Source organism: Trachurus trachurus (assembly GCF_905171665.1).
Source record: "Trachurus trachurus genome assembly, chromosome: 17".
Taxonomy (NCBI): Eukaryota; Metazoa; Chordata; class Actinopteri; order Carangiformes; family Carangidae; genus Trachurus; species Trachurus trachurus.
In genome coordinates, this window is record NC_139900.1 from 14897836 (window position 1) to 15027755 (window position 129920).

The 129920-nt window shown below is 40.2% G+C and overlaps 6 protein-coding genes and 1 long non-coding RNA gene across 14 annotated transcripts; 3 read left to right on the forward strand and 4 right to left on the reverse strand.

The window, feature by feature from the left end:
• Positions 1-9056: 9056 nt before the first annotated feature.
• On the forward strand, positions 9057-35888 carry adcyap1r1a (adenylate cyclase activating polypeptide 1a (pituitary) receptor type I; the record flags this gene model as incomplete). 2 transcript variants are annotated; one of them, XM_083991962.1, is made up of 15 exons in its annotated part: positions 9057-9190; positions 13114-13294; positions 18902-18995; positions 24636-24746; positions 24863-24963; positions 25056-25153; positions 26036-26168; positions 28369-28522; positions 28975-29035; positions 30609-30678; positions 30810-30901; positions 31982-32065; positions 34051-34180; positions 34616-34657; positions 35685-35888. In XM_083991962.1, the coding sequence occupies exons 2-15, from the start codon at positions 13253-13255 to the stop codon at positions 35886-35888; spliced, it is 1416 nt and encodes a 471-aa protein (XP_083848088.1). In that variant the 5' UTR covers positions 9057-9190; positions 13114-13252. The 2 variants fall into 2 exon arrangements, with proteins under 2 accessions (XP_083848088.1, XP_083848089.1); XM_083991963.1 differs by lacking the exon at positions 31982-32065.
• Positions 35889-42645: 6757 nt separating this feature from the next.
• LOC311000736 (pituitary adenylate cyclase-activating polypeptide type I receptor-like) lies at positions 42646-76473 on the reverse strand (the record flags this gene model as incomplete). Its single annotated transcript, XM_083991554.1, has 13 exons — positions 76377-76473; positions 75585-75693; positions 59895-60002; positions 56800-56900; positions 56300-56397; positions 54895-55027; positions 54104-54257; positions 49736-49796; positions 49538-49607; positions 48960-49054; positions 46203-46332; positions 43945-43986; positions 42646-42792 (listed from the first exon to the last, which is right to left on the reverse strand). The coding sequence occupies exons 1-13, from the start codon at positions 76461-76463 to the stop codon at positions 42646-42648; spliced, it is 1335 nt and encodes a 444-aa protein (XP_083847680.1). The 5' UTR covers positions 76464-76473.
• A 7880-nt stretch (positions 76474-84353) lies between these two features.
• On the forward strand, positions 84354-95834 carry LOC311000670 (elongation factor 1-delta-like). Of its 6 annotated transcripts, XM_083991424.1 has the most exons (10): positions 84354-84579; positions 85022-85044; positions 85899-85934; positions 88268-88391; positions 91234-91290; positions 92323-92401; positions 92499-92593; positions 92781-92996; positions 94925-95119; positions 95707-95834. In XM_083991424.1, the coding sequence occupies exons 3-10, from the start codon at positions 85921-85923 to the stop codon at positions 95743-95745; spliced, it is 819 nt and encodes a 272-aa protein (XP_083847550.1). In that variant the 5' UTR covers positions 84354-84579; positions 85022-85044; positions 85899-85920; the 3' UTR covers positions 95746-95834. The 6 variants fall into 6 exon arrangements, with proteins under 6 accessions (XP_083847550.1, XP_083847553.1, XP_083847551.1 ...); XM_083991427.1 differs by lacking the exon at positions 91234-91290 and having other exon boundaries at positions 84356-84579; XM_083991426.1 differs by lacking the exon at positions 85899-85934 and having other exon boundaries at positions 84487-84579.
• Positions 88404-90195, forward strand: LOC311000675. Its single transcript, XR_014596097.1, has 2 exons — positions 88404-89920; positions 89986-90195. It is a non-coding gene; the product is annotated as an uncharacterized lncRNA (long non-coding RNA).
• A 93-nt stretch (positions 95835-95927) lies between the features above and the next one.
• LOC311000555 (E3 ubiquitin/ISG15 ligase TRIM25-like) lies at positions 95928-106643 on the reverse strand (the record flags this gene model as incomplete). Its single annotated transcript, XM_083991294.1, is given in 14 exon segments — positions 95928-96454; positions 97306-97365; positions 97447-97503; positions 97593-97752; positions 98643-98886; positions 98888-99090; positions 100077-100683; positions 101459-101465; positions 102787-102885; positions 103482-103583; positions 103687-103846; positions 103981-104214; positions 104361-104456; positions 105976-106643. Coding segments are annotated over 14 exon segments (3159 nt in total). The 5' UTR covers positions 106579-106643.
• Positions 106644-108419: 1776 nt separating this feature from the next.
• LOC311000672 (protein THEM6-like) lies at positions 108420-112649 on the reverse strand (the record flags this gene model as incomplete). Of its 2 annotated transcripts, XM_083991430.1 has the most annotated exons (3): positions 108420-109462; positions 110015-110519; positions 112570-112649. In XM_083991430.1, the coding sequence occupies 2 exons, from the start codon at positions 110513-110515 to the stop codon at positions 109355-109357; spliced, it is 609 nt and encodes a 202-aa protein (XP_083847556.1). In that variant the 3' UTR covers positions 108420-109354. The 2 variants fall into 2 exon arrangements, with proteins under 2 accessions (XP_083847556.1, XP_083847555.1); XM_083991429.1 differs by lacking the exon at positions 112570-112649 and having other exon boundaries at positions 110015-110536.
• Positions 112650-113411: 762 nt separating this feature from the next.
• On the reverse strand, positions 113412-115459 carry LOC311000673 (protein THEM6-like). Its single transcript, XM_083991431.1, has 3 exons — positions 115350-115459; positions 113905-114412; positions 113412-113819 (listed from the first exon to the last, which is right to left on the reverse strand). The coding sequence occupies exons 2-3, from the start codon at positions 114406-114408 to the stop codon at positions 113712-113714; spliced, it is 612 nt and encodes a 203-aa protein (XP_083847557.1). The 5' UTR covers positions 114409-114412; positions 115350-115459; the 3' UTR covers positions 113412-113711.
• Between the last annotated feature and the right edge of the window lie 14461 nt (positions 115460-129920).

Below are 129920 nucleotides of genomic sequence, written 5' to 3' on the forward strand. Positions count from 1 at the left end.
AATCTAAGTGGAGTTCAAAAAGCTAAAAAAAATAAAAATTGTTTCCAAATTAAAACTAGCAGAGGGGGATTTCATTTAATCCTCTTCCACAAGCTCTTATACAATCTCAAAAAAGGCCAAAGTCATTTTTAAAGTTTTAAGAATTGAGTCCAAGGCTTGCTGTTGCCGTGGCAACACCAGCTACAGTGTAAAGACCAGGTAACATGTTGTGGCACAGTAAAATGAATCTTCATGGGGAAACTCAGGCATGAATACATAGGCTACTGGCCTGGTGGATAAATGACTGTAGCTGCAGAGCTAACTATCATCTTGCTATATCGGCCAAGCTACTGTAGCACTAATTAGTCACATTAGCTCCCAGAGTTCATTTCCTCTCCTTTCTTCTGTTTACTGAAATATTGTTCATTACTGTGCACCACTTCGTCCAATACAAAGTTACCAAAGGGGGGAAGTAAAGCTTTCTGAGGTAATGAGCTTGCTAACAGGTGAGGTGAGCGTGTACAGTATGTTCCTCGGGTCCTGTTCCCGGTTTTTCCCAAAAAGGGTCCTATGTTCCCTGGTCGCAATACGTAGGCTACTGGGGAACATAGGACCCTTTTTTAGAAAAATATTTCCAGTCGTAATCAATGTTTACCTCAGACATTGAAAAAACGATAGATTCTTGAACAAAAACGAATATAAACGTTGTCCACTGAAGTTGGGAGTAGCCTATGGATGGTATGAAATGAACTGATCATGGGTGACCTGATATCAGAGGTAAACATTGATTATGACTGGAAATGCCCTTTAAAACTGTGAGTGAATAGCCTACATAAAATCACAATGAACTCTAGATTTATAATGGTTTAACTAGACCAAAGTTCAGTCATTTCACAAGTGTACAGTTATACAAGTGTTGTGTTATTTTGAGAGGCCATGCCATGCCGTGTCTTTTTTCATCGTGCCACAAGTAGCCACTATCCGATTTTCACACCCCAAGTGGTTTTCCACACAACAGCAGGTCTCAGTGAAAGCACTTGGTTTTCTTGCTGTGTCGACAGGTGTTCAGCCTATAGCTGCTCAACAAACAGCTCTCTGCAGTGGGCAAACTGATCCCCTTAAAAAACTGCTGAAAATGAAAGTTGTCTTGTCTGGAAGAAGCACAGCAGATGAATGAGTGCAATCTGTGACAAATGTTGTTTTGTTTCCTGACGCTGCTTCACAATAACCTCAGTGTTTCTCCAGTTAAATACTTTTACTGTGAGCTAGCAACATTTAGCAGGAACTTTATACACCTGGGAATGAGGCTCATCAAATGTTATGTTTGGGTTACTGAGGTTTATTCTATAGGCATCTGAATGCTGCACAGGAGTATACTGCACAATGGCACTAAGTAAAAAAAAAACTACTAGGAGGTGACGACAGAGTTGAAATATTGCAGTGAATAGCAATGCATGATAAAATGCACATGAGTAAAACAGCAGCGATTAGGACCTACACAAATTATTGGATAATTGTTGGCATTTCAGCCTTTTATTTTTTTTTATTTTTTTTTTTTTTTACTTTTCTCAGGTTCTACAACATCATCATCTACAGTACTGTAATTGTAAAAAGCAAGGACTGGTAGTCAGAGTGAAGGTTTTGTTTTTCTCGTTGTTAAATTGTCTTCAATTGGTCAAACAATCTTTATTTTTTTAAGTACCGGTATATTTTTGGGGATTTTTGCCTTTAATTGATAGGATAGTAGAGAGAGACAGGAAATGGGGAGTCAGAAAGACGGGGAATGATATGCAGCAAAGGGCCACCAGATTTGGGATTCAAACCATATCCTGTAACCTCTATACATGGGCCGCCTGCTTAACCCACTGATCTGGTCAAACAATCTTAAAAAATGTCTTGTTTCTGAACAGTAAGATACATGTTGTATGGGCTTTATGCACAGCTCCACTACTTCCTGAAATAAGCCAGCTCGTTTATTTCCTGTCTTACATTATTGGACAAACTGATTGATCCAGGTGTGTCTGACCTCACAATAATGGTCAGGCACACCTGGATTAATCAGTTGGTCCAATAATGTAAAACAGGAAATAAACGAGCTGGCTTATTTCAGGAAGTAGTGGAGCTGTGCATAAAGCCCATTGTCAGTTATAATTGATGTAATATCTTGTAAACATTAGTTTTGTCTCATCTCTCTTCATGTAGCCCTGTTGCTCACGCAGGCAACAGTGCAAATACCAGAACATGGTAACAAACACACAATCAAACACACACTGTCGCATTCATACGCACTAAAATCTCCCCCACTGAGACTTCTGATGCCGATGATTTGTCATTCTCCTCTCCCACACTAGAGAGAGGACCTCGTGATGACATGTGTCATCCATTACAGAACATTTCAATGAGCAGCTTTTTTCTTTCTGTGACAACCTGCAATTATACCAGCATGCGCTGAGAAGTCAATCCACGCTGCCAGCCGCACATTAAAGGCAATCAAAAGCTTTTGAACAGACCTGTCAGGAACAAAATGGAGGACAAGGCCCTATACTGTCACAGTGACATCAACAGCTTCAGGGGGGAAAAAATCCTCTGAAACACCATTTGAACATCATGAAGTCGCTATTTACCACAGTATATCATTCTCAAATTACTGTTAATGACTTGGGAATTTGTAATTGAAGTTAGTGAAATGGAATAATCTGGTTAGCAAGAGCATTCACCAGTGTATGTGGGAGAAGAAAGAAGAAAAGAAGAAGTTACTATTTCACTCTGGTGGTGAAAGAAACTCAAAGAAGCTTTAGAGTCATTTACAGTAATAAGAAAAGAAGACCAAATGAGGCCATATGCAAGGAAAGTCATCTCCCATAAAACTCACATTGTAGTGGTAAACAGTTGCTGCATGCCCATGTCTCATAAAATCGAGGACACATTTCCCATAAACCCACTCTGCAGCATCCCTCCAACTCGCTGCCATCGCTCCACATTTGTTTTTAAAGAGCTGGAGAGAGGGTGAGAGCTCAGTATGGACAACCAAAGATTTTCCATCAGCCTTTTTCTCATCTCGCCATCTGCCATTGCAAGAAAACATTAGCTCACTGAGTACTGAGATATCAGCAGCCTTCCTTCTCCTCCTCCTCTTTTTTTGTGCCATATACCAATCCAGCAGACTTCATGTGAAATCTTAATGCAGAAACACAGCAAACGCAGGCCAGTTAAAGAAGCTGCCAGTTATCTCAGCAGCGTTCTCTGTTTATTATCATTATGAAAATATTTCTAAATTGATGATGTTTATTTTGTGTCAAACAGTGGCACAGCAGACCTTTAAATATTTCAAATCCATGTTTTAATAACACTTAATTTAGAATGTCCTGCAAAAGTTCAGCAACACTTGTAAGACACTGTCGAGGAAGGTTGAGGTTAAGATATTATTATAACCTTGAAGTGTGTTTTGCTTAATGCTAAAGACAGGAGAAGATAGACATCAAGACAAGATTTGTGGTGAAACCAGAACTGATGAAATAATTGATGTAATTCATTAAAGAAGGAAAATAGGACTAGCAGGGCTAAGGTTGAGATATGATATGACGTGTCCGTGGGACAGGCTGACGCAGGCCAAGGAGAGGAGGCCGCAAGGTCAGTTACAGTAAGGTGGCAGAGATTTGAGATGGGGAAGTACACACATTGACCAAATAAGGCAAGAACCGGTGAAGAATAATGGAGAAATTGTCCCGTGATTCGGGCCTATGAAAAGGTTATCTGCCCGGAAGCCGAGGAGTGTGTGTCAGGACCGGGCGCGAGAACAAAGCGGTCAGACCCTATACTCCTGCGAGGACCGAGAACTGGTGCAGTTGTAGAACTTAGAAAGACGACTTCGACTTAGAAAGAAAGAGAAGACTTGCACTCAGTGATTTGGTCTTGGGTGGTCCCCACAATCTCTGCCAACGGGGTTGGCTGAGCCTAGAGAAGAACCAGCTACCAGAGCCAGAGCAAGGAAGGAGGAATCCTCAGCCCGAACCATCACCCCGGCAGAAGGGGTTCAAGAAATTCATGACCGGCCGACCAAAGCCTGCATACTCCCCAAAAATCTGGTACTGTAGTTATTCATCAGATGTAGGGTTGATTGATAGGGAGAAATTGATTTGATAATTTTGTTTTTATGCTCTGATGCTGCTTTGTCACTGCTAAATTCCTGCAATAACAATTCAACCTAAAAGACAAGAGAAATGTTATCCTCATCTTTGTGTCTGTGGGTTTAATTCAATTATCACTGTGATGCTGTCCATGATACAGTAGTAAAAAGCTAAGCCGTGTGCACAACATCGTTAGGACTCTTAAGGGTTAATTTTGTGTCACTTGAGAATAGTTAAACAGGTCCTTAGGGTTGTTTTTCCAAACCCTTAAGTGGAACCTAGCCAATAACAAGTGCCAAGATCATAAGAGGAAAGCTGCCGTTAACGGGCGTGACTGGATAAATATTCTCACTTACATTCAGTCATTGGGCTGACTCTTTTATCCAAAGCAACTCACAAGTGTGGGACATGATTATATTCTATTATGTATTATATTTGTCAATCCTGTTTGGTCTTATTACTTGCATTTTGATAGTGAGACATTTCTCAGATTGTAAGCTCAACACAAATAGCTCCTGCACTCAAACCCCACCAACAGGTACACAGCATTTAATGAGTATAAAGACAAGTGAAAAATTCATGTACAAGTAAGTGATAATAGAGGAGGAGAACAGGGAAGTGGAGGGAGCACAAAGTTGTAAATTAAATAGCTTCTCACTGACTTTAAACCATTTTCAAGTGTCTATATCTGTTTGTATTATTTTCGCTGCGCAGTCAAAATATGACATTTCCAGAGTGAGAGGCTCTCGTATCAATTCAACCAGACTGTGCAAAGCAAAATAGGTCAATTTGTGGCCAGAAGGAAATATATCTGGCGTTGTTCTCCATACAAGTGAAAGAAGCAAAAACCCTGGTCTGAGACCCGTCTTGTGAGATGTTTAGTTTAACACACCTGTGTTATCATGCCCCTGTGGGTTTAATCGTCCACTCGTTGTACATTGTTGTGTTATTTAGTTTAGCTGAAGTAACAGTGGGAGCAGTTTGAATTTTTTCTTATCTTCTTCCAACATGATTTTAATGGATTTTCCGTCTTTCCCCCTCCTCTGCCTTTTCTCATGTGCATAGCTGATTGATTAATCTCCCCCAAGTGAGACACTCAGTGGGAGGGGAATGGAGAGGGGATGCAGGGTGAGGATGAGGTCTCGCCTGGTTCCCCACAGTGTCCTCTTTGAGACCGGGTGGGCAGGTGGTCTTAGCACTCAACCACTTGATGCTGTCCTCCCACATTTAGTCAAAGACAAGTCTCCCCGGATAGCCAATGGTGTGATTGGTGCGTGATGGCAGAGGAGAGGCAGACAGAGAGGGGGAGATGTCCTGTGGAGAGCCTCATCGAGTGGTGGAGCAATGGAGCAAACACAACGTCAAGAGACTGAGAGTTACGTCAATAAAGCAACAGACACACTCTTCTAGTCTGCATTTTCTCAAACCCTATTGGTATAAAAACAGGTTTACTAGTATAATATTTCTTCAAATACTGCTAGTTTCACTTCACAGGGAGCCGATGAATGACCAACTGACCATCACTTGATAAATATGATCAATTAAGTGTTTTAATATTCAACAAAGACAGCAGGAAAGCTGCCCTGCAGCAGAGCTTTTTAAAGGAATGGTTAGACATTTTGTAATATGTACTTATTTGCTTTCTCACTGAGAACTAGATGAGAAGATTCACAACAATCTTGTATCTGTACTTTGAATGGGACATATTGTGGAAATATCACTTCCTGGCTTGAAATCCATGTGGTTTTACGAGCTGTTCCCTCCTTTATCTGACAATGATGAAATTAGTTTTCGAATTTGCATAATACAGCACCCTAACTGTGAGCACCTGTACCGGTAAAGGGGGCGGGGCCTGGTGGGCAGTGGCTCATTTGCATTTAAAGGGACCGGCACTGAAACCAGCCGTTCTGAACAGAGCTGTTTTGAGCGGATGAAAAGAGCTGTGATGTCTGATCCTTGTGGTATTTTGACCGAAGCATGTCTTTAAGACACCTGCTATTTTAATGTGTGGAAAAGGGGCATAATATGTCTCCTTTAATATGAAGATACAGCCAAGTTACGCCAGTGGAGAAACCTTCTTCAAACTTCAAAACCCAGTATATTGGCTCAAACTTCAGTGTTTACTAAGTAGAAATAGGTCCGGTAAGTAAGCATAATCTCAGTCTCTATGCTGAACATAACAGTCTGATTTCTACACAGATGTTTGCTTACTAGTCTAGAAGAAGCATCAGTTCACCATCAAACTGCTGTCTCTGACTATTGTCTCTAATTCATCTTTGCTTGTTCTGAAGTGCTAACCGGCTAGCCCTCACCTGCCTACTTAGTTGTGTTTTTAGGATCTTAAATTTTAATTGATGCAACCTGAACTAACTTGTACTCAAGATTCGTCTCTCTCTGTCCATGTCCCTGTTAGACATTTCATCAGGCTAGAATTGTCAAATCTGACAATAAGTTGTTTGTTTATTCACACCTCTCCTAGGTACAGTACAAGGTAACAGGATATCAAAGTACATAACAGGAAGTGGTGCATACTGCATTTGACTTGTTGCCTCTTACTGAAACTCATTCATTTGTGTGGGTGTCTACTTTCTCACTCTCTCTTTTTGAGAAATTATAGTGGAACCCACAGCCAACATGTCACCCCCAGCTTCATCTACCCTGTATCCTAATGCGGCTGTTTGCATTAGTGTTTGAAATATTAGAAGCTGCATTTGTGCGAAATGAGAACCACATAGATTTGTCCCGGGCTGAGGTTGGAGGAGGCGATTTAATAGCCAGGAGGTTACTGGTTTGACCCTTGACACTGACACACATTTCAATTATGGTATCCACCATCAGTGTCGCCCTGTCCTTGACTAAATGCCTGAGACCCTAAATTGATTATTCCTTTCTGCGAGCATTATGACGGCACAATGTCTCCACTGTCTGTGGAGATATTTCAACAATAGCCAAATAAAACCACAGTAATTCCGGTTTTAGTTTTTCTACCCTTCTTTCTATTCTGCTCACTCACAGATGTAATTATCACAGCAGTGTATGATGCCGTCTCTGCCTCGCTGCTCGGTCTGAAGTTCATAGAGAGCCGGAGAGCAAGAAACTCTTGAAGCCACTGGAAGATGCAGCTGAGTGTTTGCCATGGAAACAAGGCTCCAATCATTGTCTTACCTGCTTTTATGGCACAAATATAGCCGACAGACTAGACTGGCGACTGCAGCAACAGAGAATTTTTTGAATTTCTCTCAATGAGAAAGCATTTCCATGGATGTCCTTGAGGCAGGTCCAGTAACAGTGTTAAAATGTTCCGGTAAGAGCAGGAAACATGCGTCATTGCCCTTCATCCAATCAGACGTTGTCATGGATTTTTTTTTTCCCCCTTCCTTCCACATTTAATACATTTTGATAGTGCTGGTGTATTCAAGGCAAGTCTTTCTGGCCTTTTCTATTTCCTGTATTGTTCTCTGAGAATATCCACAACATGGCAGGTTTTAATACTTTTTATGCCTCATTGATTTATGGCCAACCCATCAACAGGCCCCAGCTGGGTGATCAATCACCTCTGTGTCGCTGTGCACTCAAAACACTGGGCTGCATATGACCAGGGGTAGATATAGTAGCCGAATGGACCCACATGTAACCCCTCAGATCTGGGCAGAACCAGACTGTGCATCATGTTGTTTATCCAGTAAAAAAAACACTAAAAGTTTCACACATTTTAAAATGAACTGATATCAGTGGAGCTGCTGTTTGTATATCTGAAAACCCCACAGTCATGGACGGATTATGAGACAACAGGCCTCTGGACACATATATTTAAAAGACCTCCCGCAGGATTGAAGGAGCATCTGTTTGTTGTCACTTTGCATCGATCTCCTTGCATTTGTGTTCCTTCTCTTTGCATCCAGTCATTTTGCATCCATCTCTATGTGTGATTTTTGAAGGTTGCCTCATCTCTCTATAGCTGCTTTGCATCTGTACAGCAGCAGCTCTATGGTCATTGCAGACTCTCCAACAATGCTGGACAGGAAGCTGCCCCTGTCCCTATCCCACTGGATCACAGCAACCTCTTTGAGTTTTTAATCAAAGCAGTTCTCAGTACTCAGCGGGAAATGGTTGTTGATTTGCAGATCAGATGCTTTGATAGACTTGAGTTGAGTTTTTTTTTTTTTTTTTTTGGTCTTTCAGCTCATCCATGCCCTGAGGCGGGTGTTAGGTCGCTGTCCGTGGTGCTGAAAGTAAACAGGGTTGCCAGCAGCTACAGCGGCCACTGCGGATCACTTCTGTGGGGGATGATGATGTTTTCTTTTTCTTTTCTTTTTTTGGACTAAAATGTCACAGCTCGCCCTGACTAACACGCACTTTGGGATTTGGATTTCTCTGGCACACAGGCAGGAATTCAGATGTTAAACTTTTTGACTAAACGTGAGTCACACACATCATCGGTTCGACTCAGCGCCGCACAAATTGCACCCAGCAGGGATCCCGGACCTTGTGCCTTCTGGAGCTGTTAGAGGCGCAGGCGCAGACGTCACTGTGTTTTAGGAATAGTTTTTTGGTTTTTGTTTTTTTTGTTGGGGGGAGCGAAGTCCCACGCATGAGACGCAAACACATGTAAGAGCCCCCCCTCTCAGCTCAACATCCAAATGTTGAGACGGTTTTTTCCCCCTATTAAATTTATTTAAGGCTCGCTCCTCCTCCAGCTGCATCCATGCGTTTTGTAGACTAAACTGTCTGTCTCACTTTGTTGCCTCTGTGTCTGATGGTGGTGCGAATCCCGAAGGAACTGACACCAGCCTCCACTTCCACCTCCTCCTCCTCCTCCTCCCCCTCCTCCTCCTCGTCGAGGTGCCGCAGCAGCAGCAGCCAACGCGGCGAGTGCGTCCTGCAGCAGCGGCGGCGGCGGTAACAACAGCAGCTGTAACGGCACCTGTCATTTTCCGGAGGAGCTGATAACCGTGTCAGGAGTAAAAGAAAAAAAAAGAAAAACGAGGCGTCCTCCGCAGAAATCCACAGCGAGACACCGCGGGGATCCGTGAATACCGATGGCTTCATGTGTAGATATTTGCGCCTGTGAAAATTACGCATCGGTAAGTTCCCTCCACTTGTTTTTTCCACGCCGACTGCTGCGCGCTTTTACTCATATTTAGCTCTCTCTCTCTCTCTGCGGCTCAGCGATGAAGGAGGTTTTCACTTTCCGCTAAAAAAAAAAAAAAAAAAATCACGTTTTCCTCGGTGTCAGTGGAGGAGAAGCCGCGGATGATGGGATCTCGCGTCTGGCGGTACAGTAAAAAACAAGCGGGAGGCAGACGCTCCTCTTTTGCTGATGTTTTCCATGTGCAAAGCGAAGGTCACCCATATGCATTGATGAATTAAACGCTTGTGAACGCGGGAATAAAGGCAGGGCAAACACAGCCTATTGATTCTGCACCAGCAAGGCAAGGGAGAAATCATTTGTCACTGATTATAGTAACCAAGACTGATGTCTTTTTTTTTCTCCTCTTCTGTCTCCGATGTGCAAGCTGCAGTCTGAGGAAATAGCAGCAGACATAAAGTGTTATCTCTATATTATGGGCTATATGGTTTGAATGATGTACACAGGGGCATTAACAAAAAAGCTGCCAAGAAGTAATGATTGTGAATGGGTGCGTTAGGTTACAGCACACTGACAGACACACGCAGTCCTCCTCCTGACTACAGACATTAACAGACTTGCATTTGGGCTAATTGGAAGCTTCTCCCGTCTTACTGGGATCGGTTTAAACTCGGCATGAATTATTCATGCAAGCACGATGTTCAGAGGAATTCAAACACACACGAGGAAGGAAGGGAGGGGAATGATATGTTCAGACACATTCTTCGAAAATTCCCTCTTACAATGGAGATAAATCATTTAAGGAGATGGTGCACGGACCTGGAGATCGAGCTCTCACTTGTTCTCTCTGGGGATTTTGTTGTTGTTGCTCTGTCTGCATCTGTAACTGGTGTGACACACACACACACACACACACACACACACACACACACACACACACACACACACACACACACACACACACACACACACACACACACACATTTTCTTCCTATCACAGGTTGACTGTTTTACACCAGTTGTTATTGTATTTGATTGAAAACCTGTCAGGGCTTGTTCATCTTTTCATCTCTTTTTTTTTATATGTCATGTCTTTATAATGCTGTCTCTCTGGTAGGGGCATTTTCCCATTGAAACAAACAGCATTATGATTTTTTTTCTTTTCTTCCCATCAGTGCTGTATGTAGCATCACAAATCACATATAGCCTATACACCCAGAGCTGTGCAAAGGCTCTACTGCTTTAGGATAGTTTGTTTGTTGTTGGGCCCTTCTGTTTATTGCTGCAGTGCTTCCTCTATATACCATATGTTCTAAATACCAAGGGCTGTTTTTTTTTTCCTGATTTCATTTGCACCCTCCAGCAACATGGCTGCTCTGATATTTTTGACAGAGAATAACAGAAACAAAGCTACCTGATCCCATGTCCATGCAGCTCCTCATCTGTCTGTTTCTGTTTGCATCTGATGGTGTGTGTGTGTGTGTGTGTGTGTGTTTATCTTTTTCTTTGATTAAACCTTCATCCCAACATTTTGGTCTCAGCCCTATTGACATGTGTTATCCTCTGTCTATATCCCCCGGTTTTTCCCCTCTGTGCACGCCACGGTCTGTCCTATTACTTGATAAAGCATCCAAGATATGGTTCAGAGGTAATTGGATTCGGTTCTGGAGGGAAGGGACACAGAGTGGAATTTGTCAGTCTGTGTGTTCATGAATTAGCTTATGGAGAAGACTTGTGTGTGTGCGTGCGTGTGTGACATTGTGCATGTGCTTTATATGTCTCTGCTGGTGCTGGCTGGTGTGTGCTTTGTGTTTGCAGTGAATCATTATGTTTTCAGGAAGCTGTGCTGATGAGTAAGACACAAGGGCGGCTGAGTTTGGGAGGGGGGGTTGTTTCAAAGTCTGACTCCAGACACATAAATTCAATTGTCTTAGAGGAAATTTATGTTGTGATCCTCCCACTTTTTTATTTCTTATTTTTTGCCTTTGCTAATCAACTCGTCCCTCATAAATCCTCCCTCATCTCAAGTTTCTGCTTTGATTTAGAGCTAAGGTGATGACATGTTTTTTTGGTGGTTGTTTATAACATTGGTAGAAAATGGCAGCATTTCCTCTGTGATTTGATCAAGGAGGTTTTATGAGTGTCAGAGTCTGTGGGGACAAGATATGAACAGCACCACAATGTGTCGATACTGTATGTGTGATGTGTGTGTATATGTTTTTTATTTGCAGGGCTGCAACAGTTTATTCATTACCAGTTCATCTTACCTTGGTGAATATTGATTAGTCTATAATGCTACAGAAAACAGTGGAAAAACGTCACGATATCCCTTAGGTCCAAGGTGACGTCATCAAGTTGTTTATGTGGTCGCACTAACATGACACTAACACAGTCGTTACACAACAAAGCCTCACAATAATTATTTGTATTTCTCTATTAATGGTGGAGAAATTGATTAATCGACCAGTAGTTTCAATCCCAGTCTTTTTTTGTGTTGATTTCAGCTTCTTTTCACTCAGTTCATGTTGTGACTGTGACTCTTATTGTGTTCCCATACATACGAGGCCATTCACAATGCATCGGTGTGTCTGAGACATCAAATACATATGACATGGATCTTAAAAGAATAAAACTTTAATGAAAAAAGATCAAGATCAAGTAGGAGTTTGTTTATTTCGAGGTGTTTTAAGATATGATACACATAAGGTATCAGACTCCTTTATATCCACATATTATATCTATATCATTATCCACACCGTGGTATAATGTAAAAACAAAAAATCTCATGCGCTTGTATTGATTTTCATGTTAATTACTCCCATAAAGTGACAATGGTTGTATCAAGGGAAATCTTTTTTGGGGGGTATATTATTCTATATCTAATATTAATCAACTCTAGAAGTGACAGTAGGTGTGATTTTACATAAATTAACCACTAATTATTTTCATAGTACAGTCTGTTTCTCTTAATCTTTCAGTCTGCAGTAATGTTGGGATGCTGTTTTTCAAATGTCCACTACAGAGTTAAAGCCAGAAGAAACCAATAACTCAATTAACTCTGATAACTCATTAACTCTCGAAGAGCTACAACAACTTATGACAGAATAAAGGCCATCTTAAAGGAGCATCTTAAAAACTTTTAAAGACATTTTTAAGTTAAAAACATAAACATTTTAACATGAAAAGCATTTCCTGAAACACACAATAATATCTCAAAGTAGCTAATACATCACAGGATCGCATCACTATACGATAGCACAACATTTACCTGCACAGCGCTTTTAGGAGCTATTTGTAAGTTTTGCTGTTGCTATGTAGTCAACATTAGCAGCTGTTTTCACACCAGTCAGGAAACATAGTGAGTTCATTCGATTAATTTCTTTATTTACTAAGAGCTGTCTCCAGTGCTGTAAGGCAGCACCAGTATTAACTCTTAGCTCTACCAAGTGTTTTCTTCTTTGAGGCGCCAACCAGCTAGCCCTCTTTAGCTGTAGCTCTTCAGTAGTAGAAGACATTTCTTAAACCTTTAACCTGATTCTATGAGTTTATTATTTGAATCTTATACTATAGAACAATATTGGGACTTAATTTCTTAACTTTTCTCCTTCACTGAAGTTAGCACGCTGTAGCCAGGTAGCCCACGGCCATCATTTCACGTCTGCTAGCAGCTCTCTGTAGCCTCCAATCTGCCCTAAAGACTTAACACTGCACCGAGGGTGTATTTTAACCTCTTGTATTGTAAAGACAATGATGGGCGAAGCTCTTGACAAGAGACAATCACTACCACCCACTCCCACAGCAAGACGCCACATTCGGCTGCAAAGGAAACGCACAAATAGCAAAAAGAAATACTGTAATGATGCTGTTGTGTTGTTGTTTGATCTCTTACAGTCCTTCTCTCTTTGTGTTGCATTTCAGAGCCCTTGATGCTGAAGTGTGTTGACGCTGAGGGGAGCAATTTCAGCGCATCCCAGTGAACATACACACCCAGACACACACAGACGCACACACATATATATTGTGGTGCCTTTTGGATACAAGAGCGTCACAGGAGACAATGAGAGGCTACCTGCTGACTGCAATCTTTCTGCTGCCCTTGGTGAGTAGTTTGTGTGCGTCTGTGTACTGTGCACATGTGTGTGTGTATACGAGCATACAGGGATGCATATATACATACGTAAGTGTGCTCGTGCAGCATCAGCCTGCCTCATCCTCATCCTCAGCTCTAGCTTTTGGTTTTATTTCCATACATGCAGCCAGCGCTCCGTGTTACAACGTGGGTGTGTCAGTGACAGGCGCTTGAGGGATGGAGATCACCATATGCCACATCAGCACATCAGCATACGTTACAGGTCCTGGATCAGCTCTTGTGTTAAAGCGACTGGCATGCCTGTTCGGACAATAACAGATGGCCCGGCTGACCGTGGAGCTGCCTATCCATCTGCTCTGACTCACTTTTATTAGTGGTCTCATTGAAATAAAAAACAGAATGGAAGAGTTGTGCAAGATGTGTGTGGGAGGAATTATATCCAGCGCAGGGATGCAGCACCGCAGCAGTTTCCTTGGTGAAGCCACACGCAAACATGAATTGTTTTTGGGTGATGTAAAAATACACATTGCCTCATGTATTTCTGACATCTTGGTATTCGTAGTCTTCCTCTCATTTGATGATGACTTCTTGATGCTTTTGTGGTGGCTGGCCAGGAAACAGCAGGACCTACCAATTGATGATGGTTACTAGGGAGACCAAAATTAATTCACAATGTGGCCTTGAAGTCACAAATATCTTTTCTAACCTTTACGTTAACACTGCCCCCAACATGTATGAAGTGTTCCTCCAGCTGACATCTTTGCACAATGCGGTCTCGGGCTGACCTTCAGCCGGATGATGTGGCAGATACGTCTGTTGTGATGTACTTATTGTGTGTCAAATGGGTCTGTACGGAGGGCCAGTGGTCTGCAACGTCAAATGGGAGTTTTATTATCTGTGCTGCACAGTGCTGTGGGAGCTACTGAGTTATCTGGCCCCTTGAAAATAGCCTTGGGGAGGGAAGCGGGATTCTGCAGCTTCAAAATGGGCAGCTTATCTAGACAGACATCTGTTTCAGAGAGGAGAGGAGTAATTGGGAGCAGAGAATAGCAAGCACACTTAAAAAAGAATTCATTGATCCGTCCTCTGGCACATGTGTCGTTGTCATGGTGCCTGTTTTAGGTGGGAGCTCTTTAAACCCTCGGTAATCCTTAGTTAACCTTGCACCAAATCACTCTCCTCTATTGTTATTGATTTCCAGGAATTATGTCACCGATTACAAATGACTTATAAAAATGTGAAAGGTGTGATTTTTCCCATCTGCACCTATGCAAAAATCTAAAAAGTGAGTGTGGGAAGTGTCAGTCAAACACAGTATGTGTCTATGTGTTGGTGAGGGTATTTATTATTAATTACAAGGATAAATGAGCATTTAGTTTAGTTTAGTTAGAGAGCATTCAAGTTTTTCATCCACGTCTTAAATGACTGGAATACAAACTTAATTGATGCAACAATTGTTATTTTATTATTACTGTAAAGTTCCTGGAAGTAGTTTGTCTTGGTTCATTTTCTTGATGTGTGTGGGTGTTGGTGGTGGATAAAAGTTAAAATGTGGCTTGGCTCAACTCGACTGCAACCCATATGAGCATGTACCAGTAGGTTGGTAACAATAATATAATCCGTAGGAGTAGGGTTGTCACGAGAACCGATACTTCGGTACCAAGTCGATGCCAACACGTGAAAAATACGTTGATACCTGCTTTTTTTTCAGTACCATGAGTACCGGATATACAACTTTACCCTTGGCGTGCTGTGTCCTGTTGGAACTGAAGCGGGCAGAATAGGCTTACACGAGCCAACATGATGTAGCTACCACACGTCCTTTTCCGGTCAGTCATCATGGAGACAAAACAATCTGCCAGTGGTGCAGCATTTGGATCAGAGTGAAAACAAACGTTTGTGTGAGCATGAACCATACGAGCTGAAAAATGAAACAGTGTATCACTGTTGCACCAGTCTGTGTGAATACAGCCTTAAAGTGAATTAATGAGAGCAACAGTTCTCTTGTTTACTTGGAGGACACAGTAATGACTAGATGACTTTCTGTTTGTGTTGAGCCAGATTTACCATTTTACTCTGCTTTTAAGTTCATGTTGCTGCGTGCACTTTAAATTCTGTGCAATTTGAGAAGTTGTTGAAGGACGGTGGAGCTTACACACTTGAAAGTTTGATGTGAAACAGTTTTTCAATAAGTGAATCTACAAGTGCATGGGTTCTTTTTTTAAATTTTTATCGAATGAGTATCAAGAATTGTGAAATTAGATTAGAAAACTTTATTGATCCCCAAGGGGAAACTGCTTTATAAATATCACTGGTACTGGTATCGACTACTGACATTTTGGTATCGTGACAGTCCTATGTATAGTATACCAATTAACAGTGATAAACACGCAGTTAAAGCTGTGAACAAACTATGATGGATTAAAAAAACGCTTATTATCCGTTTCATATATGAAACATTCATACAGTTCATCCTCATCCCTGTTTTTTTATGCTACGCCACCTGACTTCCTCCCTTAATAACTACACTTCATCTAACAATAATCACACATAGCTGTCCTAATAAGCTGCTTGCACATTCGATCTATGGGCTCATTTCTTATGGGAGCACAGTCTTGATCAATACAGATAAAAACGGTAGTAAATACTGTTTCCAATTATAGTGAAATATAAATTTTAAAAAAGCCCATCCATCCCAATATCATGTATAAGCCTCCATCCAGGATTCCATAGAAGTAAATTAATGACTAACACATTTCATACTGCCATCTCACAGGCCTGTCTGTGCACATGCCAAACAGATCTGCATCCAATTATTTCCCATTTCTGGGAAGCCTTGCCTACAACATGTATTGGCTCTTAGCTGGTTACCTGCTGCTTAGCAACATGGATGCTTGCTACGGGTACAAAGAGGTCTTTTTCTTTCCAACAATGCCAATGTCGGTTTCATTAAATGATATCAAACGCCATCGACAACGTGGGGAAACAAAAAAAAAAAGAGAGCTTTAATAATATGTGTGTTTTTGTTTTTGTTTAGCCATCATGGTGCGGCAGGAGGTGTTTGTGTGTTGTCTGGAAACGCGATCAGAGCAGATTACAGCAGATAGCTCTGATGATACTTCACATAATTCATGCGATATTTTAAAATTCTGCCCACGTGCGGCGCGATACAGAAAGGAAGTGAATCTTGGGACATCTTCACAGTCGGTTGGTGCCCTATCTTATCTAGGCAGCGAGGCCTGAAGTGAATTTTATATTGGGGGGCAGAGAGATGGAGTGATGAGTCAGCCATGGCTCAGAGGGCCGGGACATATTACACCTATCATTTCACAGAGAGAGAGAGAACGAGCGAGGGAGTGGGGGGGGGGGGGGGGGGGGGGGGTGCAAGAAAGCTAAGGGTGCAAAACAGAGATTGGCCTTAAGAGAGCAAGAGGGAGAGTTATAGAGCAGGTGACAGATATACACCAACTCTACTATCTCTGGGTAAATAGTTTCCCTGACTGTACTGCAGAACCAGACAACACCAGTTACTCTCCTTGGGTTTTCTTCCTTGGCAGGTTATAGTGACATTCAGAGCATCTCCAGCTTTCCTATCTTATCACGATGAATTTGTAAAGCAAATTTTAAGGCGGGCTGCAAATTCCAGAGGGATTTCTAAAAGGTGGATGTGAATTTCTACATCTCTGAAGAACTCATTTGAAACATTGTCTGCGTTAACATGCACTTCAGTACCCTGATTTTTATTGGGGTTTTTAAGTATCCCGTTTTTGTGTTTGCACATGTAAACACAATTTCCCGATTCCAGAAATCGGGATAAGCTCATATCCCGATTTTGAGAAACCCGATTTTGCTGCCTGGGGTACTCCGAAAGAAACCAGGATACTGGAGCATTTAAACATTGGAAGATGTAGTGTTTTTTCACAATGAGACATATACATACTTGATTTTTCTTAATGTGTTTTGCCCAATAAATGTTTGAATACACACCATGTCCAACACACACAAAGACACAAAATGCACAAAAAAATTCTGGAAACATCTTCATCAATTTAACAGCATGTGAGCTGCAAAACAAACTCACAACACAACCGAAGTGTTTCTAGGGTCACAAAGAAGTGATGGACCCGGCAGCACAACATTTCAAAATTACAGTGCAGTACATACAGTATTTCTGAATCTGAATCATACAATATTGATGTTATCATAAATCAAACTGACCTACATGTACAGTATGTTCCTGTATTTGCAGGTGTTTTGCAGTGTGTGTGCTGTTGTCAAATTGATACAATTGTTTTCTGAGTTTGTAGCACGTTTGTGTCTTTATGTGTGTTTGCTTAAGTTGCAGTGCGTCGCTCTCAGGAACACTGTGTACCACAGCCCACAAGCAAACTGATGAGAGGGCATCAGTTTCGCCAGATTCCCCAAATCACATTTGATTGGATAAATTTAATGTACATGCCACAGAGTGCGGGATGAGTCATCAAAAAGAGAGAGGGATTATTGCATAAAAATAGACTGCTTATAAATGCTTTGACTTTTTTGACACATAGCAACAGCAATGAATGCAGGAAAACATTCGTTTCTCAGTGAATTATCACCTGAATCATCCAGTTTCAATCAGCTTTACGGAGCTTTACGCTGAGTGTGAGATCACTGTTTAGCTGTCTGGCTTTGCAACTTTACTGTTTTGGTTCATTCTCGCCGCTGTCATCACACTGTTTTTGGCTACTGCGAGCAACTGTTTTTAATAAAAAGGCACTAAAAACATCCTGCTCTGCACTAAAACAGCAGGCAGCAACTATCGCTGGTGAACATGGTGGAGTATTCAGCAGCTACGGAGACACATTTTTCCCCTCAGGAGTGGGTAGAGACTAGGGTTGCAAAATTCCGGGAATTTTCAAAGTTGGAAACTTTCCATGGGAATTAACGGGAATATATGGGAATAAACGCAAATGAATCAGAAATTTACAAAATTGAAGGTAACATTTTACTCAACATTCATGTTTTTGTTGTTCAGTAAAATAATTGATTGTTCATACAAGAATTAAAACTTGATAAAGTTCTACTCACAAATAAATCTGTTGAAATTTCATGTTTTTTAATTGTATTATTTTGCATGGATGTCTACTTATGACAAAACAATGTTTGGATATGATACAGTTTGTGTAAATTACCCCTAATTTCCAGTTAATTCCCATGAATTCCCCCAAATTTCCCAATAATTCCCATAATTCCCATGGAAAGTTTCCAATTTGGAATATTTGCAAAATTCCCCATCTTAACTTCCCATGGAAAGTTTCTGGAAATTTATCGGAAATTTACTGGAAATTTTTCGCCCCATTGCAACCCTAGTAGAGACCAAAAACAGAGCTAAAGAGAGTCAACGGTGGACACAGTAACGTTGCAGATGTGTGAGCATGTGTTTAGAACAAACACAAACGTCATGTCAGCTACCGGTAATCAAATCAATTTCACGTGAGCAGACGTGGACATGTGTTAAGTGGCGCCCCTCACAAGAAGCTTATTAAGACCTTAAAGACGCTGTCAGTGATGCTGTGGATCACTGTAATCAGTGTGGAGGGTGACTCTGTGTGTGTGTCTGTGCGTTTTCTCCAGGTGGCCTCAGAGTCCGAGCACTGCATCATCAAGCGTGAACATGAGAAATGCATGGAGATGATCGAGCAGCACGACCCCGAAGACCCCGAATTAGGTAAGCGAGGGTGTGTGTGTGTGTGTGTGTGTGTGTGTGTGTGTGTGTGTGTGTGTGTGTGTGTGTGTGTGTGTGTGTTCTCACATCTTTCTGTTTGGATAATCTGGCACGAAAACCACCAGTTTTCATGCCTCTGCTGCTGTGATTAAATTGTTTACCTTTTGGTTTGCTCAGGAAAACACAGAGCTGCTGATGAATGTCATGCAACTTTCCCGGAATAAATTAAACACAGGCTTTTTCTTTTCTTTTTTTCCAATTCTTGACAGTCTGGTATTTTTCAGTTTACCCAATCAGTTTTGAAAAAGGTCACAGAGAAACATGTTAGGATGACAGAGGAGTGCAGCTTTATATCATGTTCATGTTACAGATACATCACCTTGGAAGACCGCTACGTTGCAGTGGCAACAATCGGCTGACAAGCAGTTCACAAACCAAATGTCTGCCTGTAACGTCACGCTGAGCTGCTTTCGCATTTTTTTTCCCACATGTCCCCTTTTTTTTCTTTTTTTTCTTTTTCAAAACACAGGAAACTTGCTCTGTGATTCCTGGAAGCAATTATTTTCTTGGCTACACATCGTGGTTTTCATTAGCAACTGCTGCAAGCCTCCCGCTGCTCCCGAAAGTTGCACAGCACACTGCATCTCCCAGACTGCACTGTGACTCACGGTTTCAGTGACAGCCACAAGCTCCCTGGGGAACAAACAAAAAAACACATAAAAGATTCAGAGTGGGTGAGATAACAAGTTTAAAGAAGAGAGGAGCGGTAAGTTCAGCTCGTTTTTCATCTCTAGATCTTAAAGGTCGGCCCTGCAGTCTTCCTACAAAATGCATCTGAACTTTTTAATGTTTTTATCTAAAGTTTGATGCTCCCCCCATAAAGATATCATTTATACAACAAAAAAAATCCATAATTTGTTTTCAGTTGAAAGTTATACTGTTGTGTTCTTTTTACGTCTATATTGAGCCATCTATTTTCAGACTGTAGTCACACGTTCGCCTGCCTCAACCCTTAACTGATCCCTTCCTCCTCCTTCCCTTTAAAAGGAGCCGTCCAGTGTTTCTGCTGACAGCAAATCGTTGATTAGGCAATACAAACTCCTGCTTTGCAGAAAACCCAACTCAGGGCCTGAGAAAAAGCAAAGAAAAGAGGAAAAAGAGCTTGCAAGAGGTGTCCTCTTTTAGCTTTGTCAGACAATTTTTTGGGGGGGTTTATTTCCAAATGATTTATTTGTTTTTATACTTTTAATTGAGTTGCTCTGGCCTCAGGTTAGTCTGCAGGTCGTGTGAAATTGCTACATAATGATTTGCTGTCAAGTGCTGTAATCAACGCCCAGCTGAATTTAGAAAAGGACCTGTCCTGCACCTGTTTATTATTTTTCAACTAAACCGTCTTCATGTGACACTTTGTCCGATGCTAAATGAGAATGAAATTGATTGATTCAAATTGGTGGTTGGATTTTGGTACCTAATCATGACTGTCACCACACAGAAAAGGGCCACTGACTGAATCCCCTTTTAGAGGAACTAAAAGTTAGAGCTCAGGCAACCACTCAGTTGATTAGTGACTGATTGATAGAATGATAGAAGATTGATTTCACTTTTCCAATGTGATAATCTACTGTGTTTCTAATATTTTGATTCTTTTAAATTGAATATCTTTAATCATTCTCTACCTTAAAATCTTTGTACTCTTGTCAAACAATTTGATGATGTCACTTTAAGTAGGTTATAATTTTTAGGTTAAAGTGGATTTTTTTCACTATTTTCTGACATTTTATTGATGAATTGATTAATGAAAACCTATGAAAATAATCTATTACCTGTCACATCCAGGTGCAGATCTTTCAAATCAATGTTTAAAGATAATTCAGAATATCTGATCAGTATTCTGCTTCAGCTGCACCACAGAAGACACAAACAACATCTCGTTGAGTCCTTCACTTAGATCGGTTTCAGTGAGAAAGAATCCACCTGTTGTTCTCTACACCACGTATGTGCGGTACGTGTCTGGTCTGTGTCTTTGCAGCCTGGTGGTGAAGGTTCAGTATAGTGTGAGACTGTGCGAGGCGGCCAGTGATGCAGACAGAGTGCTTTATTAAGCCGGTTACCTCTGTAGCTCAGTGCGGCTCATTTGGCTCCGATTTGCCCTTTAAAAGGTAATTGGCTTCGTGTCCGGCTCACCAGACAGAACCAAAACAGATTAGAGAGCCAAGCAGAATAGAGAAAGGTCTGCAAACACACACACACACACACACACACACACACACACACACACACACACACACACACACACACACACACACACACACACACACACACACACACACACACACACACACACACACACATGTCCAAGTACACATGCACATCCACACATCCACAGATGCATGCACGCTGAAAAAGACTCTAAATGCATGCGAGTGAACACACACATCCAATCAGAGTTGCACCTGCCTCTGCAGCAGCAGCAGCAGCAGCAGCAGCAGCAGCAGCGCTATAAAACCACCCGAGCACAAACAACGTGGTAAAAACTGGAGAGATGGTGAGAGAGAGAGGAAGAAAGAAGGGAAAGAGGGAAGAGGAGGTGCTGAAGATAAAGCACACGGGAGCAGAAAAGAAAGAGTCAAAGCTGTGATAGCAGCACTGAGAATAACTGATGTGAGATTCACAGTGAGCATGAGTCAGGTGAAGATGGAGGCAGAGGAGGAGAAGGAGATCACAAAACAAAACAAAAGATTGAAGGCTGGTTAAGTAACGTTTGTTTTCAGCTTGTTAGTGATAGATGAGTGGATCAGGTTGGATTAAACTGTGGAAAAAAAACAGATCAGATGCACTGCAGTGATTTGCAAAACTTTCAAACCTGCACCTTTCATTAGGGGTTTAGAGTATTTAGAGGGTATTAGTGTTGTAGGTGTACAACAAATCCCCCTTCAAGACGGTCACTATGTTCACTTTTGGAGGTTTAAATACACTGCTATACTGTGAACTAGACCAAAAAACCTAACAGATGTGGTACTATTCAACCATCGAAGCTAATTCACTTTGACACCTCTGTTCGACACACACACACACACACACACACACACACACACACACACACACACACACACACACACACACACACACACACACACACACACAAAGACACACACACAAAGACAAAATTAAACACTTCGCCCTGGAGATCACATCTGCTTTGTTTGCTTTGTCATAACCTCACAGTAATTATCAACATCATCTACTGACTGTTGTTGACCTATTTGAGTGTGAGGGTTCAGATCTGTATTACAGAGTGATAGTGGTGAAACATAATCAGTAACCGTGAGGTGAATCAGGGGCTAAGATAAAAAACACCGACTATATTTCCAGTAACAATTTGAATTTGAATTTATTAAAGGATAGCCCCTTGAGATGTAGCATCTCATTTTCAAGGGGGTCCCTGAACAAACATATACATAGAACACACAACATCAACAATACACTACATTACATTGTAGACATACATAACATGACAATACAACAAATACAGACATCTTGCTCACACACTCCCACATACCACCCCTACCCCCATAAATTTAACAGAATAGAAATATTAAATAACATAGTAGGAATAATGAAATAACAAAATGGAGAAAGAAAGAATAACAATGAATCAATCAATCAATTAAGTAATTAACTAAAAACATGAGCAATTTGTTTTAAGATATAAATATAGTGACCTCCTGAAACAATGAAAAGAGGTAATAGAACGCAAAGAAGGAGGGAGATTATTCCAATCAAATGGGGCTTTATATTGGAATGACCTTTTACCAACCTCTTTAGAGAATCTAGGAACAAAGAAATAAGGGAAGTTAGTATGTCTAAGTGGGTATGGCGAGTTGTATGGAATCATAAGTTCTTTTAAATAAGGAGGACAATTAAAATAAATACATTTGAAAAGAAAATGGAACCAATGAGATTGCCTTCTTAATTTGGGTTGTAGCCAGTTCAGAGAATCAAACATGAGACAATGACGTGTTCTAAAAGGACATCTCAAAACAAATCTACATAAGGAATTCAATAATATAGTCAGAGATTTAAGATGAGTGTCAGAGGTGTTTTGATAAACAACATCAACATAATCAACATGGAGCCTGATGGACTTATTGAGCAGAAAGACAAGGAACTGATGACAGAGAAAGAGAGAGCTATACGGCCTCTATTGAATCATGAATTACCGGTATTATTATTATTGCTATTAGTAGTAGTAGTAGTAGTAGTGTTGGTGTTGTTATTATTGTTAATTGTATTATTATTGTTGTTGTTGTTACTGCACATGAAGTTGTTATTTTTTGAGTGAGTGTTGAAATGCTCAAAGGAAGCGTGGGGTGTGTATATGGTGGGAAAATATTATGATCAGCTGTGATATCAGTTTATATTCTTGATCATAAGATCTAATATGTGCAAGGAAATGCTTAACTATTGGCAAGAAACGTGTTGCATATGTTTCCTGTTCATGAACCCGTAATTGAGATAAGAGGAAAGAGGAAGCTGGTCTCTGTCTGACACACACACACACACAGTGAAGGGTCGTGTCTTGACTTTAAAGTGTGACAACGACACTTAGAAAGACATGTTCTGGTTTGTGAGTCTTTATTAAAAGAGAATTGCGTGTGAGTGTGTGTGATATCATTCGTTTTAGCCCACTGTTTCAATTAATGTGTTCATTTATCAGCCTGGGTGAATCAATAACAGAACAGAGAGTTGATTGATGTGTAGTTTTTATTCGTGTTCCTCGGGGAAACGATGTGTTAAAAGCTCTACAGTGTGTCTAATGTGGGTCTGTCTGTGACGTTGGAGGAGATCAGCTGCTTAAACCAGAGATGCTGACAACAGGTTTGCATCATTAGCTCCTTTAGCATAGATATGTATCGTATGTATTTTCTCATATTTGACCACAGCATCCTCCTTCAGAGTTTCCCCCTGACACACTTCCTGCAGGTTGAAACATTAATCAACTTTTTGTTAATGACAATATCAATCAATCAGTCAAACAAACTGTATTTAAAGAGCATTTTTCATACGAAGAAGCAGCTCAAAATGGTTTACATGTTATAAAATAATAAACAAAAAGGACATTTACACACACACGCATTCACCCACAAAAATTAAAACAATGAGGAATTAAAAAACACTGAGGAAACCCTATCTTACTCTCAACAGCTTTCAGTTTTCTGTGGGGAAGAACACTAGAGAGTGGATAAAAAGAGCCAGATATTTCCCTGAGTATTTGGTAGAGACCAAAATGGAGCTAAAAGAGAGTTAGCGTTGGACCTACATTCTCCAAATGAAGGATCGTTTCGTTTTGCTCAGTGTTGATTATTAACTGTTTGTTCCCACAGTTGCTGTTTCTCAAAAAAAAAAAAAAAAAAAAAATACACAGCACATTTTGGCCTCATCTCTGTCGAGGACCCGGAGCTACTCCTACTGTATGTTAGCAACAGATTTCTCCATGTGGGTGTCATGAACATGTTCCATATCTCTGCAAATGAAACACAATTATCTCCAGTGCGATTGCTGTGATTTCATTTTCGAATTCTGCACCAGAGCCTCATGCTGACCTCTGTACGTTTATTTTATCTCGTCCCCCCCCTCACTCAGTGTGCCCGTGGATGTGGGACAACCTGACCTGCTGGCAGGCGGCCAGCGTCGGAGAAGTTGTGGTGGTCAACTGTCAGGAGCTTTTCCACGACTTCATGAGCGCTGAGGATGGTGAGCGGAGGCAGGATATCACCCGTGTCTCTCATTTGAGCTGACAAATCATTTTTCATGTAGCTCGCCATTGCTTCTATTTAGTTTCTACTACAGGATATACTTTGTGCTTTCAGATATGGGGAAGGTCAGTCGTAACTGTACGGAGGAAGGCTGGTCTGAACCTTTCCCTCACTACGTGGACGTCTGCTTCTTCTATGACAACACAACCAAAGATGTAGGTCCTCTTGTGCATCATCTACATTTCCTTTTACATGAATGTTGCATTGACGACAGACATAGACACTCACCCTCTTCCTGCAACTCTAGGACATGTACTTCGCTTCGGTCAAGGCCCTGTACACAGTCGGCTACAGCACGTCGCTGGTGTCTCTCACCACTGCCATGGTTATTCTCTGCAGGTTCAGGTGAGCGCCACAGTTTGGCTGGGAAACGGTTTTTATCTAAACATGTTCATAAAATGTCTTCACCATTTGATGTATTCAAACTCAAGTGAAAAAAAAGCAAATCATTGACAAACTCAATGTCAAATTAAGGATACAGTTTAAGGGGATTGTTCAAGATTTTGGCATTTTGCATTGTCATAATCCCTATAGTTTTAGGAGTAGGTTCGAACGGCAGAGCAGAGCTGCGAGCTGCTCAGAGCTACGCTACAAAGGCTAATGGGATTTCTTGGTTTTATATGTTACGCTGTCGTCATATTTTGAACAGCACTGTCTAATCTATATGGTTTCTATATCCTTATTGGTCATTAATAAAACATGAATTGGAAACATTTCTAACAGTCACTTCATTCTACATATTTGATATTTGATGTATTTTGATGTTATATACATATTTGAAGCAGAAATACAAAATATTCTCCGTATTTTGTGGTATTAAACCTTTGAAAATGTCATCTTGGTTCAGGAATGTTTGTTTCTTTTTCTCATATTTCCAAGACTAGACAATCAAGAATAAAAAAAAACAAAGCAAAATCAGCCGACTGAAAAAAATCTATAGTAGTTACAGCACTGTTCGGTTTGTTTTATATGCATTAACCAAAACAGGCTCAAAACCAAACTATCCAAAATGATGCCAAATTTGTTTTAAATGAAAGCTGACTGAGACATATTGCACAGTGACAAAACAATGTAAAAACAGCCAAAGGTTCAAAAGCTTTAAAAAAAGAAAAAAGAAATAATGAACCTCTTGTTAATTAATGACTACGTATATCCCAGCTGATCTGATGAAGCTCTGAGTGTGAAGATGAGATGAGATGAGATATATTTTCTCTGTCTTCTCTCCAGGAAGCTCCACTGCACCAGAAACTTCATTCACATGAATCTGTTCGTGTCCTTCATCCTGAGAGCCATCTCGGTCTTCATCAAGGACGGCGTGCTGTACGCGCAGGAGGACAGCGACCACTGCTTCGTACACACGGTCAGTCAAACGACGGCAGCTGATTCATATACAGCACATGCACCGTATGGTCATTTAGAGGCCGTAAAATACACAACACAGGTTCCACGGTTTGTGTTTTTTTATTAGCGTGGCTGCTTGTTTGGTTATTAATGACTAAATAAAACCGGGGCTTTTCAATTCACAACTCTAATTATTTCATTAGTTTAAAATTGAAGCAGATAATTGCAAAATGAGGCCTTTTTATTATTCTAAATGATCCTTACTCGGACAAAATAATTGCAGGCAGGTTTGGAGTCATGTATGAGAAGGTAGCAGGGTATTTGGCGGGAGCACAGTGTTGTCAGGATTATTGGTTAATCAGTTCCAGAGAGCATTATTAAAGGATTTCAGCGAAGTGCAGCCACTCATTTCAGAGAGGGAAACATATGATGGGGCTTGTTCTGCGTGAGGTACAGAGAGAGCGTCACAAAGAGAGACTCGGTAGGAACAGTCATTCTGCAGTCTCTGCTGTTTGATATGCACCTTTTGAAGGAACTTCAATCACATGCAAATTTTTTACAAAAAGTAAACACGCAATTAGATGACTAATACTCCCTGATTACGAATGCAGAACAAGCTCTTAGCCTTTGTCTGGTAGCAACGCATTGCTCACTGTTGTTAAGCAGGCATGATAAATAAACCTAATTAGGAACGCTAATGGCTTCAGCAAGGCCACTGGAAATCTTCTACTCGAGGACCATTAACATATCAATGGTTACTTGCCCCCCCCCCACCCCCCTTTATTTTTTCGCAACCCTCTGCTTCCCCGCCGTCGCCATGGCAACCACAGGTCATATCACAACATGACATCACCGGGAATCAGATCAGCGCTGTAATTGGTTGACCCCACTCAGAATATGAACTCTGTTCATTAACAGGAACTCATTAGATTACCGTCCACCTGACACGGAGGTGGGTTGTTCCTGTTGGCTCTGAAATTTTAGAGACACACGTTTCGATATTCACTTGTCATCTCAATCAAAAAAAAAAAAAAACACCAACATGTTATACTGTAGTAGCCCTGTTGCCCCATTAACAACGGTCTCTGTTAACACTGTGATTTACTAGAAATAAGAACATTTGCCTCTGTCTTGAGCTTTTGTAATAAAATCTGAGCATTAAACATGGGATCTCTATTTTGGAGCTGCAGCAGCTTTATTGAAATGATTTTTTAGGGCTTAAACAAACAAAATATAATGTGTGTTTAGAGTGTTTTAGAGGTAGTGGTAAGCTGCATTTGGGAAGGACAAGGCAAACTCCCATTTCCATTCTCTATGCCAGGGGTTCTCAACTAGTCTCACTCTGGGACCCACATTTTCCCATGGTCATTAAGTCACGACCCACTTTTATAGAATTCAAACCAAGAAAAATTATTTTTTAAAGCCTTTAAAAAATAATTTTGCTCTTTATTGAGCAAAGTGCATTTAAGAGCACATGAATAAAACTGAGGAGGACCACGACAACTGCATGTATGGAAGTGTATAAAAAAATATCAAACAGCACAAAATGGAGACCAACAAAACGATATATTTCACTTCTAATGCATCTCTGCATTCAGAGCATATTCACAAAAGTGAATAAATATCAAATTGCACAAAATAAAGACCCACAAAACAAAACAAGATTCACTGCATTCAGGCCACATTAATAAGAAACTGATATCTTTGCATTCAGAGCAAATAATAAGGAACTGAGGAGGACCATTACAACTGCATGTGTTCACGTGACGCGTGCCTTTCAATATAAGTTATTTTGATGTCCAACATCAGATGTGCATTAAATATTATTTACTTTTTTGACCAGCTGTCCGCGACCCATCCAGAACGGGTCCGCGACCCACTTTTGGGTCCCGACCCACCAGTTGAGAACCACTGCTCTATGCTAAGCTTTGTTAAACTTTCTCCTGTATACCGCTTCCTAATCAAATCCAATCTTGACAAGAAAGCAAATGCATGTACTTCCTCATTTCATACTGTCTCAAAATGCATTTTTCTCTGTTTTTTGATATCTAACAAATGGCGCCTACAATTTTTTTTTTCACTTGGTGACGATATTGTTGCACCAGCTCCTGTCACACTGTCAGTAGCCTAAAAGGGTTGTACCACATGAGTAGATGTGGAAACGTCCCTCTACCTTTGCTGCACTAATGTGCCCCTCCCCCCTGTGTTCCTCTGTGCAGGTGGCCTGTAAAGCAGTGATGGTTTTCTTCCATTACTGTGTCATGTCGAACTATTTCTGGCTGTTCATTGAAGGACTGTATCTCTTCACTCTGCTGGTGGAGACCTTCTTTCCTGAGAGACGATACTTCTACTGGTACACCATAGTAGGATGGGGTGAGCATCTGGTTTGTCATTAGTGGAGTATTGTGAAAACTTTGAGTTGTCACATTTTTTGCTCATATATAGAGTTAAACGGGAATACACTGCACTGTTTTGAATATGATACATAGTCAGGATTTTTATCCACTTAAGACAACATGTTTGTTGATATTAGATTATAACAAATGACTCTCTACTGAGGAAGTCCTGGGGCTGTCTTTTAAAAAACGCTATTTTATTTTCCTTTGAGATTCCATTTTGAGTTTCCAATTAGTGTAAATACTTAAGTAAAATACAGTGAAGACGATGATGACAGCTTGTGGTAGTTATCTTTTCTTTTGTTTGTTCTATTGATGAATGCAACCACAAACATAAAGCTGTTATTTCACTTGTTGATATTTCTAAACACATGAGAGCATCTGTAATCATGACAAATACACTGTATTTTTGATTATTGCTCATCACAGGAACTCCCACCATATGTGTGACTGTCTGGGCCGTTCTGAGGCTCCATTTTCATAACACTGGGTATGTACCATCTTTTTCTCCCCCCACCTCTGTGTATTTTCTCAAGTACTTCACTCTAATGCTACGTTAAAGTACTTCCATTTCTGCTATGACATGTATTTGATAATGAAAGCAGCTAGTAAATTTTCATACTCTGATTAATCATACAAAATATAATCAGGTAATAAAATAGTATGACTTTTTTTTAGGGTGAGATAAAAACTTTTGATCGACCACCTTGGTAAAAATGAGAACCAGCAGAGTAGAATATAAAGTATTTGCCACTTTCACTAGCTTCAACAAGTGATGGCTGCACAATAATCAGTTTTAATCCATTGATTAAACAAAACTTGTGAGTGACAAGTGGTGCAATGTGAATACATTTGCTCATACGTTTCTGCAACGTTCACAGCATTTTGGATACAAAACGTGATAAGATTATAGATTATATTCAGTTATAGGAAACTACCTAACAGTTTATATAATTACAGTTTAAATGATTTGTAAAATTATGAGAAAACCTCAACTATTTTCATAGGTCATTTTTTCATTTCTATCTTCTCAAATTCTTCTATTAATCATTTAGAAATATGGAGGTTGGACAAAACATGCAGGATGAAGGTGTCACTTCAATCAGTTAATTGATTTTCTCTGCCTCCCCATTTCCTGTCTCTCAACTGTCATGTCAATTAAAGGCAAAAAGCCCAAAAACTATAAAAAACATACTAAAAGAAAAATTAAGAAAATACTGAGGAGATTAATTCATAATAAAAACAGTCACTCGCTGCTGTCTTATATAGTAATAGTAAAGAATGAGTCAGTCTTCAGCAGCTGCGATAAGATGACGCTTACACATTAATGCATGAGTAATAGTAATGTCATAAAATACCATAAAAGTCACGTATACGTCTTCCAGCACTGTCACAATTACCTTCAGAAAGAAAAGAAATATTTATGAACTGTTAACTACTTTCATATTGTGAAAGGCACTTTTGAACTTTTCAAACAAGCAGAGGCTGCGAGGAGGCTGATATTCAAACACTGATGTCAAAAACTGTGTCAGGATAATTCCTCACACATGTATCTCCTTTTCATCCTGCACGATTTAGGATGAAGAAGAGATATACAGTTGCAGGAATTTAGGGGAACGCATGAGGGAAACAACGTCCCTTCATTGTTGACACACAGATCATTTCATTTTACTGACTGTGGTGTTTTTATAAACAAATTTTCAAAAAAAAAAAAAAAAGACAGTGGGTTGCATTGAACCAAATAGGTAAATTACCAGTGTTTTGACATGAAAATACATATAACAAGGCCTTGTTTACTAAAATACATTTATGAGAAGTAGTCGAGTGATTCTAGTATATTTAATCCTCTCTTTTTATTCATGTTTCTTCTTCCATTTTAAATCCTCCACTCTCCTCTGGCCCGTTCCTCCCTCACATTGTAAATGGTCACCTGACTGACACACTGTATGGTGCCATGTATGACCAGCTGTTGAGAGAAAGTGAAGATGTGAAGACTCACTGAATGATTATTGACCGGCAATGTCCTCCTCTTCCTCCTCCTCCTCCTCCTCCTCCTCCTCTAGATGCTGGGATACGAATGAGAACACTGCCCTCTGGTGGGTGATCAAAGGACCAGTTGTGGCCTCTATAATGGTACGGAAGATGCTGATTTATACACACGGACTCTCTTGAGTATTCATTTTTACTCCGCTCATCTATTGTTTTGTTTTGCCTCGCTGGAATTCAGTTTATGACAGGTTTATTGTATCTTTTCTGTTCCTCAGATCAATTTCGTGCTCTTCATTGGAATTATCATTATCCTGGTTCAGAAGCTCCAGTCCCCTGATATCGGAGGGAATGAATCGAGCATTTACCTGTAAGTTTCAATAAGCAAATTCACTAACACAGGTGGTGTATGTCTTCAGAAAAGTCAAAATGTTATGTGTGTTTTTTTGTATGTGTGTGTGTGTGTGTGTTTACTAGCATACTGTACTTAGAATATCACATAAACAAGTTTATCATCATGGTTTTGAGAATAAGAAATGTTACTTACCTTTTCTTGACCTTTATATTTCTCTGTTGTCAGCAAATACCATGAAAAGACCAAAACCAACATTGTTTTCATTTCACTAAAGCCTCAAATATCTTCTTTCTCCCTTTCCAAAAGCTATTTTAAACCTAATAATGGAGCGCATTTTCCATCTGCTGATGAAAATAGTTCCCCCCATAATGTGCTATTAACTTCCACCTAATAATCAGCAATAATAGTATAAATAATTGTATAAACTACAATTCCCAGATTTTTAAAAAAATATATGTGAACCTTTGTGGATTGAAGAGAGTGATAAACATATAGTTGGTTTTTGTCTTTTTGAGGGATGTGTTGCTACTAAGAAAAAAAAAAGCAGCAGCCCTTTTCCTTTAATGAGACGCCAGATGACACACTGGACGCTTAATGAAAATCTCCTTAACCAAATGTGGTCAATTTCCCCTTTTTATCCCTTTGGATCAGTGGGAATTGTCCCTTTAAATCAATTATCTAACACTTAAAAAAAGGTGGCCATTTTCAGGACCGATGCCAAGCACTAATACAGGGATTGAAGAGAAGCCATGGCAGTCTTACATCCAAATTTTTTTCTCACCGAATCACTGATTTTCTCTCTGATTTGTCCTTTTAGACAATTTCCAGAACAGACTGACTTGTGCTACCTGTTGGCAGGAAGCTCGAGCCTCATTATGGAGTTGTACTGTAGCCAGACATCGCTCCTGCTCGGCTCCCACAGGATAGTGTCTTTAGAGGCCCCGCAGATAATGTCATTCTCATCTGTTGCTTAGACCTGTACGTGCGTGACCAAGTGTGAAGATGTGTGCGAGTGTGTGCGTTGTGTGAGACTGTGTCTGTGTCCCTAAAGACACTGTCTTTGTTGTATTGTTGTGTTGTCTTTGTGCTGTGTAGCAGCTGTGCTCAGAAATGCTTCAGTGAGCCCACACAGGCTGTTCAGCATTCGTGCAGGATGTCAGAGTTATCTACCATCACACTGTAAGTGTGTGTGCGTGTGTGTGTGTATGTGTGTGTGTTCGTCCTCAAGACACGTGTGTTTGTGTGTCTGTCTATGTCCACCGCATGTGTGTATCCAGAGGTTGTTAAAGTTTTTTTTTAATGGTCTGGATTCCCAAATGCATACTCTCCCGCACACACACATATGTGCACGTTTTGTACTTTTGCACCTGTGAGGACCCTCATTGACATAATGTGTTCCTCCCCCCGACCCCCCCGACCCCGACCATAACCATCACAGCTACACGCCAAACACCAACCCTGATCCAAACCTAAACCCACTAGAACTGGAGATAACACCACACATACTGTATTCACCTCCTGATTACAATACTATTTAATCTACATATCAGTGGAAATATGTATCAGTCCACCCAAAACAAGAGAGATGTCGCTTGGTGAGACCCTGTGGATGGTTTGACGTTGGCAGGACTGAACAGAAATCTAAAGAGAGAATATCTTGAATGTAAATATGCTACAGAATTGGTCATGAGGAATATTTTATTGGCAGATTTTACAAAACTACACAACCTGTATCTGTTAGCACTGAGCTCGTCCCTGAGTCCATTACACAAAGAAAAGAGGAAACAATTGGATTCACTGTGAAGACACTGATATCAGCGTAAATGTTTGCAACGCCTCTTTGACCCTCTGTGATTTCTGTCGGCCGGCCCTCCCTCCGACCGCACTGCTGTAGCTCATTTGTGTCATGTCTTGTGCTACCGAAGTGTCTGTGTTTTGTATTTTATCGCCACACCGCGCTGAAAGTGTCCAGTAGGAATGCATCGGTGTCAGTCAGTCGTGTCTTGCTAAAACCTAAACCTTAAAACCAAGTCTTAACCCCAAACGGCTTTTGGCCCCTTTGAAGGCTCAGCCCACAATCACCACCACTCAACTCGGTTCCTCACAAAAATAGATGTACAATAGATGTACACAAATACACACACACACACACTACATACACACACACGTATTCAGAAATTTGTCACTTTTTATTTGGTTTATCTGGATTTGTTTTTTTGAGAGCTCGTGAAGCAACAGTGGCACAAATGGTCACATCTACTATCTGATTATTGCATTTATCACAGTCATAGAGTATTAAGTATTCAAGTATAATGACTGTTTTTAAGGACACGGTGTCACGCTGTAAAACAACACTGTTGTATATTTGTGTCCTCCATTTTTAAAGAGTCACCCGGTGTGTGTTTGTTGTATATTTTCTGTCTATCTGTGTGACAATAGGAGTAGATTAATAATCTCTTTGGTCTGGTTTATTAATGGTAATATTTTTTATTGTCATCCAGACGCCTCCCATGTAAAAGATTAAAGCCAACAATGTGTTTCACATTCACTCAATACCTTACAGTACTTGATGCCTCTCGGAGACTATTTTCAGCTGTGAATTAATACACACTTGATGCTCTGGTATCCATGGCAACAAGACAGAGTCTATGGGATTGACTGACAGGAAGCGTCATGTTTATTATTATTATTATGAAGAAGGAAAATTTCTCCCAGTGCTGCTCGTACGTACTGTATATATTTTAGTGTTTCCTCTGTAGCGCATAATGAGATCATTGCATTGTTGGTTTTGATCTTCCCATGGGACTTCATTGGAGAATGACAAAAAAAGATAGATGAATAAACAAACAAGAGAGAAATATGATTAACAGAAATACGCAGCAGTCTTATTTCAAGAGATTAAGAGGAAGTTTTTTTGTTTTTTTTTAATGTGCGGTTATAATCTGAATATTAAAGACGAGGTCACATCAATAGGCAGAAACGGTGTCGTGACATTACATCAGTGGCTCTGTTCTTGCATCACATCCCGATGACCAGCAGCAGTAAAACATGTTCACAGATATGATATGTCTGACTTCGGTTTCATTTAACTGTAACTGTTACGTGTGTGTGTGTGTGTGTGTGTGTGTGTGTGTGTGTGTGTGTGTCTGTCTGTGTGCACGCAGGCGTCTGGCGCGCTCCACCCTGCTGCTCATCCCTCTGTTCGGCATCCACTACACCGTGTTCGCCTTCTCACCTGAAGACGTGAGCAAGAGGGAGAGGCTGGTGTTTGAGCTGGGACTGGGATCCTTTCAGGTACGAGACAGAGAGAGAGACAGAGACAGAGAGAGACCAGATGATGAATGAGAGGACGACGTGTTGGGATAATAAGTCATCTGAGTATCAAACTTTGTCCTCTCACTATTCACAGCTGAGCAGTGAGGAGGACGTTTACAGTTTAGGAGACGTTTCTCACAGTTTTATTGATGCCACATTATGATTCATGGCTCCTGAATCTTCATAACTGTCAGCTCATAACATTTAGTGGTGATGGTTCAACTGTTTAAAAGTTTGTCCACATTCACAGTCAGACTCTTTTTGATATGTCTTTGGCCATTTTTTTGATGTTTTTAGATAGAAAAGCACATTTTCATCTCCAGCTGATTTACTTATTTGTTGTCTCTTCCTCCTCCTCCTCCTCCTCCGCCTCCTCCTCCTCCTCCTCCTCCTCCTCCTCCTCTTCCTCCTCAGGGCTTTGTGGTGGCTGTCCTCTACTGCTTCCTCAATGGAGAGGTAAGCTTCTGTCCTCTTGTTCACTGCTGTGGGGGCGTTACTATTATTTACTACAGATGTCAGTGTTTATAAATAAATAATGAGATTATATAGTTACAGCTTCATCTATAAACAGTTGTAGCTGGTTTTAATGAAGAATTGATAACACATTATAATGACAATAAACATGAACAGTATTTGAAATCTTTCAGTTACAGGAGTTAATTCAGCTATAACTAAAAATGGGTAAAAAAATAAAAATGTACAGAAAAAAACACACAATATACACAGTTGCCCATAAATTTGGAATAATTTTGATTTCAGACACATTCCTCTTTTTATTCAATAAAGTTTTGAGATGATATACACTTTATCCATCGAGATTAAATCACATTATCACAATCATTTCATGAGAAGAGGTAAAACCAAATATTTTATTCCAACTTTTGGGTCAACAGTGTATAATAAATACACATAATGACCAAAACAAACAAGACTCCTGCTTAATATGACATTGTAATTTTCCCTTTGTTTAAATTACGACTTGATTTCAAACACATTTTAATGTAATCTTTGACTGTTTCTAAGGGAACAACAACAACAAGAAGAACATCTCTGTTTAATGTGTGAATTACACCTTTACTCTCAAAGTAAAACACTGAACCTACATTTACATAAATGAGTCATTTTTTGCCAAATAAATATTCAAATCTACGGTAGGCTATAATGTGTAATAATAACACTGAAAATCCAAATGAAAACAATGACATCTGCTCCCAAATGAAGTAAAAATAAATAGTTAATATTAAGCACCGTAACATGTTGGCGTCACAATCAACAATGCTAAAAAAACTGGCTCATGGTCGAACTGGTTATTTTTGACCCCCAATAAATAACATAAAGTCCTGTTTCTGTTATTGCAGCCTTGGTATAAACTGTGTACAAACACCCACCTGGCAGGACTTACACAGGTGTACTGTACCTTTTCGCGGAGGCTGGTACAGCTTAAAGTACATTAAAAATGACCTTGTGAAGTTTCTCCCTGAAGGTGCAGTCGGAGATCAAGAGGAAATGGCGCAGCTGGACGGTGAACCGGTACTTTGCTGTGGACCTGAAGCAGCAGAGGCACCCTTCGTTGGCCAGCAGTGGAGTGAACGGCGGGACTCAGCTGTCGATCCTCAGCAAGAGCAGCTCCCAGATACGCATGTCCAGCCCCCTGGCGGAGAACGCCAACATCAGCCTCCCCACCTGAGCGTCTGATTGGCCGGAGTCGACTTCAAGGTGCCGTTCCACTAACGTACATCCAGACCGACCAGACCAGACCAAAGTGGCCCCTAACACCTCTTATATTTTGTAGTTTGGCCTTTAGACAATGAGGTATTTCTAAAAGCATTTAGTGGAGATTCATTAGGTGCATTACTAGTTTTCATACTTTAGTCTTTAATTTGGTTATACAATACCTAATAGTATTTATTTGAGTATTTTTAGTGCTGCAGTTGACTCTGTAGGTTGCAAACTTTTATGATTAATAATAACGCACTTAATATTTTTACCAACTCAAACTCCAACCTACTGATTAAAACACAGGAGATATCAGAAATTCTGCCAATATTTTTACGTCAAATTTAGCCCCTTTTATTGTTTTATTTATGAATAGTTTGTGCCAAAAGCAACATTACAAGTTGTAAAAAAAAAAAAAAAAAGAAGAAAAAAAAGATCAATAGTGAAATATCAAATGTAGGGGTCATATTTGGCTGTTGATGTAAAGTAAATGTGCTTCAAAGTGCCATACAGGTTTCCTGACTGGATCCGATCTCATGAACAGTCCAAAGTTGGACATCAACCAAACGTTCTCCTTGCTTGTACAAATGCTCATTGTTTAAATGTTTCATCTTGAATTTAAACATTTTTCTACATTCAGCCATAAGTACGGAGTATGTCAAAAAGATATATATTTAAAAAGGAAAAAAAAAACAACCACAACAACTCATGGACTTTGTAAATAGTTACTTTTGGTGTCTAGAACAGAATTTCTTTCTTTTGCATAACGCAGTATTGTAATGACCTTTTCAAACAAAAGGAACTGGAGCCCAAATCTGTAGACTTCATCACATATCCTGAAGACCCAGAAGATCCTGCCCACTCTACTCTGAAATACCTGTTTGTATTTAATGATTTAAGAAAATAATAACAACTCAACTAGTTACATATAGGAACACAGTGCCAAAATAAATGAGTGTAGAAGAGCAGCATTTCCCAGCTACAGTATAGGGAGTCACAAGATGAATGAATTTAGGAAAGAGGAAATATTTTCTGCTCCCTGTTGTTGTTTTATAAGATTATCTGTTGCTTTTTTTTTCTTGTAAAATATTCTATAAATTCACCTCTAAAAGTATTCAAATTAAACAAGCTGAGAGGATTGCAAACCACTGCTGTAGAGGACACGACAGCACATAAGGGAAACTAAAAAATGTATTTAAAGAAAAAGAAACACATATACTCTGAAAATCTGCACTGAACTGGTTTATGCTCACAAACAGTGACGCTGCAGAGATCTACAGTGGTAGTAGTACTACAGTAGTATCCTCCAGTTGGTTTTTTTCCTCCCATACTGTAGCAACACATTATGTTTTTGCTGACTGTGAACATGAACAGTACATGTGCCATTTAGTGGATGCTTTTATCCAAAGCTCCTCATAGTGCCATGAGTGTCTCTGTGCTGTATTTATTTCCTGGTAGGCAGCGATCACGCTCTCGGAGACGACGGGACTCTTTGCTCTTCTCCTCTCAGCTTCAATCCATCGTGCCATATTAAATTGCTCTTGGTTTTTAATTTTTTTGAAATGAGCCATCTCCTACACTCATGTTCCAAAGTGCCTAGTCAGTCACAAATAGCTATCACTTTTATTTACAGTACAATGAACAGATGAGTTCAAGGAGTAGTAAAAAAGAGTCATTTCCTGCAAAGAATGTACAGAGCGACAGAGAGATGTGTTTTATTATGGATGACTTTGCATAATTGTGCTTCTTATCATTATGTGCAGCAAAAAATATATATATTTAGCTTATTTATTGGTGGAATTCTTCTTTATCTCTTTCTAATAACTTTTTCCTTTTTTAATTATGTGGTTTACAATCAATAGCTCTACTTTCAGCCTTTTGGGTTCAGCAACTTAAATCCTTTCAAGCGAACTGTAAGTCCATCTCATTTCAGCACTAACGTCAAACACATTAACACAAAATGCTTTAATGTGACAGCTCTTGACAATCTGAGTGTTGCCCATTATTTTTCTCTTTTCTGTTTGTGCACAAACAAGCTAACAAACAATAATTGTGGGGGAATTATTTAATAAGATGAAATGTGAAATTATGTGAACCGGAGGATTTTTTCTTTTTTTTTTCTGCCATATTTACTCAAGATATTTATTTTTTGTATTGTCATCAGAGTGGATATAGGGAATGTAGTCACTTTAAATAATGAATTGGTGATAATGTTGATCATAAAAGGATGTATATTTATTTTCCATAAATCAGTGCCATGTAAAATGACTCAATGTACAGTATTCATGCTTTCTCTCTGTGTAATAGTTGTACGACTCGTAGTCAAAGTGCCATAACTGTAGTGCCATACGTGGTGACAGTGGGAGATGTGTGGCACAGTGTCTCTTTGATGATTTTAAAGAAAACAAAAATACTGAAGAGAAAATGCCGTCCAAAGTTATAGAGGATGTATAGAGAGATAAAAATATAGATGAAATCTCTAAAATAAAAAAAAAGAAAGGTGTATATATACACGACTGAGAGGATGCGGCATTTTAACGCATCACAGTGAGTGAGTGTGAGACAAGAAACTGTCAAGGGAAGTAGAGCCAGGGGTGGAAAAGATGGTTTTATTTAATTAAGGTGTAAGGAAATGGATGAACTGTGACAGATAAAACACAAAGTGTGTGCGAGGGTGAAATAAAAACCACTCTGCTGCTGCTCACGTGTTCTATCACCAGCCGTCACTCTGAGTCTGAATCAGCTCAGATGGAAACGACCATGTCTCAAAGCTGTTACTGTCTGTGAAAAACAAAAAACAAAATGAAACAAAAAAAAAAAAAGACCAGAGGATTAATTCCTTACTTGACCATGTCTGTGCTGTATATTTGTTTACCACAAGGTGGCAGCAAAGTGTTGCAATTTTAGTTTCACAGTTTAAAGGAGAGAGGGGGAGGTTTTGACCAGCACTGATTTGCTCTTTGAGCTTTGCGTTTTGGATGAAACAGGTGTAGGGTGGGGCATTGAGTCACTCATATGCCACATGGTTAACATTTTTCTCACTACTTTTTGTGATTTGTCTTCACACAAATCAGCAAACAAGGCTACAAGTGTTTTTTCTCTCAATGAGGCTCATCGTCCAACACTGGAGCAGTTAAGATTTAGTGGTATTTATTATAGCGCACCCTTTTGAGTTGCTCAAATATTCCATTATGTGTGTTTTTATTAAAACAAAACTTGAAATGTCCAAGTTTCAAAACAATTACTGTGTGGAATGGGAGTAAATTTGTAAACTGGCAGCACTTCTTTGCAAAACAAATTCCGACAGTGTAAGTTTTAGCTTCATTTTGGCTAAAAACTGACTGCACCTCTCTTCACAATCACCTTTTTTCTTAGAGTTAGTTTAGTTTATGCTTTAGATATGTGTTAAAGAAAATCCCGTGACTTATTCTCTTTTAGCAATAGTTTGACATTTTTTGGAAATATGCACATTTGCTTTTTTCCCCCCCGAAGATGGCACTTTAGATACCACATAGAATTTGTTTTTTGCTTCTTTCCTGGTCATATTGGTCAATACATGAAAAATGTGTTTTTCTACTGGTTTTCATTCATATTTTTCATATCTTTCATGCACTAGTGGGATGTTCCTCATAGGCTAACACTACATGAAGTATTAACATTCATATCAAATTATGTTAAACACAACCAATGTTGAGTAGCAGAAAGTTTCTGGATAACGTTGAGTCTGTGTGGTTTATAATTAAAAAAAAAAGCAAATAAGCATATTTCCCAAACTGTTGAACTTTTGTTTCAAGTGTAACTATTCTGTGGGGTATATCTCTGTGTTTAGATGCCTTTTCTTTGGCACTTGTGCCCGTTGAGCCAGTTTTATCAAGTGTTGAGTGTGTGTGCAAGTTGTTTTGATTGCCAATAAATTTTTTGAATGTACCATCGTTGCTCAGCTGCTCTTAAATGTCGCCTGCTATGAATTTGCCATGGTGTACAAATGATGTCTTTTCTTGATCATATATACAGTACACTGTATATGTATATTTTTGGCACACAGGTGAACCTCTTGATGAAGACCTGTAATGTTTGTGACCGTGTTTTTGTACATTTATGTTTATGTACCAGTTTTCAGAGCGCGCGTGTGTTAGTGTGAGAGAGAGAGAGCGTGTATGTGCGTGTGTGTGTGTGTGTGTGTGTGTGACTGTAATGTGTGTCTGAAGGTTGGAGAGATTGTATACTGTGCGCATGTGTACGTAATGACATGCATTCATGAGGATATAAGTAACTTAAATGTGAAAAAATATAAACTTTCATTCAACTTTGTTCTACCTGTGACAGTGTGTCATGTGTAACATGCGTTCTGGTGTCCAACATTCATGTCCCAGTTTGTGTATATTTGACTGCAAAATAAATCTATCTATGGTAAGTTGTACTTTGTGAAGATTATGATTCATTTTGCAGTGTATACTTTTTATTTTCTATTACAAGGGGGCATTGTCCTCTGGGAAATTCTGAGGGAATTTTTATTGACAGTCTGATGTTGAATGAAACACCAGATGAAACTAACTTGACTTTAAATGTTAACATTAAGTGCATTTTGTTGCTCTTTTTAAATTTTTTATCAGTTTATATGAACTTTACCCTGAACATTTCTCCTTTTCAGCCCCATTTCTCAATGACATTTAAAAGCCAAACACAAAACCAGGCCACAAATGTCTTATTTATTACTGTGCTACTCCCTACAGACAGTATGCCGAGCCTCACCACATCCACAGGGACAGCAATGAAAATGCAGTATGTTTCATGTAAAATAAAGTGCAACATTAAATCAAGTTGTGTATCGACAATGACAGTCAAGGTGTTTAAAGTCACAAAACAGTGCGTTATTCACAGTCTATCAAATAAATAAATAAATAAATCTAGGGACGCACCAGTCTCACTTTTGTCTGGATGATTACATCATGCTGTCCAGCTGTGTATGAGCCATGATACTCTTCTCGTGTGCATCCCCATAAAAACTAAAAGGTTTCCTCTGGTGATTCAATCACAACAGCTGAAACTAAACACATTTAATTTGACAGCACTTTAAAACACGGCGTACAGTTCGAGGCACAATCTAAAAACACATCAACACCCCAAACGAGTGCATCTGGATACAGTCGTTATGGGAAAAGTTCAACATTGTGGGCAGCTTATTTCCTTGGTGAGAGACGGATGAGAAGATCAGCACCACTCTAAAGTATTAATGCTAAACAGCTGGCTACAGCCACCAGCTAGTTAACTTAGCATAAACAGAAACAAGGTAATTATTACTTGTATATATTTTAGCTATGGTTGCAGACTCTATCCAACTCCCTACACTTGTGTTTGAGTATTTTTTTTATTATCATTTTGTATAGATGTCATGATTGTATCACTGCTATGTAAACTATTTTGGTCAGAATCGACATGTAGTTAATATTTTATAGCATGACAATCCTAATGCTAAGCTAAGGAGAGGCTGGCTGTAGCTACACTGTAAGCACGTGAGATTGGTTCTGTCGTCTCATCAACCTCTGTCAAAATATTTCTGGAAATATTTTAGATAAAAAGTAGAAACAATTAACACCAAATAAAGACACAGGCTAGAACTGCCTTTGTTCGTGAGACAATTATTGTCCTTTTTGCTTTGAATTTGGACTGTCAGCAAATCTGGACAACACATTTAAGACGCAATTGTATTAAATCATGATTTTTGTGAAATAATAAATACACTGTGTCAGTCGAAACGGTACCACTTTGTGGCCATGTTGTGCCACTACGTTGGACCGTTGTTTCTCGTCAGCTTTTTTATCACTTCTAGTGCAACAAACATACAAAACAAAAGCTTTATCACGTCTGGCTACGGCATAAAAGAAAACTGACTGATAAAAAGAAAACAAGCTCATAAATATCTGCAAATGCTGTGTTTCAAGATGGCTCATCAAAGCAGATGTCTCTTCTAAATAAGACACTTTTCTTGTAAGACACAATGTATCGATAAATGGCAGCTGCACGCAAGCACACACACACACATTCATTCATACAACCTTAAATACACTCACTCAGGTTCCTCTGGATCGTTGTCTTTGAACATTTCTGTCTGGCAGCAGACTAATTGCTGCTGCACACGATTTGGTAAAGATCAATCCTACACACACACACACTACCTCAGCCTGCACTAAAGTATCGTAGCTGTTCCTGTTATATTTAGACAACTCGGGCTTGTTTCAAATAATTTCACCCAGCTCACTCATGCATTGTTTCCACAGCTGTCTCTGAACGAGCCCCCAGCATTGTTGTGTCCATGTGGTCCAAACTGTAAAGACAGCCGTGTGAAATCGGCCTCCTTACAGGTCCAGCTCAGTTTTAACTGTAGTCTCATCCGCAGCTTCACCATGACAGCCTCACACTTTTACTTGTTTTTCTTTTTGTATGTGGTGTTGTTGTTGTTATAGATGATACAAGCGAGTGCACACACTTGTGCATCAGGCGAGAAACGTGTGCTGCAACATCCTTAGTGACTGATCCATCCAAAATCCATCCTGACAACATTTCTTCACTCAGCAGAGTTTTGTTATGACGTCTCACAGAGAGTTTGCTGAATTAATGTCATCCTCATGTTCAACTCCCTCCGTTATTGTTGTTGTTGTTGTTGTTATGTTAGTCTCTCATTTACATTCACACAACAACTTGTATTTTCTCACGGAAGGTGTCTAAACTCACACTGAGGAGATGTTGCCGCTGGACTGAGGCCTCCCGAGACCCCCGCGGGCTCGGATCGTGATCTGAGTGATACTTCTCTTGGCTGGAGTGAGGTGATTCTGGTTTTGACACTTCCACAGCCACCGCCGCAGCTCTGTCTGGACCTGAGGACAAACATGTGTGAGATACAGCCAGACAAGTGTTATATGGAGACATACTGCTCAAAAGTAGAGCTGTACAGGAGCCGGAAATAGCATTACTGCTTTAGTTAAAGCCAATACTGTACAGTATATATACAATATAATTGCACCACCCAGTGGAAGTAACAGGAAACACAGTGTCACACAGCAGAACTATACAACCTGCTATGGCTATGTGTTGTAGATATCTATAATTCAGTTTTGCCGAGTCAAAAAGAACATTTCAGATATCTGCAACTACATTCTTCCTATCCACAATTGTCATTTCAGATATCCACAACTACGTTCTTCCTAGGACAAATGACGTCACTTTTGCCATTCATGTGTATGGGGTTTGTCATTACAGATATCTACAATTCAGTTGCAGATATCCGCTATGTGAATTACAGATATCTGTAACTGAATTACGCCTAGTACTAATTCCAGTTTGAGATATCTACAATTTGATTCTGACTAGTCATAATTCCAGTTCAAGATATCTTTAATTCACCTCAATTAAAGATATCTAAATGTCCCTTTTCAGATATCTTAAAGGGGACATATTATGCTCATTTCTCCTTTTATTAAGTTTTGACTAGGCGAGATGACGTTGTAGATAGAGTATCTCAAACTGGAATTAGGAGTAGTCATAATTCAGTTACAGATATCTGTAATTCACATGAATGGCAAAAGTGACGTCATTTGTCCTAGGAAGAATGTAGTTGCAGATATCTGAAATGTTCTTTTTGACTAGGCAAAACTGAATTACAGATATCTTGAATCAAAAATCCAACTACTCCAAATGTAATTACGACTAGTCAGAAAGACGTTGTTGATATCTACAATGTTAATTCCGGATAGTCAAACTTAGCTTTTAAATGTTAAATCTGCTTGCCATAACCTGCACATATAGAAAGACTTTACTTGTCAGACGTGACTGTCTGGTTTCCCTGTTGATGGATAAATGAGTCACTGCAATTTGTATTTCTCTATTTCCGCTGCCATTCAGCTGCTGTGCAAAATAAATTGTTTTCTCCACAGTATATTAACTCAACTATTAGGAGCATTTCCTCCTCCACAGTAGCTCTCTGAGATAAGATGTTGGTTTGATTTTTGTACCATAAAACATTCACTCACCTCTCCATTCATGAAACAGTAAAGCAGCGCCACCACGAACCCCTACAACACATGGAGACATGTCACCAGTTTAAGGTACAACAAAGCTTCTGTTTGGGTGTAAATTCACCTAAAAGTTTGAAGTTTCTGAGACAGAAACTTAGATGTGGTTGACCCTGTTGCTAGGGATGACTCAAGCTCTGATTGGTTGTTAGAAAAAAGGACGGAAAAACAAAAAACAAAACAAATGCACGCTAGTGATGAATGGACAGTGAAATTCACCAATCAGAACTTAGGTATTAAAGCATAGGCCTAATTGTGAAAATATTTTTATGTCATGAACAACTTAACACAGTGCAATAAATTGTTAGTCAGATTTAAATTATTCGAACATTCAGACTTGTGGAGTATTCACATGCCGATCATTATTTATTTGCTCATGTTTAATCGCCATGCTGGTCATTTCGCATAGGCTATAACGGTTTGAGAGGGAAATTCAGCTCCGGAGTTACAGCGAAAGCCAAGAGGCAGACGAGCGATCAATTATTAGATCAACAACACCGGAAAACGCCGTGTCCATGAAATGTCCGTTTGTGAGCCTGCAACATGTGGACATCCAGTGGAAAATGAACAGCGCGACACTACGAGGCTATAAAAAGCGCAGTAATCATTGTGCTGAGTGACAGAGGGTTCATCACTGCTGCATCGGTGCATTTGTCCAGTTAAACATTATAGTGCTGCGATTACCTTCATTTCTGCTATTATTTCGCTGTGGGACTTCGATCACAAACATTATCCCTGCACAGTCTTATATGTAGCGTTTAATTTAATCACCGTCATTCAGTGTTTGGAGAATATTTCTCCGGTTTCTCTGCCTTTTTTCTTCTTTTTTTTTAGTGTCAATCATATCCTATTGTAAATCTATCCATCCTTTATATGTGATTATTCTGTAATTGTTCATCTTACTGCTGGATTTGAATTGCCTAGTATGAAATATTCTATAGCCTACAAATAGGCCACAGCAACCTTGCCTTCGTATTTAATGTTTAAGTTATAGGCTGCAAAGGTTTACAAAGGTACAAGTTTTAAAACAGCCTATAGACCAGATAATTAAAAAAAAAACACATAACATGAGAGGAACAGAGAACCAGACACAGCCAGTTCTGATGATCCAATTGGTTTCTGCACTTTTTATAGAGCCACGCGCCCTTGTAGGCTACGTTCTCTACGCAAGTTACGTAGCCCACCCCCTGTGAGCGCGAGAGGTCTACAACTTCAGAGAGAGGGCGGTAATCCAGAAGGTGGCAGCAATGCGACTATGTGGACTATGTTAAACGCCAAAGAAAAAGAGGGAGAAGATGAAAAAAGACGCGGGAACTGTCCACCTCTTGACCTCTTCAGGAAAGAAGAGAAAACAGCGACAACAAAACGGCACAAACAGAATCCAGGTGAGTCCGTTTCTGACCTCTCCGACTTTGATGTCAGTGTAGGTGTGTCAGCTTGCAGCTAACCTGTAGCCTGGTGCTGCTGTTCCTGTTCCTGGTGTTCCTTTTTTTATTTTTATTTTTATAAATGACCGATGGCACCTAATGACAGCATTGGACAGCCAGCTCAATAACTGTAGGTAACCCTTTAATTTACAGGCCGTTAATTATGTGATAATGTCAAGAAATAGCCAAGAAAATACAAATAAACTGCGTAATAGGCTAATGTCAAGAAATAGCCTAGAGATAACGGTCAATGTCATAGTAAATTCATGTTTTTCATAAAGGCAAGAGATTATAAATGCTTTTCATGCTCTGAATTTTTTTGGGAAAGGCCAGAATTTCTCTCCTCCAAGTCCTTGCAATTGACCGTTATTTCTGGGCTTTTTCTACGCAATCAATTTGTTATTTCTTGACATTATCAGGTAATTAACGGCCTGTAAATTAAAAGGTTACCTAATTGTATTGTGATATTAGTACAAAAGCATTATTTCAGGTCACTATGACCACTTATTGTTGTCTCCCAACTGACAAATAATAAAGGCATAAAATTACCCTCAAAATAATGTTGAGTTCCCACAGACAGTAGCACAGGTGTAAATAATAAAAGACCTGAAAGGACTAAACACATCGTTAATGTTTTGCTTCTTCTATTAAAGGCCAAATGTCTGCTGTGCAAATGCCAGCGTCTAACTCTAAATAATGCAGTTTATCACCATATAATTAGTTATATGTCTCCAAAAGCATAGTTTATCCGGACTCTTTGTTCAGCTCCTTTATCTTTTTGTTGTATACCTGAAAAGAGCCCAGTCCGAGCTCAATGTAGAGTCTGGCTGCTACCCCAGTGTTCTCAGGCAGGAAGGCAAATACAGTGTAATGCATCCCAAACAGAGGAATGAGAAAGAGGGTGGATTTAGCCAGCCTCCTGAGGGAAAAGCAGAAGAATGAAAGAGAGAAGAAAGATTAGACATAAGACCACATAATGATGTAAAAGCTTTGGAAAGTTTGAAACAGTTGGCTTTAATTACTGAGGCCGAGCAGTTTCAGTCTAATCAGAGTTAGATATAAACTTTTAATGGCCAGAGAGAAAGCAAAACACATCACAGTGCATCACTCCTCCAGGTGTCACCGAGGCCGAGCTGGTGGAGTCAGATTTTCATTACGCTGACATTTAAAACAGCGACGTCATCAGGCCAATCAGGGGTGGAGATTAAAATGTCAAACGCAGAACCCGGATACAATGTGCTCGAAGCTCGGTTCCCCCATCAGATCAGTGATGTCTAAATATTATGGAAATGTCGCCATTTGATTTTTGGTGACATTAGGATGTAGCACCAACTTGCTGAAAAGAGCAACCCCCACGTCACGCATCTTAAGCTTCTCTTTCATATGTTTCTCCTTTTGATTTGGCTGAGGTTTTAAACAAGCTGGGAACACAGCTGCTTGAATCAAAAGCAGTTCAGAATACAGTCAGTCTATCGCAGATCAATGGACTACAGTTAATTTGACCCTTGACCGAGACGTCTGCACATATTCTTCTGTTTTTAGAGGATTTTTTTGTTCTCAGATTCAAAGCTTCTCTGTGAAGTTGTTACACTCAGTAACAATATAGTCCTCAAAATAACCCAAATAATCACCTGGATAACATCACAACCCGGGCCGTTCTAAGATTAAAGATTAAAATAAGGACAACCAAAAAAAAGATAAGTAAAACCAGGCTTATTTTAAATCCTGTAATAGGATTTGGTTGTCTTCTGTCTCACCTGGGATTTGTGCTCTTTGTGTTGGCACCACAAGTCTGTCTGCATCAGATTGAAGTGTATTAGACACGGATGAAGCTTTTGAAAGTGCGAAACACCGAGTAGAACAATCCTGTCGCACGCACAGTGATGGAGGAGACATCTATTTCTGGTATCGGCTGCTATTTTTACGTCCCCTCATTGTAAATTAATTCAGCCGAGCTGGAATCTGCACCACCCACTAATGTTGAAAAAAGGAAGGCAATGCTTCATTCAGGTGGAGCAGGATATCTGGGCTCTAGTCTCCATAGCAGATTGATCTCTCTCTCTCTCTCCCTCTCCCTCTCCTCAGCAGTTTGTCTTGAGGTGTCATCGATGCCTATCCATCCTCATGGTAAACCCTTAAAAGACACAACCATCCATTTCTGATGCATTGGTTTTGCACTTAGCTGTTTTTTTTTTTACCTCAACTCTGAGTAACTGCTGCATAGTTTAAAGTTTAACAGGCTGTCCCCGTGTCCACTCAAAGCATGTGTCACTTCCTTGATGAATATCTCCAGTGAAAAAAAAGGGCTTGGTTTAACATTAAATTCTCACATTGGCTCTTTGCATATTTGACCTTCTTGCACTTGCACATGTTAAAACACGGTGTTTGTTTTCTCTGAATCTAATGTAGTTTATCTTCTAAGAGGTCGAAGGGTCAAATGAATTCCTGTACTTCTGGCACACTTTACCTGCAGACATCTGTATGTGGCTATTCGTGTTCTTCCACAAAGGAGGAACTGGTCTATAGTGAGATAGTGGTCTCCAATGCAATCTTGCAAACCTCCTGACTTTGACTTTGACCGTGTTTTAAACACTTGACATTGTTGGTTTGTATGACTTTTCAGTCTCATTATAATAGGGGTGGGGAAAAAATTGATACAACGTAGTATCGCAATATTTTGCATGGCAGTATTGTATCAAAATGCGGACGAGAAGTATTGATCTGAACAGACTGATGTTTATCTTGTTAGAAAAAAAACAGATGTTAAAGTTTTCATTTGAAGACATAATTTGCAGTTGAAAAAAGCTAATATATTGCAATATATCACGGTATATTGGCAATAATAACGTATCAAGACACAAGTATCGTGACAATATCGTATCCCAGGACCTCTGGTGATTCCCAGCCCTAAAGAATCACAACGTGACAGGATAACATACTGTAATGTACTGAGACTCATCGGTAAGTGTCAGTACGCAATAAGGTGTTGCATTATTTAATTCTTAGATATAGCAAATGTAATCTGTCTGGTGTGTTATTCATTATCAATAATTAACAAGTAACATTTTAAAGCCCTCAGGTCTTAACTGTTTAAATACTAAAACATTTCTTCTCAGACTTCTGGGACCTTGTAGTAAACCAAGGACCACATATGGAGCACTTTATAGTTAAGTACTTACTGTAAGTAGGACCTGAGTTATCTGATTGACATCATTTGCTCATTACTCCCTCACAATCATATACCAACATTATTTACCGCTGCAGCTTCTTCCATCAGCCCAAATCAAAACTCTTCTTACCTTCCTGTTGTGTTTCAGGCTTTTGGTTTGGCAGACTTAACTGAGATATAATATTCATGAGCCTGTGTTGAGATGGGATTAGTTCTCCTAGCAGGATCATTGTTGCTGCTTGAATTCCTTAAGAGCTTAAGACTTGTCCTCCTTATCTAACATGTTGTTAATGATCACTTCCTTTACAGAAGTGAACTCAAAGTATTGATCGCCGAGTGGCAGCATCAATATCCAGCTTAGTTTTGTTGCGACTCACATGAAATGTCCAGTGTCGCTGTTTCCCGTCATGGCCGATGATTTCAGCTTCTGAACCAGAATCCGGATCACGTTGATGAAGATGACGATGTTGACCTGGCAACACACGCACGTGAACACATGATAAACCACTCCAAACAAACAAAACTTCTGAAACCTGCAACAATGAAACTAACTTTAATACATTGTGTATTAAATTAACTCAAAATTGTGAATTAAAGGGAATATTAGCAGGTCACCATTCACTAAGCCTCTTCCTCCAAATAATAATCTTCTCATATAATAGAAAGTTTAACTAAAGCAGGAATGTCAGATTACTCCATATGCTGAATTTTCACTATTTTGTGTATTTAGCTTTTCCAAAACCACACATAAAAAAGCAAACTGTCACTTTAAACACAAGCATAGCGTCGTGCAGATTGAATTTACTCAAAGTTACTGTCAAGAACATGGATCTTTTCATTAGCCGCATAGCTAATAAAGATTACACCCTGGATTTTGGGAAGCTTGGCAGGAGTGACAGTAACGAAGGCTGGGCAGGGTTTAGCTAACTGTAGTAGCCTACAGCTGTCCACTCACCAGCAGCGAGGCTGTGATTGGTCCTTTAATAATCCACCAGATTTCAACTCTGTCTGTGTCGTCCCAGCAACTACAATTAAAGCCAAATAAAATATGATTAGACATGTAAAATTGTGTTGCCGTCAAATCAAAGCAGTATGTGCAGGAATGACGTAGTATAGGATGTTGCTTTGCTGCACATAATGTAATTCATCATACCCTCTGTCATCATAGAAGAATCTTGTCAACACCCAAAGTATGAGAATTGTTGACGGGAGTCCTAAAACGTAAGCAGAGATTAATTATTCATTCTCTGTCAAGTGAAATTAATCTGAACGATAATCAAGTGCACTTTTTATGAAAATGTTGTTAGGCACATGAAACATCGTGTTTACTCTGTGAGTCTAATTTATCGGTGTCCCACTTGCATCTCCATGACAAAAAAAGAAACAGGCACAGGATAAAAGCAGAGAGACCTGAGAGAGAGCCGCATTGAACAAACCGGAAAAGTATCTGATAAGACACATCAGAGCCACTCTGGATACTGAGCAAGCACTAATGTACACACACAGACACACAAGCACACGGCCCAGGTTCCTTGTCAGGTTGTACAAACAGACATAGTCAGCACAGACATGGTTATTTTCATATTTTCCTCTGCAACAAGTCCAAAGCGTTGTATCGGGCTTGAACGTGTCTTGTTTATTCATATGGTTGAAAAGAGAGAAATGCATTTATTACCATAAATATGAACATTGGAAATCAAATTTATGTGCAATGTAGATTTTGTATTACTAGTGGCATGTGAAAATACAGGATTCATTCCAGCCCAGTGTCAGTTGTATTAGCTCAGTGAGACTGCACTGTGGCAGATCTGCAGCTATAGTAAATGCTAAAGTCAGCATGCTAACTTGCTCACAATGAGAAAATGAACATGCTAACAGTAAACTGATCATGTTCAGATATGGTTAGGTTAGCACAAAAGCTTACTAACGTTTGTTATCGTCAATTGTGTTGAGCTACCTCAAGTCACAGGAGCACCAGAGTCATTATGGACGTATCATCTACAGAGTGATGGAGCAGTCTTACACCAGAACGACATCATAGGACTCTACTGAGGTTCGTGTCCTACTGACTTTCTACAGGCTTGTCTCCTGGAAAATTCCTGGCCAGCTCTTGCAGACTGGTTGATGCAGACGTATCTGCAACTGTGATTTATGGACAGAGGTTCTTCCCCTGTCAAAGCAGGATAGGGTGGATGTTAGAAACTCAGGCTATCCGAAGTCTGCAGTCGCCAACTCCAACATCCTCCTCGTCACACACACCTCGGCATGTGCATGTGCTGTCTCCCTGTGGTATGTCCAACCAAGTCAAACATCTGTCTCTTGTTCATAAACTGCACTATAAATTTAGAGACCTCATTGGAGCGATCATGTCAGATGTGGAGCTTGACACATAAGTGGATTCCTACTCCTGTCCCATTACAATCTTTGTCCCACAAAAATATGACAACCCCCCCCCCCCCCTTGTGGATAATCAGCTGATCAGAGTGTATGTGTGCACAGGTAATAATGTAAGATTAATGTAAAAACAAGCCAAATATCTTTGACATTTGCAATATGTCAGTGATTATCCTTAGTCACTGAGTGTCGTCCATCGGCCAGGGTGTATTTGTAGTAGCATAATAATTATGGTGCTAACAATGCACATTTTACCTTTTTTTATTGAAAAAAAAATGCAGTTCCCACAATTTAGATACTCCATTACTTGGCCATATTGCGATTTTCATTACTGTACATTCTGATTCATTGTTCTGCCCTTTGTGAAAATGCCTCCTGAAAAGTTGTTGGCCTCATGTCTACCTGAATGCTGAGATACCAGCTATTCCTTGATGGGACTGATGCCACCGGTGTTTATCTCCTCCTGGTTCTGCTCAGATGGACACCAGGTGATTTGAGTTGACGGCCTCCTGTCACCTCGACACATCCTGCCGTATGGTCCGCCTATCCCCTCGTTAGAAATATTTCTGCCTTTGTCTGTGAATGCAGCACTGGCTGAACTTTATATAAGGTTTTATTGACTCAGAACAGGAAGTGAGCTGGAGCATAAAATGTCTCCATGGCCTCTTTTTTGTGGAGACTGTCAACTTTATGTCCTGTCACAGATTTTGGCAAAAACTTTTAGGAACTAAAACTTCTCACTTGACAATTTCAGCTTCCGCCTCTGCAACATCACAGCAGTTCTTTCACAGTTTCTCACCTTCACTACTGCATTAAACAGAACTGGTAGGTGTCCTCAGGGCCCGTATAGAGACTGAATTGTACAATAAAATGTTGGTAACTGAACCCAAATCGCACAAAGAATGACTGTAAAACTCCATTAGCAGCACTCAAGAGTACAGGCTACAACAGGAAAACATACTACAAACAGAAAAGACAATGGAATGGGAATAGGAATAGGAAAATAGCATTAATCATTAGAGCTAGCAACACAGGGTGACACAAAGGGGAAGCATTTAAAACATCCGTGGAAAACTCAGGCAAACAAAATATCCCAGAGAAAACAAAAGATATAGCCGAGGGAAGAAGAGCAAGTGCGGCTGCTTTGACTGCTGTCGTCTGTGTACATGAAACAGTGGCAAAATTTTGGGGGACTGAATTAAATAGATCTGCAAGCCATGTGTGAATCTACTGCACAGAGGCGAACAACACAACAGCAACACTTTACAATATAATTCAGTGTATTGTGATACAGTAGCATCTCAGACAACCGATACAAAAATGACCAGTTAGGTGAATAGAATCAGACAGTTTAAAGTTTCTATTACGTATATAACTGAGTCAGGGTTTCCCCCAGATGGCCCGCCAGGCCTAACTTGTACCAGAGTTTGACGGTAGCTGCACAGTGCAGCCGTTTTGGTGCGCCCCCCATTACGACTCGTATTGTTTTCACACTGACCCAAATTAACGTATTTTCAAATTTCCTGTCAACTTTTAACATTAATCTAATGCAGGGCGGTATGGGATCACACTTATACATTTTATGCGTTTATACATTCATGAATTTGTTACCTAAAACGCCCTGCTGTCAGTTCCCCCGTCACAAAAAACACGCTTGACAGCCTGTGGGCCACCCTGCACCAGTCTTAGTTTTCTGGTGGAAACCCTGCTCAGTATAAGTATCATGGTTTGTGCCGTCACTTCTGAGCTAGCCAACCAGATGTTCACATGCGCTGACTGAAAAACAGGACAAATCTTTCAGCAAAGGGCAAAAGGCACGGTCACATTTTGTTTCCCTTTGACAAAATTTACCCGCACATGTGACATGCAGGAGGGAGGGCATTCCCAAGATTAGAAAACTGCAGCTGTCACTTCTTCAGTTCTGTCCCACTGATTCCAACTGGTTTAATTAATCAACACTAACAAGACAAAAACATTATTCATGACGTGTGAGGGCTGAACAATACTTTGCTTGTTTATTGTAGCATTCAATCTATTACATTTCTGCCATGGCCAATTTCTTTTAATGATGCACTTTTGCTGGCGTGATTTTCTGTATTCTTGTTTGCTCACCTTGATAACATAGGGAAAAAAATCACTTCATAATTCTTACAGTGATGTGTTGAACACTGATTAGCTACTATTGATTACACAAAAACGTATAGGAAGGTTTAAAGGTGTACAGAAGTGGCCGGCCCGTTTGTCCTGTTTGTCGCACCGAGTTGTCACGAGCTGCCGCATGAGTTTACCCGAGTAAGGAAAACGAATTTGATTGGTCGTATTGAGCGGGCGGGATATTCAAAGCTTGGGGCGAGCCCGAGCTCGGTGTTTGTGTGTGTGTCTCAGACGTTTGATTGACGGATGACGGATCCAATATCAGTGGCTGATGAATCGTGTACAGGCTGACGTATAATCCGTGCACCTGCATTATCCAATGCGAAAAAAAAAAAACACACTTTCATCCCGGATTTACTCAAAAATAGAATTTTGCACAAAGTTTGGGCTACATCGTCTGATAGATGAGTTATTACACCAATTTTATGACCCAAAGTGGGCTCAAAATCAAATTTTCTTTTCTGTACAGCTTTAAAGGAAAATGTGACTGACGTTAAAGTCAGGAGTTATCTAGAGTTTGAGTTAGCTGCTACCAATATACAGTAGCCCACTCAAATCTCCAAGTTGTATTGTGCGTAATGCAGAGGTTTTGATAAAGAAACATAATATGTGGGCCCTAAAAATCTCCAGTTCGGTTGCATCAACATGGTAACAACCTTCTTAGACTGTAAATATAAAAAGATAACTATGGCTTCCAGACTGAGCTTATTAATGCAAATTTAGGACGTTTCTATTGCTGAATGCTTGACCTCTGAAAATGTCAGGCCAACTGGTGTATTGTAAGTATTTCTTTCCACAGATGATTTCTGAATTTAATAATTTCCTTGTAAATCTGACGTTAACGTCTCACGTTAATGTGGTATTTTATAAGTTATAACGTCGCGTGTATTATTTCCAACCGTCACTTGAGCATCATCGATGCGTCACTAGGTTCCCTATCCTTAGATGAGCCTTCAGTCATCCCATCACTCACCCCATCCAATCAGGATGTACCACCAGAAGTATTTCCTCTGGGAGACGAAGGTCAGGGCGAGGAGGGTCTGCAGATACATGCCCTCCACCAGCAGCCAGAAGTAATTGGCCAAGATGCTGAATTGGAAAAAGGCCACAGCTGATTTACACGCTGTCTGGAAAGAACACACACACACAAAAACAGTAGTACATAAGATATACATACAGTATATGACTGCTGGGTGTATGTCATTGCTTAACACACAGTCTGGATGGGGGCAGTACAGCTGGCAGGCCCAGATGTCTCTTAGAAATATTTTTCTCTCATGTCCAAGAGGGAGATGAGTGGTAAATATGGAAATAATTTTCATCCTATACTGAAATTAGATTCATTATTATGCTCTATAATTTTATACACGTCGTTATTCTGTTATGAATAGACACTTAAACTTGGTCATTCAATCATTGTACCTGCTGTAACAAAAGTTGTTTCAGTGAGACAAAAGCAGTCGATTGAGAATGATCTCATCTGTCAGGTTTGGCAAAACTCATATCAGACGCTCCTTTCAAAGACCTGACAGGTCCGATATGTCCTCTTCTCATTATAAAGGATATGGCCTACTGCGTGAAATGAGTTTAAACCATGTCATTGTTCAAAGACGTCATCAATCTTGTCGACTAATTACAGGATTTTTGCAGACGTTGACAAGTAGCCCTCCATTACCTCCTTCGCCCCTCATTGTTAACTCAATCACACAGAAGATTTGGGAATCTGATGATGGAAATTTGATCATGGGCTAATTCGTCCCTCACCGTGGACACGGAACAGTGATCCAGCGTCTCGTCGGCGAACAACACCGTGTCCTTAATGAAAACGGCACTGGCTCTCAGGACGAAGGAGGAGAACAGGTTGATGTGGATGTAGTTTCTTGTGCAGCGAAATTTTCTGAAAAGAGGTAAATGGATGGAAAAGAGCCCCACAAATTTGTACACAGGTTTACACTAACCAGCTTCAGACTTACTGCCAACAAACACATTGATGCCAGCAACTCCTCTACAGGGCATATAAACTGAAACCAATCAACTCCTCAAACATAAAACTAACAATTGTGGAAAAAATTCATGATAAATTTCCCAATGTTTGCTTCACATTAACACAATAGGACCCTCTGGGGATGTTTGAAACGAAAGGCACTAAAAACAAACTAAAGCAGTGCAATAATCTTGATATTGTAAGACTAAGAGAACACACCACAAGAATAACAAGAATAAATCAGACACTTTATTTTCAGTCACTGTCAAGAGTCACCGAAATCAGATTTTTCTGATGTGCCTTGTCTCTGTGATCATTTTACCGGTAAATATAGCCTAGAGTCTGTAACTTATAATTTTGTATGTCACAGATGTCATGTCCTAACAGTGGTTTTACCGTGACTGATCTGAGTTCAGCCACAAAGCTGTGGATAATAACAACAAACTGCAAATTAGGTCTGTCCTTTTTGCAGGTATGATTATATTTTATTTACATTTGCTTCAGTGCTGCACTGGTGCAATTTTGAATGATTATTGTGCCTCAAACACACATTTATTCATCACAGGTTTACAGGATCATTGTAAAAAGGTGTGTTTATGTGTTATTGTAAATCAGGCTTTTAATCGTCAGTGGGTTTGTTGAACCCCCTAATATCAGTATTTGTAAAAATCCCTGATCAGTAAAGCCCTAGTTACCACAACAATAGGAAAACATGTAAATGAAAGCAATTTCATAGGAATTTGACTATATTAAAAATACTATATATGTGAGGAGGACAATAGCAAACATAAAGGACTGAAACTGGCCGCCACTAGACAGGATGCAAATTAGATTCGCTGAGGTCATGAATATGCTAATTTGCATTTTATTTCAACTCTTTGACATTTGGGTTGGGTCCAGACTCACTCACTTATTCCCTACTCCCTATACTCTCTTTCCAAGGAGCTACTATATAGTTTTCAACCATGTCCTCATTTTTCTTTCATTGACCATACACAGTGAAGCCAAAGCCAAGGTTTTGCCCCAGTTAAACCTACAGTGTAAACTAACCCAGTTTCATCACTGTGAACCTGCTCTGTTTTGGATCATAGTCACACAAATGTTGTCTGAGTGAGTGTCCTGGTTCCTATGCCTTGTGTTGTCCTCTGTCTACAGGACAGTGTGTGTGCGCTCCTCTGGTCTTACCTGAAGGCTGTGAACACCACTATAGCTGTAATGAGGGAGATGAGCGACGTGGCGTAGCCCACAGTGTAAACCTGTCTGAACATATAGAGGTAATTCGTCTGGCGACAGAGAAACAGAGAGAAACAGGGTCTGAGTAATTGGAGCCGTCAAGATGCATAAATGGGAAATGGCTTGACGAGGAAAATGTCTGAAAAACCGTGGATCGGACTGAGATCGATACAGCTACCAGTGTTGCTCCATTATTACACACAAATAAAGCTTTGGAGGAGGGAAACTGAGGGAACGTGTACTACAAAAATGTCACAATCCTGAAAAATATTGTTGCATTTTACTTGGTGTAATTTGCTTCACAGTTTGATATCAGACCTACAAATAGGTCTGAACTGAAAATGGAGGCAGTGAGGAAGGAAGACTGCACAGGAAGCAAAGGACAATAGGGACAATATGAATGAAGTGTAACTGATTGGCATGATTACAACAGCTTGTGCGTGTGCAGCTACCTCGGATTCAGACTCGCTGACATCACTGACCAGGCAGGCCTCCTCGTAGGGTGGATACATCTCGGACCAACCGTCAGCAGTGCAGTTCCTGTAAACATACCCTGACAGCAGGGAGATGGTAGATAGTCTAATTAGAAGTTTAATGAATCAGTTTTTCAATCACATAACTACAAAGAGATGCAAAATAACCACAAAGAGGTGTGTAATGACCACACTACGACACAACAAGTAATGATAAAATGGCCGAGAAGAAACACACAGCGAATACAAATTAAGTTGTCCTGCATGCTGCTGTGTGGAAAGGTTGAGGACGTTGACAAGTCTGAGCCCAGGGGCCTGTTGTTTCTTAATTTGTCCATGTTTGATCTCCTTGTGAAATGCGTGTGGTGTAAAATAGGTAAGGTGGAATATTTATAGACCTCCCGTCACCTCAGTCAAAGCAACATGCTGAGTTCCTAAGAGGTCTCACCCTGGGAATTTGGAAAATGTTTGTTCTGTGGGAAAAGGTCAATGAGCCTTTCAGTGGCTTCACCGGGTGCAGCGTGTCCTTGTGAAGCCTGACGTCCCCTTATCTGCTCTACCTTCCTCCTTTTGCTTTAGGGAACACAAGCTGTAGTCATAACATTTACCTTTTCTATCTCTCAGTTGCTGAATACAAAGTAGATTTTACCAGTGCAGTTTTTCATTTTCAAACCTGTGATGATTGTGGATAGGTTTTAGCTCTGTCTATAGTCAATGTGGCTTTTAAACCAATCGCTCTCTCTGTCTCTTGTTTGGTTCTGGGTGGGCAGATAGTAGAGGATTATGAAACTCATTACAAGCCTCAGTGCCGCCACCAAACATGAAATGATTGAAACTTGCAAAAACAATCCTCTTATTAATCTAGCTACTCCATAGGTAAAGTCTACACATTGATAAAGCAGTGAGAAATTACACACTAAATCTCACTGTAAATCTCATATGAGAGTTGCACACAGCATCTAATGGTGCAAAAACTTTCAGCGATTTATTCAGACCTTAAAGCAAAGTGAGAGAAATCTCCATAAATCTGTTATTGTCATTTATTCCCATTCTGCCATATTCCTCTCGGGCAGTGTGCGCATGCAGACAGGTGTGTGGCTGAGTTGCTATGGTTACGGCAAGCTCAAAATCTTTATTGGCCAATTACAAATTCAATTTATTCTCCTTAATAACGAGTTTAATTATTGAATTTACTACATTAAATCCCTTAATTAAAAAGAGCTCTTTTCATCAGCTCCAAACAGCCTTGCTCTCAGTGTTACAGTGATCTATGTTTATATTGTTGTGCATAATTAAAGGTAATGTAAATGTCTGACCTATATAATTTTTACAGCCTATACATTGTTTATGTTTGTGTCTTTGCATACTTTCATACTGAAGCCACTGACCACAAGTGTGATTTCTCCTTTTTAAAATTCAACCTATTTTATTTCTAAATGACATGACTGTTGCTTCATTGTAATGGAAAGATGTCATCCCTCTGCTCTGGACTTGACAATTAGCACATTTGGGCCGCTACTCTAACGTTTCCTCTCTTGGACCATTTCACTCCATTAGTGCGTTGAGTCAGAAAATATTTGAAGCTCTCAGACCCCTTGTTCACGTCTACTGACATTTAGTCCTGGTTAACGTCCATTTGAAAGCAGCAGGTGTCAGGAGAAGGTTGTCAGCTGGATGCCTCGGCGCACCGCTGGGTCTGTGTGGGATCGTACGTGGAAATGTGTGTAACGCTGCAGAATAGCACGCACATGGCATTAGCTGGGCTGTTGTGCGTTAGTTTGTTGTTTGAACAAAGAAAACTCAGAAAAGCAAAAGCAGTGAGTTTTCTCTGGTCCCATTGAGCCGTGCAAACAGGAACCAGCAGAGTTCAGATGCTGCCAACTGCACTGCTGAAAGCAGAGGCTCTGGTGTGTTTGCCTGATCTGCAATTCAGATCGTGATGAGCCAGGATTTCCATCAAGCTATAGGAGGAAAGAACATTATTCCTTAATGATCCTGACCTTAGCCTCCTTAATGATCCTCTGATAATGAGGCAGGAACGCAGCACAAACACTCCAACATTTTTTATTTACAATGTCTGTTTCCTCAAAGAGATTTCCTCTGTAGGAAAATTAAAAACTATATAAACACCACTTTACACATGCAATAGTTCACAACACTTTATTTTAAACAATGAAATGATTTGTTAGGGAGTAAGTAAACACCAAAATGTAAATGTTTGCCCTAAGCAGCTGTTTCAGAGGGATATCAACTTCTAATTGTCATCATGGTTTTAAATAATTTCATGGTAAATTTATGATTATTTAAGTTTATAAGGTCATTTAAAATGATCAAACTGTGTTCAGAATCACCATCAGGCAGAGGGGGAGTAACTGTTTGATTTGGATTTCTGTATGATATTGTCAATATGGGCAGTGTGATATGTCTTTTTATCTTTGAGGTTTCATTGTTAAGCCTTATTATTGATAGACTCTACTTTACCATGTTTGATTTTCATATATTGATATTAAAAAGCATTTAAAATGGTGGAGAGAAACGTTTGAACTTTCAGGTTTTTATTGCATGTTTAGTTCCCTCTGAATCTTCCGATGTCGTCGTCGAAAGAGGGAGAGAAAATAAATCTGTATGAAGTGTGGCCAAGGTCTAACCTCCCTCGTTGGACGAGTGTAGCGACATTAACTTTTAACCACTTTTAATTTCCTGACTGCATTATCATAACTTAAGATCGTGTCTGTCTTGGTGTCATCAGTGCTATCTTTCTGGAAACAGCCTGAAAGGACGTCATATTGTGACGTATGAACCCTGCAGACAAGATTTCAAGTCTTTTATTCTGCCAGAAATTTCCCAGAGCATATATAAAAACATAAATATATTTATATATATTCTTGCCAACAAGCAGACATGAATAATTCATACTGAGCTCCTTCATCAGAGTGAGTCCAGCCTGCATTAGCGCTGCAGACCTTACAGTACAGATTATAATGGAGCGACAGTGCACCAATGCAGAACTGGACCCTCTGTGTATTGACTCTTGCATTAATTAGATGATTGGGAATCAGTCCCATCACACAAACCTTGACTGCTGGAGAAATGTTGAAAGACTTCGGAGCAGGACACGTTGACCACCTGCCCGACTTCGGCCCTCAGCCAACATCGGATCTCGTCCCACTCTGTTTTGCACCCTGCAGTCACACGCAACGACAAAAAAAAAAGAGAGAGGAGCAGGAGTGTCAGTAAATGAAGTCCTCAATCTCACTGGCGTCAATATTTGAGTAATTTCACAGCAATAAAAAAAATTGTCACAGTTCCCCCCCACAAACTCCCCCAGGTGGCAAACACACAAGAGTCAGCGTCTGTTACCCTGAATACAGATATGTTCTTTGATCTGAGCAGGCAAACAAATCCAGCTCCAGGGCTGGTGGGGTGAGGGTGGGGTGGGGTGCATGGAGGGGGTGGGGGGTGGAGGGGGCAAAGAGCTGAAGGGAAGGAAGAGGAAGGAGAAATCGGGCTGTTTGGAGCAAAACAACAATAACAACCTGGCTCCCAAAAGAATATAGGTGCAGTATAATTCCCTCGGATGCTCAAGTAATTTTGTTGAACACAATAATGAACTCTGCACTCGTTTGTGTAGAACTAAACTGTAACAGCAGATGTGTTTTGTACTGTAGGAAACGTAATTGTTGGCTAGATAATGCTCAGGGGCAAGTGTATTATAAACAGATGAATTAATAGAACACCAATTTCATTAGGTTTTGTTGGGTGGTGGTAAAAAGGGTTCTCGTCCCCACTCTCATCTGTTGTTATATTAGCACTTACTTTAGGAATTAAGATGTTGTAATAATAGACATTGTCATTATTAACACACAACTGACCTACAGTCTTTCCCCAACCTAAATAACTGTTGTGCATAAGTAAAGCTGTGAATAGCCAAATATCTGAACAGAAATCAAGTCACAGTTTGATTTTATATAAACATAATATAGCCACTGTTTAAGTCTGTCTTATGTCTTGGTTTGTTATGTCGCAACATAAGAAGGAGCTTCAGGGTTGGACCCACAGCATCTGTATTTGTTTAGTTGGCTTACGACATTATTCTCTTAACAAGGGGTGCAAACCTTTGTTGCATGCCGTGCCTTTATCTTTCTCCTGTCAGCTTCTCAACCATGCACCCTTCAAAGTAAGCAAAAATCGCAAAAAATAATTACTTCCACGGTGTCAAATATATTTGTCAGGAAACTCCATCATTGACTGTTTGGAGCCGTGTTCATGTTGTTTGTGAGGTGACCTCAATTTTTTTTAATTTTCTTCAAGACAGCTCCATCCTCCCCCCACAAACAGCTGTAGCAAGTTTTCTTCCATCTTCTGTCACAGAGTAAACGACATGTCTGTCCGTGCTCTGTTTTGCTGTTCTTTTTGCATCATTTCTTGAGTTTGTTTTCTTTTCACATTTAATCTGTGTAGCATCGCAGCTTTCTGTCAGTTCTGAGTCATCACATTAATATCGGCTGGTTAGTTCAGTCTGCAGGGCTGAAGTCGTCACACACATCTGACACCATCTGATTCTGTTGGTTCTTCAGGGCCCAGACTGTGGACCATAATGGGAAGCTCTCTCTTTATGTGTCTCTGAACTGTTGCTGTCAGCAGCATGGCTCTATGGAAAGCGATGTCGATGTGTCATTTGGTTTCCTGCTTTGGTCTCTGACACAGTTCTCTTGACAACTATTAGATTGCCATGAAATTTGTAAAGTGACTCATTTTGTCCGCGGGATAAAGCTGCCGGTAGACTCCATCCAAACTAGGAGCATCTGTGTCCGGCCACTTTGTAAAGCCGACAATTTGGGATTCACACCCACCTCACACACTGTGCTTGACCAGATGTGCAGTTTCCTTCTCCAGCTGTCTTTTTCTCCTGTGTTACACGACAATTTGTTGCCCCTTACCATACCAACACGACATCCCACCATCCATCGTCTATAGCCTCCTGCTTATCCATGTCACAGGGCACTGGAGCCAATATCCCAGAGCCTGTCCACACGGAAACAGCATTTTGTGGGGGGACAAAAACTGTATTTTTTTGGAAACCCAGAGTGGAAGAAGGTCCCAGAGTGTGAAAATCTCACAACGCCCCCCCCCCCCCCCCCCCCCCCCCCCCCCCCCAGACTTTTCATGTAGACACAGAAAAATTGATCTTTTGTGAAACGATGATGTCACCGCTCTAACCTGTAACCTGAGCCACACAGTAAGGTATAGCCTACATAATGTAACAACAACAACGACAATGGTCAACAACTGTCGGCTGAATTGCGCCTGTTAAGTCATCACCAATCGTTATATTTGCACTTACACGACTCCAAGTCAACATTTAGTCGACTTATGATTGGAGTTTGAATAGAGCGGGGAAGCTTTCTGTCGTCTTCTCTGTTTTTGGTTTATGTGAGGCCTTCAGTGGATCTGTGTGGACGCAGATATTTCCTGAAACTATGCCATGTTCATGGATTTATTTTTCAAAACGAACAATAAAGAGATCGTTTTCGGTGAATCTCCGTTTCCATCACAGAGCATAGACATGACACACTCAGAGTCACACCTATTGGCAATTTAGAGAGGAGAGGAACAGGACAGAGGGACAACATGCAAACTCAGCCCAGAAAGGCCCTGAGCCTATAGGGATCAAACCCAGCACCTTCTTACTGAGAGACTGTTGGCACAGTGCCGACCACAGCACCACACAGTCAGTCCCTATAGTGCAACACTATACTGTTATCCGCCACTATAGCTACCGTGGCCATTTGGATCACGTTCAAACACGTGGGTGTCTGATGTGGTTGAGCAACGTGTTTTATAAACTGGTTCTGACAGGTCGTAAACGGCCTTAAGTCCTCATCACTTCTCTGGCCCCCGCCACTTTTCCCCGTGGCTCCACCACGAGGTTCAACATTTGTGCTTTTGAGTGAAATGTCCTGGAACATCCACGCTCCCTTCAGGATGATCTGTGATGCTGGAGAGCCCTTTAACCTTTCACTGACATTGACATTCATCAACCTCAGCTGTTGTTTCTGTTAAGTGCTCATTAGCAAGTGTTGGCATGGAAACAAATACTAAACTAAGAACATGATGAACCTTAAATGTCAGTGTGCTGCATTGTCATTGTACGATTGCATATTGGAGCCATTGTACTGTAGGTAAAAAGTAAAACAAAACACAAATCTTGTAGATGGGAGGGTACATTTCTGAGTTTAAGAGAAAAAGAAAAAATGTCCGCACACTGCTGAATAAAGCTCCCAATTTTTTATTGTTAACTGACTACGTTTCGACCACCTCTGGCTCTTCTTTGGGTCATCTGAAGGTGTGTTTGGGGTGGGGCCTATAAATATAAATACATTTCTGAGTTTGAAGTTGCACATTAATGAGAAAAAAGCTGATTTAAAAAAAGACTTAAAATCTTGCTTATTTGTGACCCTCCCCACCTCGTTATTTAAACTTATGGCTCTAATATGCCATCAAATTCATATTGTGAATTTGTGAGCATGTTGGCATGTGAGGGAAGAGCCTCACAGATTTGTGTTTTCTACGAAGCAGGTCTGCTTGACAAGCTTTTTGTGTTGTGCACATCAGGACAACACCTGGATGAGCAGTGGGATGTTTCTCCATATGAAAGGGGGAACAGCCGGTTTTTGTATTCGCATAAGCAGCTTAAGCAGACAATTGCTTTTCTCATAATATCTGTATCATAGCAACATTATCATGTGTCTGTAAATGTGTCAGTAAGGAAAAGAGGATCCTGTGCTATTTCTGCATCAGTCAAATGCCTCGATGTCTGGCAATATTTCTGACAGACTCTATGAATATATAAATATCCGGAACAACAAGTTTCTTAGAGTATACGGCAGAAAACACGTCAGCCCATCTTAGGCCCTTGAACTCACCACAGAAACCACAGTACGTACAGATGACCTGAATCCTAGTCACACACTTTTTCACATGTTAGAGAGGAGACTTCTATTAATAAATCTATACGAGTGCATAAGACCAGCTGACAGGTTTTATCCGTTGTCCAGCAGGGCTGCACTTGACTTGTGCTTGTGTTTCTCTAAATGGATTACGGTCAGAGCTTTTGCTCAATGTCACACACACCAGGTACTTCCATCTGCCGCTCCACATTCTCCAGATTCTGGATAAACTGGGGATTACTTTGTGCTATTGAACGGACTGATTTACATATCAATGTTGTTCTTTTCTGTCCCTGACATGGTCTCAGGAGATACAGTGACAGGTTTTTGACAGGAGTAAACGAATGAACGGACGCAGTTACTCCCCACTGATGAATATTAATCGTAGTGATGGTGTGTGTGTGTGTGTGTGTGTATGTGTGTGTGGCTCTGCAAATATCTGCAGCCATCTCCATCCACATGGAGTAAATGTCAACAGCAGTGATGAATTTAAGGGAAAAGCGAGGAAAGCAAGGAGATTCTTTTTTCATTCATCCCCAAGGCTGAAATGGGACCAAAATGAACATCAAAAGAGAGTTTTTTAGCAAGAAATCTGTTCCCTAAAAAGAAAATAAAAACTTGAAACTCCTTAGGGACTGTAGGTTTCCATGAATATAGAAATAAAATGAAAACATTAAGTGGTTTCTAAGTAAGACGTCAACACAGCCTGTGCACATGAGAAATTAGGGCTCTTACGCCTCACTCAGCAGGAAGTCAATAGTTTGTGCTCAGGCTGTCATTCATTTCATCACATTTATTCACCCATGCATTCAACATTTTCTTAGATTTGTGCCTCAAAAACATGATTTTTTTTCATGACTTTTTATAGTCAAGGCACATCAGGGGCAGAAAAAAAAACACGTTTTTATTTAAAATTGGCTACTGCAAAGTCATTTCTGTCTTAATGAGACACAATTATTGAATTGACAAAAGTAGAGATCTAATATTATTGTTTGATTTTCAGTAGTTGTGCTTCATAGTCCATTGGTCTTTGGAAAGATACAAGAAACGAGTTAAGTCAACATGTCATAAATATACTGTACTACCCATAGATATTATACAGTTTGGCAACCATTTCTATCGTATTTCGACGATGAACTCCCTTCCCTCAACCTAGTGTAGCCTAAACACTCAGGAACACCAACGTCAACTTGCTGGTGGCTGTAGAGTAAAAACAAAAGCCAGGGGACAATCATTAGAGTGACAAGGATGCATCCTTGATCCTTGAAATGTCTCCGAAAGTATCTTAACAATTCATCAGACTATTGTTGAAATATTTCACTCTGGACTCAAACAACGGTGTCGTCCCTAGAGCCACGTTGTTATTAGTGTAGCTAAAAATCAAAAACGTGTTTATGCTAGCCAACTTTAATATTAAAAAAGTAAACTTCACATTGAGCCCATTCTTTAATCACCATCGTTTAAATTAAATGATGTTAGTCAAAGAGACACGATGCTCTCCAGGTAATGTCAGCGCTCCCCTGTGGCTGCTGACATTCATCTGAGACACAGCGCTGACGTGGAGGCACCAATCTGTCTGAGTCAAATATCCATTTCCTCATGGTGCCTTATTTCATTTGCACAAATCCAGCGTATCAACCTCATTATTCACTACTTCCTCCTGCTTTCTCCTATCTCGCAGAGACCAATCAGGTGGTCTGGTGAAAATGATGTCACTTTTCACTGTAAGGAAGGAGGTAGCGGTGGTGGTGGTGGTGGCGGCAGCGGTCTGTAATTATTCACGGAGGACCTGGGAGTTGGATGGATGATTCACATTGCTGTCAGGCGGACTCAGACTCATCTTTCTGAGAGTTAGGATTGAGGATCTCAGAGGGGACTGTGTAGAAATGCACTTCTTGTATCGTCTGTCATGTCACTGACAAACTGCTGAATGAGTCGTCGGCCTGGGGGGCTTCTCTCTCTGTGTGGAGTTTGCATGTTCCCCCCTGTGCCTGCGTGTGTGTGTGTGTGTGTTCCCTCTGCGTACTACGGCTTCCTTCCTCCCACAGCCCCAAAGACATGATGAGCATTAGATTTATTAGCAACTCTGAACTGCCCAAAGGTGTGAATGGTGATGTCAGCCCTGTGATAGATGGGCTGGCCTGTCTAAGGCTGTGAACATCCGTATTTCTTCTAGTGACACGTGTGGTTTTGAGTGAAATCATCAGTCAGTCGTCTTTTACCCCCAAAAGCTGCCTCTATCTGCAGCGGGGTATAACCTGGCAAATTGTATTTCTACCCTTTACAGTTTTCCGAAGAAGAAGACAAAAAAAAAAAAGGAAAATGCTATATTATGCATGAGAAAAGAAATAATTTGTTTGGGGCGAAACCAGAGCAGCGTGAAATTGAATATAGAATATTTACAGATATATATTTGCTGACCACTTATTCCTCAAGAGAGGTTTTTTTACACCTGACATTTAGTCATTGTAGCAGGAAAAACACATTATTAATAACATAAATAATGTCCTTACTGTTCCGGGACCACACTCACTGGCTGGGACACTTCAATTTTTCACACTTTTGATTCCTGTCATCTTTAGATCCAACGTCAAACTGTTTGTGTGGTCGTGAAAACAATAAACCGTTAAATTATAATAACATGTCCTCTCTGTCACACTGAGACTGGATTAATGACACCTCAAAAAAACAATGCTTTTCAAACCTCCCCCTGTCAAGTGCATGGGTTTTTAAAAATAAAGGATGTGCTGGCTACAAGCTTGCAGTTAACTATCTGTCGAGTGAGGGAGGAGGAGGAAAAATTTACCAAATCATTACACATGGACTAAATAGCTGTGCGGAGGTAATTGGTATCAGGGATTAAAGGATTTTTTTCCCCCCTTCCAATGTTTAGGTTATTTGACTGTGGTTATAATGCCAGAATCGGATGTTGGTTTTTGAATTTCAGATTTGGTGTGAGGGGAAACATCCTCTTAGCATATTGTGTGTGGGAGGTTTACACAGATGGCTCTAATCCTAATAAAAAAAAAAGAATCCCAACAGAAAAACAGAGGCATCTATTCAAGAGAGGAAACGACTTCCAAATAGTATTTCAGCTATCACAGCAGAGACAGCGGCACGTTTATGGGCACTTTGGTGGGGAGGAACAAACAAAACCAACAGCTGTGTTATTAGCACTGACTCTGCTGCAGCATTAATGGCACTGACTGATTTAATTACCCAACTTCTTGTTTCTCTAAAGATTTATCTGTCAGATTGTTGCACTGAATTTAAGTCACGCTTGAGTCGAGTAGTAGAATTCATTTCATAAGATTTGAAAGTTGTAGTGCCATCAGCTTTGGTTTAATGTTCAGGTGCATTGATTATTTATTTATTTTTTACTCTCAGCTGACACGCACTCAGACAACACGAGGTGACGGTGCTGATCCGGTGAGCGAGAGATAAAACTGTTGCTTTTCTAGAGAGTAGATCCACACCGACAGTGGGGATGAGGACGGTGGTGTTTCCTCCTGACTAACTGACAGAACGTGGGCTCACGTCGAGAACAATGGATGTGGGTGTTTTGAAGAACATCCCACAGTTTAGTTTTGGTGTGGACGGTTTTCTGCCAGTTTGTTATTTCACATGGGAAACAACATTTTAGGGAGGTTTTACATTTTCCTCAATTATTTCGAGGGGAACAAAATACAGATTGAGGTTCTGATGATGATGATGATGATGATGATGATGATGATGATGATGATGATGATGATGATGATGATGATGATGATGATAACAGTTTTGTGCCAGTTCATATGATGAAAATAAAGATCTTAATATTCAAAGTTCTTAAAAAAACCCTTAGAAATAAATTCACAGTCCAAAAATTAAAGCATAAGTAAGCAATCCGGTCGTTTTGGCTAATGCTGCATTCCAGGCAGGCTTTTGAACCTGTAAATTACAGCTTCAAGCCACGACTTACGACTTTGTAGCGTTCCAGGCAACCCGCAACTCGAATTTCTCCGGCCTGTTGCCTGTGAAAGTGCACTATAACGGCCACTCGTGTTTTTCCGACCCGTGAACTCGTACCAGATCGAACTGGTACGACTTCACAGGTCGGAAAAACACGAGTTATGGGCTGCCCCGAACGCAACATAACTTCTTGTCAGCCGATGGAGTTAGCAGTCCCCGCCCTCGTCATGGATCTATTGGTCCTCGTCCCTACGTCACCACATTCACGCGCATCCCTTGGCTGCACACACAGCCCTTCATGCCGTTCTCTCTCCTCATTGGATAAAACTTGTAGGATACAAGAAAAGTTTTCTCCTCGGCTTACAGCAGAGCAGAGGGACTGAGAGACCCGTGTTTCGGACCAAACACTCTATGTAAGTGATTGCTGTCGGAAGATATAACTATTTAAGACTTATATTAACACAAACATTCCGCTTACTTCTGCTTTAAGTTATTCATGTTCACGTATTTGTTTTTCAAAAAAATGTATAGCCTCCTCTGCTCTCCATTGCCCCAAATCACTGACACCCCCAAACTAAATGAACTGAAGAATCACAATTACTGAATAAAAAGATGTTTAAAAATATATGTTTTACCATTTAACAAGTGTCATACTCTGCTGAAAGTGAAAAAATGAAGATGCTGTATATGCTGTATACCTGGTGACACAATTTGCACAAAATGTGTTGCATTGATGGTAAATGATGGTTCCTAGAGGATGAATCCTATTGTTTCTGGTGGATAAACAGACCAACTAGGGATTCACATGATTAACCGTAAAAACGTTATCCGATTTTTTAGCTACTTAAAGCAGATATCAGTGGAATGTTTTTGTTAATATAAGTCCTAAATAGTCCTATTTTCCGTCAGCAATCACTTACATGAAGTATTTCAGCCTAAACACGAGTCTCTCCGTCACTCTGCTCTGCTGTAACCCGAGGAGAAAATTTTCCTTGTGGGATACAAGTGTTATCCAATGAGGAGAGAGAACGGCATGAAGGGCTGTGTGTGCAGCCAAGGGATGCGCGTGAATGTGGTGACGTAGCACGAGGACCAATTGATGCCTGACAAGGGCGGGGGCTGCTAACTCATGGTGCGTTCAAAGAAACTCGTACTTTGTGTTTTTCCTTCCTGTGAAGTCATACCAGTTCGATCTGGTACGAGTTCACGGGTCGGAAGTTACGAGTGGCCGTTATAGGGAACTTTCACAGAAAACAGGATGGTAAAAACACGAGCTACGGGTTACCTGGAACGCTACCAAGTCGTAGTTGTGACTTGAAGCTGTAACTTACGGTTTCAAAAGCCTGCCTTGAACGCAGCATTAGCCGAAACGGCCGTGAAGCTGATATCTGCTTTAAGTCAATCAACTCATGAAGGCGTGTTGACACGTGCAGATGACCACAGCAAAAAGGAAGCAAGCAAAAAGTACGCTGCTGTGTGCGACCGTTTCAGCCAGAGTTGATCCAGAGATCCAACTCAGAGCTTTTTGACTGCAGCAACTAAGATACACTACTGGAGCTGGAATTACAATAATTATTATTGTTGTAACTGACACTCAATAGAGCATTTAAATCTTTTTTTAAAATCAGTTAACGGTTATTGATTGGTTAACGAGCGTTGGTCATCGGTTGGAAAAAAATTCAAATTGTGCATCCATAACACCAACAGTGTATTAGTCGTGTTATCAAGTCTGTAACTTTTCGTTGGTGTCTATGACGGCCACTTTTACTTCACCTTCAGTTGTGATTATTCATATTTTTTCATTCAGATCCAAAATATTCCTTTTAGCATGTTAGCAGGCAGCCTCATGGGGCCGCTGGTGTTACTGCAGACTCTTTATCCTGTTTCCCGTTGCCTTGTTGTTTCATGTGGAGGACTTTCTGAAAGTGTGTTTTTGTGCAGCTCTTGTCTTCTGCGTTGTGTCTCAACCAAATTAGATTGTTTCCTCCAAGCCGCTTATTGCGCCGCTGTTACAGATTAGATTTGCTTCCAAGTACAATTGAAAATCTTGAGGTGAATGATATTCCCAAGAGGGAGTCCCCACCTCACAGAATTTGAGTCATACAGACGAATAAGAGTAAAGTGACGAGCGTGACATGCTGATCATGGATAGAATCCACATATAGAAGCAGCACAGTTATGCGTTAAACTTTGTCCCCATTCATCCATAAAACAAAAGCGACGGTGAGTGTAGAGAAAACTATGAATTATGGAAAACTTGCACCGACACATCTTCTGTATTTGGGCTGAATCACAGAGAGGATTTCGACCCGTCGTGTGAGGAGAGCCATAATGTTGTATTTCCCGGCTGTGTCCAACTGTGGATGATTCATTTCAAACATTTCCTTTTCAGATCAACCAAAAGGTTTTTTATCACCCACTGAGCTGGGATCTATTCTTGGGGCTTTATTAAAAGGCAGCTCTAGAGGAAGTTATACACTTTACCCTCATGAATGTCACCTCATTTAGGATTAACTGAGAAGTTTTGAAATGACTTTGGACGCCGACTGAGTGTTTCCAGAGCAACGCTGGGGGAGGAACTGGGTGACACCATCATTTATTAAGCAGAATGGGTTCAGTTTTCTGAGTGGGATCTTGTGTTTTAATGGGATTTAATTTTTTATGTTTAGTGGCTGTGTTCAATGTCAGAAAGGCTTATTTATTTGGATTTTCAGTGCCAAAGAATTACAATTACTCGCAGCCTCGGCAGAGTCGTTGTCTTTCCTGGGTGGAAAAGCATTTGAAGCGTTGTTTTTTTTTTAACGACTTTAAACTAAGAATAACACAACACCACAATATGTTTATGTCTCACTGTGTGAACTCCACTCAACCCTTCAACATTCAAAGAGAAATTTGATTCTTAGTCTATTGAAGAATCAGCTCATCATCACACAATAGGGCTGAGAAAATGAGATAGGATCAATCAAAAGAAAATTACAAATTATCAACAACTTGAAGGCATTTATAATTGGATTACCGGTGTACAAAAAAAAAAAATAGCTACCTAATAATGAAACACAAATGTTATCATGAAACATGAATTAATTGGAGAAGTTATAATTATATAAAACAAACAAAACATGAATAAAGCCCTGCTGAGAGTAAGAGTAAAGTGTGCAGCAGCCACACCAGAGGCTCTGCTTTGAGCTGAATGCTCACATCAGTAATCAGCATGTGGATGCTAAAGCTCACAACTGCAATGCTGTACAGTATATTGTTATGTTTGGTGGCAGTAGGTTGTTGAGCAGGCGCCCCATGATTAGAGGCTACAGTCCTCACTGCAGGCGGCCCCGGTTCGAATCCCGCATCGGGCAGCCCTTTCCTGCGTGTTGTTCCCCCTCTCTCTGCCTCCCCATTTCCTGTCTCTCTCAAACTGTACTATCAATAAAATATATGAAAAGAGTGTGAGCATGCTTATACATTTGGTAAATATCAAATACAGTATGCAGTTAGTTTTGCAGGTATTTTACCATAAAACTGAATAATGGACAAATTTAAAAACTTGACGTCATGATGGCATTTGGATGAAAAGTCAGAAACCATTTTTTTTGTTACATTAGACAAGTTTGTTACATAGACAAGGCAACTCATCACTTAATCAAAGATAAATCCACAGGTTGATTGGATCGTGACATGTTGGGATTTGATACTGTATTGATTTTTTGAAGTGCTGTATCGATATTTTATCAACAGTCTACATGGCGACAGTAGTTTTGTGTTTCATTAAAATATATTTTGGGCTTTTCATGCCTTTGGAACAGTTGAGAGAGACAGGAAATGGGGAGGCAGAGAGAGGGGATAGGATATTACATGCAGGAAAGAGCTGCTCAATGCGGAGGATTTGAACCAGGGCCGCCTGCAGCGAGGACTGTAGCCTCTATACATGGGGGGCCTGCTTAACCACCTGTGCCACTCGACGCCCCGTTTTGTATTTCATTAGAGCCAATGCATGGTATCTCCTTTGTTCGGATTGCACAAAAAGTATTTACTATGATGGAGGATGTTAAAGGAACTGTGAAATACAAACACAGGTGCAACTGTTCTGAGTCTGAATGCATAAAAATAAGTAGAGTATTTTTCTAAAGATAGATGTTTGGGGAACAAAAAATTGCATATCGCCCTGCTTACAGTGTCCCAATGTAGGCCTATTGCAATATTGCCACTCTCCCCTTTGGGATTTGTATCATATCACTTTATTCTTGCCAGTACACAGCCCTAAACATAATTTGAAGTTACACCCAGTTCATGTTGATCTTATCTGGTGGATTTTGGCCGATTGTCGCACACTTCTCGTCAGTGTGTCTACTTTGCACCATGAGTCAGTCACTGTTGATGACTGTTATTATTTCAATTATTACTAAGGTGAGATTTCAACTCTGCGTGAGTCTCCAACTCTGCATGATTACATGTCACCTGCAAGGTTGACATCACACTGACGGACGTACTAACACACCTACTTCGACAGTGAAATTCACCAGCAGACATTCATCTGCGTAATGAGCAGCAGATGACAGTTTAGCACCAAAGCCTTGCGTCGCTGCGACGTTCAGAGTCATCAGGGGTAATTAAGATCAAATTAGTCTGGAAATGTTAAAGTTCATCACTGTCGCGGAGGGGAGTTGCCAGAGTGTTGTTATTCTGGTCCAGTTTCTGATGAAGTGGCGAAGTGCAGCGACACACAGTGTGGCCCTCTGGGAGACGCCATGTTCATTAGTATATAATGAAGTGAATGAGTCGGATTGGAACGACAGGCAGGTGAGGCCACACCAGGAGGAAGAGCGGGTGTCAGGGTGTAAGATCACTATAATGAACAACATGGTGTAGTAACAACATCCAAATTTTCTGTCATTTAAAAATAATGGAAAAATGGAAATGATTTATTACACACACTATTACACTTGTTCTGTGTATGGCTGCAGTGTTGGAAGAAGTTTTCATATCATTACTTCAATAAAAGTACAAGTGGCTACAGCACACTGCAAAAACACACTTAAGTACTATAGACGAAATCAGGGAGGGTGAAAGTAGCGGCATTATCTGAAACAGTCTGTCAGTGTTGTGTTGTTGTGCTTTAATGGCTTTTAACACCTTGCCAGGAGGACTACCGTCTGAAACTAGCCGTTGGCTAACACTGGCACTTTTAATTAATTAATTTATTATTATTATTATTATTATTATTATTATTAATAAAAAATAAATAAATAAACTAAATTGTTCTTGATGTGTATTGACATGAAAACTGCGACTGAAATGTTCAATCTGTTCAATCAGCAGCTAATTTGAACTGTTTTAATTTCAACTGAAAAAGTGCATCATGTTTACTTCTGTCTCTTAAGTTAATTATTTGTGTTCCAGTGTTTCACTTTTGTGGTTCACATGTTTATTTTTTCTTAACTGTTCGCTTTATATAATAAATATTCACATAGTCTAGTTTTTTATGCATTTGTTGTTTTGTGCTCCGTTATGCTGTGGCAGCGTAGATTTCCTTCATCTGGTTTTATATTAATGCCCCTCTCCTCCCCCTCTGTATTTGTTAGTTTCATGACGAGTTCAATAATGTTTTCACACTGAAATACTGAACAGCACCAGCTGAATTCACATAAAGTATTGAAAGTAAAAGTACATGATGTTCATCATGACTTTGTTGATATGAGCAGCATTTTACTGCATAAGATGGAGCGAGTTTGAACCAATAGGCTAGTAGTACTAGCACTAATACTAAAACACTAATACTAGTAGTAATACTGACACTAACACCTATAATACTAATAATAACACTAACTCTGATACTAGTACTTACATTAATTTTAATAGTTATAGTTAATACTAACACCAACACTAATGTTGTGGTTCCCAACCTGAGGGTCAGGCTCTACCAAAGATATTCACTATGAAATAATAACATATAATTATGTAACATAGTGGTGTACACAGACTTTTTGAAGGGCAGGGGCGAAAAGAAAAAAAAGGGCACACACAGCACGTCCTCGCCACTGAAGAGGGTGTTTTGGCTCCCAAGAGGACACTTTAGCACATCTTTTTCAACAACAGAGTGGCGAAGTCTGGCCCTTTTGTTTCCGGTACATGGGTCCTCAAAAGCGAAAAATTATCAATGAGATTGAATGGGTAGATAAAAATTATTTTCTGGTCCTGTTTGAATTGTGCCAGGGACAATTTAGCGCATAGAATTTGATAATGTTAGGTTTTGTGTGAGCCCGCTTTGTGAACTACAGCTCTCAGCTGCTCTCGACGCGAATGATGTACGTCATCACCACACCCGCACTTGAACTCTGCAACAGACATGGCGATCTCTCTGCTCCATTCACCACCCTTTTCCGAGGGCAGGGTAAGAGCATAGAAAGAGGGGGAAATCATTATAAGTCGGGGCATGTGGAGAGTTTTACTTATGCCGATGGGAAGAAGGAAGGGAGGGAAAGGGTGATGACGTGACATCACATATGCAACATAACATGTAGTCTTTCTCATTGTGTTTTCTCAACAGCATTTAAAGCAGAAGTAAGCGATCCAGTCGTTTTGGCTAACTTCCTGTCAGCCGATGGAGTTAGCAGTCCCCACCCATACGTCACCACATTCACGCGCATCCCTTGGCTGCACAAACAGAGAGGACCGCCCCTTTATGCCGTTCTCTCTCCTCATTGGATAAAGGTTGTAGGATACAAGGAAAGTTTTCACCTCGGCTTACAGCAGAGCAGAGTGACTGACAGACCCGTGTTTCAGACCAAACACTCTAGAAGTGATTGCTGTTGGAAGATATAACTATTTAAGGCTTATATTAACACAAATATTCCGCGTACTTCTGCTTTAACTGAACAATGGCACAATCAACAGTCAAACTCTTGTCATGAAAAATATCATTTACATTGGATTACATTTGTGTAATCCCAAAATGCAAAATGTTGAAATGTCCCTTTAAGCCATTCTAATAAGTGAAGTAAACGCTAAATCAAAGACAATTGGACATTTTGGTCATGGATCATTGCAGAAAGGTCATGACTGCATTTTGTCCACTGTCAGCCAATGATGTGAGGGTTGTTATGGTCACGCCTGGTCATACTGTCTCCTCCATGCGCTCTCAGGCATCAGAGGGGTCGTCACAGGGTCATCACATGAATTAGGATGGAAACCATGCAGCCAACAGCACAAAGAGGAAAAGAACCAAACCTATGCAGTTTAAACCTACATAAAGTTTAAAGCAGAAGTAAGCGGAATGTTTGTGTTAATATAAGTCTTAATTATATCTTCCGACAGCAATCACTTACATAGAGTGTTTGGTCCGAAACACGGGTCAGTCAGTCACTCTGCTCTGCTCTGAGCCGAGGAGAAAACTTTCCTTGTATCCTACAACCTTTATCCAATGAGGAGAGAGAACGGCATGAAGGGCTGTGTGTGCAGCCAAGGGATGCCGTGAATGTGGTGACGTAGGACCAATAGATCAACGAGGGCGGGGACTGCTAACTCCATCGGCTGACAAGAAGTTAGCCAAAACGACCGGATCGCTTACTTCTGCTTTAAGCTCCATCATTAATTTCAGCTGAGGGTTAAAGCAAAAAATTAAGAAGTGAAATTAAAGGAAGCAGATTGTCCTATGGAGGCAAATTCCTTTTTTTAGTTTAACCCATATTCATGTTTATTAAAAACCTCTGGCAATGTTTCACAAGGATCTCTCAGTGTGTGTGTGTGTGTGTGTGTGTGTGTGTGTGTGTGTGTGTGTGTGTGTGTGTGTGTGTGTGTGTGTGTGTGTGTGTGTGTGTGTGTGTGTGTGTGTGTACACAGCAGCAGCTGCAGCATCAAACACGAACCCACCTCTGTGGTCGCTCTGGTTTTGCGCCTCGCTCCTCCTAGTCTGGTTACAAACCTCCTGAGCCCTCAGGTGCTGGGAGATGATGGCGCAGGCCGGATGAATTGCTTCAGCCTGGAAATAACGAGACAAAATAAGTTATCTACAGCTCCTCCACGCACAAACACGCGCACCACGAGCCGATGCGCAACACAACACAACACAACCGCTGCTCCTCTTCGCCTGCGGCTCGGAGGAGTTTGCGATGCGTCAAGCGGCAGCCATGGAGCAGACAAACACCAACAACAGACACACCTGCTGGGACAGACGCTTCATTTTCTGGTCACTTCTTCAGGTGTTTGTCAAGATTTAATAAAAAATAAAATAAAATAAAAAAAAGTCTCAGAAGAAGCTCAGAAGCAAATAAAGAACAAATACGAGCTCTTGAAGTTGACACAAGTAATATGTTTTGCAAATTCAAGCTTGGATCTTGCAGACTGCAAACATCTGGATATTTAGGCTACTTTCTCTATTTCTATATGAAGTGTCTCACATACATGTACATTTCCTTCTGTCCCTGTCTCTGTCTCTGAGTGGGGAGGCAGTGGTGGATGCGTGGATGCATTTGTGTGTTGCGCACCCCGAAGAGCCACAGAAGTGCACGGGATAATAACGGGTAATACCACTGCAATAAAGATGGCATTAGTGTGTAATTAAGCAAAGTATAGACCGGATCATAATTATAGTGTTTTAGAGCAACAGAAAGAAAAGCGGAACAACTTTTACTTCGCACTTTGGGCTGCGTTTTAAAGACTCACCGCAGGTCTGTGCCACAGCAGAAGGTAAAGCGCAAGGAGCAGGAATTTCTCCTGAAGTCCCGGCAGCACATTACAATAAACATCCATTGTCTTATCTGTCTTCGTTATGTCCCACATACACGAGCGCAGTCTCGAGTTTATTTGTTCCTGGAGGGGTTGATTTCTTCTGTCTGAGTCCTCACTCTGAAGCTGCAGCTCCTCTGTCAACACCTAAAATAGACAAATCCCCATTTTCTCCTTGCCTAGCTGCGAACTGCAAACTTGCAGGAGCGGATGGCTGCTGCTGTCGTGCCTTTCCTCCTCCTGCTGCTGCTGTCGCCCCCCACCACCAACACCAACACCATCCCACCCCTTCCCCTCCCTCTCCCTCTCCCTCACTCCCTTTCTCTCTCTCTCTCTCTCTTTGTGCAAAATCAGGTGAATGAACATCTCATTTCAAAGAGGACGTGCATGTGTCCTATATTTCTCGCCTCTAAATCCTATTTAGTAAATGTAATGACCTCCAGGCTTCACATATTATTCATGCTGTAGAGTTAGACACCTGTGTTTGTACAGTGCTGCAGGAATGGGAAGTTTATTTGTACAGCCCATTTTCACAAACAATTTGTCTCAAAGGGCTTTATAGCATAATAACAACATCCTCTGCCCTAAGACCCTCACACTGACTGAGGAAAAAACGAGAGAAACCTCAGGGTGAGCAATCCTCATGCAATAGATGCTGTATACAGAAAACAGTAATAGTGTTCATTCCCAACCTCTCCCAGGGGAGGGGGGAGAGAATTGTTCAGAAGCTCTCAGAAATGTTAAAGCTAATAGATTGATATCATAATGAAGAATGGGGCATTTAATTATCAATGCGTGAATGTAAAAGAAAGCATCAGTCTATAGGAGCTGCAGAGACAGGGCCAAATCAGACAACTGAAAACACTGCAGGGTAACTTCAAGTTTAATACATCACAGTTTATTTGTTGGTTATATAGGTACTTTATTATTATTTGTCACATATACAGTCAGCTAGTACAGTGAGATTCTTTCTCTGTTTAACCCATCCCCGAGGAGCAGTGGGCAGCCACGGGGACCAACTCCAGATCTTGAGCCAGTGCCTTTGGGGCGCTGACTGGAGGATTAACCTAGCCGACATGTTTTTTTGCAGCTGTAAGGTGAATTTGGTGCCATTAAAGGTGCAATATTTTATACCTGATATGTAGAGTTGAAATTGAAATACTCAAGTGAGGTATGATCCACTCAAAAGCCCCTCACAGTTTACTACAATAACACTATTTCAGTGAAACAGCATAGTCAGTTTCTCAATGAGTCAATCAAAAATATATTTTCAGAATAAGTGAATCATTTAAGTCTTTTTTCAAGCCAAAACTGAATGTTCACATCATAATATCGTGGGTTATGTTTTGTTTTTGTTTGTGGCTATGTTTTGTGCAGAGAATTAGATTTACGAGATAATATTCTTGTAACAAAGTTGTGTTCTATCAAATCAATCAATCCAAAATCAAAACTTTATTTCTATGAATGACCACTAAGGCATAAGATTACATAATTTGATTATTTAATGGAAAATTTGGCTGTGACAGCTTATACACATCAGTATATATGGTGCTGAGTGGGTTTTCATGTGCTGATACATACAGTATTCAGTCCTGAGGCCCTCAGTGTCAACATATGTCTTAAAACTTTGATCTCACCCTATATGGTTGAATATTCCCAGTTTATCTTGTGGGACTGTGATGGCAGTCACAATATTAAAAATAAAACAGAACTGTAAAAACTCTCCTCCACTGCAGCACTTGCACTGCTGCTCCCGCTAATCAGGACATCACTGAATAATGATGATCTGACAGTGAATCTCTGTGAAACAGCACCAACATGAAAGGAATATAAATGATTAGAAGCAAAGAGAGGTGACTTTTGATCACCCCATCTTTTAAAGTTAGTGATTTAAGAGTATAAAACAGTATAAACATGGCTGAAAAGATGCTTTTAGCTCCATGTTATAACTGGAATAGCGAAAGAAAGAGAGAATACAAGTCCTACATTTAGCAATCACTGATTTTCTCCACCTTTAAGTTGTTAATAGATATTTAACCCATCAGCCCGTTCAAATGCTTCAAATGTTTGTGGCGTATTACAGATATATGTGTTCCTTTAGATTTCTCAAGGAGGCATTGTGGGTCGTCAGTAATGAGCTGTTGGAGGACAGTGAGGACACAACAGCCTGGAGGCCTGCTGTGGTCTGATGGACAGCTGTGTCTCCAGAGTGGAGAGCATTTATTTATCACCTCACGTGATATATTTCCATGCTGCTCCATTGTCTGTTAGTGGTTTGTACTTTTCAAACAGTGGTCAGTTCAGGCGTCAATGTGGAGCAGGTCAACGCTAAAAAGCAAACTATAACAAAAAAAACCCTTCCTACAAAACCGTTTCCATAAAGATTCAACCTTCAGGTGCTGAGAGGAGACTCTGCGATGAATTTACAGGAGCAATTTATTTCAGTTGTGAACAGCGGGCAACTACGACTGTGCTGACCTGACCGTTCACCAGGTGTGAATCTGTGTCACTGTGGCTTAAAAATAATGAAAAACAAATCCTTGGTAAAAAAAAAAAAAAAGTGGCATGTTAGCATGGTTCCAGCCATTGCTGTAGTATCTTAAAACACTGTTACCCCTTCACAAACACAGGTTGACAAAAGGTCTGCATGATAGGAGCAACGGCTGCGGGCTAATGGGCTTGTTTTTCAAAAATATTGGGTGTTTGCATTTAAACAAGGCTTTGCATCGCCTGTTTGACCGCTGGCTTCAATCTTGTGATGCAGGGAGAGAGAGAGAGAGAGAGAGATATCCATCAGCTGTAATGATGCTGAAAACAGCCGGGGTTTGATCCCCACAGCAACTGATGTATCACATTCAAGCACATAGAGCAGATTTAGCTGAAAGCAGCTTTTGAATAAAGTTTGGTCTTGAATTATCGAGATTAAAACTAATTAATTAGGAAGCACACAGGTGCAATGAAGCCAGCGATTGATGCAAGTTATTGATATTAGTTTGATCAATTGCTTGAATTATAGAAATGTCAGCAAATAGAAATGATGTCCAGTTGACCTAATATCTTTTGTCAGAGTGAAACAAATTCTTTAAGGGTTATTCTGTGTCAGGCACGCTTTAAGATTAATTGATGAATTATTCATTTTCTGTTGAAATGATCTATTAATCAACTGTTTTCTTTTTTAACTGTTAAAGATTGAGCTCATTCTTTTGTTACTTTAGAGATTTTGTTGCTGCTACAGAAACAAACACGACATCAGTGAACTGCACAGTGACGTCCTTGTTTGCTGCTCCACACTGCTCTGTGATTGCTCAACGTGATGAAAGACAAACAGTCAGCGAGAAAGCTGGGGTTTGTTTTTGTTGTAGGTTTTTTATTTGTCATTTTCTGCATGCAAAAATTAGATTCCCTACAGTGGCCAACTTTATCTAACGTGCACACTGAACACACAACACAGTCACTCCAAAGTAAAAAAAAAAAACAGCACAAGAGAAAGGAGACAAGCATTAAAAGTTTTTTGTTTTTGTTGTCATTTTTCGTGTGGATTTAATCCTGTATATTGCAAGCCCATGTTATGATTTAAAACTAGAAGCTGACTGATTCTTTAAATCCTCTGCATCATGTCAATCTCTTGGTTTACAGTAGATTTGGTTTGATCAGTTATTGTATCGGAACTGGATTTGTATCGCAATATGTATTTTCTCAAATATCACATTGTCCTGTCAATTTTAGCCTTTTCCCTCCCTAAAATTCACTGTTCTGATATCTAAAGATGCAACAATCATATACTGTACCCCCTGTTTTCATCATGACAGGAAGATCACAAATGACTGAAACATGTACTACTGATAATGATTTGTCCACTAATGTAAGGCTTTTGTTTGCTCTGCTTTCTTCTGTACAGATTGCAAACTGAAATGCCCTTTGGGGACAAATAAAGTTGTTTGAATCTTAAGTTTCAGGCTTTTATTCTCAAACGTTCTTTTTTTTTTTTTAAGTGAAATGTTTTTTGGCTTTTCATGCTCTTATTAAATAGTTCAGTTGAAAGAGACAGGAAATGGGGAGGCAGAGAGAGGGGGAATGACATGCAAGAAAGGGCAGTCTGATGTGGGATTCGAACCGGGGCCGCCTGCAGTGAGGACTGTAGCCTCTCTACATGTGGGGCATCTGCTCAACCTACTGCGCCACTCAACGCCCCCTCAAAGTTCATTATTATCACATGGGACGACTGGACTGTCTTGGTTAGAAAAGCATACCATCCTCCTGGATTCAGTATGACAGGAAGATCACAAATTAATCCGACTTGTCTAGCAATAAAGCCCTGTGCATATCTGCCTTTTATTTCCAAAATGCACTACAATCACTGGATGGAACAGATTCGGATATCTAGAAATGCAGCCATGCGATGCCGTTCCCCCTGAATAAAACATGACAGGAAGATCACAAATGATTGAAATTCATACTATTACTTACTTATCTACCTATTCCAAGTAAGCCTTTCAGCCTCTTATTCCCAAAATTCACCAGCATCACAAAGGAGGAGCGGATTCTTATATCACACTCCTAAAAGCTCAGAGCAGGTTTTATCAGCGCTTAAATGGGAACATCGCTCATTTATTTCTCAAATCTGCATGTGTCATTCCTGAGGCCAACACAGGTCAGGCGATATTTGTACATGTGTGCCCTCTTTTCCCTGAAGCTAAAGCATGAACCATTAAATGTTGAGTCTAAAAACTCGACCCTACTGTGAGTAAAAATGAACATGGACACTCATTTTACTGAACCGTTAAATATGTTGTGTCATTTCTTGAAGCCAAATTATGTTCAGACCTGGGGTGATACCTGCTAGCAATGCTGGAAAATTAACTTTATTTGGTTTGACATCTCATTTTAGCTTGTTCTGGCTCCACAAAAGTGAGTTTCCCACCATCCACACACAGTCAATGAGGCACATGCAAGTTTTATAACCAAAACACTTCAAGGTTTTCTCCAGACCAACTGATCTGTGTGCGTTCGTCTAATAAGGGGCATTCACCTTTGATGTTGAGTCAGAGAGGGCACCCCAGATGAAATATGGAAGTGTAATATTGATATTAAAACACTACAGATCAGAGCCAGCCCAATTGCATCACTTGGATGGGAAGTAGAGCACAATACTAAAATAAAAAACTGCAATCAGAAATAATGGGAGCTTGAGAAATGAGGACACGATGACAGATGAATAAATGAATAAATCAGTGACATTAGAGCTGTTAAACTCCATGATCCAATAAAAAGGTCAAAGAAGGATGTTTATTATAAATCACAAATAGTTTGTCTTGAAAAGCACATTTAATTGTATTAACCATTAAAGAGAAAATATAAGATCTAATTGTAAATGTTTGAGTAACTTGTTGCGTTGTGTAATGTCCTCATGGGTTTAAAACAACTGTCATGGACGCTTCACTTGAGTTCACAGATGATGAAACTGCCCTTTCCTTTTAGCAGGAGGTTAGCTGAGGCCAGCTGTCTGACATCTGACAGCTCCACTACATCTGTCATATCTGAGAAGCTGTCACAATTCAGAAGTGCCTCAATGATTTCTGTCTCACAGGAAAGATGTTCAGTCTCAAGCTGCACATTTTGAAGTCTTTATCGAACACATTTCCTTTACTTTGAAATGTTCACGTCACAGGTATTTGTAAAAGATTATTATCAATGTGGATTCTTTATTTCTTTTTTTTTTTTATTACTCTTGACAGTTATTAGAAAGAGACAAGGCCCCAAACCTTATTGATCTGGCTTCTCTGAAGGTCAAATGCACTATAAATCATATCTCATAAATATGACCTATTGTGCAATTGCAACCAGCACTGATGGCGCAGTGATTGACAGATTGACACATTGACACAGTGTCTGACAGACCAGGATGGCCGAGAGGTTAAGGCGTTGGACTTAAGATCCAATGGACAGTTGTCCTCGTGGGTTCGATCCCCACTCCTGGTAATGTGCGAAACACCGATGTTGACTGCTCTGTGCATTCAATTCATCTGTGATTTATACCCTTTACTTCGTATGGCTGCAGCTGTTTCAACATAATGACTACGGATGCTCAGTAAAACCTGTAAACAAATCCAAATATTAATTTAATCCTTGTATTAAAGGACAATTCCAGGCAAATTCAACCTTGAGCTATAGTTTCCTGAAAGAATGAAGATATATTTTTTAATTGCTCCCGTTTTGCAGTTGTTCTGTCTGTCCCTGCATCGCCACAGCAGCGATGAATGGCAGTGGACTGATCTTACGCTGTTTAGGCTATTTACATCCCACAAAACCACTTTTTTCCCCCCACAGACAATGTCAGATGGCTATTCAAACATACACCGAGAGGTTTGTTTACTTCAAGAAAGCCGACATGCTTGTAAATGGAGCTGTAATACAAAGTCTTGCAAAGTCTCAGACAGAACTACTGCAAAACAGGAGCAATTAAAAATAAAATCTTCAGAATCCTTATTTTAGACATAAAATATTAGGAAACTATTAGCCCCAGGTTGAATTTCCCCAGAATTGTCCTTTAATACAACAGCTAATGCAAATTATGTAAAATTAACTTCTTCAATTAGTCATCATCCCTATACAAACTCAGTATTATAAAGACAGGACTTATAAGTAAAATTTACTTATACCACTTCGAGATTATGTTTGAATATAAAGTGCATTGAAAATAAAATGTATGTAATGTAATGTAATTATTAAGTGGATGAAAAATTTGAAATTAAAGGGACAACGAGGAGTTTCTATTCGGTTATAAAAAAGTCTCACGTTAATGTGGATGAATCTCCGCTACTCACACTTGTTAATGGCTCCATTTTCGCTAAATATATCGATCTGTCTCTATCGTTATTTTGTTATTATTAGTGGTGGCGGAAATGCTGGTCGAGCCGACCAGCGTTTCCTTCATGGCGAGTTATGAGAATAACGCCGCAGAATCGCCGTTTATGGTCGGAACTACGATGGTATGTGAACCTCTTTGAACCTCTGACTTTAATTTTTGATGAATGAAAACATGAGTCCGTCTTGCGCCGGGTCAAAGAAATGTACGGTGCGCGCGGAGGCTCATAAATGTAGTGTGAAAACGCTTCGCTTTTCCAAAACTCCTCGTTGTCCCTTTAACACTAAACTGAAATTCGAAATCTAAAGTATTTTCAACCGTGGACATAGGCCTAGTTGTGTAGGCTATAGTAGTTGTGTAAATGTTTTTTTTATTATAGGCTACTAGTTCTTTAAATAAATAATTTTGCAATCACATTACACTTGCCACTGCATCGAAACACCATGCACCAAAAATAGTAGGGTACAAGGGCCATTAAAAGATAACCTGTAGGCCTAAACAATAAAATAACTGAAATCATGAAAACTATCTATAAAGTAGCTAAATTAAGCCAAAATAGAAAATCTATCAATCACAATCTATCAATAGAAGTCATGCACCCATACATTGGAGTGAGTTTAAATTGGCTCGCCTACTCTGCCCTCTGCAGGAAAAGGGAGGTAAAAGTTTATTTGATAGGCTACTGTTTGTTTTTTTGTTTGTTTGGCTGAGAACTTTAACATTTAGCCTTAACTTTCCTTTTCCTGACACGTATCCAGATTTAAAAGACACAAACATCAATTTGTCGAACTAGAGAGACACAAAAACAAACAAAAAGCAAACAACTTTGCCCAGTTGTTCAACAAAATCACAGTTCCGTTTGGCGACAGGCCCCACAGCCTGTCAAAACATCACGATAATCACTGCTTACAGCTGTCCGTTAACTACCGCTCCACGTCGAGCATCATGGGAAATGAAGTCTTTGCCAAAACTGGACCATACCAATCTTACGGTACGGGGCGAATAGTGGCGAAAACACGAATTTCCCCTTTTTATCTAAACGTTTTCTGGACGATTACTTATTGTTGTGAGTTAATATGTCACTATGTTTCTCACAAATGTCAAACAAACTTGAAAATAATCGAAAAAGTGCTGAAAATGAAACATCCCTCCCCCTCCGAGACTGAAGAACACGGGCGGTCCGCTAATGCAAGTTCTCTTCCACCGCCGGATTACAGCCGAGGCAGCACGTCAGTGGACGGTTTCCGAGCCATAAAACGTCGAATAAAACCAATAGTAAGTACATTAAAGTTTCCCCTTTTTATGGTACGCGACATTTATAAGTGTGACTGTTTGTAAAACCGGCTAAGCATTTTGAATTCAGACTTTTTAAGCGCCACGTGGTCAGCCAAACCTGCAAGTTGGAGGGGGCTGTCAAAAACTTGTGTAACGTAACTCTGCCTGGTGTGTCGGTGTTAAAGCAACAGATGATCATACATCAAACTTTTACTGCCATTTACCATCACTTGCCCTTAACTGTTGCGATATTGAAGACAAGTTGTTGCTATTTGTGCACTCCCCTATTTTACAGTATGTGGCAAAGAAAAGCATAGTTTTGCCTTGACGCTAGCCAGCATCCCTGCAACATTAATGGAATATATTATTCCTATGGTTAGCTGATGTTTATTGCATTTTTCTGGTTTTCTGTATTGTCTCTCATTTCTCTGCTGGACATTAGCTCCAAAACCCCATTTACTAAAGGTGAGTGTTGATGGTGAATCTGCCTTTTCAGCGGATGCTCGTCTAACACATGCTCGAGGGTTTACTGCAATTATTATATGATGCACTGGAAATATTTTTTACACAGTTTATTGGTGAGCACACCTGGCTGAAATTAACAACTGCTCCGCAATTAACCCTGCCTTCATGAAGACCCAGAATATGTTAATGTGACATCAATATAATCAGTACCAGTAGTCAAAAGGACATTTTGAACGCTCAAGCCTCCCTAATGACTGACAAATCAAATCTACTAATTTTTTTTTTAATGTCAATTGATAAATAACCACATCTCCTCAAACAGCTGTAACGTTAGTGAATAGCTGCATAGTTTTAACTGGGTGAATCTAATAAACTGGCCACTAAGGTTATATTCCTGCATCAACAGTGCATATGTCAACTGTTGTGTACTGTTTTGAATTTGTGTTTCATGCATGAAATCGGTGTCTTTGGGTTGTGATGTTTGCTGCTTGTTCAAAGGCAAAACTACTGTTACACTTTGAAATGATTTATGATTTTCAATATAATTAAGGCTTGAACGTGAAGGAGCGCTTCCGGGACTTAGAAATTGTTTCCTAGGGGCGCTCTTTGGATGGGACAATTATATGATAGTTAAAAAATAATCTCCAAGGCACTCTCTTTTAAAGCGTCGGAAGGCTTGTATGCCGAAATTCGTAGACGTTTTTTAAAGGTTAAATGGTTAAATTAAAGGCTTTTAACTTTTAAAAGAGAGTAACTTGGGGATTCTTTTTAACTATCATAATTCAGACTTGCTTGGTTTTAATTTTTGCACAGTAAATACGTTGAATTATTCTAAATATTTGATTCCACAATAGGTAGCGTACATTATCATCCAGCATGCCAAAACAAAGGTGAGCCAGACACCGTTGCACAGGTTGGGTATTTAGACATCTCAAAAGAGGCATTGTGTCACATTTAATGCAAACAGTGTTTCCTCGTTAATTGGGCACAGCTGTGTCTGACAGCAGTAGCCTTGTTCTATCTATCATATCCATTATTATCAAGGTGTAATATTATACCTGGTTTGTTTCAAGTTAAAAAAAAAAAAAAAAAAAAAAAAAGGCAAACTTAAACCTGTGTGAATTTGGAGAAATTAAGAAAAGTATTTCAAAGTAATCTGGTATTAGTTTTTTAATATATAAATTGAGGAAACACTGCAATCACATCTTAACCCAAATTAAGCCATATTCACCATTTTGTCATTTGTGTTACCCACATTACTTTTTGCTTTGTGTGTTTTTGGCTTTGCTTTCTAAAAGTCCAATGTGAGATTGATCAATAAACTGTTGTAATTTATCTTGGGATTTTTTGTTTTTGTAAAAACTCAGCTCAATCTGAACCCTTCCTGCAAAGCAAAATATAATGAATATTTTTCGAACAAAGCTTTTTGATCAGTCCCTTGTCTCTTTGCCTCCAAGACCACATTGGCGACACATTTTATGAGCTTTTCCCGATGTTTCTAACCAGCAAGTTCCTCTGTGATGCTAACTTCACACTGAACTAATGGCTCCAGCTTCCACCTGTTGCTTCTTTTCTCTCCTTACAAACGTGGCTCATGAGTGAGTAGAGAAGAAGACGGCGCTTTACTAGAGATATGGATCGGTCTTTGCCAAACAATCAGCAAAAAGGAGCCACCTCCGGGGGGGTTAGCGTTCCCACTATGGAGAGAGGCATCATCAGCGGAGACAATCTTCAGTTTGGGAGGCTGCGGCGTCGCACACGTTTGTCCCAGTCGGAGAGCTCGGGGCCCGAAGACGAGCGGCTGAGCTCCTCTCTGGAGGCCGGTGGCTCCTACGGCCGCAGCCCCGTCCTGCAGGGGATGCAGGCCGAGGGGGTCTGGCACAACCGCAGTGCCTATGAGCAGGCCGAGGGCAACTACCACCGCCGGCTCGCCTCTAACAACAACAACAACCACAACGGGCCTCTGTCGTCCTCTCCACGGAGCCCAAACACCAGAGGATCCATGACCTTCCGCTCCAGACGCGCCCAAGATCCGGTCGCCACAGTGAAGGCTTCTGGTACCCCCCACCGCCAGAACAGTAGAGGCCGCAATCGCACCTCCTCTGAGACTGAAAAGGGGGGCAGAGGCAGTAAGGGGCCGAACCAGAGGAAGAGGGGCTTCTCTGAGACGGAAAGCAGACCCAGAAGGGACAAGTATGACACCTCTCACACAGGGAATGGGAGAGACTTGATGTGTGTTTTCAGTTTATTTAACCATAATGATTTTTTTTTTTTTTGTAATTTGTTGTCTGTCTGCATTTTTGTTTGGCCTTTTTCGGTTCTGCTAACTTATATATTGTGTTAAATATATTGTTGCTACTACGCAGGTTTATCGAAACATTCACACCGATGCAACACCGTCCAACTTGTGTTTTTTGCTGAATCTCTGCTGTTTAAAGATAAGACTTTTTTTTTCCAGAGTGGTACAACTCAGAGTTTAATGAAATTGCTCTGCAGTGTTTTGGCGTCTAATAAACCTTTTAAACTCTTAAAATGTCAAACTGTGTTTCCTGGATCGGAGTTAATTCTCATGGATCCCTGGAACGAGCACCTTACCGCTGCATCCTGTTATTTTATATTCAACTTAAATCAACATACAGTCCTGTAGTTAACCGAGTCTGTGTTTAAACTGGGGGGGGGGGGGGTGCTGGGTGCTGGGTGGGCAGGCATTGTTTTGTTCTGTAATCCAGACTTTGCAGACCTGGCAACTCTGTTTCACTGACTGAGGAATGTGTAAATGCCTGTCTGTCTGCTGTAGTCGCCCATCAGCACAATTAGAAAGAGAGGTGAAACATAGAGGTTATTTTCACACTTTTTTTTGTACTTTTTGTTATCTGTTGTTGCATAATATGATGCCCCAGTGCCTTATCCCTGTGTCAGCTTGCTGGTTGTACATTTTATGAGACTGTCTGTGTTACGCTTCGATGTTTGCGTCTCCCTTTTTGGCCCACATCTCCATCTGTGTGACTCCGCATGCTGTTGTAACCTGTAATATAGCAGCGTCAGGGTCAAAGCGTCTCATTTAAGCCATGTTTTCTGTCGCCCGTTTTCCCGTCACTGATTGTGCTGGCTGTAACAACCTAACACCTGGTTATTATGACCACGAGTCAGTCGATAAAGTGTCAAACGCCGGTCGGTGTTATTGCATCGTCTGATGATGTGTCCCCCACTCCTCCCTCCTCAGTACCAACATGAGTGGAGTGCAGTGCCTCGCCACAGAGAACATCTGGTTCGACAAACACAGCTACGATGAGGCGGAGAAACGCTTCTACGAGGGAGTCAACGGCCCCTCCACACAGCAGCAACAGGTAAGAGGGAAAATACACTTTTTTTATGCTAAGATGTTTTTAACCCTCCAATAGGTTGACTTTTATCTGCAGTCCCACTACAAAATCCTCTTGGACCTACGTGAATATGTTCGTTGAGCTCCAAGACACGGACATACAGTATGGTTTTATTTTTAGACGTCCTTTTGTGTTCATTCCTGCACCTGTGGCATTTTCTGTCTGTTGGATCCTTCTTTTGCTCCTCCTGCTGCTTGACACCTCCTCACTTCATGCTTCCCTCTCAGCTGCTGTTCAGCTCCCCCCTGTCCGTTCAGTCACCAGCCTGTTGGTTTAAAGCAATAGTTATTACATCATTGACGGTCACCAGCGCTCGGGCTGCCCAGAGCAGCTGCGTGCAAGTGAGTTAAGTCACCCGATTTAGAAGAGAGAGGGGTCAGGTGATTTGGCAGCTGTCTCTGCTTTTCAGGCCGTCCAGGGCTGCAACGACAGAGTTACTACACAGGCCTGAGGAAACAATAGAGAAATTACAATATGATTCCTCAGAGTCTCACCCAAACAGAAAAATGCAGATTTCCTTCCGTGCTTATTGTGATTTTTAGGTGACAAGAAAGGAAAAGAAACCTTCAGTCCTTTTTTATGTATTCAATTCATAAGGATCTGATGAGGAAAAACATTTTTTATTTGGATCGTTCCCTGTTTTTGCTCAATAAATGGCTTAAAGGATTCATTTGTTATCAAATAACAATTAATTATTGCAATTTCTACTTAAATACAATGGAGCTGAATGGGATGTCCTTACAGAAATGATGTCTGAGTTAACGCAGCGTCAACCACAGGCCTTTCTCTCAACGTTTTATTGCACTGGGACCGTTTCTTTGGTGCAAAGTAGTTGTCAGTGAACATGTTCTGAAGTGAAAGTAACAGCTGTGCCATGGGAGGTGCAGGTCGGGTCATCACGCACCCTCGGGTCTGCTGCCAGACTTTGTAACTTTTATATTTTCAACATCAGACACAAGATGACCCAGAACTGACTGTTTACTTTGGTTGTTCGTCCTCTATGTGCATGAATTCACAAGGGTTTTGTCTCCAAAAAAGCTCTGTGGAGGTTTTAAAGTCATCTTACATTTTCAAAGCACTCAATTCTTTTAGTAACAACTTCATCCCTAGATGTTGGACGTACGGGCCATCCTGTTTTTCTGTTTGAGTGTGTTTTTGTGCACTACTTCTTGTCTTTGTCCCTGCTCCCGCTTCACCACTGCTTTACCCACACATGTCTGTTGAAGAACGATCTTAATCCCATCCTGCTGGACATTGCTAAATCCCGACAGAATATCCAGCAGTCCCTAAACGGAGTGAGTACTGTGCTACATATGAGCTAAAAGACCCCCCCAACCCCCACCCCCTGTAGTGGCTGGGCTTTACCAACTGATGTGTGAGTACCAGCCCTATGATGGGGGGATAGTTGTAGAAATGGTCAGTACGTTTACATGACACTTGAAAAAAACAAATTATTGCCTTAATTCGACTATAACTGGACAACTGAAGTGCATGTAAACGTGTTCGTCCGACTAATATTGCAGTTCTCCAATTTAAGACACCCAGATAATGTGATTAGAAATCGATTTTCTTCAGCATGTATACGCCTTAATGAGACTGAAACTGGACAATGCATGTACACATGCTCCATAACAGTAGATGCGACACAAAGTGGAGCAGAGAAGTAAAAAACAAAAACGGTGTCGGCTCCGATTCAGTGCATTTCACACAGTGCGACCAGCGAGCGAATGCGTTTCATAAATTAGAAAAAAAAGGAATCCCGTGGACCATCATTTGTATCCTATTCTCAGCCCGACTATAGTTGAGAATTTATTAAGCTTATTTAGTTGTTTATATACGTTTTTTTTACTGGGTGACAGAAAAGTCAACATGACAGGGGGGCCGTATCAACCGCTGAAAACGACACATATTGCCGCCGTCAGAAGTCCGACAAGACGTTCAAATCGAGCTGTGAGCATAGATAATTAAGCTGTACATGTAAACGTACTGAGTGTTTCAAGTATAGAGTCAAATTCTCAGACTTGTTTTTCCAAGTTGAGAAACTTGCTGCATGGTTTATTCTGTTACTTCGTGCTGCTTTCCCCCCTAACCTCTGCTGGCTATCATCATAACCTTCGTTGTTCTGTGAGTCTGAGCAGTAAGTTGCTCATGTGTTTGTCCTCACATCAGTGCTGTTTACTACTTTGCCCACGGTGTAATTGTGGTCATTTTAAGTCTACAGTATATCAAAATAGAACTCAGTGGTTCCTACATGTAGCTGATGTTAAAACAGGACATCATGGTTTTAATGTTTTTCGGTCTATTTCTTAGTATCAGCATGATGCGAGTGTGTCGGCTCAGTCTTGCCGTGATTTTAAATTACAGGAGGTTCAGGAAGTATTTTGAATGAGTTTGTTTTTTTGTTTTTTTAATGGGAAGATGTGAAAAAAAATACTTCAACACAGTTTGAATTTGATCAAACATCACTCACCACCAGAGCAGCTACTAATTAGTTTTTAGACCCCACACCTTCAACATGTCGCCTGTAAAGGAATCCGATTAAATGTGTTGAAGAGCTCTGTAGAGCTGCAGGTTTTCTTGATGTTTCTTATTTGATTTAATGTTTTTTTTTTTTTTTAAATATGATAGTTTTAAATTAATCTCTCATTAACTTTATTTGAAACCATGTACATTATTTTCTATCTTGTTACTGACGCCTCTGCAGATCTGTGTAACGCCTGACTTTCTGCCTCCAGCTGCTTCTTTCTTTCTTCCTCTCTTTGTGTATTTCCTCTCGTACCTTAACGTTGTGCATTACCGGGTGCAGGTGAAAACGGCCCTGCAGCAGCCTAAAGGGCGCCAGCAGAAACGCCAGCACAGAAATGTAAGTCCTCCACGTTCAGCTTTAGTGCTGCACGGCTGAGACGCAGCCGGGTGTGTTGGCTGCCCCATGTGGAGTGTGTTACTATCATCGCATCACTAAGACGTCTTCATCGTGCACCATCGTCTCTCACCCATCATCCTGCATCTGCCGTTATACACCGCCACTAACTGGTTTTTTATGACGTTTCATTTCGGGGTGAAAATCAGTTCATTTTTGTCTGCATGTTGTGGTCATGATCATCACATGCCATTTAAAATGTTGCTATGCAAAGTCAGATATTTTATTTTTATGTCTCTCTTTTGTAGCTTCTGTATGAAGTTCTCATTAATTGATAAAGCTCAGTTTGACCTTTTGGGAAATAAGATTTATCCAGTGTTTTGTATCGGAAGCGAAGCTCCACTGTCATATCTGTCCTTCCTCACCACAAAGACTGGAAACAAAAGAAAACTGTTGGAAATAAATCCACCCAATTTCTCTGAACATCATTAATTAAGGTCATGTCCGGTTACTGTAATTCATATAAAAACCAAAGTAGTTTTTGCTATGGGATCAGTCACCCAGGCCAGCTGGTTCCCACTGCTTTCCGTCTCTGTGCTGGGCTGGCTGCGGTTACGATGGGATCAATCTCCTGATCTAACCTTCAGAGAGAGAACTTGTTATTCCCAAATGTTGAACTGTTCTCTAAAGATGATTATTAATTGGTTGCTTCTTTTGAGGGTTTGTTTAAAACAGAACCTGCATGCTGACTTGGTAAATATTCAGTCGTCTCACTAATGAGGGAGTAAATTTAACATCAGCATTGTGTGTGTGTGTGGAGTTCATTCAGGTCATGGTTAAATAGATTTTAGCCTTGCATGACTTTTTTTTTTTTTTTTTTTTTTTTTTTTTTTACACCTCACCACTTTTTGTTTTGTTGCTTGCTCATTCACTTCAGACCTCCTCCTGGATCATAGTGGACCTGCTTCATTACCATGTCAACCCCAGTCTCTAACAAAGCACTTTTTAAATTGAATTTTGTTTGTTTTTCCATAGTCATCCTCACACGGAGGCGACCAGGAGTTGGTTACACGCATGAAGAGCCTGGAGCTGGAGAACCAGACTCTGCACAAAGGTGTGTGCTGAGTCTCTACCACATTTGGCCTTTTGCCCACTTGTGTATTGTCTTGCAGTATTTATACTCAACTTTTCCTGTTGTGGCCTTTGTTCAGTGGTGGCCGACATGAGAGCAGCTATGCAGAGGCTGGAGTCCAGAGTGGCCTCACTGGAGAAGACGCCAGCATCAGCCGCTGTCCCATGTGCTAAGGTAGCTTAAGAATTTATTTGATGTTATTGTCTGTCTGCCTTTCTCACCTGCAACTGCTGTGTCCTATAACTTTCTGTTTACTATCATGTTTGAACTGTGCAAACAAACAGATTAAACAAATAAAACAAAAAAATGAACCTGTCCAGAACTGCTCAAATTTATTTTCCCTCTTGATCGGCTGTAACAGGCCGCACCGGTCCAGGCTGCTCCCGCCAAACAGGTTAAGGTGGAAAACGGAGGTGGTGATGACGATGATGACGATGACATCGACCTGTTCGGCAGTGACGAGGAGGATGAGGAGGCAGAGCGCATCAAGCAGGAACGTCTAGAAGCCTATGCAGCCAAGAAGGCCAAGAAACCCACCATCATCGCCAAGTCATCCATCCTGTTGGATGTCAAGCCTGTACGTAACAGTCATTTAGCTCAGTTAAATGTACTGCTTCCACTGCTAATCTACAGTTGTGGGGAAGAAACATGAATGAAAAGAAACAGAAGTAATTTAATTAGAAACTTAATTTCTTGTTAATCATTTAAAATGTGTGAAATCATTCCCAAATTAAAGCAGAAGTAAGCGATATTTTTGTGTTAATATAAGTCTTAAGCCCTATTCGCACGGGATTAGTATTACCTGGGGACCTCTAGTGATTTGTAAATTACCCCCCCACGTCTGTGTTTCTTGCAGTGCATTCGCACGGGATAAGTTATGTCTGTATTTTTACTCGAATTTACTGACACTTGCCCCGTTTACCTGAGAGCTTTAATTCCAAATTAAAATTTAATTCTGAATAAAAGTTAATTCCGCTTTAAAAAGACCATGTAAACACTTAATTCCGAGTGAAAATATAATTCGGAATTAAACTTTATTCCGAATTAAGTGGGTGGTTTATTCCCATTTTAAATCGGAATTAATTCCTCGATCATGTAAAAGTTTATTCTTTTTAAAATTAATTCCTGTCGTTCTACGCATGCGTAGGATAGGCTATCAACTGACTTGCCGCTCTGTGTGTCGCATGGATGTATTATATTGGTGTGTCGCCGTGAAAAGTAGGCTACAACACACACAACATAACATTACAGCCGCAGTGTTGTGAGTCATGTCGGGACCAGAGCGATTGCTGGTCGGGACAACCAGGCTTCATGAACCCGCTCCACAGACCCCGGCCGCCGATGCTGCTGCTCCGGCGGGGAAGGCGAAGCTCACTGCCAGGATCCCGGCTGCCGCCACCGCTGGCAGTTAAGAGGAGAAACTTTCTGCTTCTAAGTTGTTAAGTTTAGGATCAGCAGAGCGGCTTGCGGCTGCAGCCCTGTTCACTTCACACACGAGAATGGAGTTTGTTTTCTTCCGGTAGACGTAAATACTAAACACGTGTACCCCCTGTCCAATCAGAACGCTTCCCGACCCCCAGACGTTAAGCGATTAGCGATAAAGCGATAAAGGCGATTTAATGTGTTTTCCATGTAAACCCCAATTCGGAATTATTATTTCCATGTAAATTCGAAGGAGAATATTTTAATTCCGAACTATTTAATTCCGAATAATTAATTCCGAATGAAAAAACATCATGTAAACGTGGTAATTAAGGCTCCGATATGACGTCAAAGCTGTGCACGTCGTAACATCCGCTGCTGTCACATCAATGTGCGAAGCAAATGTAAATAAAATGTCAAAGCAGCAACGTGACTTCGCAACAGTGCAGTTGTTGTCACAATAACGGGCCGTCGTGGCATTTGTATTAAACCTGTTGAAAGCCACCGTCATCCATCTCAGTATCCTCCAAATTTCGCTCTTTTTATGGATCTGAGCCGTTTATTCAAATGAGTCTCCAGCACCGATACGAGCCCGTGTTTGCACCTAAAACGCCTTCGAAAATGCCGCTCATAATTTCCACCGCAGCCTCCATGTTATAAATAGTTATATCTTCCGACAGCAATCGCTTACATAGAGTGTTTGGACTGAAACACGGGCCTGTCGGTCACTCTGCTCTGCTGTAAGCTGAGGAGAAAACTTTTCTTGTATCCTACAACCTTTATCCAATGAGGAGAGAGAACGGCATGAAGGGCTGTGTGTGCAGCCAAGGGATGCGCGTGAATGTGGTGACGTAGGGGCGAGGACCGATAGATCCATGACGAGGGCGGGGACTGCTAACTCCATCGGCTGACAAGAAGTAGCCAAAACGATCGGATCGCTTACTTCTGCTTTAACTTTAATGAATATAGATAAAGATGGAATATGTTTTTTAGATAAAGTTAGGTGTGTAAGTGTATGACGATGTTTTGCTCTGACACATGGATCCTGTGATGACTTGTGTCGACCTCTCTGTGTGTCATCAGTGGGACGATGAGACAGACATGGCGAAGCTGGAGGAGTGTGTGCGCACGGTGCAGATGGACGGGCTCCTGTGGGGAGCGTCCAAACTCGTGCCAGTCGGCTACGGCATCAAGAAGCTGCAGATCAACTGTGTTGTCGAGGACGACAAAGTTGGCACTGACATCCTGGAGGAGGAGATCACCAAGTTTGAGGACTTCGTAAGTACCAGACACTTTGATTTAAACGTCCTCTGTTTTTTTAAAAAGATGTTTCTCAGGTGGTTAGGTTTTTTTTCCTTGTTTAGATTTTCTAAAAACCTGAGCAGATAAAATAGAAACATTCTGGTCCCACCTCAAAACAATGGAGGTGAATGGAATTTAATTTGTGGGGCTCACTGCACTTTCAGTGGCAACAGAGGTTTTATCTACCATGGCTCCTTGCCAAAACAAAAATTTAATAAAACATTACATGCTGTAAAAGACACTTTTAAGTAAAATGACAGACTGGTTGTTTCCCAGTTTCCAGTCATTGCTAGACTAAGCCATCTTGCCTCTGACTGCAGCTTTGCATTAGATGGATAAATATGGGAATGGCAGCAATTTGTAATTATTTCCCAACAATTAAACTTTTGCCTGAAATCTATCCTTTATTTTTTTTTAAATGGTCTCAGACTTTTAAGATATAGTATCTCGCATTTCTTTTATTTGTACTATCAAAACTGTTGAATTTAAAATCATTTACATCACAATATAATAACTTTTTTAAAAAATAAATATACACTTTTACTTGTTTTCTTCCTCTGCAGGTCCAGAGTGTAGATGTTGCTGCCTTCAATAAGATCTAAGCTCCTCCAGCTCTTTAACTGCTCCACCTGAGTGTTGCTGCTGCTCCCGGCTTGCACGGTTATTAAAAAGGCAAAGCTTTGAGCACAAACATATGTCTGTGTCATTATTCTTCTCAGTGAAATGGAAATATTTTGACCCCATACGTACAAGTTTTGTTGAACTTTCGCCTGCTTCTCTTGGTTTAAAGAGAGCAGAGCTTCATGGTGGAACCTAATCCCACCCAAAACCCTGGGTGCACTGGCTGTGTGAATGTAGTCTTCACTTTATGAAGTAAAACCATGGTGTCGGCAACATTGTAGAAAGACAGAGTCCCACCCCTGAGGTCCAGATATACTCCTATCCTGCTGCAGCTGGGAGCGCTGATGCTCACACTCTCCTTATTGTGCTGGAAGGAGCAGGCGGAGTACGAGCAGTCCAGACTCCACGACTTGGAGTTGTGTCCCAGTTTGCTGTCGCTCCCTCCTCCAGTTCTGCTCATGTTTTTGTAGCAGACCCCAATGGAAACCCCTTTGTTTCCTGTCCACTCGACCTCCCAGTAACAGCGCCCGGCCATCCCAGCTCTGCACAGCACCTGGGCCCAGCTGGTGAAGCGATCCGGATGTTCTGGGAACGACTGTGGCTCTAGACGTGTGGTGACGGCTCTCCGACCATCAGAGAAGCATAAGTAAGGATTGGCCGTGTTTGGATCCAGGGATATGTCACTGTAATCTGAACAGAGGAGATGGCCAAACATCGTTTATTGATCTCAACGACTATTTGCTATGAGGTTAACTACAAACATGTTCACCTTAATCATTCATCAATACAATGAGAAGGTAAAAAATGTTCAAAAATCAAGTCTTGTGCTCACAACAAATGACAGAGATGGAAGGATAAGAGGTTGAGCCAATCATAACTTGTTGAAAAAATATAGCTTTTTAAGTAGTGTGGGCTGTTAATTTTAAACCACTTAAATCTGGACACATTTAAATGCCACTGTTTCATTGAAATGTCGCCCACTAAATTCTTATTATAATTGGCATCCAAATACATGTTAATTTAAGTACTTTGAGATCCTCCTTTCAGTCACAAATCAACAGGAAAATAATTACCAGAAAGACCAAAGACTATTAAAACATTCACAACAAATGTTAATCATATGTTTAAGTAGTGTGTGGATTGTTAATTTAAAACCACTTAACTCTGGACACAAATACCTTGGTTAAAAAGGTCAAAAGAAACATGGTGTGTAGTCTTATCCCTATACAGCTCTGAGTAGATTTTATCAGGCTGTTCTGTCCCAGATATATACAAGTGCAAAGTACGATTTCTATACAAATCTATCAAAATATACAAAAAAGAAATTATACTGTACATGTGATAAATAGCACCAGCTTTCCAAAGAGTTCACATGGATCTCTTTCATCAACTAGTTACCTTTGCACATTGCATTGTTGCACTTTGGTCACTTTTCTCGTGTGAACACAAACTGAACGTGTGAAAGAATCAGTTTGTGGTATAAATCTGTGACATGGTGTTAGTCTTGCTCTGACTGTAATTTATGAAATAGTTGTACTCACATTGTAGGAAATCGGCTCTCGTCTTTGGTTCTAAGTTATATGGCGTCTCGGCATCTTTAGCTGTTGGACATCAGAGTTTACACATTAAAGAAACAACAGATTCATTGTTAAACTTGTGGAACTCAAGAAAATCAAACATACCTTTGGTCTTTTCAGCATCTCTCTTGCTTTGGTTGCTGGTTTCCTTCAGTGATAGGACTGCACATGCAGAGAAAATGATAATGTGTCATTTTCATGTCTAAAGATAGAATAATTATCGTCATAATAATCAGCAGAAAGAGACGCACCCTTTTCGGAGAGTTTGTTGAATTCTCTTTCGAGTGTTTCGTCCACACTGTCCTTCAGATCAACCAGGGATGCCCTCATGGTTTTGAACATCATATACTGAAGCGCATCAGTGCTGGGCATCTCCACAGGCTTTGAGGGGAAATGAAGGGACTTGCACTTCTGCAGTGACATAAGCAAATTAGTGGAGAACATTTGAATAGATGTGTAGCAACCCTGACAAAACATGAATGACGTTCATGGTGTACTAGATATCATAACGGGTTCTGTCAAGAAGTGCAGGACATATATACTAATGTTTTTTTTTACTTTATTCGTCACTATTAAAATTTTTATCTTACCCTTAAAAAGACACATTATGCAAAATAATAATAAAAGGTTCAAAAGAAAGGCCTTAACTGTTATTATTACCTTTGGGGGTTTGAGCTGTAAGATAATGTAACCATGATTAAAACTTTTAATTTTTAAAGAAACAACAGTGGAGAAGATGGAGGGTGACTGACTCCTGCTCTTTTCTCATACATTATGTCGGTCAGCTGAGTTGTTACAGACCTCACTAAAAGCATGAATAAGTGATTTGATAAATGTGTTTTATGGTACTAAATACTCACTCCTCAGCTGGTTCTCAAGAACAATAAGGTTTCAATTGTGTAAGTATGAGCCCAGAAAAGAGTGTCAAAGGTCAAAAAGTTATTTTAATCACTCCTCCAACATACCAGGGATAATTAAGTCATGCATGTAAGCATGTAATCGTTGTGTCTCTGAATATTCAAACTATGGCTGAACAAGCCACTGAAACTGAGCAGTGAATATTTAGTACCATAAAAAACATTTATGAAGTCACTTATTCATGCTTTTAATGAAGTCTATGAGTAACCATTACGTAACAACTCAACTGACCATTATAGATCAAATATATATGAGAAAAGAGCAGGAGAGGTCAGTCACTCTCCCTCTTCTCCATTATTGTTTCTCTAAAAAATAAATGTTTTATTTGTGGTAACATCATCTTACCAACAGCCCAAAACTCCCTGTTGGCTTTAGTTCCTCACCTGGAGGAAGTGGATGTGCTCATCAGTGTGACAGAGCTTCTCCAGCTCAGCCTCCGTCCTCCTCAGTGCAGCCATCTCCCTCTGCATCTTCTCCAGCTGCTCCTCAGCCTGACTGACGGCCGCTCTCTCCTGGACTCGGATCAGCTCCTTCACCTCCTCTCTCTGTTTCTCTATGGAGCGGATCAGCCTGGAGAAAATCCTCTCGCTCTCCTCCACCACTGCGTCCGTGGAGTGCTGTGTGGAGGATCAACTTTTCACGTCTTAGTTCTCCAGGAATCGTGCACACAGCCAACTTTTTGGTCCCACACACAGTGTCTGTCAACAACACATCTGAAGCTCCTGGATTAAAAAATACACTCACCTTGATGTACCTGATAATGTATCTAAGTTCCTTTTCCGTGTCCTTCAATTTGTGCGCAGACTTCAAAGAGGTTTCTTGGAGTTTTTTCTGAGAGAATACAAAAGATGAATATCACAAAGCGCAGTCCCTTAGGCTGCTCAGCTGAATTTTTCTTTCTTTTTTTCCCACGGTTGACTTTCAAGATGGAAAGTTTTGATTTTACAATCAAAAGGACTGAATTTCAGTGCAAAGCCTTTGGTCTATCGATCTACTCTTTTGACACACAAGATATGGCTGCAGGACCAGGGCACATTTTACACTCCCTGTGTTCAATATTTCAAACACTGAAGCCTTAACATCAGGCTAAAATAAAAAAGACCCTGTCTTCACCACATGTAAGAAACAGAGCTCTATTGTGTCTCAATCTTTCATAAAACACGACCACACTGCTTTACAGTTTAAAGTTGAGTCTCAATTACGAGAAAAGAGACAGTGAAGTCATATATATTATAGTCACATAGTATATTTTATGCGCTTTTAGTAAAGATCCTGATTTCATTGCAGAGGTGAGGCTATGCCGTCACATTGGACAAATCATTAGTCATTAGTTATTGGAAGAGCAAAGGAAAGCTGCATTTTCTTGTAACAACAGAAAATAAATTTGTGGTTTTCATTTTTCGTCCGCTCATCTACAGTCTGCTATAATTAACTTTAAAAAGGCTTAATCCTAGTTGCATCATTAGGTTAATTTTGTCACACTTTATAACCATCACACATTGTTTTCATTGGCTGAGGAGCAGAAACTTTATAGATTAGGCTAATTGATCCTGAGAGAAATACAGAAATACTATCTGACCTTTGACATGTTAAAATCGAAGGGATTCCCCTTTAAAATTGCAAACTTGCTTTCAGTAAAGTCCTGTGTGAATGTTGGTATGCAAACCCACATAATTTGTATTTTATCTAATTCTATTATAAGTACAAGAATAAAAAAGAAATATCTGTTCTTGGTGAGTCAAGCTGTTCATAAACATGTTGGAATTGGAATAAATATCTTAAAGGATCATTTAATGTTGAGAAATGTTCAAACATACCTGTTGTATTGCCCTCTCGTCCACCACTGAGACTACATCGTGGCCCTTGTGTGTCTCTTTCACACATTGAGAGCACACACACTGCTGGTCAGTGCGACAGTACAGCCTCATTAACTTGTTGTGCTCTGGGCAGAGCTTCTCTCTCAGCTGATCCGAAGCTGGGATCAGTCTACGGCCCTTTCCATGACAGCGTTCCTCGTGGGCTCTCAGGTGAGCCACACAGTAAGACTCCACGCACACAAGACAGGATTTGACAGCTTTGCTCTTTCTCCCTGTACAGACACTGCATTTCACGTCCTCAGGTTTGTCCAGGTGCTGAGCTGCAGCTTGTAATTCGGTTCGCTGAAACTTTTCCACCACTTCGCCCAGAACTGTGTTTCTACTCAGCAGAGGCCTGGGATTAAACAGCTGCCTGCACTGAGGACAGCTGTACTGGCCTTTCTGCTTGGGTCGGTTCCAGTAATCTTCGATACAGTCCAAACAGTAGCTGTGACCGCAGGGGATGGTCACCGGGTCTCTCAAGACATCCAGGCAAACTGAACAACAAAACTGATCTTGTTCAATAGAGATAGTTGTTGCTGCCATTTCCCACACGCTCCGACAGAAACTGGAAGGAACAAAGATGGGCGTAGCTCACAGGTGTGATAACAGCTACTCAGGTTTCGCCTGCTGCACCCTGGAGCCTCCAATCACAGCCTGCTGCACCAGGAAATAGGCCGGCCCAGATAAAGCAAACTGAGAAAAGAACAACCTTGTATTGAAACACCTCTCCTACGTATGCAGTCAGTAAATTCACATCAGATTCACTGACCTGAGAGAGTCATTTCTCACGAAACATTTTACACAAGAAAGCTGCAGTGTTGTTGTGTGTGTGTACACTCAACCTGTTTTCCCACTTCTGCTCCACACACCTCATGCCCCTATTTACACAGAATACAATGAAACGTAAACCAGTCTCCATGCAAATAAAAATGCCACCTCTGAGAACATACAGTGTGTACAAGTGTGTTTGCTTTTTAATGTCCACATGTCATCAATCACAATATATTATTACACACGTATCAAGCAAAATTATTGTTAACTGAGGTTAAAAAAATGAAAAATGTTTATAAAAGCCTGGCTTAATCAAAACTAAAACTTTACTACAATTCAAGGCAGTTTCCTTGGAAATACTGAAGTAAGATACAGTGAGCTCAGTCCTGGTTTTTGCTGCTTAATACTTAAAAGTAAATGCATTGTCGTGGAGCGATGCTCAGTTGTGTTCCTCATCTCCTTTCCACCTGCACTATAATGCAAGACGCATGTATAGCTTATTGTTGAGAACCAAACTATTTTAATGAATGCCAAAGCTGATAATTCATGCGTATCACTACATACTGTACAGCATTTCTGAGAGGAAAAGGAGAAGTGAGCAGTCAAGTACGATGACATTCAGGTCGTGTAGGTGCATGTGAAATACTGGTATGAGTCTATTTCCTCCTTGGGTGAGCACGTCGCTGAAGATGCCTCGATCTGGATCCTGTGGAGAGTTTGGTGCCTGGGCAGAGAGAGGAGGAATTATTGGTCTACAGGACATAAAACCATAAACCGTAAATTTGACTTTAAAGGATACCATCTACACTAAATCAGAAATCTAACTACATTCATTCATGTTGAGGTGTTTGTACTTTGCCTCACTATATTTTAGATAAAATCTAGACTGGTTACTTTTACAGATGCGGATTATTACATGTAAAACGTATTAACAAACAACCCATTTAATATGAGACCTTGTTACAGATTAATCACCTCAACAGGACATTAATTAAAATGTTGCTTTTAGTGACTATATTTTCCAATAATTCATCAGTTCATTCAGTGTCCTCATTGGTACTGTTATTTTTGAAGACACTCATGTCTAAAAGTAATTTTAAAACCAATACTCTTTTATCATCAGAACAGACAGCCTGTATCATTATATCTACCCCTAAACAGCCGGGGGGGCACATCCTGATAGCTAAGAACTAACTGTCTGATATTATCACCCTGGTTTGGTACTAAAGTGAAACTATGAATCAGGAACAAAACAGTACTTTATACAGTGGTGTGATATTGCTGTTTTAAAGGGGAACTATAGAAGTCCGGTCGCTTTTCTGCTGTTTTGTTAACCGTCCTCTTGGCCATGTGCATTTGTTTACAATGAAGCGGGCGAGAAAGCAATCAATAGAGTAGTACATAGCGTTATATATCAAATAACATGTTACGATGTGTATATCTGTGTAGTCTTATCTGTCATAAACAAGAGATTATGGGTTACGGGGCGCGTTTGTTTCATGCTGCGCAGAGACGAGAGCTTGGACACCGGGGAGGCGGCACTAATCTTGCAAAGTTGGTTTTCAACTGAGAGACACTAGGTGGAAGGCAGAGCGCCTCAATTCTCCCTCGTAACAAATTACATGTAATTTATTAAACCATCACTATTACTCCAAAGCTGTTTCATTAAGGTAAAAATGTAGCATAGTTAAGATAAAAAATCCTGCATAGTTCCTCTTTAATGCAGTAAAATATCTCAGTACTTCTCCCTCTACCAGATGAATCTTGTACAGTAGATTGTGAATTTGTTTAACTCTCTCCATCACTAAATTTGTATCACTTGCGTAAAATGAACTCTACACTGTTCTTTACTGGGAAACACATTGTGTTGCTGATAATGTCTATTGTCTATATTTACCAAATGGTGAGAAGGCAAACGTGGGCAGAGTAGTTCCATGAGTGAGGAAAGGGTTGAGAGGACTCACAGGACTTTGGTCTAGACCAGGTGGGGGGATCACTGCAAGCAAAGAAACAACAAACACTGTTAGTACAGAGTCTCAGCTGTCCAATGTGTCATCCATCCACCACTGCAGATTCAGCAACCTCCACTATAAACAACCGAGATGAGTAAGGTGTTTGTGCCGCATGATAATGTGGTCAGGGTTCTGCAGAGTTCACAAAGTGCAGATCTAGATCTACTGTAGGGCACAAATCTATACCGGTCATAGCGTTAAATGTATCAATAAAACAAATATAAATGATAAGGTCTAGGATTATTTACACAGCACATGAATCATTAAATAGATGCAGGATGAGCAGCAGAAAATGGATCAGTGGATTAACCAAGGAAAACAATATTAATTCAAGGTCTATATATGCGCTTTACTCGGGATCAGAGATCTGGAACAAGGGTAGTGAGGATTTTCCAGCTTTTTTCTGATAAAGTCACAAACAAAGCAATATTTTCAAATAATGTTACAGCCTAAAACAGGCTCCAAAGATTACGGTATATAAGTCTTTTGTAAATGAAATGTGACATTATTTATCTACCAAAAAAGCCTTAGCAAAAAAAAAAAAAGGCTGCACAAGTACCAAGAGTTGGGTTGGACTAACCTGCTGTTTCATCCATTTGTGTAGATGACCCAGCATCACCAGACTCTATAGTGTCGATTTGTTCGGTGGCATTTGAAGAACCTACAATCACTATGCTTCTCACTACAAATCAAAGACAGAAACAAAATCACGTTAACAGAGATGACAGAAAGAATCACTAATACCAGATTAAAACAGCACTCTGTAACGACCACTGGTGTCGTACCTTTCTCATAAATGTTGACAAATCCTCCTTGGCAGACCTCCTGCAACAGTACTTTAAAATCTGACACAGCTGTCATCACAGGACCAAAGGTGAGGCCGGGGTCAGTGGTGACTGAAGGCAAAGCTGACAGCACAGGTGGAGCATGGAGAGACTGGCAACTCTGGATTCACAAACACAGAGACCAAGAATGAGTGAAGTTTGATGTGTGTATCTAGACACTGAGATTCTGTCCTGAAAGTCTGAAAAAAAAAAAAACCAACAGAAAGAAAAACATATAAACTTGAGTGGCATTACCTGAAGGAAATTGATGTGGTCGTCAGTATGGGAAAGTTTGTCCAGTTCAGCCTCATTCTTTTTCAGCTCTGTGATCTCCTTCTGGATCTTGTCCAGCAGCTGCTCGGCCTGACTGACGGCCGTCTTCTCCTGCGCTTTGATCAGCTCTCTCACCTCAAACCGCTTCAGCTCAATCGACCGAATCAGTTCGGTGAAGACACAGTCGCTTTCTTCAGATGCCGCCCGAGCCGAGCGCTAGAGGGAGGCACGAAGGAAACAGTCAAAGATGATGGAAGAAGTTTTACTGTCAACTTATGAAGTGGTTAGAACAACATGGAAGGAGTGGGAATCTAATCATCTGTATTGATCTGTTAAAATAATTCAAGAGTGTTAGCACTTACAGTGAGAGAGAAAATGGCCTGTCTCAGCTCCTGTGCCTCCTTCTCTCTGAGCTGAATTCTCAGCTGAGAGCTCTGCTTCATGTCACTGAGCTGCCTCTGAGGAAATACAAAGTGAAAATGAGAAAAGTCACATACAGTTCAAAGAAAGAGTGGTATCTTATTGATTATACATCAGGGTTTGCATACACAACAAGGCCGATGTTTTGTGTTATTTTGTTAACATTTCAATGCAGTTGTGTCTGTGTGTGTGTGTGTGTGTGTTGTTATTTATGAAGTTCCTTATTTATAACATGTTCCTAAATGTGCTGAGGCTGAAGTTTGGTTTTGATGGTCTCAGCTGATTCCAAGTTGTTGCAGCACAGGTTGTAGGCATCGTGGTAGCCTCCTTTCCTGACAACATTATTAGGCTAATTCAAAAGTCTGAGACTTGACAAACCTGAACTTGATGATGATTTTAATGAAACATTTATGCTACAGAAGAAACTACAATGTCCTTGTATGGTTCCATCCATATCACAACACACCAGGTCTTGTTTAGTGATGACTCTACTCCTCAAACACATAGGCCTACTGGATTAACATTTGTTTGAGCAAAAAAGGACAGGGGGTTTATTGCTTCCCCTCAATCTAGGAAAGGAAACATTAGACCAGGTGAAGATGTCAAATTAATGGTTCACACCCAATACTAGTATAATATAATAGGCCTAATAATATAATAGTCAAACCAGCTCTAAAGAACAGAGATGATTTGATTTCAGTTTCAGATTGATTAAACCTTTAAATATGGGGCCCTCTGGTGGCCTACTGGTTAAAGCACCAAGGATAAAACAAAAAGACCTTTCTTTGTGTCTCTCACTCCCTTTTCATCTCCCCCTTGATTTAATCATCCCTATTACTATGTATCATGTAGGTAAGTTGGGTAAATGTACCCTGTTTCAATCAAATGTGTAGTGAAAGGTAGTTCATTGAGTTCATTAAGTGAATAGTCAAACAGTGACCCAGTGATAAACTGATGAGCAAAGTAGAAAAACGTCTTCATAATTTGAAAACCAGGAAGTTGTTTCTTTGATTGGACAAAAGGCTGGACTTTGAACTATCACTCCGCTTCACAGGTGGTCTATTAACGGTTGTTGTATTTATGAGATTGTGGCAAAGATTAGTTTACTTCCAGGAACAACATTTTAAAATAAATTATATTTACCCGTCAGAATAGGATGACGAAAAGGGTATAAGCAGATACCTCAGCACACATTTGAGGGACAAGAAGTAGCCTAAAGCTGGCTACAGTGCAGATAAAGAAGAATGTTCGTGTTGCATAGCAACAGTCTATTATTGACAGTCCAGAGGCGGAACGTGGACAAGTCGAAAATACACAAACAAATCACAACCAGATGTTTCTCATTGCTGTTGATTATGTGGCACGTGTATAACTGTTGTATAAAAGTAATATTACATAAAAGGGTATGGTGGTGTACTAATTACACCTCATAAACCCCTCAGCTTTTCCTCTAGAAACATGTAACCAGGTGCTCCAGTCCAGACTAACTTTTTCTTTTTGTTTAACTCGGAGCACAGTGACACACTAACCTGGAGCCCTGATGATAATTATGGTTACCTGCTTCTGCTGTATCTCCGCCTCGGCCAGCACCGTGTCGTGCCCTTTATGCTGGTCTGTCAGACACAGGTAGCAGATGCACTGTTTGTCGGTGCGGCAGTACACCTCCAGCAGCTTGTCGTGTCGGGGACAGATCGTTTCGTGGAGCTTCTTGTTGGCCGACACCAGCTTGTGTTTCTTGAAAGCGGCAGACTCGTAATGAGGCCGGACGTGGACGTCGCAGTAGGAGGCCAAACACACCAGACAGGACTTGACAGCCTTGTTTTTCCTCCCGGTACAGACGTCGCACTCCACGTCGTCCGCCTCGGCGAAGCTGTGGGTGTTTGCGGACACCGCGGTGGCCTCTTGGATCCCGGTCTTCTTGAATTTCTCCACCACGTCGGCCAGCATCGTGTTTCTGGCCAGCGGCGGCCTCGGGCTGAAGTTGTGTCGGCACTGCGGGCAGACGAAGACGCCCAGGTAGTCGTCTTGGTCCCAGTAGTCCTGGATACACACACAGCAGTAGCTGTGTCCGCAGGGGATGGTCACCGGGTCCCGCAGCACATCCAGACAGATCGGGCAGTTGAACTGGTCCTTGTCCAGGACGACTCCGGCCTGAGCCATCGTCCAGAACGCTGATGTACAAACAGAAAATGAGCGAAAACACAGGAATATGTGTGACAGCAGCTGCTGCTTTGTTTACAGGAAGTGTTAACAGGGGGGCGGTACCGGAACAGGAAGTAGGGGGTTTTAATCTTTAAAAGGCACGATTTTCAAAATAAAAGATCTTTAATGTAATTTTTTAAAATTAAATTCCAATAACTTTTTTTTTTTTACACGTTTATTTATTTTTGTGTTTGAAGTATTCCATTATATAATCCAGCACCTTAATTGCCTCTGGCGATTGAAGTAGGCAGGTATAAGGGGGTCCCTGAAGAGCAGGGTATGTGGTTTTGTGACCTGGATATTGTGGAGGATGAATTTCACTTTCTTTTTTCAGTGCCCTCTGTATAATGAACTGAGGAAATCCATGTTTGAAAAAGTTCAGGTGAAGAACCCCGACTTATTTTGGATGTCAGAGTGTGATTGAGTTGGTTTTTCAAGGAGATCTATGTCTTAGCCAGATTCATTGAAAAAGCTCTGAGACAGAAACCATTATATCATACAGAAGACTACTTAAAGCAGAAGTAAGTGATATATTTGTGTTAATATAAGTCTTAAATAGTTATATCTTCCGACAGCAATCACTTACATAGAGTGTTTGGACCGAAACACGGGTCTGTCAGTCACTCTGCTCTGCTCTGAGCCGAGGAGAAAACATTTATCGTATCCTACAGTTTTTATCCAATGGGGAGAGAGAACGGCATGCAGGGCTGTGTGTGCAGCCAAGGGACGCCGTGAATGTGGTGACGTAGGGACGAGGACTGTTATGGTGCGTTCAAGGAAACTCGTAACTCGTGTTTTTCCAACCTGTGAAGTCATACCAGTTCAATCTGGTACGAGTTCACGGGTCGGAAGTTACGAGTGGCCGTTATAGTGACTTTCACAGGTAAAACAGGTCGGAAAAACACGAGTGGGTTGCCTGGAACACTACAAAGTCGTAAATTGTGACTTGAAGCTGTAATTTACGGTTTCAAAAGCCTACCTGGAACGCAGCATTAGCCAAAACGACCGGATCGCTTACTTCTGCTTTAATATTATTGTTTTGGTTATTTTGATAAACTGCCTGTTCACGCAGAAATTTGTGTTGAATGAGTATCAACACATATTTATGAGTAGACTTGTTAGCAATCTTTGAATGTATACTATTCCCATGTGGGCTGGGCTGAGTAATGTGCACCCAAATAAACAAATCAATCACATATGTTATTTGTACGCAGTAGTGGACATAGTAATTTTACTTTTGATACGCCATTGCAAATATGATTTCGATTATTAAAAGTATAAATCTTTGTACAAAGGGACTGATACCCTGTAGTTAAATACATTATTCTGTGAGTATCAGTGTGTAAGCAGCAGATGTATAACAAGTAGATGTAATTAAATGAGCAAAATGGGATATCTTTGTCAAAACAACTTAATCAATTATCATCATGGTTATTTTGTGGCAGATGAATAATCAATATAGCATCACTAACCATAGTACATCAGTTAAGTTATTATTGCACAAGTATTTAGAATGTGAGCCTGAACATAGTTCCCAATGCATTTTTTTTATTCAAAAATGCCATTAAATAATAAATCAACACATTAAATGAAGTCTGGTTCAGTAAGTGGAAAATAAAAAGGACAACATATTTTCAAACTTAAAGGAATTAAATAGGTATTTGTGCATTAACAACATAAATAACAGGTTAGACATACATACAGTACACCTTTAAAAATAAGTTTCCTCTTCATACAGAACAAATACATTACTTTGGTCAAAAACTAAAGCTTTGATGCATTTAAAGAAAGGTCCCACATTAAAAAGGCTGTCTCAATAAAAACCAAATATCATCCAAACATTCAGTGTTTATCGTTTGCTGCAAGTTTTTGAAAAGTTGCCAGCAACCTTGTACAGAATAAACCATCGCTAATCATGTCTTTGAACACTTTCTCGCTAAACCAAATGCAACTCCAATTAAGAGGCCCAACCTTTAAATGTACATGTTATACATTTGGTAAAACAACAATACTGTATTGATAAAAAGGTCCCTCAAATCAAATATTTCCTCTCAGACTAACAAGAGTTCAGGTTATTCACCCATTTGGGTTAACTTGTGCAAAACGTTGATGGGAAGATTAAAACTAATTATTGTCATTCCATGTTTACGATGTCCATTCAAGCATTTCATTACAATTTCTTTTCTTTTCTTCAAAAAGTTATAATTCCCTGAAATTATAACTGTAAACTACGACTAATCAAGAGAAACAGGCACAAAAAATTATTCTGGTTGTTTCAAAACATGCATTGATGTCAGTGGAAGAGTAACTTTTGCTCTACATGCTTATTTGAAGTTAGAGGATTTTGCTAAATGAGAATGAGGACGTCTAAAGCCAGTCTATTCACAGTCCACTACTGAAAAAGCTGCAAGGATAAAGCTACGTTTTTTGTTTAACTTTCGCCCAAGAGAACAACTTTCATAATGATCTCAGTGCATAAGTGCGTTTAAAACAAGGAACACCTTATAGTTCAAGTTTTCAGCTGTTCTAAGTCCAGGACTTGACTTCACATGATACAAAAATACACAGCAGGTAGGATTGACCCAAAACAAAAGTGAAATTGTGTATGTCAACTAAAACTCTCTACAATGTTGTAACTGTTTGTGTGCATGTATATATATATATGGATGTATATTGTATATGTGCGTGCAATGCAAATGATATGTGTCTACACTCATGGGGTCATGGTGCGGCTTCACTTGTTCTTCTCTTCCAGTCCGCTCTCTGCTCTCAGAGCCTGGCTGCTGGCTGAAATGAAGCTGATCCAGTGTTTGAGGTCCTCAGGAAACTCCGGGCACGCAATCTGAACACACAAACACAATTTAGAAGAATGTTGCAGTACAGTGAAAAACACAGTCTTGATAGTTTCAGTCTTCTTTTAGAGATAAAGTTCAGAACAGCACATTTAGAAATAAAAAAATGTTGTGGTTCTGAACTGTTAATCAGAAACAGAAGTTCCAAAATCAACGAGATGAGTTGATAAATCTATCTAAAAAAAACAAAAACAGAAAACAATCACCAACAATTTTCATTCTCATTCACATCAGTTATTATTTCACACAATTTTTTGAACAAAAATGCCAAATATTTTCTTTTTCTAGCTTCTAAACTCTGCGATTCATTGTGTACTTTTTCAGTACTGTTTTAAGGAAAACCCACATTTAGATATCATCACATCTGGCTTATGAACACTGCAAAATATATTTTTTGTCTTTTATATTTAAGTTATAACAAGTAATCATTCATTTTAAACGATTAAACAAAAAATCAGTGGATTCATCAGTGAGGACAATAACTGTAATTTGCAGTGCTTTGACAGTTATATCAATACTTAACATCTCCTTCTATCACTGACCTTCCTTTTGCAGACAAATTCGATAATGCTCTCCGGGCTGCAGCTCACCACATTTTGCCTGCAGAGCATGATCGCAGATACGAATCCATCTTTCTTGGATACAAACCGCTGCTCCAAGTAAAAGGCCTTCTCGTCCCATCCCACTACTTTGGTCCGAATCTCAAAAGCCTCGCGGAAGGCCAAGGACCGCCGGTACCGGATGGTGGAAGCCCCTACCACCATTTTGGCCCCCAGTTTGCGCGAGGCCATGAACAGCCCGTTCCGCATGTAATGGTGGAAGCGGGCAAAGTCACACTCCCGCAGGTATCGAGAGTTGTTCATGTGGCCCATGTAGTCCAAATCATGGGGCAGGACCATGCCATCGATGCTTTGCTCAGCTAGAATGTCCCATATTCTGGGCTGGAACCACGCCTCGACAAACACCTGGGCCCCCCGTAGGAAGTACCATACATCCAGACTGCAGAAGAGCAGGAGGAGGGCTCCCAACACCAGCAGCAACATCTCTCTGGAACAACAGCACATATATTATGGTTAAATCAGCACTTACATTGCAGACACCATTCATATGTGACTTAAATGTCTGAGCTTTCCTTCAACATCTACCTGCTTGCACTATGAAAAACAATAAGATATATACTGTAACTATACAGATGACGCATATTTAATATCACGAGAATAAGGTGCAATACAATGACTGACTATCTATCTTATTTTACCCATGTTATATACCTTTTAGATTATTTTATCAGTTTTTATATGTGTAATTTTATGTTTACGTAAGATGTTGTGTCTTTATTTCTGGTACTTTTATTTATTATCCTGTACAGCACTTTGGTCCACTGTGGATGTTTTAAAGTACTCAACAAATACAGTTGGATTGGATTGGATTGGACTATGTGCACTGAACAAATCATGAGTAGATTTGTTATCCTTCATTGAGAATTTCATAAAGATCAATCTTCAGTCTCTACCAGTGGACCTACATGTTTCTGTTAACATCCGCAATGGACAATTAAATGTTAACATCCACATTAGACAATTACACAATCAGCATTCAGAATATATCAGAGATTAAAGGACTTGTGCCTCAGCTGGATTTAGAAAAATATGCTTTTTCCACATGTGTTTATATTTAGTCAGCCCAATTTCTCAAATGATGACTTTACAGGTTTCTCCACACACACAAAGCTGCCGCTGTCTCAAAATGCTGCTGCTAGAGCCCTCATGAAGATCAAGACGGCTGATCACATCAGTCCAGTTCTCAGATCTTTGCACTAGTTCACTTCAGCTGGACTGAATAGTTTGAGGCCAAAATACAATTCGGATCTGCTACTCCATTGTAAACTGTCCAGACCACTCAGATGACTGTGGACAGGCCTGATGATCACTCCCCAACTGTCAAAACTAAAGAAGCAGAATTCTGTTTTTTTCTTATTCACCATATATCTGGAGCAAACTTCAGAAAACTGCTGCAACTCCTAGTTCTTTTCAATCGACCTGCCTTAATTAGATTAAATTTGAAACAATGTATTGATACCTTGCTGCTACTGCACAGTATTTCTTTTTTTTTCTATCTTGTGTTTTTATGTTGCTATATTTCTTTGATATCTAAATTATTGCCAGATTATGAACAGTGAGCCCTGGATACAGACATGTACTGTAGGACACTGGACAACCCAGAATGAAATATATGCATAAAAACAGCAAACAGTGCAGCCATATTGTTTGTAGTTGTGTGTCACGTCTTACTGTGTTTATTTTTTTCCATATCTTCATTAGTTGCAGTTTTGCATTTCTGGATGGATACATATTAATTACCTATTTATTTAACATCTTTTAGGTAATTTTGTGTATCTTTGTAGTCCACACACTCTTTGGGTTGTTTAGCTTCTGTAAAGTCAGTTAGCATCTTTCTGTAAGTGTTTTGCATTGCTCTATGGGCATTTGCATCTCTTGGTGGCTGTAGTTGTTGTGGGCCTGTCTAACCTCTCCAGTCCTGGGGTCTGTGCCCAGTAGGCCCATTCAGTAATTTGGCCATAGTCTTAAACCACTTTTCACAGTTTCATAATGTAAAGATATTTGTATAGCCTTGTTGATGTCTATATGAACTTTGCCTTGGTTGTTTTTTTTTTTAACCTGCTCCATTAGAGCAGGCAGTGTGTCTAGATCCATGACAACAATCAGTATTAAATATCAACCTAAATGCACACTTGTCCTCATCAATGACTGTGCAAATGTGTAGAAAAACAACCGGCCAGTGCTTTTTCACTCCTCTGCATAATATTACAGCTTAATATACGCCAGCAGCACACTCCTATAATCACCCACTTCAACCTTGAGAGGACTATGAAGCTAACGCTGCTCCTCTCAACCTGCTGTCACAGCCAAATCTGTTAGCTTTAGCTGCTAGCTGCCAGGAGCTGGTGGCCTTGGCAGAGCAGAGACCGCCGGTCTTAACGGAAAAAGTCGCTATGTTCTCAAGTTTCGTCAAAGTCGAGACTGCGGCGTCAATCGATCAGAAGCTGAGGTGTCTTTTAAAGACGGTTAAAACTTACCGTGCTCCCTGGACTCAGAGCTACCATGAGATGCGATGCAACTTGAAGAAACCGGTAGAATGAATGAGCAGGACTTCCGGGTGGTCCGTGACGACAAGTAATTTCAGTGGTTCGCCTTGTCGGCATGGTTACACGGTTATGTTTTCATGCTGAATGATTGACATCAACACCACACACACAAATAACGCGTTAAATTGAACACAAGTGTCATTATAATATTTAGTATACAAAGCAAAAGTCATGAAGCCCTAAACATGACGCAAAAGAGGAGTTTAATGCCGCATGTTAAACGTTATTCGTTCCAATCCACTGTTATGTTTATTTATGAATAAACAGAATCAACCTGTCCCCCAAACCCAGCAGACTCAACCTGACACACACACATATTGCATTTCTGGTTACATAGATTATATTATATCATATCATATCATATATTTATAAATATATATTTCTCTTATTTATTTTACTTATATGGCCAGTCTAGGAGCAACCAGGAAACATTTCACTGCAGTTAGGCAACTCTGTGACTTGTAGCCTGTATGTGACAAAAAAAGTCATCTTGGAATCTTGAATAGAGGTGAATTTGTACTTAAAATATTTGATTTGGTTTTGTCTTACTTCTGTACGACCTGTTTGTTTCATTCAGCTTTTTGTTTTATCTGTGTCTAAGATGATAATGACAGGCAACTTCAACTTCCCTCCCTCCATCCATCCATTGTCTACACACCATCTATCCGTGCAGGATCCCATCTTACCTGTGTGTAGGTTGTCTGCTCGTATGTGCAGGTGAATCTATATTGAAGGCATATAAAAGCATCAACATGAGGTCAAAATGTATTTATTTTAGTACCTTTTGGTAGCCTACATGAACATACACTTTATACAATCACAATTCTTATTTATTAGTGTATTAGTAGAGAGTATGGCCGTTAGCGGCCTCTCAGGACAATGAGGTAAGCTGTTTTTTTCAGGTGTTTGACATAAGTATTGCAGTCTTAGTCAGACTTGAGAATAAAGAAGGCACAGGTGTGTTCAGGTCAGCTAACAGAACAACAAATATCTTTCCCAGAAGACTTTGAATCCTGGGCTGGTGTATTAGCAGGCTCACAAATAACCACTTTAATAACTGTCCATTCAATCCCTCATTTGTTCTTGTCGTCTAGTCCACTCTCTGCTCTGAGGGCCTGGCTGCTGGCAGAGATGAAGTTGACCCAGTGCTGAAGGTCCTCTGGGAACTCCGGGCACTCAACCTGCAAGAGGCAAAGCTTTAGTGTCAACGTTCTTCAAAAGATTTAGTAAACTTGTTTGCATTTGGACCGAAACTTTCTTTCCTACCTTCCTTTTACACAGGTGCTGCATGATCTTGTCCGGGCTCGTGCGGATGACACTCTGCTTGCAGTACATGACGGCACACACCAACCCGTCTTTTGTCGACACAAATCTCTGCTCTAAGAAAAAGGCTTTGTCATCCCAAGTGACGATCCGACTCCTCAGCTCATACCCCTCGCCTATACACAGAGCTCTTCGGTAACGAATGGTGGTGGCCCCCACCACCACTGAAGCTCCGAGGGCTCGCACGGCCTTGAAGACCCCGTTACGTGTGTAGAGAGAGAAGCGGGCGAAGTCACACTCCCGGAGGTAGCGAGCATTGTTCATGTGGCACATGTCAATGTCATGGGAAGTGACCCGGCCTGTCAGGACCTGCTCCCCTGTGATGTCAAACACTGGAGGCTGGAACCAGGCCCGGATGACCACCACCGCTACCCGCAGGAAGTACCACACATCCAAAGTGCAGAAGAGGGCCAGCAAGGCGGCGAGCACCCACAGCACCCACCACATCGCTCTAAGGAAATAACACAGGCAGAGGAAGTAGTGGTGTTAGTGTAATGCAACAAAATCCAACATTATGACACATCCAAAAACATAAAAAAGAAAAACGATGGATCACATTTAGGAATATATTATCCATTATTGTGTTAATTCTTCATACATAATCCAATACACCATTTGAGTCACATTTGATAAAAACCACAGTGTCCTGCTTCTGAACAATAACAATAAACAAGCATAATTCAATAATATACTGTACATTATATCATTTATATAGTCCTCTATTAATACTAATTTGCGGCAATTAATCATAATAATGCTGCATGTTTTCAGTTCATCAGCTTCATGTGAGTTACTTTAATTGATTGGTAGCATAAATTAAAATTTCTGAATGGATGGTGTTATCTTGGCTGTGATCACTTGAAACAGCAGAGTGGGGGTATCTGGCACAACTACACCAACTTACAAGGTGCAGGGAGAACTGAGGAAACTTGTAAAAGAAAAACAAAAGCTCCAGCAACACTTTTTCACTTGTGTTTCTGAGAAATGTAAAGACGTAAATCCTCTGTCTGATGGTATTTCTTTCCTCACGGGGAGTTTGAGCTACAGACCCAGTGTGCAGTGATTTCACCAAACATGAATGTGTGAACAGGTTTTGCAGGACAGACAGGAACTGGCTGAATGCCTCAGCATGAAACTGCCCTTCTTCACTGCACATGGTTACTAAAGAGTAAACTAATGCTGTGCAAAAAAAAAGCGTCATTCACAACACTTCTAAAGTCCTGTCATAGTATTTAGTGATTTCAAATTTCCAAGTTAGCTATCAGGTTTGACGTTTAACTACTTGTTGAAGTGGCACCGAGTAGTTTTCAGTCGTCACTTCACGGCGAACATAACAACATGGACAAAGGTAAAAAGTTACTACTTCTGATAAATCCAGAAACACCCACCTGCTGTCTGAATCCTCCTGTTTCCACTCAAATGTGCAGAGTCAACAGAGCTCCCTCCATGTATGTACCACTCTCTGTGCGTGTGTAAAACCAAAACCCACAACTCAGTACGTCCAAAACACTTCCGGCGACAGCTGCCAAAATAAAAGTATTGGTGAGCTTTTTCGACGTCTAATCAATATAAAAACGTACAAACATGCAACGGTACGATTAATATCAATAACGAGTTAGTTTTATCTTAAAAACTGCACTGTAACGCCACGGGCAGATCAATTCTCAATATTTATTTAGATTTCAACGACATTTAATTTGAAGGCGGGAGATTTACTTCCTGTAATGCGAACATGACGTAAGGCGAAATGAACAGCGAGGATTGGCTGTCCAGTTACCCATCATAAACTACTGATAAAGTCATACAGGGGATACACGTCCTTTCATATTGGCATCGAGTCGGCCTCGTTTCTTTCCCTTTATCTTGGCCCCAAAATAATAATAGTAAAAACACACTTATATGAGTTTCTCACCTAAGATGACTGTATAAGCTGTATATTTCAGGCAGCAGTGGTGCCCACCTCCCAGTCACAGCTCAGTCTTGCAGTAAATACAATTTAACTTCGCTTGTTTAGGGTATATATGTAAATATAGACTTTAATTCCCTCAGTTCAGTTTTTTCCAATTAGGCTGATCAAGGCCCCTGCACATGTTTATGTAGTGGGTAGACCCAGAGAGGTCATATACAATATTATCATAAAGAAAACACAATGTAAAATTGCCACAATTAGGACGATAACATACTGCAAAGTAGAACAACTCTTGAGGAAGTCTAAGAAATCAGAGTAATGCACATCTTTGAATGACTTTACGCCAGACTTGCATGATACAAATAATGTTTGCTGCTGAAAAAAACAAAGCATAAGAGTTTTGTCATTTAGCCATGTTTTATTCTTATATAATCATATAAGACAAAAAACAATTAACAAAAACCTTTGTTCAAAACTTCAAAGTAATAACATTTTTGTATATTGTTTAAGTGACAAAACTGTGCATAGAAATAACATAGAAAAACACTGAACATGAAAAGAGTAAAATGTTACAATCACCTCTAACTGAAAACCAGGAGTAACAGCACAGAAGCCTCGATTGCTGTCACTATTTATGTAGTGGTCCTGTCAGGTCAAAAACAAATGGTCACAATAGTCCAATATTCACTTTTACAGCCAATAAGAAACATTTTGAGGCCGCATCAAGTTGTGGTGACAGGTACAATAGCATTTAAGAATAGCATTTACTTGTTATGTTAAACATATATTGTATATGAACAAGCTTATCAAGTGCTCTACGTATTTAACCAATTCTAAAGAACTAATAAGTGTGGATATATCCAGCTTTTCCTAAGTTGCTGTTTTGCGTTGGTTTTGTCAGAAGCCCTATGTCAATGATAATAACTGACAGGTTATATACAACAAATAAAATTCAAACCACTCTGAATGTGTGAGCTGGTGCACCCTTTGCTCAGAAATGCATTTTCAACATGACAGACTTAAAACGAACATAAAACACGATGGACTAGATCTATAAAAGAGAACAAACCAGTTACTTTTTAACATCTATATAAAACTAGATTTTTAACTTCAAAGGTTTTTCTCCAAAGATTCACTGAATTTGACGAGAGCGATGATCCATCACCATCTTCTTCATGTCCCAGTCTGTTGTCAGGTCACTGAGATCAAGCCCATGTCCTGGGCCAGTCACAGGATCATGATGGTGTCTGCAACAGACCGAACAACAGTGAAGAAATGGCACATATCAATGCAGCAAGCAGTTTCAGACTCTCTGTCAGACTCACTGACAGGTTAAGTACATGCAGGTCTAAATACTGTAGGTCAAAAACAATTAGACTGTCAACAATATTGTAAAGAAGCAAAAGTGGTTGTGAATTGGGTTTGTAATCACTGTGATAGATACAGCTCACTTTTAATTAGTGTCATCAGTAGTAAATCAACTCACTGCTTGATGTGTTCTTCAATGGCCTTGCGTTCGTACACGGCGCCGTACACAGTTTTCACAGGATCAACAAACATCTTCTTGGAGAGTGGACAGAGAAGATGCTGTGGTACAAACTGAGGCACAGAATCCACCAATTTCTTCAAAATAAGAGAGAGAGACAAGAACAAAACACAATGTTTATGAATGTCAATATTGCAAGAGAAAGTAATTTGGTTCTGTAGAAATAATAATCCACCACAACCACCTCAAGTATGTTGGTTTATTCACCTTCTCCAGGTCATCCATCGACTGTCCTGCAGCTTGCTCTGTGTATTTCCTGGCTTCTCGTTCATATGTCTCACGGTTTGTCAGGAACTCCTCGGCCAAAATGCTTTCAAAAGTAAAAAATACATGTCAGAAACATAAAATGTGACATTATAAGTGGTTGATGTGTATTACGATATAGCAGAGTTACACCCCACTGATCTCACTTTGTGGTGCAGGCATGCTGCTGTTGTAAAAACACTTTTCTTTTAACAGTGTGAAAACTCAGTTTGTTTGTGAACTTAGAGAATTTCTTAACTGCACTCACTGCATCAGTAAAAAGCAACACAAAACACAAGCTTTACTGTGATTAATTTATGACCGTGTACATCTCTCACCTGTCCAGTGGATCGTCAGGCTCAGGGATGATCAGCAGACCGTACACAGCATCAAAGATCTCTCTCATGGTGATGTGGGCGTTGTAGCTGCGGTCAAATATGCTGTGGCAGATGCGGCCCACGCTGTTGATGTTGCAGTGGTAAATCTGTCGTACTGTTAAGAGAATGTAACCACCAAAAATATACACACACAGAGAATACATCCACTTTTATCATCACATAACCTTTAAAATGCTGTGTGACTGTTTTTTTTTTTTATTGTTTGTAGTTTGGCAGGATACTCCGGTGAAAAAGCGAACAAGCGGAGGCTCCACTGGGTATTCAGGACCAAACTGGACGTACAGCTCAAACACTCCTTTCTCATAAGGAGTGTCAGGAGGACCTTGCATGAGGATCCTCCAGAACACTGTAAAGATATAAACAGACAAACAAACAACATTAAACCTTTGCTTTGAAAAGATTACACTTAACATTTTTATGATAGATGGTCATCTCATCTGTTATTCTCCTAATAGTAAATGTCTTTATACGGAAAATGAAATTTGTGCTTTCATTTTTCGAACAACTCAACTAATCTCACTCCATAATAAAGGCTGGCAAGATTTATCACAATGGGTACAGGGGGCTGCAGTTTAATAATATTTTATAAAAAATAATAGAAATGTTGTTTTTCTTGAGCTTTCACTTGCAAATGAATCTTTTTGAGATTAGATTCAGGTGACAAGTGAAGAAGAACAATGCCACCTACTGATGTCTGACTCTGATGGAAAGACTGTGAAGAAGGGATGTGGGTCACAGTGCAGGCTCTTCAGCTCCTCCAAGACTCGTTTGTCCTTCTCCAACAAACGTCCGTCCTTTGACTCCCGAAGTCGTTTTTTCAGAGCGCTAATTTCAAAGACCATCAATACTATATTGTTATCATAATCTTTGCAGTTAAGAATCCCTCAGAGGACTGTGATCAAACACAGTTTTGTCCACAACTGGTCAATAAATGGTGAATCATGACATTTGGTCAATAGATGCTACAACAAAGCTACGTCACTGTTCAATGGCTATAATAGATCAAGGGCAACGTCTTAACCAAATCTTAATGAATCCATCTGAAGTTGCTGTTTTTCTGTATTTTACTAAACTTCATACATTTGGTTTTATACTGTTATTTAGAAAATGTATTTCACCTTGAGAAGGAGCATTTTTTCTTTTTTTGTAATGTTCAATATATTGGTGGTTGAACATGTAACTTTTTTGACAATTAAAAATTGCTAAATAGTTCAGATGATGAATGTGGTTATCAACAGATGGACAAATGTCACAATAACGTTATAATTAGTATACAGAAAATGTGTTATGAACTCTTACCTCTCTGTCCCTGTTACTTTGTTGTTTATCTGACTTGGTAAAGACGTCTCTGGACATTTGTCATACCCATGAGTAGCAAAGATGTGTACTAGGGCACGCTACAAAACAACAAGGACAAAATCAACAACCACATCAATGACAAACCACAAGTTTAAAACAGTAAAATGAACAGAAGGGCAGATACTGCAACTGACCTTACTGACAGACTCTGGGTTTAGTTTTTTCTTGGGTTTCCTCTGCTCCAGAGACAAAACTGTCTCGATCTCAAAGAGCTTCAACCCCTCTTTGGTTGACTGTGGTTTGAAACAGCATCCACCTAGAGGCAATCAGGGGTATGTGGTGAGGAATTGTAATAAATGTCTAAATGACATAATAATGTAACGGAAAAAATAAAAAACACACGTGTATATGAGTATATAAAATACACCAACAATATGCTTTTTGTTTCTAAATCGAATAATCTAAATGTATATTTATTCTAATGGTTGAGACTTATTTGATAGCACTTAGCAACTCTGTGACTATGTCAAACCTGCTGAGACAATGTCAGTCCACCTGTTCTCCACTGTAACGGCCTTGTTTTTTTATTTTACAAAAGTCTTTTAAAGCCTTGTGGCTAGATTGAATATATATGATTCAATAATGAACACACACCTGTTGCATTGCTGATTCCGTGCAGCATATTGTTTTCCACGTCTCCAAGAAGGACTGAATCCACAATGATGTTAGATTTGAGCAGTTTGGCTGTAACTGCAACTGGCTTCATTGAGGATCTATGGAAATATGACAGTGTTCAGATTATAAACTCAGCTGCCCCCAAATAAAAGGCAAGGCAAGATTATTTGTATAGCTATCCCATTTTTACAGTTTGTCTCAAAGGGCTTTACATGGCATCATAACAACACCCTCTGCCCTTAGACGCTCAGATCGACTGAGGAACAACTCCCAAGAAAACCCTTTAACAGTGAAAAAACAGGGTAAACTGAATAAAATCACTTCTGTCCTTAACATCGCTGAGTGAAACTATGACATGTCTTAAAATCAAGATGATGGTTGATATTCTGATCAATTTACCAAGGCAGATTATAAACAATTTATGCATATCTTTGTAGTTACAAGGTGGTAGCACAGCACAATAGTACAAAGTTGGAAATTTACCCAACATCATTTCCATCAGTGAGACAGATGATGCGAAGTCGACATTCTGGAAACGTCGTCTTGACCTTGTCCAACTCTTTTGCGCCACGTCGTAGCGCATCATACAGCAGAGTACATCCATTTGGTTCAATGTTACGCATGTGCTTCTAAAAAATAAAACATTTCCATTTAAGTAGATTGCAACATTGAGAATGGGACGTCAAGCTGGACGGGGGCATGAACACTTGCCTTGAACTTTTCCAGATTTTCAGTAAACGTGTGAAGAGCTTTCACCCTGGAATCGAACTTTACGAGACCAATGATATGATGGAAATCATAAGCCATGCTTCTCGATGCAAAGTTGTCAAAGAGCTCCTTAACGGCGTCAAGTTTCTTTATTCCTGCATTTCTGTAGCACTCCTCTGCCATGGACGAACTTGTGTCTATCAGGACCTAATGAAAACAAAGACATATATTCTATGAAGCTGTTATTGATGTAGTAGAAATTTCATAACAAAAAACAATGGCCAGATTTTGTACTTGAATAACAGTGAAACCCATACATATACAGTATATGCTTTGTTTAAGACCTAGCAAGGAGAGACATGTTACCAGTATGGCCTCCTTTGGAGTCCTGGTTGTGACAAGTGATCCGTCATCTCGATGGTCACCAGTCCTGTGTTGAATATTAAGAAAAATAAATAAGATACTAAGTTATATGATGTATTGTAATATGTTTTGTTGTATTGCTACTGCACAATTAAATATATCAATAGATTTCTTTCTTTCTTCTTTTTTTTTTGTCTAAATCGTTTATGTCAAAGTACTCACTTTGCTGCCAGCACATTCAAATCCTCCTCTTTAACTTTCCCATCCAGACAATCGTGCACATAGATAATATCTGCGGATCCTTTGCCTTTATGCAGATAAACGCCAAGGTTGTCTAAAAAAGAAAAATTCACACCCAAAAGAAGCCATCTGGAGCATGAAACCATAACAATGCACTTTAAAACATTATGTGCACAGAGAGGAACCAGCGCCATGAATATGATTTGATTGGCTACCTTCACTCAGCAGAACAAGGCGACCCTTAGTCACCCCCAGACTCTTCAGATGTAGAGGTGGGGTCACATTGAGAAGAGGGAAAGATTTCAGTTCTTCAACCATACATCCAAAGGTACTCTGGATGTTGACCTGGAAGCTGTCATTTAATACTTTAGGTTACAGACAATCATGGCTTGAGCCTAAATAATCGTAAACGTTTTGCAACTCTACTATTTATTCATTACACTCAAAGTGTTGTCTACCAAAAATATTGCTAGTAAGATTATCAGCAACAACTCAAATAATGAAAACTCTTTTTTCTAAACTGCCAACAGAAAAATACAAACAAAACCTATGTGCAGTAGTTAAAGCTTCAGTTGGTAACTGCTGGAACTGTCCCTATATTCTGATAGTAGTACATTAAATTAGTCATTTAGGACCAAATCCAACTTCTCTGGTTCCACCTACAGTCAGCCTGTAATCGTATTTGCCAAAATCCACCACGACCGGTGCTGTTTTAGCAGCCAAACACAGGCGCTGCAGACATGTCACGTCTTTCGTTAACTTAAAGCAGAAGTAAACGATCCGGTCGTTTTGGCTAACTTCTTGTCAGCCGATGGAGTTAGCAGTCCCCGCCCTCGTCCCAACGTCACCACATGCACGCGCATCCCTTGGCTGCACACACAGAGAGGACCGCCCCTTTATGCCGTTCTCTCTCCTCATTGGATAAAGGTTGTAGGATACAAGGAAAGTTTTCTCCTCGGCTTACAGCAGACCAGAGTGACTGACAGACCCGTGTTTCAGACCAAACACTCTATGTAAGTGATTGCTGTCGGAAGATATAACTATTTAAGACTTAGGCCCCGTCCACACGAACCCGGGTATTTTTGAAACCGTGTGTTTCTCTACACGGTTTGGCCTTTCGTCCACACGTAACCGCAGTTGTGGCTCCTGAAACCGGAGTTTTTTGTAACCGAGGTCCAGGGTGAACTTTTTCGAAAACTCCGGTTTCAGCTTCATGTGTGGACAGGAAAAAAACGGACATTTTTCACAAAGCCACGCCCCCCCTTAGTTACTGTTGCTAGCACGTCAAGCTTCTCGATGCTGACCCATGGATCATCATGTGCTGACCGCTCAGACGCTACTGTGAATATCAATAATCACTAAACATGCGGACACTAATACAAAATCGCGTGGTCACCATATGTAAACATAATGTTGATATGGCGAAAATAGGCTTTTATCAAATTGTAAATTGCGGTCACTTCCCCACTGTTTTGCTTCCTCCCGTCCTGTACATTTGTTTTCAATGAAGCCTTTCAGAATCAATCAGTGGATTATCGTTACGATGTGTGTATTTGTGTATTTTCGTATCTGTCATAAACAAGAGATTACGAGCGGGGTGTGTTAGTAGCGCGGACTCGCAGTGCCGGGCATAGACTGTAAAAATAAGGGTGCCGGTCAGATTGAGCCTCCACTCTCTCTGTACAAGTTACAGCTGCTTTCCTGTTAGGAGTGATATCGCCACCTACTGCTTTGGAATGCACATGTCATTGTTTGAGACGGATTTGCGGTCTCATGTGGACGGAGTTATTTTTTATCACACCGGTGGTGTGGACGCAAAAAAAAATTTAACCGGGGTCCATAAAAGTTCGGTTTCAAAAATACCCGTGTTCGTGTGGACTAGGCCTTATATTAACACAACATTCCGCTTACTGCTGCTTTAACCCTAACTTACCAACTGTAGCTTTAAATAAAAAGTAAAAAGTTAGTGGTACATACTTCAGACCACTCGTCTTGTCGTGATGAATCCAGAGAGGATATGTTCTGAATGATGGAGGCAAGCTGAGCAAGATTTTCTCAATGTCAGTGGCTCTCTGTAACGAGGTCTCTCGCAAAATCTCCTCTGTGCAGTTTGGAATTTTGACTCCATCTGAACAAAAGAGTAAAACATGAAATCCATGGCAAAATCACACATTTACCTCGTGGGCTATTCATCTATGCAAGAGAGAACCACTACCAGAGAGTAGGAAGCAGCAAATGATAACCAGTATACTATTGTAGAAGGCATTAATATTGTCGTACAGTGAGGTGATGACTAGCACCTGACCACAGTTTATACAAATTTCACACATCAATTATTCACAATAATAACAAATATTTTTGGTATTTTCCCCACACACAGAAACTTTGATCTTACCTCTGATTTTCTGGAGAACATGCGCTCGTTCAAAGGCACCTGGTACTCCTGGTACTCTGACTGGTTCACAGAAACGTCTGTTATCTTCAGCTGTGAGAGCGATCGGTGCATAGTCCTCATGAGTCTGAGAGAATTTCTGTCAGACAAGATAAATCAGAAATTAAGAGGGAGAAAAAAAAAGACGGATATTATCTAAGTATATTCAGTATACTTTTCAGTTGTTTCAGTCCAGCCTCAGTGTCACCACCATACCTTTGCTTTTGAAATGAGATATGCCCAGCAGTACAATGAATTCTCAAAGACATTCAGGTCCTCGATGACCTTATCTCCTCGTGCAGATCCAAGTTGGGGCAAAAGCTCTCTGAAGAGCATGTACAGGCCTTCCACAACTGCAATCTAAAAAGTCACAAACAAGAAATGAAGCAATCAAGAACACGCCCTTGACTGAATCAGGATTTCGTTGAAAATGACCACGACTGAGTTTATTTCAATGACAATCAAAGTCAATAAAACTTTTAACCACCTACTGACGTAATAACAAGCATTAGTATAATGTAATGAGGGTTTTTAATTATTAATCAATACATAGGGTTAGATGGCTGTTCAAGTGACCATACAGATATTAAAAAGTAGAATTACGGTATACAACCTCCTATTGTTTACCTTCTGGTTCTTTGTCATCTTTTCGTTCCTGCAGAATAACTGATGCAAACCTTGGGCCAGAGGGTTGCATCCAGTCAGTTCCCTTATGTAGGCAACCAATTTATTTTGTACTTCACCGGGATGGTGACTCTTCTAGAGAAAAAAAAGAATGCATTTGAAAACACGGCTCTCTGCCGGACTTAAAGCAAATAGCTGGGGCGTAACATATAGATCACAAAGTATACTACTGTATATAAACTGCTTACAACAGCATATAGTGAGGACAGGAACACACTGATTCCTTTCTGAGTTTGCTGAACTGAAGGCACAAAGTCATGAATGAAGAAAGTCTCGTCGTACGAAGCCTCGGCCCAAAACGTTGACAAAGAGAAGGCAACTGTTGAACCCACAGAGATGCCGCAGCTTTGTAGTTTGGCACCAGGCTCGTGTCCACCCCTGCAGGTATAAGAACGCAGAAGAACAAGGATACTTAACCGTGCTTGAGCACTAGATGTGGAGTACAAGATTAATAAAGAAACCCCAGACAGGGTCACCAGCTGTAACATCAGTTCGTATTGTGATGACTCTAAATTACCTGTAATGAAGGACATGTGCTGGGATTCCACTAATGCTTGCCAACGTGTGTTTCAGACCGTTAATAGAGTCGTTTTCTAAGTCCACCATCATTTCGTATTCTCCCTAAAGTCAATAAAACATACAATAAGGATTTAACTTTTACATGTTGACAAAACAAGGCAATGGTGTCATTCATAACCTAAAATGTTAAAAACAACTTGTGTTAAGAAAATTCTGGCTGGATGATATGACACAAACAGTCTTCCAAATACATGCATGGAGAGGCTGAAGTGTCCCACAACTAGAGGGAGAGAATGCAAGCTAAATTGGTTGCTATATGTCTGATAATATCCAAGTCTCAGATGCTAATACTTGAATCACAACTATCACAGTTATTAAGACGTACCCTGAGCATAATGTAGCATCGAATGACAGACTCTCCAAAGGTTTCATCAAACCCTGGCTTTTGTATTTGAGGAGCATGTTCCAGGTTTTCCTTCGGTGTGAATATGGCATAGATCACAGCTCCACTTTCAATGTGCCTGTCTTTCAGAGACCCTGTATGAAGAGAAAATGAAAACTGCATTAGATTTTACATGCATTTAAAATGTTATTCCCCTCTGCATGCGAGCAAGTGTAGATGAAACTGTTCCCCTTTCTTTTAATTGAAAAAAGTCTTCTCACATGTGTTGAAGAAAGGATCATCTGACAGGGGCATCCCATCTATTGTGTAGAGACAGACTCCTGTGGCGCTGCCAACGTTTTCAAGATGACAGATCCTTAACATCAGATCTTCAACTGTGTTCTGCACTTGATCCAAATCTGTAGGTTCAAAATTTCAGAAAGCATTTCAAATCAGTGAAAGCAGCACACAGTTCGGTACCACCATTTCTTTGCTAATAATCACAAAGTACTTGAGGGTGAGTTGCTCTTCGGCTGTATACTGTAAACAAGCCAATAGGGTGAACAAAATAATGATTAAAATGTTAAAATTCATGATAAGTTGTGTTCCTTTTACCTTTAATATATTTTGGTTGAGGACATTTGGGGTATGTGTACTGCAGATAGAACACCTCCACTGATTTTTGCACAGGTTGAGCAGGTTGAACTTGTTGCTCTGGACCTTTCAGTGTTTGAATGGAGTTTTTCATTGCAGAAAAACGGTTCTTTTCCACATGACTTAAACCTGCAAAAAAAATGGGGATAAAAAGCAACGTTTTTTCTTTATCCTTATATTATATCAAAACTTAAAAACACAATGTGACAATTCGAACACTGTCAATAATTGGACTTCTAAGCAGCTTTTTAATTTCCTGCAAACTACAAGTAAGTGTAATTTTATCATTACATTTTGTGTAGTAGCAGTGTATAAAATGGGACAGTATTTAAGTTCAAGTCAGACAATTTATGAGTTAATTGCTCCAGGCATCAGGTATTTATATAAATCACAATTGCATGATACTGTGAATCAAGCGTGTTTAGCACTGCACTGAAGTTAAAATCTAAGATGCCTTTAAAAGGTGTTCACCTACTATCTTACCTAAATTGTTTAAATCTTCATCTGTGATGCCATCCAGGAAATCTCTTTCATCTTTAACACCCAACTGAACAAACTGGTTGTAGAAGGACTCCAGTCGGTGTTGCTGAAGCAGGATGAATATTGCACCCATCTGAAACAGACATCAGGAGATTTTATTTAGCATCACTCTCTACCCCTTTTTAAATATCTGTGACAAATGATAACATGCAGATTAAAATGTTACAGTCAATACCTGAGAAACTGACTCTATTCATATTACTGTCCTCATTTGAAAATTAAGATGATATAGTCTTCCAGTATAGTCTTATTCTATGATGTTGTTCATCTTTATGGTCCCTAACCATAAATACACAAATGACTCTACTGACTGTTGACTTTGCCATCTGTATTCTTGTCGGTCTAATTAACTTTAAGTACTAGAATACAACGTTAATTCTAATATTTTCAACAGTAAGTCATGCCATTCATAAACACATTTAATCAATCAATTAAGGATTCATTTCTGCATTAAGACATTTTTAAACACACCTGTGGTGTTGTCTGCTTGTCTGGGACTAAACCATCGCCCATGTGTGTCTCTTCCACACACATTGAGTGCTCCTCTCTCAGATCATTTGTAGCTGGGATCAGTCTATGTCCCTTTCCATGGCAGCGTTCTTCGTGGGCTCTCAGGTGAGTCACACAGTAAGACTCCACGCACATGAGACAGGATTTGACAGCTCTGCTCTTCTTCTTCCCCCTACAGAGACTGCATTTCACCACCTCAGGTTTGGCCAAGGGTTCAGCAGCTGCAACTTGATATCTGGTTTGCTGAAACTTTTTCACCGCTTCGCCCAGAGCTGTGTTTCTACTCAGCGGAGGTCTCGGTTTAAAGACCTGCCTGCACTGAGGACAGTTGTACTGACCTTTCTTCTTGGGCCGGTTCCAGTGGTCTTCAATGCAGTCATGACAATAACTGTGGCCGCAGGGGATCGTTACTGGGTCCCTCAAGACATCCAGGCAAATTGAACAATCAAACTTATCTTGTTCAATAGAAGCAGTTGTTGCTGCCATTGCTTAAACACAGCTGGAAAAAAACTGAGCGAATATAGATGCACTTTGCAGATTCCCAGGTTTCATCTGCTGCAGCTTGAAACCTCCAGGGGTCTCTTCAGTTCCTGTGCTCTCCTGTAGCAAGAAATGAAACCTATGAAAACGAAACCAAACTGTTGGGGCTGGCTGTTCAATTAGGCTAGTTACAATGTAACTGAAATCCCAATATGGCCCAGAGCAACATCCAACATTTTGGTCAAATTTGATCAATATCACATCACACACTGTAAACACCAAAATGTCACTCATTAGTTAGTACGTAGTAAACAAATCATTTTCTTATGACATAAAGGGGCATGTAGGAGACCTATCATCGTTTGTTTTTTTTTAATTAGCAACCAATTTAGCTAGCAGAGCTAAATAAGCTTTAGACGGCTAGGAATATTAACATTTCAAGAAGTTGGTATAATTTTTTCAAAGAAACAGCGAAGGCTTGCAAAATTGCTTTGCAGGGACTAACCTTGATTTGTTTTTAACAGAACTTGGAGGTAGAAATGACTCACCTGACCAAAGATGGCGGAGAAACCGGGTGAAACTCATGCGTCGTGGTGTAGTCTTTTTCTTCTTGTTTAGCTTCGTTGTTTGTGTCAGCAATAAAAAATAAAAATAAAAAAAAACACTGATGCCACTTAAATTGAAAACGAAAATGGTCAGATATAGGGTTAATATTTGCCAAGCAATTATTCCCGCCCCTCTCTTCTGTTAATCTACATTGAGGCACTGATGAAGTTATCGCCTCTTACGGTCTCTACAAATTAAAAGTCCTATTACATCATGTTGAACCAGGTTTTTTTTTTTTTTTTCTCAATTTGAATTTGGTGTGTGTCTATGGGTGTGAGACAGAAGATGTGTGGATGTTCTGCACATAATTTATAATAGTACCCAACAAAAAAGGGGACGTGTCTAAATTGATTAGAGGCCCTGATCTGGTAAAAGGCTTTTATTTTGAAGCAGTTGCTTTTTTAGCAGAGACGTTAGAAGGACCAGAGCCAGTTCTCTGGAAGGACTTTGTTTTTAGTATTTTTTAAATCTTAGCCTACTCTCTGATTATGTTTTTATTAGACCTATTTATTTTTTATTCACTAATCCCCAAATGCAAGTATTTTGCACGTAAGTCTGACAAGTGTATCATGTCTGAAACTTGAAAACATTTCAAGTCAAAGTGAGAGAAAAAAAACTGATGCAAATAAAAACTGCTGTGTGAGTGTCGTGGTGGATCGTTCTCTGCACAAATGTTTTAAAACAGCAACACAGTCGTGCATGTCCAAAATGATTGCTGTGAGAAGTTAACAGCGTTTTGTACTTTTATCCATCTTAACAAAGACTTTTCAATCAAATGTTTAGACAATTTTCTCAGCACTCAAATCACTGCCAGTACAGAATAGGTTTTTCAATTAATTCCTGTTTAAAAAAAACTCTACTAGGACCAGGCACCGATGTGAAATTATTTAATTTCAATTTTCTCCACACACTTAATGCCAGATTTACATGAAAATAATGTTTGATGCTCATACAAAAGAAAAGTAAAGCTTTGTCATTTTAAATATTGAACCTCTAACTGAAAATCAGAAATGAAAGCACCAGCTGAGCTGGATTAAAATTGAACAGGAACTAACAAACCCCTACAAGCCTTTGGATGTTCTCTCACATGGACCAACTTCTAATGGACAGGACTACTCCTCAAACCCGGTGCTAGCTCATTCTAAGACTGTTTGGAGAGAAGTGCATAAGATGTGTGGTATGTCACATCTAAGACAATCATATGCCTCTATATGGCACAATCCTGCCATACTTTACGTATCGGGAAAAAGACTGTTTATGGAAGCAATGGCTTATGAAAGGAATATGTAATGTAAATGACCTATACTCTGATAGAGTGTTTATTTCATTTTCAGAACTTAAGGAAAAATACAATTTGGAAAGTAAAAATAATTTTTGGAAGTTCTTACAAATCAGAGACAGTATAACTAAATAACAAAATCTTTAATGGGTTACAGGTGGGTTAACAATACCGATATCACCAAGACCAAACAGAACTGCCCAATATACCAAAATATAACCTTGTAGTGATAAAGTTAGGGGTTGTTACAGCTGCTCGAATGATTCTCCGAGTATGGAAAAGTACATCCTCTCCAGATGTTAAAAAATGGATAGAGGAACACATGTTAGCCAGAATCAATGATGATGTGGATAATTTCAAGAGGTCATGGGACCGCTTTCTCAGTGATGACTGACTGCACTGATGTGAATGTAACTGATGAATGTTTAGAGTGGTCAAATATGCGCATTTATCATGCCGTTATATACCTGAAAATAATACTGTCTGTTTGTAT

Excerpts from the sequence above, each read along its gene's own strand:
- LOC311000670 (XM_083991422.1), top strand. The coding sequence starts at position 87,047 with ATGACCTTCCGCTCCAGACGCGCCCAAGATCCGGTCGCCACAGTGAAG. Across the intron at positions 88,392-91,233 it reads CCTCCACACAGCAGCAACAG|GTGAAAACGGCCCTGCAGCA; the intron begins GTAAGAGGGAAA and ends TACCGGGTGCAG. Across the intron at positions 92,594-92,780 it reads CCGCTGTCCCATGTGCTAAG|GCCGCACCGGTCCAGGCTGC; the intron begins GTAGCTTAAGAA and ends CGGCTGTAACAG.
- LOC311000673 (XM_083991431.1), bottom strand. The coding sequence starts at position 114,408 with ATGTGGTGGGTGCTGTGGGTGCTCGCCGCCTTGCTGGCCCTCTTCTGC. Across the intron at positions 113,820-113,904 it reads AGCACCTGTGTAAAAGGAAG|GTTGAGTGCCCGGAGTTCCC; the intron begins GTAGGAAAGAAA and ends TGCCTCTTGCAG.